The sequence below is a fragment of the Trifolium pratense genome, linkage group LG2 (genome assembly GCF_020283565.1).
Source record: "Trifolium pratense cultivar HEN17-A07 linkage group LG2, ARS_RC_1.1, whole genome shotgun sequence".
NCBI lineage: Eukaryota > Viridiplantae > Streptophyta > Magnoliopsida > Fabales > Fabaceae > Trifolium > Trifolium pratense.
The window spans coordinates 51928345-52050240 of record NC_060060.1 but is presented as its reverse complement, the minus strand read 5'-3'; the positions used below and the strand labels follow the sequence as shown (position 1 = coordinate 52050240).

The window sequence follows — 121896 nt, the reverse complement described above, 5'->3', positions numbered from 1 at the left end:
TAAATTTGCAAGTTTTGGTTAGGTTTAGGGTTTGCAAGAGTTGATGCAAGCTTAATTAAATATTCTTAATAAAATTTTATCCAAACAATTTCATCGCTTTATCCAAACAATAAAATTTGAAAATGAAGGGAATTTAATTGAATCAATTGAATTGTCTGTTATTTTAAATCCCTTGAATTTCTAGAATTCCTCATCCAAACACACTCTAAGGGTATGTAAGTAATTTGGGACACGGGAATTTAACGACGCACTACGGTGGTGTTTGTTCTCAGAACGATCAGAAACATGATACTTGCGGTGCTGTTTGCGAACGCTGAGGGCAACATCCTCATCGAACGGTACTCTCTCTCTCTCTCTCCATTTCTATTTTCTGTTTCTGATCTATATATTCTACTTACCAATTTCCTCAATTTTTTCTTGTCTCGTTATAATTTTCTGCAGTTTGTTTGATCTATACGCTTTTGAAAATTTTGATATTTGTTTAGCTTATTTTTTCGTAGGTTAACCCCTTTAATTCTGTAGCAATTAACGAATTACTAGATCATATACTTAATAGTGTTGTTAATCAGATCTTGAAAAATAGCAGTTTGTTCAAATTTCAATATGAAAAGAGTGCTATAAACAATGCTGCTATTGGCAATTTTTTATGACATTTGAGTAAACCGCCAAATTAGTCTAGCTCTGTAAGACACTCTCAAATAGATGCACGACTTTTATAAATATTTCAAAAAGGTCCTCGACTCTATTCAATTGTCAAGTTGATCCCTATATTTAACCACATACAAAGTCGAGGACTGATCTATTTGGTAAAAAATAGTGGATAGCTTATAAGCTAGCTTTTAGTTTATAGCAAATAAGCTAGCTGATTGAATTTGTAGTGTTTGGTAAAATTAGCGGTTGAATTAGCTTATAAGTATGAAATGACATGAAAAATATATGTTTAATTAATATTTAATTTTTTTCAAGTAAGCTGATAGGGGTAAAATTGGAAGAAAAATGATAAGTTATAAGCTCATAAGCTACTTGAAATAGCGTTTAAAAAATAAGCTATAAGCTAGTAAAATAAGCTATAAGCTCTTTTTTAAAAACTGTTACCAAATAGGGGTTTTAGCTTATAAGCTAAAAGCTATGAGCTATAAGCTAGCTTATTGGCCTTCCCAAACAGAGCCTAAATAGGGTATCACGGAACAATAGTGACTTAAAATTCTGCTACGCTATAGAACCACCGTATCCGTGTTTTAACAACACTGATATTTAGAAATTTTGATAATCTTTTGATGTTATCTTGCTAAATTGAGGACGGATTATTGTTAGATAGTTTCATACTCTAGAGTAATATAATAACTAAATTGATCATGAGAACTTAATGGATTTATGGTGGCAGTTTTCATGGAGTTCCTGCGGAGGAACGCCTACACTGGCGTTCTTTCTTGGTCAAACTAGGAGCTGATAATCTTAAGGGTGTAAAAAATGAAGAACTTCTAGTTGCTTGCCACAAGTGAGTATACTTCTTTTCTCTCTTGTGTATGTGATGTGTGAATGTATTTCCTTTTAGTATACATGATGATTTAGTATTTTACTTCTATTTTTTATCTTTATCAGATCAGTTTATATTGTATATACAATACTTGGAGATGTCAGTATATACGTTGTGGGGAAGGACGCGTATGATGAACTTGCTTGTACGTATTCTATGAACCAATCTTTAATTTGAAACTGCAGCAATATTTCATACTTACTGAAAGTAAAATAAAACATAGAAATGAATCATCTAAGTTGTTGATGCTTGAAAGTGGATATGCTCACTTTTTTAGATTGAAGTTATATAACAACCCAATATCTTGTTAGAAAAAAAATAGGGACAAACCCCATATTACAAAGATAAAATAGAACACTGCAGAACTTCGGGGGGCCTGCATCTGCTTATACCAAAAGTCCCCAATTCTTTATTAAATAACAAGATATCAATCCCTCTCTACCCCTCCTCTTATTTACAGGCAACATGCTTTATTTTTTCTAATGATCTCAACCCAACTAAATAACCCTCGCAGCAACAGTCCTTAGTTCTTACATACATCTAGCAATACTCCCCACCCCCCCTCCCCCTCCCCTGTCCAACCTTGTCCTTGAGGTTATCTGCTTGTGATTGATTGAATATTGTACAAATAGGGTTTACGGACATAAATATTAAAGATAATAATGGCCTCTGATATCTAGCAGTTGCTTTGCCTTTTTATCTCAGTAGCTGCATCAACAGTGGAATATTGTTTTTATCCCACCTCATCTCCGAGACATCAATTATTCAACCTTCTAATGTGTTGATTATTTTCTTGGCTTATCAATCAAGGCTGATTTTTCTCTGTTACTGTTGTGTCTTGCACCCACGCTTTGCCTCTCCTTATGTTGTCAATTGAGTTCCCAAGAATCTCATCCAGGGTGCACAATATTTCTTGTACCATAGCCTCTATATTCCTAACACTAGTGTCCATCCATAACCATTGTTCCATTTCCTTTTCTTTCTATTGTCTGAATTCTTGCAAGCTTCTCTCCGCAGTGTCCCTTCAATCCGCTCCACCATTCTCATTTAGCCATGAAACACGCCCTAGACAAAGAAGCTATTAATAGAAGATGGAAACTTTCCCCCATATTCTCTATAGTAATAGAAGATATACTAGCTATTAAAGAATACTCTTGTGGTGTCAGAAGTATGGCACTTCATTTTAAATAATGAAGTATTGAGAAAAGTTAGCAATCAAGTGAACTAGAAGGGACTTGGAAACTAAACTTAGTGGACAGTTTTGTCCAACTTTCCAATGAAAGAAAAATATAAATATATAGTAAAAAAAACAAGTGACTCAAGCATATTGTTATTTAAACCAAGGTTTGGAATTTGGAAAAATTTGTATGTTTGAAAGCTGTCCAGTACTTTTGTAACTTTACATCGACAATACTAATTTCCAAATGTGCTTATCAAAAAAAAAATAACAAAAAACTAATTTCCAAATGTTTTGTTTTTCTCCAGTGTCGGAGGTGATCTTTACAATAACCTCAGCTGTAAAGGATGTATGTGGGAAGCCCCCAACTGAGCGGCGTTTCCTTGATAAGTATGGAAGAATTTGCTTGTGTTTGGATGAAATTGTGTGGAAGGTGAGAAGACATGCCGGACAATGTTTAGTAAAAGATCACAGCTAACTTTTGAAACTTTTCTCGGTTAACCCATTCATTTTACTTATCTTATAGACTCATTCATCCTACTTACCATAGAGACACCTCATTTTGTGACATTCACATTGTGTATACCATCATATGTATCTATCTAGTTACTACTATAAATTTTGTTACTTGATGTTAATTATTTTGCATGAGACCATCACATTATGATTATATTCTGCTATGATACTCCATCTTTATAAATGTGAACTGAAGCAACAAAATAATGACGGGTTTTCCTCGTCTTTTTATTTCAACTTTTTGTCTCTGTTCACTACACACACCACTTATCCAATCTTTGTTTTTTTTTGCATCGTATGTACTCCTGTGTTACATTGTTACAATTTACAAAGAGGGGTTTCTTCTTTGATGTCGTGCTTACTTTTTCGTTGTATATCTTTTGAAGGGATATTTGGAAAATACGGAAAAAGATAGAATCAAGAGATTGATAAGGTTGAAGCCTCCTACCGAGTTCTGAACGAGAAATTCTGAGGCAATCGTTATAGAATCAGCAATTTGAGTCGTGTGGTGAGCATCTTGTGACTTAGAATGGCATGTAACCAAAGCCAGGCAGATATTTTATTCTCTACTATGGTGCAGGCGAGGATTTTGGCTGGCCACTGAATACTTGTATTAACATTCTCAAATTTAACCATTGTTTTTTATGTTGTAACATGAGGATTTTATTCTATATTGTAACATCTATGTTTTTATATGATTGCTGGATGAGATCCTTTTTGTTCCTATGATGATGCTTGTAGCAGATATCGACATGTGTACTTGCTAGTTGCTGCTAATAGACTTAAAAAAAAAACTGTGATCTTGATGAAGGGATATTGAACAATCCATTGTAAAAACAAAGCAACAAGCAGCAACATCTAAGTAGAGTGAAGTTTTAACTTTGGGTCCGTTTAGCCTGGGGAAAAACATGATTTGGTGCATCTTGGACGCATGTAAAATACTGGGAATCTTTACTTTGATCCGGTCAAAAGATTCCATCTACAATAGATATGGTTACATAGTATTTCTCCCATTTAAGATTTATTTTTATTTTTAAAAGCAAAATACAGTTGTATTTAATGTGCCCTGAAAAAACCTAAAATACACATATCTAAAAATTTGACACCACATCAAAAAACCTAAAATGCCCCTAACTAACAAAAATCAGAAAACAAAGTCTCTCCTAAATTTGGTCCAAGGTAAATTTGCAAGTTTTGGTTAGGTTTAGGGTTTGCAAGAGTTGATGCAAGCTTAATTAAATATTCTTAATAAAATTTTATCCAAACAATTTCATCGCTTTATCCAAACAATAAAATTTGAAAATGAAGGGAATTTAATTGAATGAATTGAATTGTCTGTTATTTTAAATCCCTTGAATTTCTAGAATTCCTCATCCAAACACACTCTAAGGGTATGTAAGTAATTTGGGACATGGGAATTTAACGACGCACTACGGTGGTGTTTGTTCTCAGAACGATCAGAAACATGATACTCGCGGTGCTGTTTGCGAACGCTGAGGGCAACATCCTCATCGAACGGTACTCTCTCTCTCTCTCTCTCTCCATTTCTATTTTCTGTTTCTGATCTATATATTCTACTTACCAATTTCCTCAATTTTTTCTTGTCTCGTTATAATTTTCTGCAGTTTGTTTGATCTATACGCTTTTGAAAAATTATAACGAGACAAGAAAAAATTGAGGAAATTGGTAAGTAGAATATATAGATCAGAAACAGAAAATAGAAATGGAGAGAGAGAGAGAGAGAGAGTACCGTTCGATGAGGATGTTGCCCTCAGCGTTCGCAAACAGCACCGCGAGTATCATGTTTCTGATCGTTCTGAGAACAAACACCACCGTAGTGCGTCGTTAAATTCCCGTGTCCCAAATTACTTAATGGAGATGCACCGACCGACGGTGTAAAATAATTTTACACGGTCATTTAATAAGAAACCATCAATTTTCCATATCATTTGAAGAAAGTGGGTGAATTGGAGTGACGTGACGGAATACATGGTTGCTATTGATTGATAGTGTAAAATTATTTCACACAATCGATGCATGTTCATTTTTCTCTTTACCTAATTGTGACTGTCATTTATTTTAAACTTCAACAAAACAATTCATACTTTAAAAGTGCATCCCATAGCCTAATTAAATCCACACCATACTTTAACTGCAAATCATATTTATCACCAAGAGGAACATGAAAATTCACATTTTAGGATGCATAGAAATTATTGAACGATGAACCCCAAATGGCCGAAGAGTTTGCCAAAATCTTTCACAAAATAAACAAATAATTCAACTTTTTGGACCCATTTAAACTTCGTACTTGCAACATTGTAATAAAAAATGTAAAATATAATTATATGTTTAAAATGGTACCCATTTTATAGTTTCTTTTTATAGATTATATGAATATTTAAAAAAAGTAATTGAGTTATTTAAATGATTGAAAAGTGTAAAATAATATATGAAAAATTAGGTGGAACTCGTGTAAAGACCTAAATAAATACCACGAATATGTAATATACACTTTTATGATGGGACCTTTTTAAAAAGAGATTTTTAACTTGTGTTCCAAAAATGCATATTTTTCTTAAAAGCCGTACATTAAAAATAACCTTTCTTCATAGTTATTATAGGATACAATTTTAAAAAATGTTAGTTTAAAGATCCGTGCTTCGATATTTAAGTTTGTCATTATATTTTGATAGAAAATTTATTTAGAATAAAATATTTAAAAATTTGTTATATAATAATTTTAAAATATAAGTAAAACTATTGTGCTATTTTTTTTTGTAAAACTTATGAAATGAATAAATTTGATTATAATTATCAATGATAAATTATTCAATTTTTTATGTTTACGAACCTACTTGGGTTGGTGCTTTGGTATTGGCTTGGGACCTGGGAGTGTGCTCCTCTTGAGGTCTGAGGTTCGATTCTCTCTGACGCCAATTTGTGTGGGCTAATTTAGCTTCTTCAAAAAAAATTTTTTATGTTTACGTTAAAAATAATAGTCCCGCGTATATTTTTTAATAAAAAATTAGAAATTTGATTAGGAATATTTAGAATAATTTAGTAAATTTGATAATAATTAACTTTATTATATTATATTATTATTAATATTAATAGTTAATAGTATTTTTTTATGAAAAATATTGTTTATGTTTCTATTTATATATTTCTAATTTTATGCATATTCATCTTATTTTTCTATACTTTTTTTATTGACTATTTTATTCTCCTTTTCTTTTTAGTAGATTATTGTTTTTTTTTAACGTTTTAGTAGATTATTGTTAACCGTATTAATATGTTTTGTTGCTATTTTTATGAGTATAGATGTTCTATTTTGTTCCAATCTATAATATGTTTTGTTTATATTTTTAAGCATAAAATTATTGTTTTTATTTACCTTATATTCTTTCTATATTTTTTTGGTGAAATTACAATGAAGAATATAAAACTTGCAATGTGGTTAAAAGTAATAAGGATAAATTAGTAACTTTAGCGGTAATCGATTTTAATATATTAGTAATAGATATATAATTTTTTTAAATAAATGATATTTTGACGGCCTTTAATTTATGGACAACTATTCATACAAAGGCATTTTAATTTTTAATATTTTTTTCGTCCTGATGCCTTCTATATTTTGGCTGTCTAGTAAATTATCAAAAAAATAATTGCTCAAATAAGCAAAATAACACACCTCATTTTTTTTTTCTTCCTCTTGTATCTCCAAGATTGTTTTTCTATTAATTCCTAAATTAAATATCTATATAATAAATTAAGGTAGAAAGTTTTTTTATTTTTATTTTTTTTGGTGAATGGTAGAACGTTTTATTCAACAAGTTTCTTTAGGAACTCCAAATTATATTTAGGGAGCTATTTTCTTTGCACCTAAATAAACTACTTATTTTTTTGTTTATTTTTTTAGAAAAGCTCGCAATACACGTGATAATGATGCCGTACTATATTTGATCATACAACTTCTGGAGACTTTAAAGGAAGATAATCCACCTTATAATTTCATTATTACAAAAAGCAAAACATAATTATCTCATACTTATCTATCCTAATCACGACCAGAATCATTTGCTTTACACAGATAACGTAGGAATCAAGTCCCATATAAATAAAAAAAGAGGCATATTTTACAAAGCCTTGGTGCAAAACAGATATCACATCTTATATCTCTAAATAAGGAAATCCATCAATTTTTTAGGTTCTAATGAAAGTGACAATTATATGTTAGAAAATTTAAATAATAAAAGAAGAACCAAGAAAAAAAAAAAGATAATAAAGCATGAAGGATCAAATGACTCACTGATTCTTGAACCCAAAGTTTACATTACCCACCTCTGCCACCCTTATCTTTTAAGCAAAATCTAATACCAAATGGCAAAAATACTACCTCCACTGACACCAACACTTTTTTCATATCATACTTGAGTTTTGTTGCTTCTTCATCATTCATAATTTCACTCATTAGCATTGTCTAAGTTCCATTAAAGGGTGCCATCAAATGGGTTCATTTCAGACACCAATTGGAATGAGAAGCTCTACATTGCTAGAAAGCTCGTGCGGTTTCTTGTTACAGGAGCTGCAGGCAAGAAGTTTATTTATTTCACAAGTTAATTATGACTTCGGATAATTTATGTTATGTTTCAAATATTTTTCTTGTGTTAAATGAATTTAGATAATTTGGGACGAAATTGGAGAAGACAAGTTCGAGAGGGAAAAGGTTCTGTTAGATATGGAGCAAGAGTGTCTCGAGGTTTACAGGAAAAAAGTTGACAAAGCAAATACATCTAGAGCTAGTCTGCATCAGGAGTTGGCTGAAGCTGAGGCAGAGTTTACCCACCTTCTTTTGTCCCTTGGCGAACGATCTCTTCCTGAACGGGTATCCCTTCCACAGCCATCTTCAGTTAGTACTTAGTAGTAAAACAAACAGAACCAGAACAATAACAATAACAAACAATAAAAACCAATTTCATAAATCTAAAGTAAACCTGTGCTAATTATTAGTAGTACTTTTGTTGGGAGCATAATTCCAAATTATTTATTGAATTACATTTATGTTTTGTAGCATGTCTCATTTGTCAAAACTTTGCAACTGTATCTAAATTTTTAAATGTGACTCAATAATAGATGTGTATGTTTTCAACAAGAAATCATGAATCAGTGTAGACACTAGGCTGATTATAGTAACTGTACAGCCAGATAAAAAGGCGGGTACGCTAAAAGAGCAGCTAGATTCAATCACTCCAGCACTTCGGGAGATGCGCTTGAGGAAAGAAGAGAGATTAAAGCAATTCCGAGCTGTGCAAGGGCAAATTCAAAGAATTTCTGCAGAAATTGCAGGTAACTCGGACGATGCACCCTCAACAATTGCAGTAAATGAGAATGATCTGTCAATAAAAAGACTCGAGGATTATCAGAATGAGCTGCAAAGGCTTTACAACGAGAAGGTACCGAAAAAAAAAAAATCATGTTTTTCACCTCGCCATTAAGGGGCCAATATTCTTCAAACTTAACATTTTTGTGATTATTGAAGAATGAAAGACTACAGAAAGTGGAGAAATACATAGACAAAATACACAGCTTGTCCACAATCTTGGGAAAGGATTCCTCTGCAATCATCTTGCAAGTTCACCCCAGCTTGAATGATTTGTGTGGAATAACAAACAATATAAGTGACGTTATCCTACATAAACTCAATATCACGGTGGAGTCCCTTTATGAAGAAAAGCAAAATCGGCTAGACAAGGTGAATTAATAATACAATTGTTTTCTTTTGGGGGTCTACATAAATATGTCAAATTTGAAAAACTAGTCAGAATATAATTTATCAAAACACTCTTTCTCCTGTTTGTATAGGTTAATCCCAGTTTACCAAAGGAACGTAAAAACATCTGTTACCACCAATTCTTAGGACAGTAATATAGCTATTTTCTCATCAAAATAACATTCTGGATACAAAATAATAAAACATTTCACTACATGAAAGGCAATCTTTCTTATGTATCATGAAAGTACTAACTTATCATGAGGCAATTCAAAAATAAATAGCCAAGGTCTTTAAGCTTCAAGTACTGTGTTTTCCCTTGACTTATATGCTTTCCATTTTATACAATTTCATATTCTTGATCTGATTGCAGCTTCACCATTTAGGCAAAGCACTATCAAATCTTTGGAATCTTATGGATACACCATACCGTGATAGACTATCTTTTTCCCATGTTATGAATTTGTTGTCAGTCTCATCAGCAGAAGTATCGGATCCAGGAAGTCTTACACTAGAGATAGTCCAGCAGGTATGTATCTAACTTATAGATCTACAAAATATAATATCTAAGATATTTAAAAAACCTCAATTTTTTACAAGACTGAAGCTGAAGTCAAAAGACTAGATCAACAAAAGGCAAGCAAGATGAAGGAGCTATTCCAGAAGAAGCAGGAGGAACTGGAGTTGATATGCAAAAAATCACACGTTGAGATTCCTTCACGGACAGAAATGAACAATATAATTAGCCTCATAAACTCAGGTGAATTTAACTAATGTGTATAATCCGTTCCAAAAATGTATGTATATTCATTTCAAAATTAAGCCAAATGAAAAATTGACTTATATCTATAAAAAGGGGAGATTGACCATTCCGATCTCCTCATGAGCATGGATGAACAGATATCAATAGCAAAAGAAGAGGCTTCCAGCAGGAAGGCTATAATGGAAAAGGTTGAGAAGTGGATGTTAGCACGTGATGAGGAGCGTTGGCTAGAAGAATACAGCATGGTTAGAATTTTCAATTGAATCAATGTTCCTAAAATAGAATTAAATAATGACTGCCTCTGTGATATACTTCATAATCCAAGCGTGCTATCAGGATGAGAAACGATACTCAGTCAGTAGAGGAGCTCATAAAAACTTGAGACGAGCTGAACGTGCCCGTACAATGGTCAGCAGAATGCCAGGTATATATGATAAGATCAAAACAATGTAATTTTGACTAACTGGCAGCAATCACAGACATGCTTACATTTGACGATTGCTATTCTCCAGCTCTGGTAGATTTGCTTATAAAGATGACTAGGAGTTGGGAAGCAGAAAGAAATAAAGTTTTCTTGTATGATCAGGTAAGATATCTTACACTCAGCATATTGAATTCACTATTCGTTTATACTACATTCTACCTGGCAGTCTAAATAATTCTTAAAATGTAACAAGTGAGAAGATTTTACAATTCATAGAAAACTCGATAGGGTAAGAAAGACCAAACAAGTAATAAGAACTCCCCTATATAGTATATTTATTGTTATAAAGGTCCCTACCCCAGCTAATGTCTCCAAACACATGCCATAGTATTCAAAGTAACAATGGAACAAAAATTCACAGAGCAAGCTTATGGTAAAAAAATCTGATATCACATATAAAAATGAAAACCTGAAGATGTCATTCTCTGAATTGCTTGCATTCAAAAAAATAATCATCTCATTCAACATTAAACAATATTCCTTTAACATTTTAAAAACACTTAAAAGACATTTTGTTGCACATTGGAAAGCATGTTCAGATCCAGACCTCTTCTCAACCATATAAGAAACATTTTGACATAGTATCCATGATAGTGATGATGAAACTCTAAGTTTCTTCTTATGAAATGCAACATATTGCAACCTCAGTAAATCAAGTAATGTTATAATTTATAAACCATTCACATGTGGCTTTTAAAGGAATACAATAACACTAAGTTACACCTCACCACCTCACAAGGTAACAAAAAAATTTAAGAATTCCCAAAGCAAATCATACAATAACATTTTATCATTATGTTGACATCAAATGGTTTGATAAGTATTACACTCTCAAAGTTTCTTTGCATGACCCGGTATGTGTTTTCTGGATTGACCTTTTATCATATGTGTCGTGCTTTATTAAGTCAATAACAGCAAGCCAAAATGACATCTATGTAGGTTCCTCTAATGGAAATATTGGAAGAATATGACATACTATGGCAAGAAAAGGAGGAGGATAAGAAAAGACAGCAGGTTAGTATTTAATAGACAGACAGCTTCACAGATCAGTATAAAGCAAATATTTAATCCTCGTTAACATTATGTTGTTCATGAAAAGATTCATGCCATATAAATTGTTGTACCCTATAATAGTAACGTTAGTTATTCTTACTTCCTCATTGTGTTTGATTTGCAGTCATGGGAAAAGAAGAAGGTCCAGAGCCAGATAGTTTTTGAGCGAGATAATATATATTCGTCAAGACCAGCCACCAGCAATAGACGTGTTCCAAATAGAAGCTTGAACGGAAGTCAAGACTGTTCTGCGCCACTAAACAAAAGGATCTCAATAGGTATCCCACAAATGGGATCAAACAGCATATATTCAGGCAATCAAGGTATACCCTTCTTTAAGGATGGAAGGAAGACACAAAGGAAAAATATTTTTGGTGAACCTGCCTTTACTTCTCATATACGAGACGAGGCTTCTTCTACAATGTCCATACATTCTGGACCATTTTCTCCATAAACTTCTTTATCAAGAATCATATTGATGCTTCATAAAGCTCGCTTTTCATACTGTTGTGTAACATGTAAAAGAATAAATCCAAACTCTACTTATGTTTTTGCTCTTAAGTTGCCCAAATGGATTAACTCATGCTTGATATCAACATCGTTTTATTTTCAATTTTGCACCATATAGGGTGCTATTGCCCGCCAAACTACAAGATAAACCGTTTGGCTTGTTAATGGATTCAGCGAAGGCCATAATTGGGCACAGACAAGAATTTCACGAATGAGAGAAACCTAAACTTCACTACAACACGGTATAGATGTAGGGTTAACACATTTTTTTAAATGGGGAATGTAAGTTGTTAGTTTGTTAGAGTAATATTTTTTCGCCTTCGTCTAGGGTTGAACTCGAGTCGTTTTAACTCTTAATTCAAACCAGTTGAGCTAACCACCCACCACCGTAGGGTTAATAATAACTCACATGTGCTGACTAAATTAGTTTCGATCCAATGGGAGAGACACGTCAAAAGAGAAATTGCACAATAACCACCCCATACAATATTTGCAAAATTTGAAATTAGTAAAGGATTGCAGCATTAATAAGTCAATAAACAAAAAATCAAAAAGAAAAATAACATAACATATCCTTAAGAAGGTGCTTGCAAATTAGAATCTTATCATTTAGCTAAAACGTCATTAACATAATAAGCAAATCTCATTTACAGAAAGTATAAAGAACACAACCTATGACTCCTCCATGGGTTCCGGCACCGGTTCGGACGCTTGAGCTGCAACTTGAACTTCAATTTCATCTTCTAGTTGGGCTTCAACTTGGGCTTCAATTTGAGCTTCCACTTCAGCTTCTACTTGGGCTTCAACTTCAGCTTCTACTTGGGCTTGGGCTTCTGACTTTCGGAAAATTTGATCGATACGGCGAGTACCAACCGGAACAGATTTAGGCCGATCAGCAACCACCACCGGTTTATCAGATTTGACGGTTTCAGTAGGCATCGGAAGTGAATCAAGGAGAAAATCACATATCGGCCGGTTTCTCTTCACCGCGATTCTTATATGTTCAAGCTTCACCGTCTTGCGTTTCTTCTCAATTGCAACTTCCGCAGACTTTTCAGCAAGTAACTGTAAAAAAAGCTCCGTAGATTTCGACACCAAGAACAACGCTTCTGAACTCACTCTCTTCACGTCTTCATCTAGAGTCATTATCTTCTTCACTCTACTCTTCGGAAATTCTGGTTCGATCGATAACGCGTTCTCTTCTTCCTCCGCCATTACCATAACCATTACCAATTCATTTCTCTTTTTCGCTCTCTGCAATTTATTAGGGTTTCAATTTGGCGGGAATTGGTAAGGGCATTATCGTTATACTAAAATGTATAAAGCGCATTATAGTCATTAAACCAATAACTTCCTGCGAAAGTAAATAATTGGGCTTTAACGAAGGCCCAAGATTATTTACGTAAGGCCCAAGTTTTTCTTCTTCTTTTTAGCGTTTGCGGCGTAGTTGAAGTAGCAGAATCACTTTTGCAGTTGCAGAATCATAGAAGAATTGAATATGGAGTTTACTCAAGATGATTTTGATCGGTTAGTGTTAGCCGAGCACAGTCGAAAAATCTGTGAACAAAACTACGCTAAAGATCCTTTGGATGCTAATGTATGTATCATTCCCCATTCTTTAACCTAATTAATTTCTATGTATGCTATTTCTGAATTCGTGAAGGTTTCTGTTACTAGTTCTGTACTTTATGAAACTCTTTACTATAATTGATTTTTGTCTATAGAATTGATTCTTACTTTAAGCTAGAAGAATTTGTAGTGTTTGTCTTTAAATGTGAAAACAAATGTATGCTCGATCAAAATCAATTTTGGTCCCGGTAGAACTAAGCATGCAGTGTCCCCGTGAGCTTAACTCAGTTGGTAGGGACGTTACATTTTATATGGAGGGTCTGGGGTTCGAACTCCGGACACCCACTTATCCACCTTAAGGGTGGAATTTCTAGCCACCATGCGATACACCAAAAGAAAAACTAAGCATGCACTAAATAATGTGTCTGAATATATGTATATATACAGAATCTGACTAAGTGGGGAGAAGCTTTGATAGAGTTGTCCGCATTCCAAATTCCGGCGGAATCCAAGGCAATGATTGAAGGTATATATCTATTGACTATTGTGCGTAGAATTACACAATTTATAATTGAGTTTTCACTTTTGTGATGAAAATATCTTAATTACTTTGATTATTTTGGGTTTTGATGGGAACTCCAGATGCACTTTCTAAGTTGGAGGAGGCTTTAGTAATTGATCCGACAAAGCATTACACTCTTTGGTGCTTGGGGAACGCCAACACGTCTTGTGCATTTCTAGTTTCCGATATCAATGATGCAAAGCCTTATTTTGATAAGGCGGTATTGTATTTTCAGAAAGCTCTGGAACTGGTAATGTATTTAATCTTGTCTTCTTAACATATAATGGCATGCTGTTATTGTAGTTCTTGAAGTTAATTAGTGGTGGATTCTGAAATTGTAGGATCCTGAAAATGGTCTCTATCTACAGTCCTTGAAAGTTGCTCTTAAGGTAATGTAATAATAGATATCTGCCCATTCTTTTGATCCTGTTTCTGCTTTTGATTTTATTCTTGTGTTAAAACATTTGCTAAAAAAGATGATCAAATCAGCTAAAAGCCTTAAACTACCTTGTCTACTCTGTTTTTTTAGCTGAAAAATGTTAATCTTTGGTTTATGGAGCTGTGATGTATATCTTAGTATAAAGTAGTTCACTACTGTCAAGTTTAACTTATCTTCTATTTAGTATTTACTATATCATTTATCTGAGGTTTTAATAGTTTACTGTTTTATTAACTGATTTGGATTCTGTTGTTTTAAGATTGAGTACGACACTAAGACTTATGAAAAACTAAATAAACTATTTCGAGTGTTTGTTCTGTAAATCACAATGACCTCCTATATGATAGAGACTTAAATCATGGATTGGGCCTTGACTTTGGCCCAAGCCTAAAATGTGGAAAGGAATGAAAGAATGATGAGGTGGCAAAGAATGCATGAGGAGTGCATGTGTTGCATCAGGAATTGGTTATATATATAGTGCTTAATAGAAAGAGAAGATTCATTCACGTATTTAGTTAGTTTTTTGTGGATCACTTTCATAGTGATTTGGGGAGCACTATGTGCTTTTGGGATTGGTAGTTCCTCTACCAATTTGTTACATGTTTTCATTACTCATTCTACTGTAATTTGAACCCTTTGAAATACAATTGCAAGTTTGCTTTATAATCCTGTTATCATTATCACTGTTTCATTCTTAAATTCATACACATACCTATCACTATACCAGAGACCGTGGGTTTCATTGATGGTTAATGTGTTACACTGTAGGGAGAAAAGGTTAAGTGATATTAAGGCAATCAGATTGCATTGTAGACACCAAATGTGCTTGTCACATGCTTATAAGTCTTTTCATTTTGCATTTTGGGCAATTGCTTTCTTGTTTCCTACTTTCCTTGTACTTTCTATTAATATCATATATAATATGCACCTTGTTTGCCATTGTATCTTTTCTACTTTAATGAAAGTCCGTAAACCATGTTTCATAGGGCCCGGGACTACACACGGAGATCCGAAAACAGGGGTTTGGTCAAAGTCAAGGGGGGTCCTCTGCTTCTTCAAAAGAACAGGTTCGATTTCTAAAAATTTATTTTAATTTTTGCCAAGTTCTCATTCTCACAAATTCTAACTGTAACTGGTCATGTCAATATAAAGAGATGATGGTTTTTTTATTATATTAAAATGCTAAATTTCAATCGGAGTTCTTATTCTTTGGATAAATGCTTGTTGAGAACCATTAGACTATTGTGGGTTGCCTGAAACAATGCAAAGGCGGAAAAATCGCGCCTCTCTTGCCTTCCGATTTGGAACGGAATAGCATTTAGCTCTTCCTTTTATCTTGGAATTAGATGAATTTTCAGGATTCTAAGGGACACACTCTTCAGGATTGTGCTAATATTTTACCTAATTGATGCAGCCTGTCTGTCCTGCTTGTTCATGATTCTAAGGGACACGCCCATGATATCTCTCTATCCTCGCTTTGTAAATCTTGGTGGCACTGTGTTAATTGCAGTTATAATTTAATTTCTTCAAAATTAGTATTTAGACAACATGTCTAGAGGGATAAAATGATGTTAGGCTGTCAATTTATCAAGTTATTTGTGTCGCATTGTGTCTATTTATGTGCCGTATATTAATTTGCAAGTCCAATAGTCCATGTGTCTTTTAAAAATACTATCGCAATATGGTTTGCCATTTGGCTGCCTATGATACTGCGGTTAGAATGTGGTTTGTATTGGCAAACAAGGGTTTTGTTGATACTTATTCTCCTTCTGTTTCTTAGATTGCATGTACTGAGTCTGACTTGTTTAATATATTGAAGATAAACAAACTTTTTATCCTTTCAACTTCTAGTCTTCTACTCTAGCTTGCCATATTTTAAGATGTTGGAAAACAACGAAAGTTGCTGGATTAAATTGTTAGAAAAATTATTCATGAGTTTTTGAGATTGCTTTTAAAAAGAGTTTTTGAGATTGTATGTCCAATCATCTATCTATAATGAATAAAATATTATTCTTGATAACTTGTTTGTATATAAATGGCGAATATCTCTTAACAGACATTGTTTGGTTCATTTCAGGTATCTAAAAAGAAGAGGAGCAATGGCTTTAAATATTATGACCTGTTGGGATGGTGTATTCTTGCAGCAGGTATAGTAACATGGGTGGCAATCGCCAAATCTCACGTTCCACCATCACTCCCAAGTTAAACAAATTTAGATTCTTTTTATGTAGTATTGTCATCAAAACTACCGGTGAAAGATTGTCCATATAGATTGGAAGTTGTGAATTTGATAATGCACACTGATGTTTGGTTGGTTAAGAATTTTGACCTAGTTGTTGACTCTATCTGAGATGATCCAATTTTGACCTAGTTGTGGCTTTAAATATGACTTCAATTTTTTATTATTGGATAAATGGGAACATGGATAGTAAATGGGAGCATACTCAGTTTAACGACGATTCTAATCATACGTTACCTTTGCAACTCATTCCTTGTAATTTTTAAAGTCTTTTTTTTATATTAGGGATACATATGAATTAACTTAAAATTTTATGTATAAAATGCGAAATTTCTTTTGGCGCCTATGAGTTTCTCAAACACCGTCAACTGTTTAAGTAGCCGAAGGTTTTTTTTTTCTCAAATTTCTCGTTTTATAACATCCGCTACTTAAATAACGGATGAGTAAAAATAAGGTGCGCGAGAAACTCATAGAGTGCCAAAAGAAACTCCTTTAGGGTTGCCTTGCAAGCCATGGTGCTTCTCTTGGTTTTTTTTATTTTTTTATTTTTTTATTTTTTATGTTAAACTACGAAGAATTTGAATTTTGCTGCTATATTGTTAATTTGTTATGATTAATATATGAATATTTTTAAAAATCCTTTAGTGTAAGGGCAATAGATTAAGAGTTTAATGGAGATGTACCGACGGTATAAAATAGTTTTACATGATCATCCAATAAACAACTATCATTTTGTCATGTCATATTAAGTAGGTGGAGTAAAGTGGGGTGAAGTGGCGGAAAACATGTTGGTATTGGTTGACAGTGTAAAATTAGTTTACATTATTGGTGCATATTTCTTTCTCTCATATATTAATGAATTGTTTTGATCAATAAATTATCGACCATATTCAATTTCATATAATTTATTTTTATTTTTTGGTATTCTACAATTTATTTATTTTGTCATAGTCATAAACAATCATGAAGTCATCAAAAGTAAAAAACACTCATGAAGTCATGATATTTTTCATCTTTATAGCTAAGACAGTGACTTGATTTTATGTTTTTTTTTTAATAATGTGGTTGTTGTTTTGAACATTTTCAAGTACTCCATCCAACCTTCATTACAAGCAAATTTTCCATTTTCATATTCATTGAATAAATTATGTGTTTAGTCTTTAATATAAATCAAATGCATCCATTATTCAATCAATATAAAAAGAGAATATTTACTTATAATTAAGGTTAGGGGTCAACGGTAAACCATGATCCAGTGAGTCAACGATTAAACTGACAATGAGACCGACAATTAAACTCGCAATGAGACTATTAATTATTGTAATTTTTTGAATATTTTGTTAAATATACGCTCATAAAAAGTTGTTGGACATTAAAAGAACAAACTATTATTAAAAAAAGGCAAACAATTTAATGAGGGCAAAAAGTCTTGTAAACAATAAATACATTTTAAAAAGTCACCTTTTTCTTATAAGTAAGACAAAAATTCTCAAAATATTTTCTTATAAGAAGACCGGATAACTATATCTTTTTTTTCAGAAAGTGTGAAAAATGTTTAATAAAGGACTGCATTTTTTGTCGAAACACCACAATACATTCGCCATTGATCACATATTTTTCTTGAATCTTCCTACCACATTGTTCTTCTATTTCGTTTCTGTTCCGATGAAGAACATAAGGGGTTTGTATTATTCAAGATTGATAATTGATACAAGTATGATAAGAGAAAAAATTGTTTCTCTTTACAAGAATGAAATAATTGTTTAGAATGAATCAATTATGTATGTAGAATCAATGAAAAAATTGTCCTCCTTCTTCTCTTGAAGCAGACCCTATTTATAGGCAAAAAATCTCCTCTTGCTTCTTAAGTAACTGCCTTGCTTGTAGAGAAATTCATGGATAGTGGGCGGTTTCCTTTCCTTCTTCTCCAAGCTTTTTCCTTCTTCTCCAAGCCATGGTGGATCATGGAGGTGATGGTGATTTTTCACGTGTGATAATAATGATGGGAATCAGGGGGGAAGAAGATATTTTGTTGTGGACTATAATTGATTGAGTTTTTTCGTATTGAGCCTTAACAAATCATACCCTGGTCCATTGTCCAATTCCCTACATTTTTTTTTTTTGTTAATTGAAAGGGATCACCACAACAAAACCAAAAAATATATATTAAGAAACCTCATAAGGCGTGACAAAGCTCTTATCAACTAACGCATCACAAGAGACGAAGTCAAGAGCTACGAAGAAAAATGTAATGCCATCGGACCTATTGAATTCAAACTTAGCAAAAGCAATTACAACTTTCTTGGCCTCATAATAGACATGTTGAAGCTTGTAACTCGTAAATTCAGCAAACAAACCAAAAATATGAGAAACTGTGTGAGAATATAGATGCCTTCTACCGTTTTTAAACAACAATCCAGAGCTAATTAACTGATGTGAATTTGACCAAAGCTCTACAAAAATGACGAAACAAGCAATAAGATTTTTTTTAAAAAAAATAAAAAATAAAACTCTCATCTAAATTACGAACAATTCCACCGTAAATTATACAACACCACTATAGTCACTAACTAATTGCTTCATTCAATTAATTATGACTCATCCCAAGACAAGTACCTCCCACACACTATAATGTGAAAAAATTACTGGAAAAAAGTAATGTGCAAATGAACATTAATTAATTCCCCTTCGAGTGTTCATTGATCGGGTAGATCTATATGTTGAAAGGGTGAGACGAGGTGTAGCGCAGTCTGGTCAACGCATCTGTTTTAGGTATAGAGGACCCTAGATTCGAATCCTGTACCTTCTCATAAGCTAATTCACGGAAATTGAGAGAATCAAATACTCTCTCCGATCTTATTTATAAGTAAAAGTCAACAAAAAAATTTGGCCTTAAATATAAGTAAAAGTTATCAAAATCAATTTTATTTAATGCTATTCTTTCCAAAATACCCTAATTAATTATTCTACTATTTCACATGATTGTAGAGTCCCAATACAATTGTAAAGATCATTTTAGGAACTGTGATAGAAATTTTTCATAAAATAAAGATAAAAAAATTAAATTCTTAATAAATGTACAAATAAGTATATTTACTTATAAAAGAGGCCGGAGAGAGTGCTATATCCCTAAATTAAAAAGGAAAATGTTAACTTGTGCCCTTAAAGCACATTTTAATGAGATAAATGTGGAAATATACTCTTGAAAATTGTGTAATCAACTCTTTTAACATTTAATATTTTGTATCATTAAATGCTAAATTTTTATATTTAGGTATCTTATCATGTGCCCTTAGGGCACATGTTAACATGACCCAATTAAAAATTCAGGTTTTGAAATTCAAAAATGAAACACAAGTGAAGAAGGTTATTATGACCCGCGCGTGAATCTCACTCTCCTACAACGGGCTAAAATATTCTTGTGATTTGGACACGTGCCTGTCCACATTAGTGGGTACAGTCTACGACCACCCTCGCGTGTGCGTTTCAAACCTGTAAGAATAAATATTTCGGTGTAATAATAATAAATAAATAAATTTTGACAAAAAAATAGATAAATATAAACTCAGTTTCATCAATTCTTTGTCTCCTCGATAAAATATTTTTCATTTTTGTTTTCCCTCTCACCTTTCTCATTGGAGGGAAAATCCAAAATTTTTGTACCAAAGGAAAAAAAAAAAATTCAACTTCCTCTACCTTTAATAATCTAATTTAGGGTTTTAATATTTTCTTTCAGCTTAATTTCTTTGAGCTGATTCTGTAGCATTTTTCTCGTTGCGTGTGTTCTTTTCATTTCTTTGAATGCGATTCTTGCTGTGAGAGCTTATCGACTTTGATTTCCACATCAGGTATCTATGTTTTCTGCTGAATCTTGTTCGTTTAGCTTATGAAATTGTTTTACTTTTATTAATTATGTTGTTTTCACGGGTCTGTTGTAGTTTTAGGGTTTCTATGTGATATCAGTGTGAAGGTTGATTTGGTTGCTCATTGTTCTGTTTTGTATTTGAATTTCAAATTAGAAAATGATAATTGATAATGGATTGTTGATTCAGTTTGTTTTTAGGGTTTTTTGATGTTTCAGTTTGTTAATTTTGAGATGTGTGGATTTTTTGTGATTGGATAGTTTCTGTTGACTATGATGTGACCAAAATCGTTAATAATTTGGCTAATGTGTTAATGTTTGATTAATCGTAATTATGGGAATATATTTGGTTGCTTTGGATTAAATTTTGAGTTTTTATCATGGTTGTTCTTTCATTTTGTTTTTCAAGCGTTACTTTTCAATTTTAATGGCATGTAGTGGGAGTAACTCCAACTAATAACCTAGTTGGAGACTCGAACTAAGTTTTTTTTTTTTTTTTGTTAATTAATCCTCTCTTTCTTAGGGGAAGGGGCCCGGTAATCCGGAGTTCGTCCGGTAGGTAACTAAAGTTTGACCAAGAATTGTTCCTGGGAATCGAAATTGGATTCTCCTGAACAATTCGTCCTAGGGGGAGTTCATTAACCACTTGAGCTCAATCACTTGTTTTGAACTAAGAAGTTATAACTTTGAAATTTAAACATTTTATGAAAATTTATCTCAGATTTTGACATCATGAAATAACATTGCTTAATGAAGTAATTGTCCTTGGTGATATATATATTTTTTCTGTTGAGTACTAGATGTTCTTTTAAAAGTTTTGCTTAGTTATAACTAATCTGTCTCCAATTGGCAAAGATCACTGATAATTTGTTCTTGGATGCATCTTGTTAGGATAATTGTTTGGGAGCTTTATTTGCTGCTTTGATTACGTCGACAAAAGTCAGCCAGGTTGTACAACATAACTCAAAGTGAACATGCAAACTAAGAAAAAAGCCTCTAGGCGGAACGGTAATCGAGAAGTCAATTCTCCTAGGGTTTCAAGAGCACAGAAGAAGGCCTCTGAAAATGGCCATGTGGCTGGCTTAATTACATCTTCTGCAAGAAAGATTAAACCTTGTAAGTTATCAGCAATAGTTGTTTCTGTTTATTGATTAGCGTTCTGCTTATGATGACGGGTGTATCTTTATACTTTATTCTTATCCTAGTTTCTACCATTCAGACTCTGAACCATGCTGCTACTTCCTATGACACTAATTTGTTTCTTATTATTTTGAAAGTTTTCTGCATGCCTTTATTATGTCTAAAAAAATGTTTTATCAAGCAATTAAAATACAATGGTTGATCAACTTATTTTACTTGTCATCTTGGTGTAACTTCAGCTTGCGCTCTTGAAGATAAAGCTAGAGAGCCAACGCCCCAAACTTTTTTGAATAACGAGTACAACACTGTGGACAAGGGGGTTTTCAGTACTAATCTGGGAAATGAAGCAGTTGATGGTGCTTCAGTAGATTTTGAGGTAGTTTAACTTGACTGACTTGCTACTTGTGTCAGTACTGCTGTTTCTCTATATGCTCATACAAGCTATTCCATATGTTTCTCTTTTGCTTTAAAGCTGTTTTGTGGATCTTATAGACTTCAATACATAAGGACTAGACATCATGGCACAGTAACTTTCTATCTCTTAGTGTAGTGATTTTAAGAAGGTTCAAATATACACTAGCATGTTATACAAATGCTTTCTGAAAATTTGATGTCAATTTGAAAGGATTAGATATTTAGATATAAAACAATGTATCTTCTCTTTAGTGCCTTTTCTTTTACTTAATGTTATAAGTTGCTGCTTCAGGGTTGTAACAAGCAAGGTGTACCTCTGGAGACTGGAACTATATTCTCTCCTGGGTTTCACTTATCCAAAGGTCCTGTAGGAAAAGTTGTTGACAGAGGTAAATGTAACCTTTTTCTGGCTGTCCTCACAGTCGTACTAATTATAATGTGATATTTAAAAATCAATCTTCATTGTTAAATCTTAATCTTTTTCTTTTATTTCTCTGTAGTTGATTTTGTCAAAATATTTCGGTGCGATGATCAACAAAGAATTTCTCTCGACCAAGAAGTAACACAAGGAGATGGCCATGTTAGTCACGATTCTGACTCTGCCATGGAAGTAGACATAAGCAATTCATCAAATGTGCTTGCTTTAAGCACAAAAACTGTTAATGGTTGCAATTCTGATTTTGATGGAAATGGTCTTTCCGTGGAAGTTCCTAACATGTATCTTTCCATGAAAAACTCAAAGCTGGAATGTGTTGACGAGCATGGTCAGGACTCTATATCCTCTGATATGTGCCCAGAGGATGATGAATTTGAGGACTTCGACGATTTTGACCCTTATTTATTCATAAAGACCTTACCAGACTTGTCAAAGGTTGTTCCCACATATAGACGGATGTTGCTACCTAAGCAGACTCGGAGCTGCCCTCCTATTACTCTTGTCCTGGACTTGGATGGTAAGAAAGTCATATCCCAATTTAAATTGCTAATTAGATGCTTTAATTTCAAGTCATCATGGTGTAATCTTAAGGTTGCTGCCTTGTATATTTTTTGGTTGCGAGTTCTAGACTTGTAGTAATGCAAAACCTGAAAACCACCTTTCTGCATAGGACTGATCTGCATCTAATTAAAGTGACCATGTATTCTGAAGCTATCCAACTGTGTGAAAATGCTTGCCGGCAGTAAAAATGTTTTTATTTATTTTTAATTGGCAAATGCATATTTCCATTATTAATGTTTTGGATCTTCTATAGTTAATAGTTGTATAATTATTATTTTAGTTTAACACATTCATCTTTTCCTTCTCTTGCACAAACTTTTGGTTGAACTGCTCATTTTTATGCTGTTTATGGTGTTTTACTCTCTGCAGAAACTTTGGTGCATTCTTCCCTTGAACCTTGCGAGGATGTAGACTTTACTTTCACTGTGAATTTTAATTCCGAGGAGCACATTGTCTATGTACGTTGCCGTCCTCACCTAAAAGACTTCCTCGAGAGAGTTTCTGGTCTTTTTGAGATTATTATATTTACAGCTAGTCAAAGTATTTATGCTGACCAACTCCTAAATGTGCTTGATCCTAAGCGGAAGATATTTCGCCATCGTGTATTCCGTGAATCCTGTGTTTATGTGGAGGGGAATTACCTCAAAGATTTAACAGTGCTCGGTCGTGATTTAGCACATGTTATAATAATTGACAACTCCCCACAGGTATGTTTTAGTGTTATACAATTTTGGCTTTGAGGTCGTTATTACACTCATTATGGATGACAGTTGTAACATGCCGCCTTTATATGCATTTGGAACCTCCCTCCCCTACCCCAAAATAATCATTTGGTATCTTGTTAAACCTTGCTGAACACCTGAACCATTTACCCTCTAAATACTACTTTGTAATGGGAAAAATTACTTAGTTGCCATCAACTCTATGCCTCTTTTAAAAATAGATATCTACTACTTTGACTTCATCTTAAACAGTCTCAAAACTTTAGTTATATTGGAATGTTAGCAACACAATATTTATAACAACACATTCTTGAACATATTTGTAAAAATATTATCAACTTATATGGTAACAGATTTATTTTTGAAATGAGCCAATCATAAAGAATGTGTTTAGCAATTACCCCTTTAGTTATTGTCACGAGCGGGCCTCTTGTTGATTTGGGCTTAACTGAACAAATCTTGCTATTTCATCTTCATCAGATATGAACTATTCATTTGTCTTGATTAGTGTTACAAAATTTGCTTCATGCTATCTAGTCAGATCGAGAAACATTTACATCCTGTACCTAGTTTACTCATTAACCAGAAATGTATGAGAACCTGCAAAAGCCAGTTTGACTTGGCCAGTTTAGTGGCCAAACTACTAACTTGGCCGGTTGAGTCACTGGTGGCGAGTTGAACTTGAAGCATTAGTTACCGACAACAAGTCGTCCTTATTTTTTTTTATAAAAAAAATCACATCCCAGTCAAAAACCGGTCTATATTTTATAACATTGGTCTTTATGGTCTTTATTGTTTTTTAATTTAGTTAGTATAAAATGTTAAATATGTTTTTAAAATAAATAATACTAAGAAACGGGATTTGTACAATATGGATAAAAGTATAGGGTTTATTCACCATTAATTAGTTATCTCCATGGAGGACCTATTGTAATTTTGTAACGAGCAATAGCTTAAAGACACTAAAGATAAAATTATTAAAGTTGAATTGTGATGCTACGGTATATGTTAATACCAATTGAGGGTTGAATTATTGAAGTTGAATGATTAAAGTTTGTTGTTTTTCTTTGTTCTCCCAGGCATTTGGGTTCCAAGTGGACAATGGAATACCAATTGAGAGTTGGTTTGATGATCCTTCAGATAGAGAATTGCTTTTATTGCTCCCTTTCTTGGAGAGTTTAGTAGGAGTTGATGATGTCCGGCCCAAAATTGCAAAAAGGTTCAAGCTCAGGGAGAAAATAGCTGCGGCTGTGCATCCTTTAAATACAAATAGAAGGGATTTCTTGTCTGAATAAATTATTTGTGCATTGAACAATGTTTAGGAAAGGAAAACACTTGTATTATTTGTATGTTATAGTATTCTGGTTCTTATATTATTATTATTATGATATTAAAAACATCATTCTCTTTGTTGTTGAAGTGGCAATGACAACATTGAACCAGAAAAGGGGAATATGAGTGTAAGCATGTGTCGAGAGTAGACTAGTGCCGATGCTTGGTTGATTATCATCCTGGTAATAAAAATTCCTCAACTGATTATTATCTATATTTTTGGAGCTTTGTTCTGTGTTACTCTGGTGACCAGCTTGGCCTTCCTTGTAGGATTGTAACGTGACTTGTATGATTGATCGGGTACTTTTCATCGATGTTTTCTCTCCCCACCCTCGTGATTCTTTTATACCCCCTGAATTTCCAATTTTACCCTTGCAAAAAACTTCGGTTTATAGAAACCGAAGTTTTTTTTGCTTTGAAAACCGAAATTTACTCTGAATTTGTACTAGAAAAAATTTGGTTTCTGCGAATTGAAGTTTTTTGCAAGGGCAAAATCGGAATATTGGGGGGTATAAAAGAATCACGGGGGGTGGGGAGAGAAAACATCCTTTTCATCATGAATGTTTTATTCTTTTGTACTTTTTTTGGATGAAAATTCTTTTGTACTTCTTTTTGGATGACAATCCAGAAAAGAAAAAAAAAAAAAGAAGCAAATGTGCAACTTGAACTTCTATTTTTTAATTTTTTTTTACAAAATCCAAATTAGAGAAAATACAACTTATCCTTTCTTCAAAACCCTCAAATCATAGAAACACAAGAGTTATTCTATTCTGCCATGTCTGTGTAAGCTTTTCATTCTATTTACCCTTTTCAATTTCTCCTCAACAGACCAAATCTGGAAATTCTTTCTCTTACTATCAAGTGGGGTGCTATCTTGTCGAAACACAAGCCATCTGTCCAAACCTTAATGTTTTTTTAACAAAAAAAAAAACTAACAGAAAAGACTAATTTGACAATTTGTAACGTTAATTAATCAAAGGAATAAAACAAAATTAATAAATAAGTTAAGAGACTGAATATCCAATTTGGCATAATTTAAATTACATGATCATTCTGAAAAAAATTAGATTAATAATTACATGATAAATTGTCTATGCAATTTGCATTTACGACAACGTATTATTATTATTATTTTTTTGAAGGAGGCAACATATTATTATTTATATTGTAACATTATTCAAGAAAGTAGTAATCTATTAAATTAACAGCACATTTGAGATAATAAGAACAATCTGAGCAACTTGGTTGACAACACCAACTTGTTTTGAAAGCGAAGAAGTATCATCGAATGGAAGTGAATCCTCTGAAGAACAATCATTAACATTGGACATGAGAGAACTAATACGCATATTCACACCATTATAATCCAAATCCTTCAAGAGTTGTTTAGCTTCATCAACATCACCAAGAGCTCCGTCATCCAATCCTAAATTAGACAAACAATTCTTGTACTTGTTTTGTTTCTTAGGATCATTACCACTCTCTGCAATTTGTTTTTCAATTATATTAATCGTATTGGACACATTAGTACGAAGCACATCAAGGGTATATGATGCAAGGCAACTAAGATCTTTGCCTGGACCGCCGGGCATTGAATTGAGAAGAGTTGAACAAAAAGTATGGTCCGTGGCTTTCTTGCAAATAGCTTGCACATCAACATCATTAGTCGCATAGGAGGATACAACACATAAAAAAAACACAACCATTATGGATGACAAACGAACCATATTGTATTTTTCTTTGTTTTCTCAATTCCCCACCCTATTTTATGATTATGATTATAGAATTTCTACAATTGAAAACAACACAATAAAATATATGGCAATGTACACAATGTAATATAGAATTTATTGTCTTTCCTCAACGCCAGCTTCGGTTCTTGTATGTGGGATCAAAACAATCATCCACCAGTGAAACTAGTGGTAGAGAGGATAATTTGGTTCTATATTTAACTGAATAATTTTAATCCATTTGCTATTCGATTTATTTTATACTCTTATGCTATTTTCTTTCCATATACTAGTATGATATCACCTAAATTGAATATACTATTGAAATTTTACATATTTTACTTTTATTTTTGTACTTTGTTCACATTCACATAAAAGAGAATTACAAATTTACAATGATGCATTATACACCAAATTATATCTGTAAAAAAGTCCTCACTAGTGGGACATTAAAAGAATACCTTTGGATTTAATCAATAATTTAGATTTTTTTTTTAGAATAATAATTTAGATATGTTAGAAATTAAAATATGAAGTTCTACACATCCACGTGCAATACCCTATCCTTTTTCAATTTATTTATTTTTTTGTTGATTATCCTTTTTCAATTTTTATCCACCCATCTATGAATTTCAATAGAGTGGAAGATCCAATGGTTAGAATCATTTGTCTAAAACTCGTGGTTTCTTTCGTGCCATTAATTTTTGTTGTTTGGAGATTGAGTAAGAATGAAAAAAAAATAAAAAACTGTATCTGGAGTATTATCCGCCATAGACATGAAACGAATAGTTTAATGGATAAAAATGAGGGGCACAAAAAGAACTCAGATAGAAAGAAGGTAAAATTTTATGGGATTTCTTTTGCTATCGTATTTATTTTCTCGAGTTCCCTACGAAATTATCAAAATACGCTTATCCGCCACTTAAGTAGCGGATATCCAAAAAATACACTATTTTTATAACGTTCACTACTTAAGTAGCGAACGACATTTAAAAAAATCTCATTTTTATAACATTCGCTAGTTAAGTAGTGGAGAAATTGAGAGGGTGGCAAAAGAAGATCACCAATCTACCCATCACACAAAATTGGATAATTTGACCCATCATAGCTGACCAAATTTCATGAAATAGATAGCCAAGTTGCTATTTGTGGACCAATTACACTTATCCACCTAAGTCGTATATCGGCCACATAATATTTGTACCGAATGTTCACCCGAAAATAAAGAGCTTTCGAAGTAGATGGAGGATACAGGAGGTGGGGTAATATTTTTAGTTAAATGGCAAAATCATCTTTTTTTTTTTATATGTTTGCAACATTCTATTTTTTTTCAAATCATTTGCTACATAAAGAGAAAGTATATATGTAACAAAATGATTTTAAAAAAAAAATATTGCAAATAGAAAAAAGGAGAAAAAAAAGTGATAATTTTGACATTTAACTAAAAGTATTTCCTCACCTCCCCTCTCATTCCTTCCGTTTATTTCGGACCACACAGACCCTAAGTGTTGCGTAGACAAAAATGATGTATATGTGGCTGTTTTGTATTGGTGTGGACAATTTACACACCAACTTGCAAAGGCAAGGTGATAGGTCAATTTATTAATAATGTTAAAAGAAAGACAACGTGACCCATGTGTTGCTAACTTCTAAAAATGAAGTTTCTAGTTTCAACTTTCAACCAAAATCATCACTAGTTCACTACTATATAGTAGCAATTAAGAGAGACTTAGCTAAAAATGGAAGAAATACATAGTGAGGTAACATGGGAGAAGGAGGAGGAAGAAGAAGAAGAAGAAGAAGAACAAGCTCAAATTGATATATGGAAATACATATTTGGTGTTGCAGAATTTTCAGTGGTGAGATGTGCAATTGAACTTGGCATAGCTGATGCCATTGAAAAACACAAAAAACCCATGTCACTAATAGAGTTATCAACAACTCTAAAATGTGACCCTTCATATCTTAACCGCATCATGAGATTCCTAGTACATAGGAAAATATTCAAAACCATACATAACAACCATGACACCTATCCTAGTTATGTTCAAACACCACTTTCTCGCCGTTTAATTAAAAACGGCGAGAAAAGCATGGCTGCTTTGTTTTTAGTACAGAGCAGTCCTGTAATGGTAGCACCTTGGCTTAGTTTAAGTGGTCGTGTTTTGATTAATGGCAATCCTTCTTTTGAGAAGGTTCATGGTGAAGATGTGTGGGGTTATGGTGCTTCACATCTTGATCATAGTAATCTTTTTAATGATGCTATGGCTTGTGATGCTAAAATTGTTGTGCCAGCAATTGTTGAAGGTTGTAGTGAGGTTTTTGATGGTGTTGGATCCTTGGTGGATGTTGGTGGAGGGAATGGTACAGCCATGAGTATTCTTGCTAAGGCTTTTCCTTGGATTCATGGAATTAATTTTGATCTTCCTCATGTTATTGAGGTGGCTCCAAAGTGTCATGGGGTGGAACATGTGGCAGGTGACATGTTTACAAGTGTTCCCAAAGCTGATGCTGTAATTATTAAGGTATGTTCTTGATATCTGAATTGGGTGCAGTCGGTTAGTGAGATTTAGAACGAAGATTATACAGTTCAAATTTTAATATTCAAATTTTTATTTTTGTTTTTTAAAATTAAAATTGTATTATAATCTAAGTCGTCTAATTTTGAATGGGCGGCTCTGAAATGCTTAATGCAGCTTGATTGTAGCATGAGTGACAACACTCAATTCATTTTTACGTTGTTTGGTTCAACTTTGAGTACTTTGTCTCATATCGATTATAATTAAGTTAAATATTAAATACTCTCTCCGTTTCATAACATAGGCAAAAGAAATATTTTCACACTCATTAAGAAAAGTAAAATATGATAATTTTAAGGTTGTCTTTTTGTGTGTTTGTTGAAATAAGTTTCATGGGAAGATGTAAAAACAGTTTTTATTGATTATTGATTATGGAAAAAAGAAGAGAGAGAGTAAATTAAGTAAAAATTTATCTTAAAAATGATAAAAATTAATTTTTTTTTGCTTATAATTAGTCCATAAAACTATTAATATAGTCCCTCATTTTGGTCCATGAACTGACAGTGTCTCATATTTTTTAAAAGAATCAAGGGGCTATATATTAGTAATTTTCTCCAAAAACTATAACATTGATATTGATAATCATTAGTTTTTTAACAAGTTTTGAAATATTGACACTTTTTGGATTATGCGTGTTTTGGTGTCAGGTACGTGTCGGTGTCAGATACCAACACTTATAGTTACATTAAATTATGTTATTTTCTCAAGTTATTATCGATGTTGACGTGTCAGTGTTCGTATCGTGTCTAGTATCTGTGTATGTGTAAGTAAGTGGTATTAGACTATTAGTTTATATTTGGTAGTGATTGTTAAGATCAAAGATACAAAGTAGATAAATAACAATGGAGGCTACTAGGGTTTCAAAGAGTTACATTACAAGAGTTTAGAATACAATGAGTTGTCTTATGAATATATAGAAAATATAAATAGACTAAATTACTATTATGCCCAAAGCCCAATTACAACCAAAAACCCATTATATTATTAAATCACTAACATATTATCTAACATCTCCCCTCAAACTCACAATGCCTTGATATGAAGCATTGAGAGTTTGTCAAACAAGACATCAAACCAAAACAACCAACAAAGTGAGTTGACATCATTGAAAATGCAGCAAGAACCATCATTAGTAGAAATGTCCAAACAAAACCAAGTCAAACCAAACTTATCCAGTCCAAACTAAACCAAATCAAATTGTACCAATCCAAACCAATCAAGCAAAACCAAATAAATCCAAACCAACATAGAGAAGAACCAAACCACCAAACAGAAGAATCAGATTACTAGGTCGCGTACGTGTCCCTAATTTTTTGCCACGTTTTGAAATTTGACTGAGCAATTAAACGGTCAAATTACGTGTGCCTTCAGCTCCTAAAAATCCTCTGATTCCAGCTCCCTACTTGCCTATAATTACCACTTCATTTCTTCAGTTTTAACTCACTTCTTTTTCTCTGCATTCTGAGAAAACTGCTTCTTTCCTTCTCCTTTTTCTTTCTTCGAAATTATTTTTGTTGTTTCAAAATTTGAACGGTTGTAAACCGTAGAATTGATATTCGCATATCAATAGAGTGGTTCGATATTTCGTACCATATTTGGTGTTATTCTGGCCGATACTACAGTGCAGTAGTTTATCGGTATTTCTTTGAAAACGGCTGTTTTATCCTGGGGACTTCGCGGTTGATATACTACAGTGCACTTCTTCGAGTAGTTCCGTGAAACGTTTTAAAGAAAGCGACCTAGTACGCAACTCAGCCAATAATAGTTTCGTTGCCATTTTTTGAAAAATTCATTTTCTGTGTTTTTTTAAACTCAGTAAACCGTTTTACAACAGTTTCACAAACAAAACCAGACATAACCAAATCAATTCAAACAAAACTGATCCAAAGAAAACCAAACCATTATTGAACAATGAACTACGCCGGAAAACGATGCACTTTCAGCCAAAAGAACCAAATAGACCAATCTAATTGGAACCAAACATAATCAAATCAAACAAATCAAACCCATTAATTGCAAAAGCACTCACGCTACAGTATCAATTAATCCTACAAAACAAATTGTCCACTATGCCACACGTTCTCACCAATGAAAGTAGCATCCAAAATCAAGGTTTGTGCCGTAAGAAGCATGTACCATGCAATAGAGAAGTATCAAGAAAGTAATTACCTTCACAAACCAATTACAAAATAGTAAACCGAACAATCACAAAACAGCAACCGACAAAGAAACAAAGAAGCCACACAAACCAAGAGATGTCAAAACACAAAACGCAACGCATCCTGAAGTTCCAAAACTTTGTTTCACAATCAACCCAAGACTCAATTTTTTTTCTTCAATAAACTAACCAACAAGGAAGCGATCCACAAAATCAAATCAAACTAATTTAGACAACTAACCGTAACTCAAAAATCCACAAACTCGATTCACGATTTCGTTCCCAAATTTTTGAGAACTCGATAGCGGAAGCAACAAACAATTCAAGGAGGATCGAACCATACTCTTGATGCCATGTTAAGATCAAAGATACAAAGTAGATAAATAACAATGGAGGCTACTAGGGTTTCAAAGAGTTACATTACAATAGCTTAGAATATAATGAGTTGTCTTATGAATATATAGAAAATATAAATAGACTAAATTACTATTATGCCCGAAGCCCAATTACAACCAAAAACCCATTATATTATTAAATCACTAACATATTATCTAACAGTGATTTGATTGATTTATCAATTTGCAGTGGGTTTTACATGATTGGGGGGATGATGAGTGCATCCAAATCTTGAAGAAATGTAGGGAAGCTATTCCAAAAGAAAAAGGAAAAGTTATTATTGTGGAATCAATTATTGAAGAAGAAGGTGGAGGAGGAGGAGGAAAACACAACAAATACAAAGACGCGGGATTACTGTTAGATATGGTGATGATGGCACACAGTAACACTGGCAAAGAAAGGACACTAAAAGAATGGGACTATGTTATCAAAATGGCTGGATTCAAGGCATTCACTGTGAAATCTATCAATGCTGTGCAGTGTGTAATTTTAGCCTCATGCTAAAATTATGAATAAACAAACACTGAAAATCAATAATCAATAATAGATTGAAGACTTGATGGGTTGTTATCAAAATGCATTATTAATGTTGTAAAAATAAAAAACATGTATGACCCCTTCGTCGGTCATGATTAATGTTTTTACGTACTTTGTTGTATGGTTAGCACTCTAATGTTTTGGAGTTTAATTGGTTATGTATTCATGTTATATTTAATTAATATTAATTTATTTTAAAACACATTCAATTTTTGAATAAATCTTATCAACAAAATATGACATCAATCAAACTCTAAAACATTTAAGAATTGAGGTTAATGAAGGCACCGTAAAATAGTTTTACAATATCATATAATAAAAAATTATCAATTTGTCATATCATATCAAATAGTGGAGTGTTGGTGCATGTTCCCTTTTCTCTTAAAAATTTGCATCAATATGAAAGTTAAATGCTTTAACGCTAAATGCATTAACGCTTCACAAGCCTCTCATTTTAATTTACACTAGTATGAACAGTGACGGAGCCAGAAATTTCATGGAGAGGGGGCACCATATATTTGTAGCATTAAATATATTTTATATTTCATTATTTAGCGCATAAATATATATATATATATATATATATATATATATATATATATCACACTACTAAAAAAAGGTAAATTAGTGATGGAAATTAGTGAGGGAACAAAATTCCTCATTAATTATGACGGAATTAGAGACGGAAAATTGCATTTCCTTTAAAAATCTATATTACTGACGAAATTAGTGAGGGGTGTTTTTTTCCTCACTAAATTTCCGTCACAAAGGAAAAACATTCCGTCACAATAACAATATTTGTACCTACGGACAACCAATACCGTCAGTGAAACTTTTATTTATTCTTTATTTTATATATATTATATTATTATTATATTATTATTGATTATTATTATTATTATATCAAAAGTAAGAGAAACGACTAAACACTGAGTTATCCAAATTTCAAACCAACTCGCTCAAGGTTGCTCAAGGTTGCTCTCGATCGTTCTCATCGCGTTTCCGAAATTTCACTCAATCGTTCCTTAACCTCCACTCTCAGTCCTTTAGAATCGCTCTGGATCATTCAAAAATTGTTCTCAATCGTTTGAAGTCGCATGTTGCAAAGATGAATTTGATGTAAATTTGAAACGATTCAATTTGTGTTTTGTTCATCGTTCTCGTTCCAACTCAATCAAAATTTCTCAACTGAAATTTGTTCGAAATCGCATGTTGTAAAGATGAATTTGAGGTAAATGTGAAGCGATTCAATTTGTGTTTTGTTATCTAATGTTTTTGATTGATGGAATGTAAATGTGAAGGATTCAATTTGAGTGTTTGCTAATTATTTTAGGGTTTAAGTTTGGGGATTCAATTTCTTATACTGATTTTAGGATTGCTGGAAGTGACTTTAGGGGATTAAGTTGCTTGATGCTTGAAGAGCTTGACCTTACTGATTGCTCTGGCATGAAGGACATAGGTAAACCAGAATTTTGCTAGAAGCCTAACACGACTCCAATCTCTTTACAACTTCAATAAGAGAGCTTGTAGCAACTCATAGCCTCAAATATCTTTCAAGATGCTTAGAACTTGTAAGATTGAAGTTAGGATTATGCATAAACATATCAAACATATATAGAATTGGCACACATTGCCTGCAACTGCACAAAGTTGACCGAACTTCACCTCTATCGGTAATTGAACTTTCGTCAATGTGGCTGCATGCCTAGATTGATTTTGTTTCTTTTTGCAGACGGATCTAAGATTCCAGTTAATATAGATTGATTTTGCTTATATTGATATCAGCTACATGCCTAGATTGATTTTTTTTTTTATCCTTTCTTTCTAATACTGATATTAGTTCCTGAAAATCACCAAAGAAAAAAGAATATAAGACAACTCTAGTTAGCACTCCAACTGTGGTTGTAAGCTCTGATGAGGCTTGTAATGACTTGGTTTCTACTTTTATTTTTTGTTCCACTAAGTTTACTTTAAATGTGTTTACTTTGTTTGTTGTTTGCATCAGGAATTTAGACGTACCAAGGGAAACATAAACTCAATGAGGGAACAGGCAGAGCTTTTAGGTTCTTTTAAGGATGATATTACTATGAGGTGAATCCTGAGTTTGATCTGAGTTAAATTATATAGATATTTTCTTATAGGTTTACTAGATTTAACTTCTTTTAGCAAACATTCTGAGCTGCCATCCATGGTAGTATGTCTCATGTAAGTATTTTTCTGCTTAAATTCTTAATTGGTTTCATCTCTATTGGTCCACGGTGACTGTTATTAAGCATCAGTCCCATAAAAGCTATATTAGAGAGGAGTCAGAGGACAAACTGAGCTTATTCCTTACAAATAGCTAATGAACTGTTTTTCATTTACTAATGTCATATAGCTTGGTGAAGCCATATGCAACTAAGATTTGTCATATGGTGTTTGTTCTTTAATTTTTTGTGCATTCTTTTTGTCTTCATATCATATGGCATCAAATTTTCCCAATGTAAGGTTGAAAACCATAGTCAGATTTTTCCAATGTACAACATTTAGTTGACTGAATTTTGAAATTGTTCAGTATTCCAGCAATGATGGAAGTTGTATATTCCTTTCTACAACCCTTTACTCTTCCAAGATACATCAAGCCATAATAATGGGTCCTGTAGAAACTATTATTCGTAGTTTGCTCGGTATGTTGGAAGTAAAATTTATCTTTCTAATATGCCAAGTTTCTATTATAGTTCTTATATGCATTAACGAAATCTATATCATCCAAAAACTGTTGTATATTATAGTTTATTTCCATGTTTCTGCACTTGTTCTGACTTAGCAATGGTTAACAACTGTAATAGTGATGCCATTTCCAACCTTTCTCAAAACATAATGTTGTCATCGATCAGGCACCGGTGGACAGGCTGATGTGAAAGCTCATTTGTGGGATAAGAATTGTTAGAATGACTCTCAGAACAAGAAAGGAAGACAAGGTACTGAGAGTCAATTTGGCATTCTATTTTAAATATCTGCAATGAATTCTACTGTATCCATCCTTTGAACTCAATTTTAAGAAAATGTCTTCATTAATTTAGCACTTTTATGACGAAAGTTTACATTCATGTACTGTTTGCAGGATTATCAACAAAGAAAACTGTCAGATCGATTCAAGATGCTAAGGATGGTATCCTTGATCTAAATAAAACTGCTGAGGTCTTAGAGGTACAGAAATTGCAACTTATCAGGTTTTTTATGGAGTTTGTGATGACCATGTTACATTCACTTGCAGACTGCAATTCCCATTCTAATAGGAATCAAGTTTGATGCTTTTGTTAGACTTCACCAAGATTTGCAATGGACAATTGTAACACAGGTATCTAAATGATAATTATAACATTAATTTTAACTGGATTTGATTTTTATTTCCACATTTAGCACATTTAAAAGGAATCAAATGGTTTGTGGTAGTGTCAGAATTTGTACCTAAGCATGTTGATTAAAGTTAGATTAGTGATGTTTAGAGTTCATTACTTTTCTTTTGTGGGGTACAAATTCACAGTCCAAAATTTCTTTGAAAAAAGTGTGTACTTTTTACTATATTATTTCTTTGGCATTTCATTATTAAACATAATTATACTAATTGTTTCTTTGATATGTATGTGTACTAAATTATAGGCTAACTGGTATATTGACTGACACCTTGATGTCTTGACAGTTTGGGTTTTGGTCCCTTGTATTAAAGAACTAATTTATGGTCCCTTGTTGTCTTTTGAAGTGATCATCTTGAACGTCTTGTATTTAAGGTTAACCACTGATGTTATAGCACCATCCCCATGGAAGATTCACGTGGAAGGGTAAGTTACTCCTAATTTAGTACGTACTAGGATCATATTGTTTTAAAGCCAAATGTTATTCCGACCTTGATCTCATTTTAATATAGATGGGAGAGGGCCAATAAATCCTAAGGGATTGTAATATTACAATAATCTCATCAATGAACTAACAAGCCGAGGTTCTTTTGCAAACTAGTTTTACCTTAAAAAGTTCAATTGGAGTTGTCAGCTGCAGATTGAGATCTACCACAAGCACTTGAAGACGAATATGGAGGATGAGTTAGTCGAAGAATTATGTATGGTTTGTAAACTATAAGATATAGTTTGTTTTATTTTATCTTGTCTTAGATAGGAGATCAAATTAAACAAACTATATCTAACACATTAGAAAAAAATGTAGTTACTGTATTTTGTAAATTGTGAGTAATTTATTTTCCCTAAAGTGTATTTTTACTCTATATTTGTGAGTAATTTGTTTTGAGAATTTGGATGTAACTAGTATTTTTAAGAATATAGTTACTGTACTAAATTTATATGGATCAATTTTATGTATTTTATTGAATAATATGTGATAGTTATGGATGCAATTAAATTTATATTAATTTTTTTTTTTAAAAAAATTCACATTAGAAAATGAAAAATTAGGTGAAATACTACGAATTAGAGAGGGAAAACATCTCTCACAAAAATACATTCTTTTAAATTAGTGACGGAAATTTGTCCCTCATAAATATTTCCCTCATAAAATCCCTCACTATTAGTTACGGAAATGTGTTCTAAAGTTGAATTTTGGTTTACAAATAGTGACGGATTTAATCTTTGAGACGGTAAAAATCCATCGCAAACTGCAACGGATGTCAAAATCCCTCAGAAATATTTTGCGACGCTCAATTTCTTTACGGATTTTGGTGCCTCACTAAATCCGTCGCTAAATTAGTTTGTGAGGGAATTTGTTGATTTAGTGATGGATTTCTTCCCTCTCTAAATTTGATTTTTCTAGTAGTGTCACAAATTTTCTCTATGATCTGCCATATTTTGAAAATATTGAATGATTTTCTCATATTCAATCTCAATAAAAACATCTCTATATAAGTAACTAAACAATCATTTAATCATTGATCCACCATGTCATTTTGCAACTCATTCTTAATAATCTTCATAGCAGAGAAAGCTCTTTCAGTAGTTGTTGTTGCCACATGTAGTATCAAAGATAACTTTTAAAAATATATATACTAACAGATAAACAATATGTTTTCTTGTCTCCACTGTAGTTTTATACTAATATATATATATATATATATATATATATATATATATATATATATCAAGTATCACTACCAACTTCTGCAAGGCTACATATGTTTTGTACAGCAGCCACCATTCCCTTCTCTTTGTTCATATATCTGATGCACGTTTCTTCTTCTTTCTTATTCAGATTCTATTGCATTTTTTCTCTTTCATTTTCGTCCATGTTTGTTCTCATCTGGGATCTATTGAGTTCAGGGTGTGCAAAACCAAATTCCAGAGGATTCAAGATGCAAGAACTATAGGATTGTATGTGTAATTTTTAAAATACCAGGGGGTGCAGTTGAACCCCCTCAGCTATACCTAGCTCCGCCCCTGGGTGGCTGCCATACCTAGGATTGTATGGTTCAAGTTTCTAATTTTGCTTCTTCTGATCTGAACGATGCGTTTCATTACTTTCATCTTTTATGTTTTCTATTTTTTTTAAATATTAATAATAATACAACGATATTTTCTTGACAAAAAAAAATTAACAAAACGACGTCGTAAACATATGAAACAGCGGAAAAAAAAAAAGCGCGTGTAAACAAACCGGCGGTTCAGGGAAACCGCCGGTTCACCGGCGATTCAGGGAAACCGCCAGTTCACCGGTTTTTCCGGTTCTCGCCGGTTCAATAACATGGCCGATCCAACATATGAACCAGACCAGACAGGCTCCGGTTCCCGGTTCGACCGGTCCGACCGGCCGGTCCGGTTTTTAAAACACTGGTTTCTAGGAAGGTTGATGTCGATATAATTAAGGAAGGTTGTCCTGATTTATCTCTTCTACCACGGTGAGATGTTATTCAAATATAAAATATTATTTTTTATGATTTTTTTTTCAATAAAATATTGATTTTCTAACACACTTCATTACTCGCAACATGCCAGATTTAAAGATGTTGACTACAACATGCAACTGCAAATGAAAGAGCAAATTTATCAGTTTGCATACCCTAAAATTAGATGAAAAATATAATTTAGTTTAAGAGTTTAATTGTTATGCACTATCGGTGTAAAGTTAATTTTACACTATCGATGTAAAATTAGACGAAAATCGGATGAATAGTAAAGAATATATCGTAAAAAAATACTAGTAGGGAATACACCAGGAAAAAAAAGTACGACAAACTGATTAAAGTATCTGAACCATACCGATTAGTTTGATTTGGTTTCATTTTTGAAAAACACAAAAAATCGGACCAATCGAGAGTTCATTGATTCAGACATTGGATTCACCTTAAAGTAGTTTAGTGGCTAGAAAATCCATCTTAAAGGTGAATAAGTGGACTGAAGTGTAAATCTAAAATCTAAAATTAATTTAAAAGATGAAAAGAATAATTTAGCCTTAATATCTTTTTCTCCTTTTGGCGCCAATTCACTCACCAAATTTGCGTGACCAAAACCGTGTAACCATCCATCATCAAATTGAACGGCCATATTTAAATTTTAAAAAATAATTAAATTTCGAAAATAACTGCATGTGAACGAACTTGCATAGTGGTGCATCTTTACCCATTCCGAAAACTTCGGCCTATAAATATCACACTCACACCAAAACTTCCATTATCTCCCGCTACATTCTTTTTCTGATTAAAAATTCTATAACCAATTGAAAGAGAGTTCTCTTCTTCTCTGCACCTTTTTCTAAGTTTGTTACTCTCGTCTTCAACTAACAATCCACTATGGTGTGTTCTGAAGCTTCTCGAATCTTCTATTCCATTTTCTTCATCTTCATCTTCATTTCTCTGCTATGGTTTCTTACTTTCCCCTTTCGTTTTTTCAGGTTGTTGCACAGAAACTCAAGGAAGCTGAAATCACCGAGCAGGATTCACTTCTTCTGGTGATTTACTACCGATTAGCTTTCATTTACATTTTATTCATCGCACATTTTATTCTCACCGCTGAAATCAAACGGATCAGAGTTTTTCTTCTTTTTTTGTTCAACTTCTGCATTTTCAGTTTATCGTTTTCAGTGAATTTTGAATTTCTTCGGTTGATTTTGTGTAAATGTCATGATTATATTGTGAATTGGATGCATTAATTTGAACAATCACCGAACGTTTTCTTCATTACTAAAAAAGTTTTGAAATAATTTTGTAGGAATTTATAATTTAGTTCCAATTATTATCGATGAAATCAGATGAGATCTAGTTAAAGTTCTAGATCTTAAATTTTAGTACCTTATTGTTTTGAGTATTTCTGAGAATATGTAATTTCTGCTTTACAGAGAGACACATTGATTTCATCTTTCAAGTTTCTTAAATCTCAGATGCATTAATTTAACACTATGAAATCTCAGATGCATTAATTTAAACTGTGAAATCTCAGATGCATTAATTTAACATTATGAATACTGAATCGAAATTTGAAATTTCATTTCTAATTTAAATTTTCATCGATCAGACAAGGAACCTGCTCCGAATTGCCATATTCAACATTAGCTATATCAGAGGACTATTTCCTGAGAAGTACTTCAATGACAAATCTGTTCCTGCATTAGGTAAAATTTCTCTTTAGTGCTTGAATTGTTTGCGATTTTTTTTACTGTTTTTTTTACTGAACCTTCTAATATTATCAATGAATTCAATCTATAACTATGCTTTAATGACAGAGATGAAGATCAAAAAGCTGTTGCCAGTGGATGCTGAGTCTCGTAGACTGATTGATTGGATGGAGAAAGGTACATTTAAGCTATTGTATGACTGAACTTCTAGCAAACAAGTTTGAATTGCTTGAAGTTGTTTTTAATTTGTTTATTGTGGTGTATTTCTTTTCCAGGTGTGTATGATGCCTTACAGAAGAAATACCTGAAGACACTTCTATTCTGTGTGTGCGAAGCAGTGGATGGACCGATGATTGAGGAATATGCATGTAAGCTTTGACACATCTGATTTCAATTTTAATCATCAGAATATGATGGAATTGGGAATCCGTAGATGAATGAATAAAACACATAGGTTATTGCTTTTTAGATGACTGCTATATATGCTAGTGGCAAGATTTAGAGTCCAGTTTAGTTTAATTTGAGACACTTATGGAAGATTCATTAACATAACTAGTTTTCTCTTGTAGTTTCCTTTAGCTACTCGGATTCTGAGAAGCAAGAGGTGTCTATGAATATCAACCGCACCGGAAGCAAAAAGCAGGGGTCCTTCAAGTGTAACTCGACTACTGAGATTACTCCCCAGCAGATGAGGTTATTGTCAAAAAATAAGATATAATTTGAAACTGAAGTGGTCTTATCTTAACATGATAATTAAACTAATGTTATATTTATGTGCTATAATTCAGGAGTTCTGCTTGTAAAATGATAAGGACTCTAGTTCAGTTGATGAGAACTCTGGAGAAAATGCCAGAAGAGGTGAGTTTAATTCAAATGCTTCACTTAATATCACCACGTCATTCACTCTTCACAGCTCCTAATTTCATTGCAAAAACTGAACTCTATTTATTTTTCGCTCAGCGCACCATTCTGATGAAGCTCCTCTACTATGATGATGTGACGGTATGGTATTTAATACGGAACAGAAAATCTCAGTTACTTATAATTTGTTTGTGAGATTCCTTAGCATTCAATGGATTGTAGAACTGTCAAGACTCCAGAATTTAAATGCATTTCAGCTTAGGTTTTTTTGTTTAAATGCGGAATTGGTTAAAACAACACTGATACAACATAGCAATAAGCTTTGTTATTCAAGTGGTGAATATTTCAATGCTCTATTATGCCACGGTGCTGACTCATATAAGGGTGATTTCACAGTATACTTGTCTTTCATGCAGCCAGCGGATTATGAGCCTCCTTTCTTCAGGGGCTGCAGTGAAGAAGAAGCGAATCATCCTTGGGTGAAAAATCCATTGAAAATGGAGGTCGGCAATGTGAACAGCAAGCATTTTGTATTAGCTCTGAAGGTAATGGAAGGATATCCGGCAGACAGCCAAGTTTTAAATATTTTTCTAATGTTTTAATTTGTCAATGATTTCTTCTTCCATTATATAGGTGAAGAGTGTGCTTGACCCTTGTGAGGATGACAATGAGGGAATCCAAGATGATATGAGTGATGATTCTATGCACAATAATGAGTATTATGATACTGACAGTGAAGTAAGTGAGGATGTTACTTGATATATATAGCCATTGCTGTTAAGAATTTTGTGAATGTAACTGACTGACATGAACCATTAAAGTAACTGTTTTACTCAAATTTAATATTTTACAATTTTCAGGTTGATCATTCTCAAGGGAATCACTATTTTGTTGCACCCATAGGTGATTAGGATTATTATTCTTATTGCTGCACAATTTATTTAATATTCTCTGGTATATTATTTTGACATGTAAACAATGACAGAGAAACAGCAAGAGCAGGAAGATACTGGCGAGATTGATGAAGGTAAACTAGGCTCTTACTCTCTAACCGAAAATTGTTGTGTATTGCTTTTGAGTTATGGCATTTAGATCACTTTTTAGGATCTAAAGTTTTATTCTAATTCAGTACAGACAACACAACTACTATGTTATAACCATATATGTCAAAATAGTTAATGAACCCTATTTATTTCAGAAAATACCCAGGACCCGGTTGAAGATGAGCAACAATTGGTCCGCGTTAAGGAATGGCTAAACTGTTGTCACCTTGATACCATTGATCTTACTGATGTTCTATCAAACTTTCCAGACATCTCAGTGGTACCTACTTTTTTCCCCGATTCTTCAGATTATGCTTTTGTTTTGCCTTTTTAAGATTATGGCCTAACTGCAACTTTAGTTCCTATTGTCCTCATCTTTTGTCAAATATAATTTCAATTGAATTGTTTTACTTGCAGGTTCTGACTGAAGGTAGAAATTTCAATTATCATGTTCAATGTGCTGCAGTTTTCATCCCTTTCCATATTCTTTGGCTTGATTTTGTTTGGTTCTTCAGAGATCATGGACAACCTTGTCAAGGAAGGTGTACTATCAAAAATAGGGAAGGACACCTATACTATTATTAAGGACAAGGTTGATATATTCTGTTAATTGAACAAACTTCGATTCTACTAGTCTTCTTTTTATTTCCTTTTTATTTATGATTGTTTTTTATTGTCAGAAATCCGAATATGATTTCACCACTGTGAAAGAAGAAATTGATGGTCAAATGCCTCCAGTCCTTGATAGAGCTTTACCAGCTGAAGATCTCATATACATGAAGGTGAGGTTAATTGTTCCTCTTTTTTTATGCATGTGATAAATCTGAAGATCTTAGCTGACTTGTAAATTGTAATCTTGCCACCTATAGTCACAAAAACTAGTGCTCAACAGCTCAAGTATAAAAGTGATATTCCTTCTGCCCAAAGGAAACTTGCACTCTATGTGAACTTGGGCTAGAGAATGAAACTGTGTCTATATTCAAATTAGTTTTATTTACTGCTCATTGTGAAATGTACCTTATATCTTTCAAAAACCCTGCATCTCTGAAGAGTGATTGGATGGAGCTGTAGTCAGTAAACCACACAATATATGATCATGAATCTCTTAAACTGTTGCCTTATAATAGGTGTCATTTGGTTATATGGCATATATCTGTCTTAGAACTACTTCCTGTCATATCCTATCATAGTATGTCCTAACTTAGGTATAAAAATCTCAGGCTCTCTACCATACTCTTCCAATGGCATATGTGTCAGTCACAAAGCTTCAAAGCTCGTTCCAGGGAGAAGTTAGCCAAGCAGCGGCAAGAAAGTTACTTGACAGAATGACCCAGGATGGGTTTGTTGAGCCTAAAGGCAGCAAAAGACTAGGTATCAAATTAATAATCAAATAATAATCCTACTCTTTTTGTCTTCTGTTTCTTATCACAACTTATAACTTCTGTATATCAGGAAAACGTGTAATCCATTCTGAGTTGACTGAGAAAAAACTCATTGAAGTCCAAAAAGCACTAGGTGTTGCTGAAGCTATGGTAATAACCACGGAGCATTCTGGGTTTACAATTATATTATCATCATGTTTGTTTACCTATTGCTTTGCACGTTTTAAAATTTTACAGGATGTTGATCACTGTGAACCAAATAGCAAATCCAAACAATCTGGTTACCGTATAAATGGTAAAGACTTAATATTTTGTATCCCACCACAAATTCTGTAGCTTTTCAGTATTGATGATACTTAGTCAACTTACATCAATCATATGCTTGCTTTCTTGGTAAACAGGAAGTAACCGCGACATCTCAACATGTGGTGTTCTCCACTCCATTGGATCAGATTTAACAAGAATGAAAGTGACATCTGATACAAATAATACTGACTCCATGAGTGGACTGAAAACGCTAAAGGCAAAAGAGACGGGGAACACCCCAACAAGCAGGGTTGGGGCAAGTTATATATTGATTGATTAAATTTTCAGTTTCTATGATTCCATGGCTAATTTCTGCTGTTGAATTTTTGCATGTAACTGATTATGTAATTTATTTTTGAATTACAGCCAGTTGCTTCAAGAGAAAGTTTTGCCCATGGGAAAGAGAACAGCACAGCAAATGGAAATGGGATTGGAAATGAAGGCGACGCAGCTGAGACAATCATCTGCAGCAAGCCATCCCAGGAGAAGCGCCCCAGGAAGACAAGCGCGGTATACTATGATTTGCCTTATTCCTTACCTTACACTGACACTATATTTTCTTCAATATTGAACGAAGTCTTTGTGTAATTTGGAAATGTTGGTAGTCTGAGAGCATTTTTCTTTTCTTTTCTTCCATTGCAGGTCAAGGAACCTATCCATCAAAATGCGAAGCGTCAGAGATCTCAGGCTCCATGAACCTGATTTATGGATAGCTCAGTATTTGTGAATGACACAGACAAAAACTGATACGCATCTCAAACTTATATACCGTACAATTAATTAAGCATTTGGTAATGCATACAGTTGTTAGAAAAACCTTTGGTTTGCTTTCCTTTCCTTGTCGACTTTTTTGTAACTGGCTTATGCCAAGTATTGCAATTTTACTTTATGGGATTTAACAAATTATAATAATTCTTGTTCAAAAAAACAAATTATAATAATTGATAATGCTATTGATATAAAACTGCTCCCACTACCTCATCTTCCAGCTTCTTCCACTCGTTGTAGCCTCATCTTCCATTTTAATACGCGGGCCCAAGGTTTGCCATGTACAGACAGTACTATATTTTAAGAAATTATTACTCATAATTAAATTCAATTTTATATTTTGGGAGAACGTAACTCCAAAAAGTAAATTCATTAGAATACTGTATCATCTTATGAACTGGGAAATGTTTGATTGGATAGAAGAACCCATTAGTGCTTGAAATTGACAGCCACTAAGTTGGGTATAAAGTAGTACAATTTGAAGCACTAAGAATGTGACAGATCAAAAAGGAAAGTTTGAAACAAAAGCTAAAGAGCTTGTAACAAATGAAAATCAATTTATGGTCTTATTATGATCATGATCCAAAGATATAAATGCAGTATTTATAGATAATAATATTGTATAGTATAGCCTAACTAGTTAACAATTAACAGTGCACTAACACTTAACAAACTAATTTATAAAAAAACTAACTAATAAAGAGAATCTGTAACAGAGAAAAGAACTCCAATTTGAGCACTGATACTGATAATTATAATTTGTGAAATCGCCCGTACTGTAAAGCAATCCAATTTTACCCTAATGTTTATTATAAATATCTAGGCTAGTCCTAATTTCTTTCGTGTCTGCGTTACAAATGTGTATGCCCATGACTCCATGTGTTATAAATTTTATTTGATAGTTTTATTATAGTCATAGATACTTGGTTGCGGTTCTATATTGATTCAAATTTATTTATTTATACTAGCGATAAACCCGTGCGTTGCACGAGTTTGGTTAAAATATATAATTAAAATATTTTTATAAATGAAAAATAATAATTGTGATAAGTATAATCACATATAGTTAAAAGATAGATACTAACTTAAAATATGATTATGTTTCTATATTTATAAAAAAATGATTATGTTTAATATTAGTATATGTATAAAAGTTAAAAATAGGTTGTTTAGAAATATGAGATTTTTTTATTGATTTATATCGTAATTTTGTTTATATTTTAATGTAATAGATCTTTTATAATATTTTATAAATTTGAAAGGATACATCATATTTTAGTTTAATAGTGTGATGGTATAAGATCTTAGTTTTTTTTATATAAGTTGCAATTGTATAGTCACATGTCACTTTGCTTTTTATTTTTGATGTATCCATTATTTTATTTTTAATAAGAGTTGGAGGCATGCATACATACATACATACATACTTTTTTTATCACGTGATCTCTTTATGAAAATTATGTATAAAATAGCGTAACAGCTTACTTCCTTCTATGAAATTTAAAGTACCAAATAACTTTTCTACTTACTTATTATTTTTTGTTGATATAAGTTTGGATACTAATTTCATATATTTGAATTTAGGTTTAGTTATTTGGCTCAGGTAAAGAAAATTTAGTATTTTAGAAGAATTTAACATGTCAACTTATTATTTGCTTAAAAAAGTGATATTATTCTTATAAATATCTCACTATTTTTTTTCTAGGCGTAACTTACACATTTTTTTAACACTTTAGAATATGTACTTATTTTATTTAAATAGTTAAATTATTATTATTTAAATCAAATTAATAATTTTGGAAATTTTAGTAAATTTCAGAGCACATATACACACACACATATTTTGACGTATGAGCATTGATAATTGATGATTTTCATTTTTTTCTTGAAAAATTATAACTATCTACTCTACTCCTTCATACAATTTAAGGTCTCTCATATTTATAAAAAAGATGATTCTTGTTCTAATAATAAATTGATTTCTATATTGAAGTTTCTTCTCAAACATTTACTTGGTAAAATTATATCTCATATTTATTGGTCAGAAATTTAGAATATTTTTAACCAGCGGTTTTATTTATTTTCTTTTTACTAAGCTTAATTCATTTTTTTTATATATATTTCTCATTTTTTTTATGAGTTTTGTCCCCTCATTTTTGTCTTTTTTTTATTTAATAATTTTTATTCGGATTTTCAGTTTAGTTTAGTAGTGCTTATTAGAATGCAATTTTTTTAGAAGTTTTTTTAGATGTGTCACATTATTACAATTAATACAATCGACAGTTTTTCATATATTTTATGTACTCATTTCCTTATACAATTCTCTATATATTCTTATACAATCGACATTTTTTTATACAATTCTCTATATTGTCAAAAAAAAAAATTATCGAATTCTAATAAGGCAATTTCTTGAAAATATAAATATTTTCAAGAAATTTAAATCAATAAAACGAATATCATTCAGAAATTCATACACAAATCCATGCATGTTTTTGTGTTTTATCATCCTATCATTGTCATACATATTCATTTTTTCGATCCATCAAAAACATGTGTGGAATTAATTACCACACTAACTAAACTAAAGATCACAATGAGCAAAACTTGTTTTCAAATTGATTGCAGGTACCATTGCATTCCCAACATATTTTTTCCTGGCAAAATGCTAATTAGAGTACACAATATATATGAAGTGATACATCATTCACTTCAAAATTGCTCAATCAATATATAGAGCATACGGTATATAAAATATGTACTAATTACACCACACATACGTAAAAAGATGGTAAAAGAGAAGTAAAGTTTTCGCATCAAACACGAATTGTTAGTGCTAGTTATTGCTAGAAATAAATGTATAAAATATGCTTGCAACATTAACAATAGTATCTCATTCGTTGAATACAAAGAAAAAGAAAAAATACAATGAGATCACAAAAGTTTCAGAAAATTACCATTCTTCTTAAAATACTAATAACCCTTTGAAATAGAAACTTCACATGCCCATATATGTATGAGGAGGGGTTGTACATAAGACATATATAATAATTAATTCACACAACCGTTTTTTATTAGTATGAGATTGAAAAGTTAGAAGAATGAAAGACTTAGTACCTACTAAAAAAACCAACATTAAAAGAGGTGATTGTTTCATCTTTCATAACAATTTATTTAATTTCATTTTTTTATTAATCTTTCATAACATTTTTCTTATAGGGGTGCACACATATACTTATTATTCAATTATTAATTAATTAATATAAGTAGGTGAAGGAAACAAAAGGATGCACACAATATGCTTTGGAGATAATTGGACAAAGACACTAAATTGTGGTTACAAATACTATTAATTAATTGAGAGTTACATAATAAGTAGATGAGGGAAATGCAAAGGCAAAAGATGTTATAGACCATTGATTGTGAATAAAAAAATAACAAAAATGAATCATTGATTTGGAGTAGGGATGACAACGGACGCCCATGGGTGCGGGTTTGACACTTACCAAACCCACACCCGAAATCATCACCCAAACCCAAACCCAAAGGATGTTCGGGTGGCAAAACAACACCCACGCCCACACCCATTGGGTTCGGGTTTTTTCCACCCAAACCCGCAGCACATTTGAAAATAATTTGCAAATTTAAGAAATTAAATTCCAACATAGACTTTGAATTAAATTACAACTAAAATTAAGGTCTTCCAAGGAAATTCAAACATAGACTTTCAATAAATTACAACATAGACTTTCAAGAAATTAAATTATAACTAAAATTTAAGGTCTTCCAAGGAAATTGAGGGAGACTATGGGGGTAATTAGGTAATTGTAAAATATTTTCGGGTGGGTGTATGGGTTTCGGGTGTCACCCGAACCCAAACCCAAACCCAGTCAAATCGGGTTTCGCCCGTTGACTTGGGTTTGGGTTCGGGTGGGTCTCTCGGGTTTGGGTTTTTTTGCCATCCCTAATTTGAAGTATGAATTATAAGCAACAAATAAATTTCGATTCATTAGCCTGCTCTATAATAATAATTTTTTAGTAATTATAACTTGAAAAGATAAAAGATAAGAGTCTTGCTAACCAGTGTTCCTGGGGCACTAGTTAAGGAACCAAAAGAAGAAATAAAATAAAAGTTGTGCATGGAAAACATCAAAATATAGATTTTTGTTGTATTGACTACACAATTTCCAAGTAAAACTTTCTAAATTTGAATCCTTAACAAGTGCCCCTGGGGCACTAATTAGCATTTGCCAAAAGATAATATCAAATGCAATTATGTGGTTATATGAATATGAATTTGAAGTCAAGAATTGAATTTCATACCTGAATACTTGTGTTTATAATTTTTGTACTACACAACTCCGTCAAGTCAACTAGTTTGTTAATCTGGACATAAAAACGGACGGACCCATACAAAGAAATATGACTCCTCAAAATACTGAATAAACGTATAGCGTGGCATCACATCACATCACATCACATCACATCACAGTCACTCAACTCCGAAAGACACTTCTCAAATTGAGAGAAACCGCCACGTGGCTTGTGGAAATACCTAGTATAGTCTAGAAAGATCCCTATGAGTCGGTGTAAATGTGGGCCTTTACCTTGACGAACGCAGAATGGTGTTTTTGATTTTTTATAACAAAAAGAAAAGATGAGATTGACACGATAATATAACCCGCCCTATACCGTCACTCTTAACCCCAAAACCAAATCATAATCAAACAATTTTTCTCTCTAATCCTATTCGTCACCGTTGTTTCACTCTATTCTGTGTACCTTATTGGTCTTTCATTATAAATAAAATATAATTCTAAACTCTCTACAATCAGAGACAAAGCAAATGACTACTAAAGAGGTAATTAGCATAATCACAGTTTTGTTTCTGCTTTTCTTAATATTCTTTTTACTGAAGCAATTTATGATTGTTTGTTATGTGTGTAGATGGATGCGAAGGTTGAAAATCAGAACAGAGAACTAAAGCGTTTAGGGTTTGTGAAGATTGCTGCTATTCATACTTTCGTGTTTGTTTCATATCTGTATGAATCTGCTAAGAAGAACTCAGGGTCTTTGAGATCCGCTGTTGAAACTGTGGAGGGATCTGTAACAACTGTTATTGGTCCTGTCTACAACAAATTCAAGGGTGTCCCTGATGAGGTCCTGGTTTTTGTTGACAACAAGGTAATTGTCTCTTTCTGCCTCTTGGTTAATTAATGATTTAGATTAAATCAGTGCTTTATTTCATTATTTGTACAGTATGTTTTTGTAAACCTTTCTGATTTCACATGTTTTGTTTCACTTCTAGAGGGTCAAGATTGTTTCTATATACAGAGAATTGATTTTGTCAATTTTTTTTGTTCAACTCACTTTTACCTCAATTTATCAAAACATAAACTATTTTACATTCAACATCAATTTTATAGAATCACTTAATTCAAAATCAATTTTTCTCTCATCCCATATTCAAACATATACTTCACCTAGAGTGACATCAAAATCGGAAAATCGTCCTTACATATAAGACTCTTTCGAGTTTTTTATTTCTTCTCAGCACAAGACGTGCTAAGAGAGACCAATCAAGGTTACAATAGAGTCAAAAGACATAAACCAGAAAGAAACTATACCACCTAAAAGTAAAGCATAGGACTATACCACCAACTATGACACTTCAAAACTAAAGTACTACTCAGTCGCTTTTAACCACCTAAAAGAAGAAGTCTTGATCTTGTCCAACATAAGATCTACTGAGCTTTTTATTTGTCCCTTTTATATGACCCCTTTTGAATTTTAAACTGCATTAATTATTTTTTTCTCACACCATGTTTGGAAGAAGTGGATTTGATGAAATTATGGTAACTCGGTAATTTTGTTGTAGCTTGAAAGTTTAGCTTTTACAAACTCACCATGAATCAAATCGAAACAAACATGCACTTCGTGCATATTTGAAATCACGGGTGAGATTGATGAAATCATGGTGACACACTATATATTGTATTTCTAGGTGATTATTTTCTTAGAAAATAGGAAGAAGAAAAAAATATTCATACTAGTACTTTAGTTACCAGAACTGCTTGGTGAAATATAGTGGTGTGGAGTCTCCTTGATTCATTTGCATGTCAAATGATATAACAGAGTTCTCTGTTTTTTATCATTTCGATTTTTATGACCATGAAATGAAGTTTGAATTTTTTTTGCTAAAGTAGCCCTTAAGTCTGTATGTGTTTGGCTGCGAATTTGATTCTCTATATAAATGATTAGCTAAAACGTTCAGTCTAAAATAACTTTGATATAATTTATTGGATTTTTTATACTTATTTTGTAAAATTCTCTATATAAATGATTAGCTAAAATGTTCAGTCTAAAATAACTTTGATATAATTTATTGTATTTGTTTATACTTATTTTGTATTATTTAATGGTGAAATCAACTTAAACATACTAATCTGTATTCTTTCAATTCCATGATAATGTTTTGAATGAATCGGGGCATGGCGTAGTTTATTATGCGATTTGTGGTTAATCTAACTAACTAACTAGCATATGATTTGAGAAGGTTGATGAAGCTACTCACAAGTTCAATGAGCATGCTCCTCATATTGCTAAGCAGCTGGCGGATCAATCCAAAAGTTTGATTCAGAAAGTATCATATGAGGCAGGGAAAGTTGTGAGTGTCGGTCGATCTGCAGGACCAAGAGCAGCTGTAGATTATGTTGCTACAGAGTCCAAGAATTTGCTGCTAATCAATTCAGTGAAGCTCTGGACTGTACTCAACCAATTTCAACCATTCCATGCTGTGGCAGAGATGGCAATTCCCACTGCTGCTCACTGGTCTGAGAAATACAACCATACAATCAAGGCCATGGCTGAAAAGGGTTATAGTTTTGTTGGTTATTTACCTTTGATTCCTATTAATGATATATCTAAGGCATTTAAGCGGGGAGAAGTTAAGGAAAAGAAATCAGCATAATCTTATTTTGATTGGGTTATACACGTTTACAAAATTTGCTTCTGAGTGACTTTGTTTTATGAGTTCAGACAATTTGGAACTAGTTGTGGCTATCAATGTTTGAAGTTAATTAGTAAGATCTTGTAATTAATCCAAGTATGTAGAAAATAGTGATAATGATCATGTAAATTTGCGATCAATGGTTCTTAAGTTTGCTTAGTGTTATTTATGACAAGTATTGGCTATGAAAGTCTTTTTTTAGTAGTAAAATATTGACTTTGAAGTCTGATTATAAAACATATATTAGAAATCTATTTTCTAATCAATCTTAAAAATAAGCATCTTGGCTTACAAAATCAGTGGACAAATTCATTGACTTGTCTATACTCAATATGTTTTCTTGGAATTCTTAGCAAAACCGTTCGATTTCATGACTAGACATAGTTCCAGCAATGCATTATGAATCTGGTTCCTTCAGAAGTCTTTGACTTTTTCGATGTATATCCATATTTGGTTGTTATTCTTCTTGCTGCGGTTAGGTTGTTAGTAATTGCCTTTTATGGAGTGTTAGGATGATACTAGGACACACTTCTTAAAACTCTCTTTTTGTTTGTTTTTGGTATTATTGATTATTGATGAGTGACCCTAACCTTGAAGTACAACATCATCATGGAGGTTATATTTTGGAGGGGACATTAATTTGGAAATGTGAATATACACGAGGTAGTAGGACAATAGAAAAACTTAAGTTTAACTTGGATCATTGGTCACTCCAAGAAACAACAGCTATATTGAAAAATATTGGATAACTGCCTCTGTTTTGTTTTATATTAAGCCAATGAACCAAACTACTATTTGGAGTTGGATATAATACATTTATAAAAAAATTATGGGATCACTTTTTGTTTCATTTATATACAATATTTGCTTAGGGATATACTTGGTATTTACAAACTATAAACTAGTTTAAGAATGTATACACCCTCCATTCCAAATCTATATTCTATATATCTTAATATAAAAAAAATTACTTTTAGGTAAATACATCAATAATTATGGATTAAATACATCAATATTAAGTATTTTTTTTCCTTATATCAAAGATTAGAGGGATTAATAAATTTAGATACTATGGAAAAAATATTTATTTAATGTGTTTTATTTTTTTATGACATTAAACATTGTTTTTGCTTTTGTAAGAGTACAAAAGAAAAAATATTATTAATTGTGTTTTGATTTTCTAAAAGACCCAATTAAGCACAAAGGGAGTAGAGTTTATCTTATACTGTATGCCACATTATACTGAATGAAATTATCCCACCCACCCACTTTCTCCCCTACCCCCTATCAATTCGAAAAACGTTGTCCGAATTTTTTATAGTGTAAATTTTGCACTTAAAAAACAGTTCGGAACGTATTTTCCGAATTTTTTTGCACGCTAGGAGAGTAGGCGAGAAAGTGAGTGGGTGGGATGAGGAAATTTCATGTGGAATGGTGTATGAAAGTGGAATGATTTTTGGGCCATGGCTTGTTACTTGTTGTGGAATTGGAGGATTAAGGAGTTACATTTTGAAGGATACATGTTGAAAAATATTGACATACATAATTTTTTTATAAATAATAAAAATATTGTAATATTTTAAATTAAGAAAAATGTCCATAATTAATTAAATAATACTTAAAATGTATAAAAGCATATAATGAATACGCGTTACTAGTTTGGAAAGATTCAGATAATGGCTTACTTACTCTGAAGGAAGTTTATGAGTTCAAGAGACATCACTTCACTTCCCTGTTATACCTTTGGAGAATTATGCTCGATACACTGTCACAGTGAAACAATGTTCCATTTGTTTTTACAGTGCAGCTTTGTTGTTGGTATTTGGTGTTGGCTTGTCACTAATCTAAATTTGATTATTCAGTTCCAGTCTTTGGAGTCTTTGTGAAAGAGCAAATTCTTCGCAATGCAAAATTGTCATCAAAGTTGTTATCATCAATATCTTATTGTATGCTATTTGGATTTCAAGAAATAATGCTAGATTCAACAATAGTAAGCCTAGTTTGAATTCAACTTTGTCTTGGATATCATATCAGCTAGTGTTTCTTTGTCAGGTAACCAAACCAAAAACCTATCTTCTGCTTCATTCAGTGACTTTTCTATTCTTAAAGCTTTCTTGGTCAACATTCACCCTCCTAAGCCTACTTTTGTGAGGGAAGTTATTTGCAGCCACCACCTCCTCAATGGATTAAATGCAACACTAATGGAGCCTTAACTCCTAATGTTTTTGCTTGTGGTGGAATTTTTAGAGATAGTAATGCAGATTCTTTATGTGGGTTTGCTATTGAAACAGGTTCATCTTCAGCTTTCACGGCTGAGCTATGTGGCTTCATGATAACAGTTGATATTGCAGTTTCAAGGGGATGGAGTAACTTATATATGGATAGAGACAGATCCAAAGTTGGTTGTGATTGCATTTAAATCTTCAAAGATAGTGCCTTGGTCTCTTAGTAACAGATGGTTTAATTGTCTCAATCTATTTGGTAATCTTAATATCATTGTCTCTCCTATTTTTAGGGAAGGTAATCATTGTGCGGATGGGCTAGCTAATCTTGGTCTTTCTCTAGATAGGCTTACATTGTGGCATGAAGTTCCTCAGGTTATCAGTGATAGTTTTAAGCTTAACAAGCTTGGCAAACCCTTGTATGGGAGTGATTATGGTGCATAAGTTTTTTCCTTATGCACCATGCATAAATAATGAAAATTGCTTAACGCGCCCTCAGATTGTTTAGCGCGCCCCCAATTTTTTTCGTCCCCCAATTTTTTTTCATCCCGCAGATTTCTAGCGCGCCTCCCAGTTTTTTTCCTCCCCAGATTTCTAGCGTGCCCCCCAGTTTTTTTTTCCTCCCCCAGATTTCTAGCGCGCCCCCGATTTTTTTTCCTCCCCCAGATTTCTAGTGCGCCCCCAAGATTTCTAGCACGCCCCCCATTTCCAATTAAATAATTACTTTTGTTCCTTTGAAGTACATACTATAAGAACTCATTTTAAATTAATTGTGTTGAATGATTATATAGCCATATTTTAATTTAAAATTACATACTAAAACATATACTGTAATTATGGTTTAATTTATCACAATTAACATAAAAACTATTAAGTACATCTAATGATTTTTTAGTACAACCCTCTGAAACCATTCCACAACAAAATGGTTTTGGCATGATTAAGTACATCTAATAGTTTTTGAGTACATATTTCTGAAACCATTCCACAGCAAAATAGTTTTGGCATGATTTTAGTTTAAAACTAACTACTAAAACATTTAACCATAGATAATACTCTAAAAATTCTCCCTAATCAATAAACTAAAATTCAATTAATCAAAATTTTTTTAAAAAAATCAGGGGGGCGTGCTAAACAATCTGGGGGGCGCGCAAAGCAATATGAGGGGGGCGCTAAGCAATCTGGGTTATTTATGCATGGTGTATAAGTCTTGCTTATGCACCATAGCCTTTCCCCTTTTTATATATATTGAGGTTGTACTCCCTCCGACTTCATATGTAAGTCAAAGTAGCATTTTTAGATTCATTGAAAAAGTGATGTATTTGGTCTATATTTTAGACTAAATACATTCCTTTTCCAATGAATCTAAAAAAGTTACTTTTGCTTACATATGAGGCCGGAGGGAGTAGCACTTTGCTACTCCTCTTTTTGGGAAAATGTTTACGTTGGAATTTGGTAAACAACCGCTAGTTTAAGTATTTAAACTCGCGAGATCAACTAGTAAATCTCAGGACAATTTTGTGTTTGTTCGTTTCAAGAAAACTGTTTGAATGTTCGTTTGAATAAGGAAACAAACACTTAGGAATTAAAATATTTTAAAGCATACAAGAGAAACTAATTCGAATCGCCTCGAAGTAGCAGTTTCTCAAGCAAGTATCTGGATTCAGACTTAGAAAAATTTACTGGAAAACAAATTGCATTGCATTGAATGAAAAACAATTACAAATAAAGATGGTTCACAAAACATACATTTCTCCTTTGAATTCCGTTCGTTCGATCGCTGAGTACTTAGAATTTTTAGAGAGAGTGTTTGTATAAATTTTGTGACCCTTGTTCTGAATGAAAAACTACTATAAATACTACTACAAAGTGGTAACCGTTCTTCGATCATCTGGACGCTCCTTCACTTGCCACGTCGACCACGTTCTCCACTTTCATCTTTCATTCCTTCAGCGCGCGCCAAGATCTTTTGGGCCGTTCGTTGTTTCTTTTTTGGGCTTGGCCCAACTATCTCTCGATTCGATTTTGCGCCTTCGATAGCCTCCTGGTAAAACCAAGACTATACGCATCCTCTACAGCTCTCGAAACGCTTTTCTGCTTCGACATAGGGAGTTCTCGACACCAACTTTGAAAGTTTTATTTTGATAATATAACCTCCAAAATAAATATTGGACCCACCAATTATATTTAATTGATAAATACCAAATTTATGTCCAACAAATTGCCCCCCAAAAATGCCATTTTCGACGGTGTCTATTGAAAGAGGAAGTGGCATTTTTGAAAGTATTAATGGATAACTTTCTTTTCCATTTATCTCTCCTATCGTTTAGGCTGCCATTCAAAACTTTGGATTGGCTCCAAAACTTTTTTTTTTTTTTTTTTCTTTCCACCTGTCAAGGGGTTTGGACACTTGTCAACATAGGAAGTTGAAAAAACTTTGCTATTTTCCTCAATCCGTGTGCCTCTATAAATAGCCAGATTCTTCCTTTATTGCGTTTTTCTCCAATTTTCGCTCTGTCAACTGTTCATCTTCTTCTTCATCTTCTGCGCTTCTTTCTTGAATTCTTGCTTCCAAAAAGTTTCCTATTCTCACCATTCTGTTTATCACCAAGTCATCAACTTTCTTTTCACTCGGATTTTCCTCAACTGTCTCAAACAACTTGTGATTCCCAAATTTAACCCTAATCACCATTCTTTCACGCCATCTTTCTACCTTCATCAATGGCGTCAGATTCAGGTGTCAGAAAATTCCTTCCTTACGCCGGTAAGTGGACCGCCGCCACTCTTTCTTCTTACGATGAGGATGTGGTTCCAGAACCATCGTTGCGTCTGGACTTGCAAAAGTTTTGGGAAAGTCAATTAATCTTTCCTTATTCTGTTGATAACCTTGTGCATGCTTTTGGGGGACCCAAACCAAGTGATAAAAGCCGTAATTCCAAGGTTCTGTCTATCTTTCCTGTTTATAAACCTTGTGCTCCTAGGGTTTTCATTAGTGAACCCTATAATTTTAGCTATATCAAGGCGCCTAACAGAGTGTTTCGATCGGCTCCTTCTTTGAATGACCAATATCTTGGCTGGTTAGACAGGGTACAACGTGATAAGGCTGATATTTGGCAAGCCTGTGGTATTTATGACCTTATTCAGCTCTCTCGGACAGGCCTTAAATACCAGCAAGAGATGATTATTGCTGCTTTACACTTCTTTGAGTCTTCTACCAACACCTTCCACTTCGAATGTGGCATGATGACTCCTACACTGCTGGATGTTGCTGCCATTACTGGCTTATCGCCTCTTGGCGACACTTACGATCCTTGCAAAGCTTCCGACACCATCAAATTTGATTTTCGAAACAAGTCTTACTCCAAATACATCGTGGAAAATCGAAAGACTAGCGATGAAGTAAGTGACGAGGAACACGTTGCTTTCCTAACCTTATGGCTATCGCAGTATGTCTTCTGCACTCAATCTCTCCAAGTAGCCAAGAAATTCATCCCTATGGCTATTCAACTACATGAATGCCAGCAATTCAATTTTGCTCGACTTGTTCTTGGATGTCTTTATGAATCCATGAGGGATGCTTGTGAACACCTTAAGAGAACAGGCGATGGATCTACCTTTTTGGGTGCTGGCCCTTTTTGGTTGCTGCAACTATGGCTAACTGCCACCTTTCATGCTGAGCTCGACCTTTTCTTACCTGAGCCATACTATGAGGAATCGAGAACACGTCAAATCGAAGGCACAAGGCTGGCGAGGATGGTGCCTAGGGAAAGAGGCCTTGGTTATGATGTAGCTTTCCAACAGTATTTTAATGCTTTTCTCAGCCTAAAGAAGTTTAAGCCTAGCTTTGCTCCTTTTGTGGACAGGCCACTTGGTCCTCTTTGGTTTACTCACAGATTTCCTTCTCCACCAGAATTTGAGACGGTAACCAACAACATTTGGAATGCTTACTTGACGCCTACAGTCTTGTCTTGTCGAATTGGCTTGACCTCTGGAGATTTTGGGTTAGTTGGCTACTTCCCAAACCTGGTGTCTCGCCAATTTGGCTTAACTCAAATACTCCCTAAGAGCATATACTTGGAAGAGAGGGAGGTTTGTTTAGGCAAGCATGGCATGACAGAACCACAGTTCCATTCATTCTTGAACCACTTCAATCAGCCTTCTTATGAGCTTACCCCATTCGACTTCGCTCCCTCACATGCCTGCACTAGGGAATTTTTTACCTGGTGGTCTCGACACTATGAAGGACGCCTGGTTGACAAGACTGCCTTACTCACTGCTATCTCTAATGGGTTCGACTCATCTATTTTGAACAAGATTAAGTCGAAATTGAACGCCAGAGGTATTCTTTTAGTTTTACTTTTACTTGCATCATTTTTACCTTGCGTGCTTTTCTCTTATGCGCACTTCTCCAATGCAGGGAGTAAGTCGAAAGCAGGTTCTAGCAATTCCAGCAAACCTCTTCCTCCACCACCTAAGGTTGAACTAAAGGTAAGCCTTTGCCTTTCTTGTGGCTTCTCACATTTTTGTAGGATGTCCATATTAACTTTGATATGCCCTTTCCAGATTGCTTCGCGCAAAAGGTCTCATTCAACTGAAAATCCTCCTGTTTCGAAGAAACAAAGACCTATTCCAACCACTTGTTCGAGTGCTCCAGATAAGGTATCCATTTAGCTTAAGACTTCTTTTTCTTTTGTCTTGAATGTGAACTTACTGAACTGTGGCCTGTAGGATATCCCTGTCCTTTCGACCATCCCTGAGCAGACTAACACTGCCACTATTCAAGATCTCCCTCATAACGCTGAACCCATTACTGATGAGAAGAAGAAAAAGAAGAAGAAGAAAAAAGAACACCAACCCAACCGAGAAGGTACTCCTGAACACAAGTCCTCTGAGATTGAGGCACAACCTGATACTCTGGCATCACCTGAGGACCCTCCTTTAGAGCAATCGGAGAGGAAGAAGAAGAAGAAAAAGAAGCACAGAAAGTCTCCTGCTGCAGCCACTGTTGTCGAGGCTTCTGCTACTGCAAAAGAAACAACTTCACAGCCTGAAGCTTCTGCTACCCCTCAAGCCCAAGTAGGCCATTCTTACTTCTTAGGCTTCTTCTTATTACTTCTTTAGCTCTTGACTGTGTTACTCATTCTTTCATGGTTTCATTTATTTCAGCCAAAAAGTTCTGCCCAGGTTATTCCACAAGATGAGCCTGCTCCTAGCAAAGCGGCTGAAGGAATGGTCGAAGGACCAAGTGGTACGCATCCTGCAAGTGTGGCAGAAAAACCTTCATCTCCTCAGCCTGTCGAAACGGCCGTCCTTACTGAAACCTCATCACCACCCAAAGCTCATGGCTCGCCTCACCACGCTTTCGAAGATGATACCCTTAAGCCTAGCAATGAAGAGGACCAACTTGATCAAGGCCTACCGCAACAACATCCTTTGACGAACCCTGCCCCAGTATTAGCTGAAAATGATCCTCCAACCAATTTTCAAGTTGACCCTGCTGCCAACCTTTCCAATGAACAAAGGCCAACCGTTGATGGCGAACATTCCACTACCAATCAACCACAACCAAGTGGGTCAAACCATGAGTCCAGTTCACCCAATGCTGACACTTTCGACTCTGATGATGGGAACTCCTGCATTGGTGATTCACTTGGTGAAGAGGGAACCTCTGTGTCGAAACCTCCTCCTACTGTTGTCTTACCGGCTGAACTTGCCAAAGAGCTAAGAGATTTAACCCCGGCAGATGCACTCAACAAGCTTTTATCAAGTCATGGCGCCTCTAGCTCTGCTGTTGGGAACACGGAAGATAAGGAAGATGCACTTGCGCAAGAACAGTTTGAGCACGAAATCAGATTTAGGCGAGAGATCCTTAATGGGGATATGCTGGGCCTGCTTGAACATGATTCTTCTATATACTACAATATCAAAGCCCTTTTTCGCAAGCTGCAGAACCCAAGGACTGACGAAGCCATGTTCCTTCTAGTGACTCAGGCTGAAACCTTTTTAGAACAATTCGTTAGTCAATCTCAGCTCCTAACCAGGACTAGCAGCCTCTTGACATCTCTGCTCGCCACCCAGCAACACCATTTCGAGCAAGCTAATAGTTGCAATGCAGAGGTCACAACTATCAAGGCTGCCTCTGATGAAGCTCTTGAGCAACTTGTGGCTTGTGAGAATAATATTGCTCAATGGCAATCTGAAATCGAAGCGCTAAAGGAAAAGATTCGACAGGAAGAGGCTAAGATGGAGAAGCTAGCTGCAGTAGCCATTGAAGCACAAAAGGTTAAGCTTGATGAGCTAGCACGTGAAGGTATCCAACACTACAGTGATGGTCTAGCTGTCCAGAAACGAGTTGAGCACCTTGCTAGTGATAAGGAAATGCTACAACGTAAGCTGGCGTCTATTCGAACTCAGTATTACCAATTTCAAGCGGCCAATCGAAAGCCTCCTTCAACATCTCAACAACAACCTTGACTTTATAAATTTTCTTTTTGTCTTAAGTTTGTTGTTCTCTTTGGATGTTGTAATTGTGAATCTTTTAACACTAGCAACTGTCGAACAATTTCGCACATGCTTTTTGAATGCATGCCCGTTTTGGTTTTTTAATGCTGCATGTTCATATATTGGCTGAGTATTTTATTCCTTTGTTGTTATTTGCTTTCCTTCTTTTGGGCCACTTTCCCAAGCCTTATTAATGGCACTTTGTAAGGAATGAAGCGAACATGTTTCCAAAGCAGTCAACATAATTAACTACATGGCTTTGAGCATTAATGCAATGGCATTTCCTATGCAAACTGACCGTGGTTAGTTGTAACTGCCTAGCTATTAACGCGTATTAATCCTTCTATAAATACCCACGCCTTGCAACTCTTTTGTTCAACACTTTGCACCAATTAACGCATCAACACCTCTCCACAAAGAATGGATAACAAGAAAGACCTTCCTTCCTCTACCCCGGGCTCAAGCACACCACGTCCTCTTGGAAGGGGACGAATCAAGATTCCATCTTCCAAACCTCCACGCACTAGAATCCTTCGCCCTAGGCCGGCACCAGCCAAGGTAGTAGAAACCATCATTCTCTCTTCTGATTCTTCAAGCTCTAGTTCAGATGATGAAGATGAGGATTACCTTGAGTTCCTCAGTACCCTAGAGCCTGATGAAGAATACCCTGGAACTCCAACTCCTTCTTCTGAGGATGAAGACTCTCAGATCTCAGAACTTTCCAATTCTGATTCAAAGGATGAGGGAACTCGGGTTCAGGGTAAACCTTAAGTGGTTACCCTTCAACATTCAACCAATTCTTGTACTTTCTTGAACATTCTTGAATGATTGGTTGTATTGTTGACTTTGTATGAATAAAAATTGATTCTTGGCATTTTCTTTTACCATCTTGCAAATTTTATCCTTGCGTTATTCATTTTTTATGGTTATTTCTTGCAACATTGGCTTGTATTTCTTTAAATATTTGCCATTCATATTGACTGAACGTTTCTCAGGGGCTAACTCTTCAATCTCATAAGCTCCATTTGACAAAACTTGAGAAATCTTAAATGGTCCTTCCCAATTGGGTGACCATTTTCCAAAGACTCGATCTCGTCTGTCCATGGGGAGGATGACTTTCCAAACTAAGTCTCCTACGTCAAAGAGTTTGGATTTAACCCTTTTGTTATATGCTCTAGCAATTCGTTCTTTTTGTCGAATCAAAGCATCTAACGCCTGCAACCTTTCCTCATCCACGTCTGTTAACTCATCTAACATTATGTTCTCATAGTGATCAGGAGGTAGTTCCCATTGCCTCTGTACTCGAATCGACTGCATCATTATTTCAACAGGTAACACGGCATCGTGACCATATGTTAGTCGAAAAGGTGTCGAACCTGTTGACTCTTTAGGAGAATTCCTACATGCCCATAGGACTTGATCCAAGGTCTTGTGCCAATTCTTTGGCTTTTGGGCAACGTGCTTCTTAATTAAACTAATTATGACCTTGTTGGCTGCTTCAACTTGGCCATTTGCTTGAGCATAGTAAGGCGTCGAAGTTATTAGCTTAAAACCCAATTGTTCAGCAAAATCTTGCATCTTTCGACCAACAAACACCGTTCCTTGGTCTGTAGTGATCGTCTCAGGAAGCCCAAACCTATAAATAATATGGTCTTGGATAAAATTGATCACTGTCTCCTGATCCACATTTGTCAGGGCAACAGCCTCTATCCATTTGGTAAAATAATCAATCCCAACTAGTATATAACGTTGGTTCTTGGATGACGCGGGCCTTATCTCACCAATTAAATCTAAAGCCCACCCTCTGAAAGGCCAAGGTTTGATAATCGAATGCAACTCACTGGCAGGAACGCGTTGTATCCCTGCGTGTTTTTGACACTCTTGACAGCCTTTCGCGTATTCTATGCAGTCCTTAAGCATGGAAGGCCAATACAAGCCTTGTCGAAACAAAAGCCATTTCATTTTATGGCCTGCTTGATGGGCACCGCAGGCTCCACTATGGGCGTTTGACATTGCTACATACGCTTCGTTTTCATTTAGGCATTTCAACAAAACCCCTTCAGGAGTCTTCTTAAATAGTTCATTTCCCATGATTGTGTAATTCAAGGCTCTATACTTAACCTTCCTATCGGCTGTACCTGTTGGATTTTCTATGTATTTAACAATGGGTTGTCTCCAATCCGTGCCAGCCAAATTGTCAATCACGAAGACTTCAGTCATTGCTTCATCAAAGTGTGCATCAGTCATTTCGGACTCCTTTTCGACGTTTAGTTCACTTGCCCCCAGCTGATGGGGTATTACCTCACATGAGATTAGTTTTTCTTTGATTTCAACTATCTCATCTAATTTTTCCCTGGTTACCTTATAACCAGAAGCAATTTGGGCTAAGTCATTTGCTTCTTGGTTTTCGATCCGGGGCACGTGTTGAATGTCACACGAATCAAATCGTTTTAGTAACGAGAAGGCAATGACAAAGTATTTCATCAAATGTTCTTGAATGCATTTGTACTCCTTTGTCAATTGTCTTATTACTAACTCAGAATCTCCTCTGATTTTAACATGTTTTGCCCCCAAGTCCAAAATAATCTTTAGACCTACAATTAAAGCCTCGTACTCGGCTTCATTATTGGAGCAAGTTCCATTAATCTTGTACTTAAACTTTGTTGGAATCTTTGAAGGAGAAATGATTAAGATTCCAATTCCTGTACCATGTTTGTGCTTCGAGCCATCAAAGTACAATATCCAAGGTTCATGTTCTACGTATGTTATTGGGGTCTCAGCCACCGAGTGGTCAACAAGGAAGTCAGCCACCACTTGACCTTTTACAGCCCTCAGGGGTTGGTAAGTCAATGAATATTCAGTTAAAGCTAAAGACCACTTCCCAATTCGACTATGCAAAATTGGTTTTAATAACATATGCTTAATGATGTCAAAATGAGAATAAACATAAACATGAACTGGTTTGATATATTGCTTAAGTTTGGTACAAGAGAAATACAAACATAAACAAAGCTTTTCAATTGGACTATATCTAGTCTCAGCATCATTCAAGATTCTACTTAGATAGTAAATAGCCTTTTCTACGCCATTTTCATCCTCTTGTGCGAGCATGCTTCCAATAGTCGAATCTGATGCTGCGATATACAACTTCATTTCTTTGTTTCGAATAGGAGGCATTAAAGTTGGAGGCTTCGACAAGTATGCCTTGATATCATCAAATGCCTTTTGTTGTTCCGTTCCCCATTCAAATACATCACCTTTCTTGAGCCTCAGCAGTGGAGAAAAAGGTTGAGCTTTACCACTTAGGTTTGATATAAACCTTCTCAAGAAATTGACCTTTCCTAGCAAAGATTGAAGCTGTTTCTTCGTTCCTGGAGGTTCTGTCTCCATGATAGCTTTTGTCTTATTTTGATTAATTTCTATGCCCTTCTTATGCACAACAAAGCCAAGGAAATCTCCTGCATGTACACAGAAAGCACATTTCAGTGGATTCATTTTTAATCCACATTTTCTCATTCTTTCGAACGATTTTTTAAGATGTTCGATATGTTCATCCTGGGAAGATGATTTCACAACAATATCATCAATGTAAACCTGCATAAATATTTCGATAAAATCATGAAAAATTAAGTTCATGGCTCTTTGGTATGTTGCTCCAGCATTTTTTAATCCAAAAGGCATCACTACCCACTCATAGGTGCCTAAAGCACCAGGGCAACGAAATGCGGTTTTGGGCACATCATCTTCGTCGATAAAGATTTGATTGTAACCTGAGTAGCCATCTAACATACTCAAATATTCATGTCCTGCTGCTGAGTCAACTAACATTTCGGCTACAGGCATGGAATATTCATCCTTAGGTGTAGCATTATTCAAATCTCTAAAGTCTATGCAAACCCTAAGTGATCCGTTTTTCTTAATAACAGGAACAATGTTAGCTAACCATTCCACATACCTGGTTGTTCGAATGAACTTGCATTTAAGCAACCTTTCAATTTCTGCTTTGATCTTTGTCATGATTTCTGGTGCAAACCTCCTTGGAAGCTGCTTTACAGGTTTCTTATCTGGTCGAAGGGGTAGCCTATGCTCCACAAGATTTCTGCTTAACCCAGGCATTTCGTTATAGTCCCATGCGAAGCAGTCTCTGTATTTCTTAAGTAACTCGACCATTTTTTCTCTTAAGGTTGGGTTTATATTGGCACTAATGTAAGTTGGCCTTTTAACAGAGCCATCTCCAATATCAACCTCCTGCAAAGGGTCTTGGGCTTGCATTCTCTGAATCGAACTATGTGGATCTTTCTCAAAACCCAAAGGCTCATCATCATAGATGCAATCTAACCTTTGCTTTTTCCCATCATTTACTTCACTAGCCTCCAAGGCCAGTTTGTCCCTTAAGTTATCATTGGCTTCGACAGCCATATCTTCTTGAACATTAATGGCCTCAAGAGCCATTTTGATTCTATTCTCGGCTGCGTAAGCCGTAATTCGATCCCATGCTGGGGACTCAATCATCAAACTCATCATGGTTGACCCATCCAGACACTGGTGGGTATGCATCCTCACACAAGGGTTTCTCTATGTCTTCCCTTTCCCAACAAAAGCCATGGGTTGGATGCAACTTAACTGAGTGGTATACATTTTTTGATACCACTTCATTTGGATCGAAGGCAGCATCTTGCTCACCACAAGGAGCAATCGAGGCCAGGTTTTTGTCGAAATTCTGTAAAGTCACAGTGCCTGTCTCTGAAACATATGCACTTTGATCTGCTTCTACATTCTCGACTAAACCATCTTCTCTCCAGATGATTAACCTTTGGTGCATGGTTGAGGGAACAGCTCCAACACCATGTATCCATTCTCTACCTAATAACAGATTGTAATTAGGTTTGGCAGCTATGACCATAAACAAGGTCTTCCGAACTGTACTACCAACACAAACTTCCAACTGCACTGCCCCCAGGGAATGACCAGTTTTTCCTTCATAGTTGGCCAACACCACATTGTGGGAATGAAGGTCTGTGTCATAGAGACCTAATTTCTTCAACATGAAGTGAGGCATGATATTCACCACAGCTCCTCCATCCACTAAGACTTTATTGATTCCCACATTATTGACTTTTGCCCTAATGAACAAAGCCTTCAAATGGTTCTGCATTCCCAGATCTGGCTTTTCGAAGACAGCTTTTTGCTCTTCGACGCAACCATTTTGCATAACATAATAACACATTGGCTTATGATCAGCCAAATTGAGGGCTTCGAAGTCTTCTTCCAGCTCATTGACTTCAGTAGGTATATCATATTCCAGTGGCAGAATCGACACCACATTGACCATGACATCAAAATCAGACCCCTCATCCAGGAGATCATCATCCTCCATGTCATCCTCATCTTCTGCCCCTCCTTGGGCATTTTCAGCTATTGGCTCTTCCAATATTATGGAAAGCCTCTCCTTTGCTGGCCTCTTGGCCATTTCAACCTTTTCAACCTTCTGGGTTGCAACAGCCTTGCCCCCAGCCTCAGCCTCTTTTGCTGTCAACTTTTGCTTCCTCTGGAACCTTCGCCACTGAGTGCGGGTCATAGGATTCTTTCCCTTATAGTTATTCCTATAAGAGTATTTGTTGACTTCAGTGGCAGCATTCACTGTTTCCTTCCCAGCTACCACTTTTGAACCCTTGGGTTCAGATACAATGTTCACATTAACATTGCTAGAGCTTCCAGTATCCATCATCCTTCGATTAAAAGTGACGTGCTGTCCACTCACCCATTGGTTAACAGGTGCTCTCCCAGATGGTTTGAAAGTGTTTTGGGGGCCTAGCCTCTGCTGGATCGAAAGGCCTTTGGTAATAGGTTTTCCCCAATTGGCCCCTTTGTAAGGCCAAGCTTTTTGATTTGGCCTAGATTTTGGCCATTTTCTCTTGCTTTCAGCATAAGGTACAACACTTTGAAGGCCTGCAGTAGCCTCTTTGTCACACACAGCACTGCATCTAGGGCAAAGCATCACTTCAGCATTCTTCAGCTTGCACCTATTTAGGAAGTCCACCAATTCTTCCTCAGCATTGGGGTACACCTCACGTACCCTCTTTTCATACTCCTCTTCAGGCACAGCCTTGATTGGAGCAGCAGCGTCTATCACTTCAACCATGTTGCAGTCATAGACTTCGACATAGGTAGCGTCTGCGGGTGGCAAAGGGTCTGAATCTACCTTCATTGGAGGCTTAGCCTTATCAGCATACTTCAGCCTTCCTTCATTCAGCGCTTTTTGCACCAAATCCCTGAAAACAACACATTGATAAGTTTTATGTCCCAAATAATTATGAAACTTACAATAACCTCTTTTCTTTCTTTGTTCTATTGGTGGTATTTTCATATCTTTTGGCACAATAATTTGGCCGTCAGTCACCAATAAATCAAAAATCTCATCACATTTAGTGATGTCGAAAGTATAAGTCTTCGTAACAAACTTATCATTTTTTGGTTCGATAGGATTTTTTCCATTCGACGGCCTCAACAATTTGCAAGTGTAAGGAGGCCCAGGCTTTAATTCAGCCACATTAATATCACTATCGTCGAAATCTAAGTATTCATCACTCGTTTCATAATCAATTTCATTATCATAGGAATCAACAAAACCTATTTCTTTCTTTTTCTGAAACTTAGAATTTCTAACTTTTTCAGCTTTTAACCTTTCGATTTGTCTCACTCTGTCAGCCAACTGTGACATGTCTCGAAGGTATTGGGTATCCAATTTCTTTCGAATTGAATAATCTAACCCACCAGCAGCCATTTCCACTAGCTCGTGTTCAGGCACTTGAGTAAAGCACCTGGATTTCAGCAAACGAAACCTATTTAGATAGTCATCAATTGACTCTTGGTTTTTTCTTTTTACACTGGCTAACTCTTTCAGACTTATCTTAGTTTGGCCCATATAACATTGCTCATGGAAAATCCTTTCCAATTGGGCCCAACTATTGATCGAATTGGGAGGCAAAGTTGTAAACCAAGTAAATGCATTCTTGGTAAGCGAATTAGGAAAATACTTCATTCGCAAATTTTCATTATTCGCCAAATTCCCAGACTCAGCTAGATACCTGGCAATATGTTCTACGGTTGACTCATTAGTGTCCCCGGCAAACTTAGTATATTTTGGGACTTTCCAACCTCTTGGTAACTCGGTTTGCAGCACATATTCAGTGAAGGCAGAGACAAAGTTTGGCCTTCGACAGCCCGTGTTTAGGCCATTTTGGGCCAAAATCGTTTCGACCATGTGAGCCAAATTGTGTTGGCCAAGCAAATTATTGTTTTGCACCTCTCGCACTACCTCGTCAGGATCCTGGTTCCTCCTAACCATTACCACTGGGGGGTTCTGATGTACCACTTGTGGATTTGGGTTAATAACAGGAGGGTTTTGATTTACTACTTGAGGCATTTGATTAACCTCGTGAGGATAATAGGTTTCCTCTTGTACGACTGGCGTAGGTGTTGGGTTAGGAACTGTTTCAGTAGCCACATAGGTTGGCCTTTGCTGCACTGGAGTCGAAGACATTGCAGGTAATATTACTTGTGGAGTAATGGGATTTACTCTAGGAGGTGGTGGGGGTGTCCCAAAAAAATCTGCAATTCGACTCATTTGAAATGCCAACATTTGATAACTCTCGTTGGTATTCTGAATTAACGGATTAAACACAGTACCCATTTGTTGTGTTAAGAGATTAACCATTTCATGGTTACTCTCATCCATTTGCTGTCTCAAAGACAACACAGATGCAGTCGTTAAGGGTGTGGGAGTTACCCTTGACGAAGTATATCTATCAGATTCGAAACTTGGCATCCCTAAGCCAAGTGTAGGGGGAGGCCCGTACATAAAACTCTGACCTGATGGTGGTTTCGAACGTCCAAGACCGGCAGTCACGGACGGAATTGCCATAGTTGGTATTGGCAAAGTTGGAATAACATCATGCACAGTCGAAATGGTTGGACTGGAGAATATTGGAACATTCACCAACTCAGATGTTACTAAACTTTGTGGAGGTGGATCGACTCCACCACTCGAACTTGCTTCGCTACTCATCGCACTAGAATTTGGGGTTTTACTAGGATTAGATCTCTGAGTAGTTTTAACCATAACCTAACTTATCATCAGTTATATGCAAGTAACAAGTTTTTATCCCACAACATAAAAATAAACACAATTTTAACAAACACAAAACCAGTCCCACTGGGCGTGCCAATTTGTTTACGTTGGAATTTGGTAAACAACCGCTAGTTTAAGTATTTAAACTCGCGAGATCAACTAGTAAATCTCAGGACAATTTTGTGTTTGTTCGTTTCAAGAAAACTGTTTGAATGTTCGTTTGAATAAGGAAACAAACACTTAGGAATTAAAATATTTTAAAGCATACAAGAGAAACTAATTCGAATCGCCTCGAAGTAGCAGTTTCTCAAGCAAGTATCTGGATTCAGACTTAGAAAAATTTACTGGAAAACAAATTGCATTGCATTGAATGAAAAACAATTACAAATAAAGATGGTTCACAAAACATACATTTCTCCTTTGAATTTCGTTCGTTCGATCGCTGAGTACTTAGAATTTTTAGAGAGAGTGTTTGTATAAATTTTGTGACCCTTGTTCTGAATGAAAAACTACTATAAATACTACTACAAAGTGGTAACCGTTCTTCGATCATCTGGACGCTCCTTCACTTGCCACGTCGACCACGTTCTCCACTTTCATCTTTCATTCCTTCAGCGCGCGCCAAGATCTTTTGGGCCGTTCGTTGTTTCTTTTTTGGGCTTGGCCCAACTATCTCTCGATTCGATTTTGCGCCTTCGATAGCCTCCTGGTAAAACCAAGACTATACGCATCCTCTACAGCTCTCGAAACGCTTTTCTGCTTCGACATAGGGAGTTCTCGACACCAACTTTGAAAGTTTTATTTTGATAATATAACCTCCAAAATAAATATTGGACCCACCAATTATATTTAATTGATAAATACCAAATTTATGTCCAACAGAAAAATAAAACAAAACATTAACATATTGATTTTTTTAGATATAAAAATAATATTTTAAATTAAGAAACATGTCCATAAGACCATAATTGATTAATACATAAAAAATTTGTTTGTCCAATAAATATAATCTAGTTGCTAGCTACTAAAGACATTATCGGATGGACTGAAGTTCGAAATCTATATTTCTCCATACTTATAATGTGCAGGGATGATCGTATCTAAACCAATCCAAAAGTAAAACCGCAAACCGAACCAAACTAAACCGAAAACCGCAAAAACCGCATTTGGTTTGGATGTATTTGGATGACTTTCTTACTGAACAGCAAATCGTAAAAACCGCAAAAACTGCAGATACTGCAAAAACCACATTAAGTTACTATTATATATTTATATTCCAATATACATAGCTCAATTACCAAGTCAGTCGACCAAATTAATGGAACTTCAAGTTGTTTTTATTTTTTGTACTGTAATGTTATTTTGGTGTTGTAATGTTATTTTAGATAAACAACTTTTATTGGTACTGTGATGTTATTTTGGAACTTTAAGTATTTTTTTTATGTTTAAAATTGTTCGGTACTGAAACGTTATGTTGTAAATCATACCAACCAAACCAATCCAAACCGCATTAGTTTGGTTTGGATGACTTTTTAAAAATCAACCGAACCAAACTGAACCGCGTGCATTTTTATCTCGTCGTTAGGATGACTTTTAATGTGTAAGTCTAACTATTAGATAATGAATAAACAGTAAAAAAAAAAAAGAATCCCTTTAAAAATCTACTTTGTAAAATCAAGACAATGAATTTTTTTTTTGACGGAATCCATACAATGAATTTGACCGGTTAAAAAAATGAATATATTCTTGTCAAAAAAAAAAAAAAATGAATATACAAAACATAGTTCTAAATAGCACAATATAATTAATTTAACATAATTAAATAAAATTACTTATATTAAATTAGAGAAATGCTTAATCCTACGAATAACACATCCACGAAATCCACGAACACGCATTCCACGCGTTGCTCAACCTTCTTTCTTCTCTTAGCTTCATTTTCTTCCTTTTTTTTTTAATGCAGAAAAATACTAATCACTCTGACTTTTCTTTCATAGTTCCACCTGTATATCACTCTTCCTTAAATTCCTGTCTTTGGCACCTCTTTCATGATTTTTGTTTGTTGAGTTTTGAAATCTGAGATAATATGCAATTTTTTTTTTTTGATTAGATAATATGGAATATATAGTTTCAGGAAGTTCACAATATTGATGATGATACGGTGGTTGTTTGATTGGAGCTGCAGATTAAAGAGTAACCAAATGGTGGTGGTAGTATGATGGCACCAAAATAGGCAAAGGAAAACTAAGGCGGTGATTGAATCAAATAACTAAAAAACATATGAGATTAAGGGCCCGTTTGGTGCGCAGGATAGAATAGTGATATGATAGGATATAAAACAGGATAATGATAGGATATGATATCAGCAGGATAACAGTTATCCTCAGATATCTTATCTTGTGTTTGGCGCACACAGGATAACAAACATGATAACTATTATATCATGTTTTTAATACATACTTGCTCATAATAATATGATAAGATATATAAAATATTTAAATTACAAAATTACCCTTGTAAATCAATTGTTATTTTTTTAAAATTATTTTGTAATACTTTGAATTTTTTAAATAAAAAATATAAATAAGTAATCAAATAAATTTATATAGTTTTAAATAAAAAAATATGAGAAAATAAAAAATTTTAATTTTTTTTATGAATCATGATCAAATAAATAACCCAATGATATATACTTGTTAGATAAGCTAAATAAATATATGATATATCTCATACGTAAATAATAAAAATACCATTGCAAAATAATTATATTTAATTTCTTATAAAATTTAAATTAATATCCATATTTTACGATTTTTTAATAATTAGTTTACTTTAAAATATTGTAATTTTAGTATAATTTTGATTTTTTTATATTATGTAAATTACAAAATTACCCTTGTGAGAAAATCACATGTATATTTAAAAATTAATTATTTTATTATTAATTTACTATCAAATTATTTTATTATTTATATTTTATTAATTTTCATTTTTTTTATTTTAAAATATATTTTATAGAATAAATCAGTAAAAAAAAAAATTATCCTATCCTGCTGGTAACCCAGCTCAAATTCAGGATAAGAATTTTAACTAGAGAGACAGGATAGGATAAGCTACAGGATTAACTTATCATATCCTGTTGTGTTACCAAACACTGGACTGAAACAGGATATGATACAGTTATCCTATCCTGTCTCTTATCTTGTGCACCAAACGGGCCCTTAAAGAATTATAAAAAAAGATTAATTAAATATTGACCCACCAACAGAGGATAAACACGGGCAACACATGATTTCGTTGTATTTACTGAAATGGTATTCGTAGGATATAGCGGTGCTCATTAAATTATTTAGAAAAAATGATTTTTGTGATGCACATAGATGGATTAGAGCGGAGATTCTTAATCATATACAATGCACATATATGGATTAAAGCGGAGATTTTTGTTAACATATATAGTAATCTTATCCATTGATGTAATTGGTATTTTTTTGTTGAATAATACTATAAAAATCTGATGTATTTAGACGTGAACATTATCGCAATGGTCAAATATTTTTTTATGAATCATCACAATGGTCAAATGTTTTCGATGAACTATCACAATGGTCAAATATGTTAAAGAACCAAAATAGTTTCATATTATATAAAATGGGGAAGAATTAATTAAAGAGACAAATAAAATATTATTTTTTTGTTAAAATATAATTTCATTTTGACATTTATGGTTTGATTCAGCGGTCATGATTTCCTCATCTCTTTCACATAAAAAATTTTCTCTCACTGTATATATTGTATATATATGAATGCACACAACAACAAATAAATAAAAACAAAAATCAACCCAGAGTGATAGTGAGACACTCATCATCAAGAAAACAAAGAGCATATCAATATATTAAAGTATGGTGGTCTCTACTATTAGTGGTTCTTCTCATTTGTCATATTCCAATGGCACAACAATACCTCTATCTACTTTCTCATCCAATTCTTTTGTTAATGTTGAGAAGTAAATTATCTTTCTTTCCACCTCCTTTTACAACTCATATTATTTTTCTATGTCATTATTATTACTCTTATTATTTATGAATGTGATTTTTAGATACAATTTAATTTAATGAGCAAAATTTCACAGGGGTGATCCAGTGGCATTCAGGTCATATTGGGAGAAGATGAGGGAAGAATGTACGATAGAGATCAAAGGAGACGAATGGATGAGTTACTTTGGTGATACAAATAACTTATGTTGGTACATGGTGCCACAAATGAGGGATGCAATTTTGAGGCTCCACAATATGGTTGGCAATGCTGTCACAAAAGATAAGTTCTTAGTGTTAGGGACAGGTTCTTCTCAACTCTACCAAGCTCTTTTATATGCACTCTCTTCTTTAGAACCCTCTGATCGTCCCATCAATGTTGTTGCTGCTGCTCCTTATTATTCGGTAATTTTTCTTTAGTTTAAATTTGTTTTAGCTGAGTATAATTTATTTACCCAATTTTTTTAAAAATTTTCAATTTCTATAATCTATTTTCTTGTAACACATAGTTTTTTAAATTGTAATTGGTCTTGTATTATGGATTTTGAAACTTTTAGACCATTGTTGTCATTTTTCAAATAACTGTATTTTTAAGTTCTAATATATCACTATATATTATTGTAAAAAAAAAATATCACTAGAAATTAAAATAAAAAATATTAATATTAATTATGAAATTCTAATATCACTATAAAGCAAAATAAAAAACTATTGGTATTAATTATGACATCATTATTTATTGACTTCAAATTTTTTTTTAATCAAACAAACTTAATGCATTTCATTAACTAGTAAACGTTCAATACATAAGGGAATAATCTCAAATCTACGGAAACTAGTCCAAGAAATGGTCGCCCGAGCAAGAGTATGAGCAACCATATTCGATTGTCTCCTAACAAACTTCACTTCAAAGTTTATGCATGATAACATAATTTTGATAATGTCAGCAACAATTAAACTAAATTCCGAGTTACCACTACACCTAGTTCGAATAGCTTCAGTCAACACTTGTGAGTCGCTTTCAAATTGAACCATATCCAAACCTCTAAGATTTGCTTCCTTCATGGCCTACAGAAGCGCCCATGCCTCGCCTTCAACCGTTGACAGGGTGACATGTTGTCTTTGCGTGAAGCCAGCCACAAAGTTACCTTCATGATCCCGAAAACAGGCACCCATCGTTACTACCCTAGTTTCAACACTGAAAGCAGCATCAACATTACATTTCACCCAACCAATGCGAGGTTTTTCCCACCTATCAATAGTAGGAGGCGCATAAATATAGTTCTCATCATGCTTCATATGGTGAACCGCAAACCAATCATTCCACGCATCGTATGCGATTCATCCGACTTGGTTCGGTAAGCTGGGACTGTCATTTCAAACTACATCATTTCGGTGTTGCCAAATGCTCCAAAAAAGCGTCGCAACTCTACCCATAGTGGCTCGGTCTTCATGTCAGCACATTGCAAACACTCTATTTGCGGCCAGGCCCTGCTGATACACATTATTATCCAATACAGACAGTAGGCCAGCAGCCTGCCAACATTCTCGAGTTGCAATGCAGTCGAAAAAGACGTGGAGGTCATCTTCAGTCGTATTCTCGCAAATAGGGCAGTGTACATCACAATCCACATGTTGTTGAAACAATCGAGCTCGCGTTGGGAGGCAACCTCGACATAAGCGCCATAGTAAATGTCGAGCTTTTTGGGGCGCTTGCGCATTCCAAATATCTTTCCAATTACCCTCCACATGAAATTTATGATCCCGCACAATATAACACATAGCTAACTTGTACCCGGATTTAACAGAGTAGCAACCATTTCTTTCTTCATTCTAGACAAGTTTGTCTTCATGAACTGACGCGATGAGTGGTGTGTTAATAATTAAGTTTGCCGTTGGACCTGGAAATAGGGTTCAGATTTTAGCAATATCCCAAGCCTTATAATTATCTAATAACAAATCATTGACAAACAATTGGTACACACCTTCCTCTTGTGGAGAAGGAACCCAACGTTCATCACTACCACGCAGCCACGGGTCCTTCATAATATTGATTTTATCCCCACCACTTATACTCCACCTACATCCAAGCAACAAAATTTGACGAGCTTTCCAAATACTACGCCAAGCAAAACTTGGGTTATAACCCAAAGAGGCTTCAAATAAAGAAGATCGTGGAAAATACCTTGCTTTAATTACTTTGGCAACCATCGAATCCGGATTTTGAACAATATGCCATACTTGTTTCGCCACCATAGCCATGTTAAAAGCTTGAAAATTACAAAAACCTAAGCCTCCCTTAGCCTTCGGACATGCAAGCCTCTCCCATGCCAGCCAGTGTATGCCTCTCCCGTTATTACTACCTCCTCCCCACCAAAATGCATTTAACATTTTTTCAATATCTCCAATAAAAGATGAGGGGAGTATATACATACTCATGACATATGAAGGAATAGCCTGAAGTACCGATTTGATCATTACCTCTTTACCGGCCTTTGACAATGCTCGCCCTCGCCAAGAATTTATACGCTTCCATATACGATCTTTAATATAAGAAAATGTGGTTTTCTTGCTCCTACCTATCATAGATGGTAAACCAAGATAAGTACCCGTACCTAGAACATGTCGAACTCCAAGAATACCAGACAAGTCTTCTTTATCCGCATGGGACAAATTGCGACTTATAAACACTTCCGACTTAGATAAATTTATTTATTGTCCGGAGGCTTGTTCATAAGTATGTAAAATTCTCAGGAGTTGATTCACTTCAGTGAAATTAGCCATGCAAAACAAGAAACAATCATCTGCAAAAAGAAGGTGTGACACCTCAGGTGCACCCCTACAAACTCGCACCCCATGTATGTCACCTCTACCAACGACTTGGTGAATAAGAGAAGTCAACCCTTCTGCCACCAAAATAAATAGATATGGAGATAAAGGATCTCCCTAACGAAGACCGCGTTCCGGTGTGATAGGACCAACTCTATCAAAATTCATAAGCATTGCATAATTAACTGAGCTCACACACATCATCATCCAATCAATCCATTGGACACAAAATCCCATTCTAGATAAAACACCACGAAGAAAACCCCAATCAACTTTGTCATAGGCTTTGCTAATATCAATCTTCAAGGCCAACTCACCTCTTCGGCCCTTGGTCTTCCTTTTTAATGCATGAATAACCTCTATGACAATAAGAGCATTATCAAGAATCGATCGTCCTTCCACAAAAGCTGATTGTTCCTATGAGACACACTTATCAAGACACCTCTTCAACCTATTAGCCAACACTTTAGAAATCATCTTATATAAAACATTACAAAGAGATATAGGACGTAAATCTTTCATCATAATAGGGTTGTCACATTTCGGAATGAGACAAATGTTTGTTTCATTAAGGCTAGCCGGGAAGTACCCTCTATTCAACCATGTGGTCGCTGCTGCGAAAATATCATCACCACATTGCTCCCTGAACCTCTGATAAAAGGCCGGATTGAACCCATCAGGGCCCGGTGACTTGTCAGGATGCATTTGGAACAATGCATGTTGATCTCATCTTTGGTAATAGGTGCTATAAGAAAATTATTGTCCTCCTCCGTCACACGTTGCTGAATAAGATTTAGAACAGGTTCATGATCTCCATCTCGAGCCTTAAAGAGGGAATCAAAATATTTCTTTGCCACCCCACAAAGACCGTCTTGGGTATGAACCTCCGTACCTCCGTCGTCAATAAGCTTACTCAACTTTTTCTTCTTACTACGCACGGTTGCTGACATATGGAAAAAATGAGTATTCAAATCACCTTCTTTAAGCCAATGCATTTTCGCACGTTGCTTCCAATACCCTTCCTCTTGTATCACAAGAATAGCATGTCTGTCATACAATTCCTGATACCTCCGACTATCCGTCTCACCCTGGTTGCCCCTTAATAGCTCCATCTCTCTAACACGAGCATCAATCTCCTCTTTAAACTTTGTTCGCTTCCTCCGACCCCACCCTTGTAGTTTGTTAGCACATCTAGCTACACGGTCAACGATCTCAATATTATCATTCACCCCTCAACCTTCAACCACCACCTCTGCAAAATCCGGCTCCTTTAACCAGTTGTTCTCAAAGCGAAAAGCCCTATTGAATCGAGTCTTAATGATAGGGGAACAATGCAATAGGATGGGACTATGATCTGAATGGGAGGTCAATAGATTAGATAACCTAACCTGAGGGAAAAGACCAAGCCAACTCAAATTTGTCATTGCTCTGTCTAAACGCTCTTCAATAACATGATTAGTACCACGACTTTTTATCCACGTAAACGGATGGCCTTCCAACGGTATATCCGACAAGTCATAATCACTAATTGCTTCTCTAAAGCCCATACACAACCAATTAGGATGAGGATGAATCCCCTTTTTGTCCTCATGAGAGAGTAAATCATTAAAGTCACCAATAATACACCAAGGAAGCAAAGACATATTACCTAACTCCCTCAGTAGATCCCATGCTTGTCGACGTCGGCTCCGTTCTGGCTAACCATAATAACAAGTTAACCGCCACTCCCCCAATTATTCGTCCTCCACTAGGATATTTATAAAGTTTCTCATATAATTTAAGATACTACATTTACTACTATCTTTCCAGAGCACCGCCAACCCTCCACTCCGACCCTCCACATCAATGGCTAGACAAGAATCAAAACCTAACATAACCCGAACACGTTCAAGATTTCTAGCATAAGACAAAGTTTCCGAAAGAAATAAAATATCCGGTTTATGTTCTCGAGCAAGCTTACGCAAATTAGGAAATGCACTCGGGCCGCCCAAACCCCGACAATTCCAACTCAGAACAATCATTGGTCCCAACAGTCCTGGGAGCTGCCAGGACCTGCCGATAAAAAATGCTGACTATCGTGTATACCTGTGATTGTCCCAATTGAAAGCTCTGCGCGTCTTCTTTTTCTCTCCACTTGATTGACCATGTCATCATTCTCGACTCGGGGAACCTCAGTCGACTGTGGCACCTCAGTCGACTGTGGCACCTCAGTCGACTGTGGCACCTCAGTCAACATATCTTCACCTGATACATGGGGTTTGATGGGCCAATAACAACGAATGTGGAAATACAACAGTGTGTGATACATGAGTAGCATTTAGACGCCGCACGACAGTTGACCTTGATAGAGAGCAATTTCTATCATCGTTGGATGTAATTATCAGTGAATTGTCAGCCTCACTACTCTCCCTGCGTTCTTCACTCCCACGAGACTGCCTTGGTTCAGAATGAATAGGACTAGTGTGTTGCTGATCCCTCTCACCAGATTGTTCATTAGCAGCCGCACTAAGATTAATGTTGCTATCCTTTCGCAACCATCGAGACTCAAAGCGACCCCCAGGTCAGCGTATCTCATCTCTAATTTCATTCGACCAACTGCGTCTACCATCGTCCCTGGCCATAGCATATTTGAGTTCACATTTGTTTTCCGAATGTCCAAGTATACCACAAACAAAGCAGAAACTACCCAACCTCTCGTATTTAAACTTCACTAATTCGCCCCCTCCACCGATCAGATTGATCTTTTTCTCAATCTTCAATGGGTTCCTCACATCCACCCTAACTCTCACTCTCATATACTGCTCCAGATACTCGTGTTGTTATTCTTATCATACTCTAGAAACTTCCCGATATAATTTGCAAGCCCTCGCCCCACCTTCTCTACCATCATACCAACAGGAACATGGTGAACTTGCACCCAAAAATTCACGTGAAATAGAGGAATATCATGTAGAGCTACCCCCACTTTCAATCTATCGATGATTAAAGTGAAATTATCAAAAGTCCAGGGTCCTCCCTTGATAACTGCCTCTACGTCCATATGGTGGAAGAATTTGAAAATATATAATCCATGTGTTGCCTTCGTCACCGCCATACTCTTGACCGGCCTCCACACATCAGTCAAGCGGGTCTTCATGCTGTAAAAATTGATTGGTCTATCGTGAACAAAACTACCGACCAAACAAAGATTAATATCGTTTTGTTCTGTAGAATCTGCCTCCAACTCAAAATCTAAAGCCTCATCATCACTTAAATTGAGATTATCCAAGTTAATTGCAGCCATGGTTGCAGAACACACAGGAAGGAAACGAAATTGGAGGTGAATTGCAGGAGAACTGAAACCGTAAACACAAGATCCAATATTGCAACGTAATCGAGAGAAAAACAGAACCATGGAATTTAGGGCAAAAAAGCAAAGTGGCCAACAGCAAGAAATTCGGAATTGACGCAAGAATTTGCAGCAACGTAGCAAAACAAAATCGTCTACGGAGAAACAACACCAAACAATCGCCGAATCACGAGAAAAATCGTAGCTCTCACAGCGGAGAGATAACCCAAACAACCCAAATCCCTAGCGGTTAAGAGACAGAGATATTGAACCAGAGAAAGAAACCATGTTGTTGTGAACCTGCAAACCAAGAAGGAGAGCGGCGGAAGGTCCAAATAGTACGGCGGTGGCCGTTCAAACAATCATATTTACAGTACGGCGGTGGCCGTTCAAACAATCATATTGACTTCAATTAGTAACTGCCATTTGCTCCGAAATATAAAAAAAAAAAAAAAAAAAGAATCAATAAATAGATTTTTTTTTTTTGAAAACTTGATATCCAGCTCTAAAAAAAATGAATCAATAAATAGATGTATTTAATTTAAAATTTTGACCAAATACATCACAAACAATAATTACTTTATAGGTTCATTATGTATGCTTATAATAGTGTCCAAAGAGTGTAACTTTCAATACACACATTTCACGTAGAAACATATGTAGTTATAGATTGGCTTATCAAAAAAAAAATGTAGTTGTAGATTGTATATGCAAATGGGTATTAAGGGTTTGTCTATCTGGTGTCAAACAATTTCCTCATTGTAAAAAAGATTTGTTCCTGCAAATTTTACTTTTCACATTTTGTCCTTTGGAAATACAGAAGATATATGTAGTTTTAGTCTCGATGAATTTTTTATGACTAACAAATATTTAAATTATATTTTTCAATTTTGAAAATTATTTCTCGAAATGGCTTGATCTAATCATACATATAAATCATGACTTATTAATGTTTGATTGAAAGATTAACTTGGAATGTGCTTGTGTTTAATTTACAGGAATACAAAGACGCGACTGATATCTTGCAATCAAGGCTATTTCAATGGACCGGTGATGCTGCTTTGTATGATAAAGGTGAACCTTACATGGAAGTTGTGACCTCCCCAAACAACCCTGATGGGACTCTTCGTGTACCAGTGGTGAACTCTGGAGCTAAAGGGAAAGTTATTTATGACTTGGCCTATTATTGGCCGCAATACACTCCCATTATTTATGAGGCTGACAATGATGTTATGCTCTTCACATTTTCCAAATGCACTGGTCATGCCGGTTCACGTATCGGGTGAGTCTGAGATATCGACCATATTCTATACTATATATACTTGTTATATTGGATCGTAATTCTGCACCACACTTTAGAACTATGCATAGAATTTTTTATTTTTTTACGGAAGAACTATGCATATAATCAATTTATCCACCATGTGTGATTTTTTTTGTCATGCCGATTGTGTAAGTCTAACTCAACCCTAATTTTAATATAACATTAGAGTCTATTCAATATTTATTGGACCGTCTACTATTAGATTGTAGTTATAAGGCCACTTGCCCAACTCAAGTTCAAAACAAAGTCATATAAAACTCATCATATTTGCATATAATATTATAATTTATTTTTATATATGTTAAATTGCTAATCAATTTTTTATTTTGTTGCATAGGTGGGCATTTGTAAAGGACATTGAAGTTGCTAAGAAGATGATAAGATTTGTACACTTAAACTCCATTGGCGTGTCAAAAGAATCCCAAATTCGAGCTGCCAAGATAATTGGAGTGATTTGTGATGGTTACCAAAATTTAAAGTCCATTGAATCTGATCGCCTCTTTTTTTATTATAGCAAAAGACTCATGAAAGAAAGGTGGGAGAAATTTAAGGGGGCTGTTGAGCAAAGCAAGGTTTTTACCTTGACCAAGTACCCAACTTCCTATTGTCACTTCAACAAGGACTTATCTGAGCAATACCCAGGTAATATATTTTCAACTATTAAGTCCTGACACAAACACGAACACCAGATACAAACACGTGGACACCGATAATAAATCAGAAAAAGAATTAATTGAATGTGTCACATGTGTCGATGTCATGTCGATATTAGCTACTTAAATGTGTTTCAGGTTTTCAATAGTTATTAGAATTTTTTTTGTTGCTTATTTTTTTCACTAAACTTTTTTTTTTAAAATTCCTATACAGCTTTTGCTTGGTTGAAGTGTGTGGAGGGCATAGAAGATGGTGAGAGTTATTTGGAAAAACTGAAGATTCGTACAAGAGGAGGGAAGAGATTTGGTGTCGATACAAAGTATGTTAGGATTAGCATGATCGGTACAGATGATGAGTTCATTAAATTGTGTACAAGGTTGTCAAATGCTAAAAGAGAATGATGTTGGACACCTTCAAACAATGTGTGATGTAGCGCTAACTAGTTAGTGTGAGTTTAAGCAAAATAAACACATCATTTGCATGTAATATATTTTAAATGACTTTTTTTTTTAATAAGAAGACATTATCAATCTCAACTTTAAGAGCAAAAATTCTCCCCAAAGATTTTATGTCAAAAAGATTACTAGCTTCCGAAGTGTTGCCAATGTATTCCTCTATATTTTTATCATAAATGATGCACATTTATACTCAAATCTCCGATAAGGGTATCTAACCATGTTTCATAGACTAATGATTCGTTCGTTATTTTTTTTCTTCTCATTGGAGCAACCTCGACCACTCAAGAGCACACAATAGATAGCAAAAAGGATCAAAGTCCTTTATTCATATAATCATCAATGTTTGTTATTTTTAACACAATTTTAAGGATTTTGTCTCAACAATCTTCCCATTTTTTTATGATAACAAACTTGTGATTTAGGGTTTTCAGAGTTTAAAAATAATTTAAGCTCCTCCTCAACAACATAACATGTTACATCTCAACTCTAATTAATTAATTGAAGGAGATAGGAGTTATTGATCAAATTGGGAAAAGAAAAAAAATATATAACAAGGGTAAGTTGGTAGTTTGTGTTGGATTACAAAGGGCCAAAGTGGAAATTTTTCACAAGGAGTTACATATGATGAATTATGAGGTAATATTATTGACAAGAGAAAGGAAAGACACAAGGCACGAGTCAACTTTTTTCTTCTTCTTCTTCTTCTTTACAAGGAGTTATATATGATGAATTATTAGATAATATTATTGACATGGGCAATATAAACAAAATAATCTCTATGAATAAATACATTCAATTTTATTATTTTATTATTATTTTACTATTTTTCAATCTTCAATATGAATAAGTTTTTGCATCCATCCCTGTTCACATGGCGCTGAGCCTCTTCTTCTAGCCAAACAATTCAATTTTTCCATCTTTTTGTTAGAGGATCCGTATAAAATGCACCCATAAATATATTTGTCCATAGTGGACCAATTTTTTCCACAATTAAATTACGATGGTTTCTCTCCCAACCCCCCTCAATTCTTTTCTACCCCCCAAAAATCCAAGTTTGCTCCTTGCGGTTTGAAACATTTTTGCCAAAAAACTTCGGTTCGTATTCACCGAAGCCAAATATTAGACCATTTCGGTAACTGCAAACCGAACATTAGCATTTTCGGTACACAAAAAACGAACGTCAGCTTGTTCGGTATCTGCGAACCGAAATGTCCTAGATTTCGGTACGTTGGTCGCTGGAATTAGGCCATTTTCGGTAGAAGTTTACCGAAATAATTGTTTCGGTACCTGCGAACCGAAATGTCCCAGATTTCGGTAAGTGGTTATCGAAATTTATCAGCATGTCAGCTTATTTCGGTTCGTATAAACCGCAGTACCCCCAGGGGCAAAAACGGAAATTCAGGGGTAGAAAAGAATTGAGGGGGGTTGGGAGAGAAACCATCTTAAATTACATCACCCCATTATGTTGTATATAGTATGTTGGATTGGCCTTATGCCTAAGCCCAATTTGTGTAGTGTGTTCTAGGCCCAATTGTACTCAAACTATAAGCCATTTGGCTAGTGCTAATGAGAATGAGGTTGGCCATTTGTTACAACAAGTGGTATCAGCCCAGGCCATTTGTTAGTTAGTTACGGTGTTGCAACCACTCTAACTGTAACAGCCCAGGCCCCACCACTTTAGGTGGTCCCGACACTGTCACCTTACGATCTTCTCAACCCCCCTCTCTAGTGAAATTTTTGCCTTCCGTGGGAATCGAACCACGTACATTTTTACCAACTTTGTTTTTAATTTTAAAATGCCACGTAAACAATTTTCAGTCAAAAAATCAACATAAGAGACTAGAAAATGTAAAAGGGGATAAATTGAGGGGTTAAAATCGATCCATTGAAATTTAAGAGACCAAAATCGAGCAGTTATATAATTAAAAGATTAAAATCAAGCAATTAGAATTATAGGCCAAAACTAGATTTAAACCATTCATAAATAAAGAAAGTAAATAGTCTCGTGAGTTTAGCTCAGTTGGCAGAAATATTGCACTATATATACAGGGGTCGGGGGTTCAAATCTTGATCATCTCATATAAAAAATAAAAACAGATATGCATATTATTATGGATAAATTGTCCACAGCGTTAGGATCGGGGTTCGAATTTCAGTCACTCCACTTTAAATGCGCGAGTTTTCAATGCTTTGACATTTCGTCAATAAAAAAAATTGTCACAAGACAAGTCAATAAATTTACATACTATTGTTATATACTACAAATTTTCTGGGCATTTCGTACAATTTAAAAGGCCGCACAATGCTCTCATAAGTATAAATGTCTTTTATTTTATTTTTGACGGAAAATACAAATATCTTTGATATAAATATAGAATGTATAATAGTGCAGGACAAATTCATAAATAAATGTACATTATCAAATAGGTAGCCCATCTTAAATCTAGACCATCTAATTCTTTAAGGGCTCGTTTGGTGCACAGGATAAGAGACAAGATAGGATAACTGTATCATATCCTGCCGCAATCCAGTGTTTGGTGATACAGCAGGATATGATAAGTTAATCCTGAAGCTTATCCTATCATGTCTCTCTAGTTATAATTCTTATCCTGAATTTGAGCTGAGTTACCGGCAGGATAGGATAAGAAAAAAAAATTACTGATTTATTTTATAAAATATATTTTAAAATACATAAAATAAAATTAATAAAATATAAATAATAAAATAATTAATTTTTAAATATATATGTGATTTTCTCATATGGGTAATTTTGTAATTTATATATTCTAAAAAATCAAAATTTTACTAAAATTACAATATTTTAAAGTAAAATGATTATTAAAAAAATTGACAAATAGGGATATTAATTTAAATTTTATAAAAAATTAAATATAATTCTTTTGCAATAGTAGTTTTATTATTTACGTATGAGATATATCATATATTTATTTGGCTTATCTAACATGTATATATTATTGAGTTATTTATTTGATCATGATTCATAAAAAATTAAACTTGATTATTTTCTCATGATTTTTATTTTAAATTATATAAAGTTATTTGATTACTTATTTATATTTTTTATTTATAAAATTTAAAGTATTACAAAATAATTTTAAAAAAATAACAATTGTTTTACAATAGTAATTTTGTCAATTTAATATGTTATATATCTTATCATATTATTATGAGCAAGTATGTATTAAAAACAAAATATAATAGTTATTATGTTTGTTATCCTGTGTGCACCAAACACAGGATATGATAACTGAGTATAACTGTTATCCTGCTGTTATCATATCCTATCCTTATCCTGTTTTATATCATATCATGTCACTATGCTATCCTGCGCACCAAACGGACCCTAACAATATATCAATGGTATATTTTAGCTGTTCCCATCATGGGAAAATTAACCATCCTTCCCATCATACCTCCACCATTTACTAAACCCACTAACTGTGTTTATTCTCTAAATATTGTGATTGTGCTTTTGATTCAAACACTTCTCCAAAATTTTGAGGTGAATTAATACTTATGGTTAAATTCAATATAAGTATTAAGGAACACCACACAAATAAAAAATAAACATAACAAATGGCATGTGTAGGATGTAGGAAAAAGAATCCAACGTTGTAGAATGATATAGGGGATGGTGATCATATTTTCCGAATTTCCAATATCCATCATGTCCTTATTTATCTTTTAAGAGAGTGGATTCTCTCCATTTACTTTATGGTGCAGTCAATTTTTGACCATTAGATAACCAATTAAAAAAATCATAAAAATTGGCAAAGAAATTTTTAAGGGTGGATTCCTTCACTGCTCCCTCTCCGATGTACTCCCTCCGTCCCAAATTATAAGGGGGAAAATTCCATTTTTTTGTCCCAAATTACAAGAGAAAAAATTATTTTTAAGATTGTTTTTTTCCTTATTTTCATAAAATTAAATGCAAATTGCATTTAATTTCTTCTCTCTTATTTTCTCAATAAACAACAACCAATAAAAATTATTTTTACATTTTCCTATGCAATTCATTCTAAGAAAAACCCACAAAAACATACTTCAAATTCTCATGTTTTACTTTTTCTTAATAAGTATGATTTTTTTATTTTTCCTTATAATTTGGGACGGATGGAGTAATTTACACTTGAGGATCCTCTCACATCTTTTGCAATCAAATATTTTTGGGGAAAAAAAGAGTAAACAAAGAAAACAAGTGGATTGTCAAAAACAAAAACAAGTGGATGGAAAATGAACGGGCAAATATTTGAATTCTGATAGTGCGCCTGATAACATTGGGCCTGTATCACCCACCCATATGTTTGGCATTTGAATGCAACTGAATATTAATAAAAGGGATTTCTTGGATGGGATGAGTAGTTCAACTGGTTAAATTAGTTGAAATAAGGGTTAAGGATCATGAGATCCAGGGTTCAAGTCTCGGCAAAGGAGAAAAACACTTACATAATACTAACAGCTAACATTGCTTATAAAAAAAATAAGAGGGATTTGTTTCCGCACCCTTGGAATTCCTCATGTGCTCCCTGAAATTACCAAACTAACCCCCACGTTTTCTAGGATGCAAGTACTTTTCGCACTCTAAGTAGCGAGTGACAATATTTTTAACTCAAACCCAGCGTCTGTGCCCCCTAGACGAAAAAAAGAGTTCGCATTCTAGAATAAACGCTGAAACCTCACACACAACGGAGTCTCATCTAACTAGGTATCGGTCCAAAAGTACGTCTCTAACCCATCCCCACCTTTTTCCGCGCACAATCCCCAAACCACCCTTCCCCGAGGTCATCTACTCCATCACGGATCCTCACAATCTCCCTCCACCAGGGACGGATCTAGACATCATATATTAGTGTGGCTAAAAAAACACGTTCGCAAATTTCATAGTTAAAAAAACATGTTCGACGCTTGTAGTTGCCACTAGCGGAACTAAAGCTAACTTCATAAGCCTATAAATCATATCAAATGTGTTGCCTTTATTTGTTTCCATAAGTTTTGCACAAATATCTTAAAGTCCTTTTAATTTTGCAAATTTTGGATTGCATTGGACATTTCTAACATAATTTCGAATCTGATGTCAGAATGATTCCTTAAAATTGGAGGCCTAATTTCTAGATTTGTTTCCAACAATTTATAATCAACAACTTTAATACTCTTATTGGTCGAATTGGATAGGAGGTGGATGAGAGGATGCACAGCCGATGCACATCTGGGTAGTGGCAGATCTTGCCTAAAATATGAGAGGGGCTGAAAAAATGTTTTAAAAATAGAACCAGAGGTTGAATTGACGAGACCACCAAATCTTGGTTTTACTAGATTATAATGAAAAAATATAATATGAACTTTATAACTAATTAATGCAAATCATAATTTATAAAATAAATTTTACAATTAAATAGATAAAAGGATTCTATAATACATACAAAAAATAAATAAGTTTACATATAAAAATAAAAAATCTCGAGAAAATTACATTAACTTTTTTTTTTGTATGGTCTAATTAGTAATTATATTCACTCATCTTTTTTTAAAAAAATATATATATTCACTCATCTTTTTTAAATATATATATTCACTCATATCTAATTAATTCATGGTATAATAAAAGAGAAGATGATAGTTTTAGTAAAAAAAAAGATAAACTCTCATTAGTAATCTTAGAAATATTTTTTTTCTACCCCTACATTTAACCATCTACCCCAACAAATAACTTAATTTTCCAATTTTACCCCTTTATGATTTAACTTCACCCACCCCTACAATTTTTTATTTTTGTATACTTATAAGTTTTCTGGTAGCAAACATTTCAAACCGGAATACTTGAAAAATGTGTTCCGGTAATTACATCATAAACTATAAGGTTGTTTTACATACCGGAAAAGTAAGAAAAATGAGTCTCGGAAAATTTGCCAGGGTTTAAACTGTGGCTAAATAGTAGGATCGAGTGATTCAGCGGCGATAGAGAGTGAGTGGTGGTTATTTAGATGGATGGGTTTTAGAGGGTCGACAAGGATATAGGGTGAACAATGAAAGATGAAACACAACCATTTTGATTTTGAAAAAATTATTCATGTGGTGGTTGTGAAAGAATGGGTGGTTGATATCGGGTGAGTTTCTTACGGCTTTGTAGCTTTAGCAAGATTTATATGTGGATCGGAGCAGTGATTCTGGCAGCAGCTGGACCAATCCATTAGATTTAGGGAAATCTTACACCACAAAAAATTCAAAGAGAACAACAAGAATATAATAACAAAAATACATAAGAATTATCAATTATAGTGTAATTGATTTGATTTGTTGGAGGGGGTTGAATATTTGGGAACAAATTAACAAATACCGAAACTTTGATTTGTTGGAAGGGGTTGAATATTTGGGAACAAGTTAACAAATACCGAAACTTTGATTTGTTGGAAGGGGTTGAATATTTAGGAACAAACAAATACCGGAACTCATTATTAAACTTTTCCGGTATGTAACTCATGTTTAATTTATAGTTGCAATTACCGGAAAACATTTCTCAATTACCGGAACAGATTAATTCTGTGCAGATTTTTTTTTGTAGGGGTGGAGTTAAAAGATCAAAGGGTAAAATTGGAATATTAAATTATTTGTAGGGGTAAAGGGTTAAATGTTGGGGTAGAGAAAAAAAATTTCGTAATCTTATAAGTCATAACAGGCCCAAATATTCACTCATTTTTGCTTATAATTGGCCCAACACATTTACCCTAATTTTAGAGACTCCTAATTTTGTTAGTCTTCTTTGTCGCTGTTTCATCCCATTTTCATCCTTTCTTTCTTTTTTACTTTTTTGGATTTACAAAGTGGAGACCTTCTTTCACATGTAGAGCACAACACACAGATGTAGAGAACTTCTAAAACTTAAGCCTTCTTTTGTTCTCTGCAATCACGGTATATTGGAAAATTCGCAAGCTCAAGCCTGGGTGTGGAGACTTTTCTCAGTATATATATGAAACAAAATTTGTAAATTCTGGTGTGGCTAAAGCCACACCATGCATCTACGTAGATACGTCCCTGCCCTCCACCAAAAAGACCCACTCTGCCCCCTGCTCTCACACAACATCTCTCCACCCCGTAGAGTTGTCAGCACTTTGAACCACATTCCCCCTCCATCCACCCTCTTTTATATGTTACTTTAGATGTATCTTTGTGAACATAGTTCAGTTGGTATGAATGTTATCACACTGGATAGAGATTCAAACACGACGTTTTTCACTTATTTGCTTTAAAGAGCAAAATTCGAAGGATCACTAGACTACTTAACCTCAAAAAAGAATTAAATATACGTATATATCAATTAAATCCATGAAACTATCGATAATTGAATCTAACGAAGTGAATTTGTCTACCATGACATGGTGAATCAAAGTTTGAATCTCAACTATATTATTTGATTCGGCTCCTTTAAAGTGAAAAAATCACTTTAATGAATAAAGTGAGTACGATGGATCATTGATTAACAAATTAAAGGTAGATATTGCAACTATATGATAACAAATTATGAGTTTGTTTAAGTAACAAACTTTAATGGGTAAATGTCTAAATGATCATTTACCCCCCTGCAAAATAAGCAAATTTTCGTTTACCCCCCTATGCAGATTTTTTTTCTGTTTACCCCCCCTGCAAAAAATAGATTCACTCATTTTGCCCCCCGTGTGTACAGCAGGACATGTGAATGTGCAAATCTGCTGACATGGCTTGTACACGTGGAAAAAATAATTAATATTTATTTTTTAAATTTCACGTCAGATAATATTTTTTTTTAAAAAAAAAAATTCCTACAAAATAAAAAAATGGATTTTCTTTTTTTTTTTCCCAAAAAAATCCTACAAATAAATTTTTTTTCCTACAAAGTTTTTTAAAACATTTTCTGCAAAAAAATTAATTTTTTTTCCTACAAAGAATATAAAAAAATTTCCAACAAAAAAAAATGAATTTTCTTATTTTGCTCCCAAAATAAATATTTACTCCAAAATAAAGTTTATTTTCAAAATAAAAATTTTAAAGATTTATTTTCAAATCTTTTTGAATTAAAAAAACATGATCTTTATTTTTTAAAAACAAAACATTATTTTTTTTGTTAATCTCTTTGAATTTAAAAAAATAGAAAAAGAAGTTTTATTCGTATTTTCCTCTTATACCAAAATCATTTGTCCTAGAACTAGAAAAATAGAAGGAAGCAGAAGACAATAACGAAGTAGAAGACGATTCCGGTGATTGAAGAAGAAGACGACGAATATGATCACGACGGTGGAAGCAAACCGGCGAAGATTCTATTTTTTTTAAATCAAAAAATTTAAAAATAATTTTTTAATATCTTTATTTTGAAAATAAACTTTATTTGGGAGAAAAATATGAAAATTCGTTTTTTTATTTTAGGAAAAAAATAATAATTTTGTACGAAAAAAACTATTTGTAGGAATTTTTTTAAATTTTGTAGGGAAAAAAATTTTATTTGTAGGATTTTCTTTTTATTTTGGAAAAAAATTTGTTTTATTAATTTTGTAGGAAAAAAAATTAAATTTTTTTTTTGAAAAAAATATTATCTGACGTGGAAGTTAAAAATAAATATAAATGTTTTTTTCCACGTGTACAAGCCATGTCAGCAAATTTGCACAATCACATGTTCTGCTGTACACACAGGGGGCAAAATGAGTGAATCTATTTTTTGCAGGGGGTAAACAGAAAAAAAATCTGCATAGGGGGGTAAACGAAAATTTGCTTATTTTGCAGGGGGGTAAATGATCATTTACCCAACTTTAATTTTCTCACTTTTTATTTTGTTTATAGTGGAGTTGATGATCAAACCCGGGATCTCAAGTATACTACCCAAATTCCTCACCAATAAATCAAATCTAGTGGTTTTAATTTTCTCACTTTAGAGAAATCAAATTGAAGATTACCTTGAGTGGATGGAACAAACTTGAAAAAAAAAAAACAACTATTTTTGAACAAAACCAATACAATGGAAAATAATTTATTTAAGAGTGATGCACATCACTTTAATTTATAGATTCTGTCAAAAAAAACTCTTTACTTTACAAATATAATCAAAAAATTTAAAAAAAAATATTGAAATGAATTAAGAGTTTTTTTTTTTTTTAATTTACCTCTGGATAATCTGGAGGAGTTAGGATCCTCTCCATTTCCAATTCTTTCCATTTTCTCCATTATTATATAGTTTTGGGAATATAAATACAAAAATGTGACATCAAGTGGGTCCAAATGTCATTTATACATCCCAAAATATTTAAAAACTTTGATAATGGAAGAAATGGAAAACATAAGAAATGGAGAGGATCTCAACTCAATCTGGAGTATTTACCTATCAATAAAAAAAAAAACTATATGTACCCAAAAAAAAAAATTATGCATGTGAAAAGTAAAAGATGGTTACAAACTAATTATATGTACTGCATTACTCATATGACTTATTTTTATTGATTGTTTGGCCATTACTCCCAAATATTATCTGCGGGTAGAATAGATGTTACCAAAAATTAATTGCTATGCACTAGCAATTGTGTAAAAAATACATGTGCATATCATTAAATTACATCATATTAGTGTAAGTTAATTGAAAAAAATAAAAACTCTAGAGTGTAGAGTCTTACATTGGACAGTAAAATATACAAGTGTGTTTAAGTTGAAAAAACACCAAGACATGATAATGTTACTTTAGTGGGTTAATTCATAAATATCTTCTTAAATATGTGATCGATTTGATTGGGTGTATATACAAATTAAATTCCTTTTCTTTTTTGACAATATACTAAAAAAAATTATTTACAATGAAGCTCATGATCGAACTAAAAACTTTAAACATACTACTGAAATTATTTACCACTAGATGACTTCAATTTAGAGAAACCAAATTCAAGATTACCTTGAATGGATGGAACAAACTTGAAAAAAAAAATCTATTTTTTTTTTGTGACAAAAAAAAATCTATATTTGAACAAAACAAATACAGTAGAAACTCTTTAAATTAATAATGTCAGGATCGGAGAAATTTATTAATTTAGAGAGTTATTAATTTATCGATAAATTAATAATTATTAATTTAAAGAGTTTTTAAGTAATTATACTGTACATACCAAACAAAAAGGCAAATTAGTCTATGCCTCTTAGAATTACGTTGCAGTGAACCTTGAGACTCAACGTAAATTATAAGTAACTACTGTGTTCATATGCTTTGGAAATCAATAAGGGCTTTTGAACTTTAAAGGAAACCAGACAACTATTGAATCATATTTCAATAGAGTGTAATATATTTTTTTCAGTTTCTATGAATTATTAATTTATGATTTTCTTGGGACCGAAAATTATAAAGGGATCTCCCAAAAAATTATTATCTTATTATTTTATCGAATTTTTCAATTTTTTACATTGGCCCAAATTAGGACCGGACAAATTTATTATTTTAGAGAATTTATTAATTTACCAAGTATTAATTTAAAGAATTTCTACTGTATAATGGAATATAATTTATTTAAGAGTGATGCACATCACTTTAATTTACAGATTCTGTCAAAAAAACAAAATCACTTTACTTTACAAATATAATAAAAATAAAACATATCTCACGATATATGTAAATATCAGTCATATTCGTCACGTCGTCAAAAGAATAAAAATCAACATTTTGATTTTCAAACAATCATATAAAGTACTGTGATAAACTATATACTGAAATTATTGTTAGGACGAGTTACAACAACATACAGTTGGAGAAGCGTCGGTGCATAGTCCAAAACATAATATTAAGACCAAACTGGTTTACAGTATATTACTACTCAAACTCTTATCACAAAAAAAAAAAAATACTACTCAAACTCCAAAGATTAACAATAAAGTACGGGTACCACTTAAACTCTAAATGTTTAGTCTAGTGGTAAAAAAACAGTTCTTGAATTCGAGAGATTTTGGGTTTGAGTCCCGCTAATATTTTTAAAAAAAGATAAATGTAGTTACTTTTGTATCGGTGCACTAGTACTAGTCTTTCTGGCTATTGCATCATAGCACTAGCGTATAAACATGAGTCCATAAAATACTGTAAACAAAATCTCCAAGCCTCTAGATAACAAAGAAACTAGCAAACCAAAGATTCAAGCGATTGTACGACCAAGATCAAAAGAGAGCACCTTATTTTTATTTTTTTTTATTTGTCCATGACGAAATAAAAATCCATATGAATATAATGGATCCTATATTGTTATCTTGCAGACGAAAAACTAAATTATTCTATATTTTTAAATGGACAAAATACATACTAGAAACCAAACTAAAATGAACATAACATAATTAGACATCCGTACTCCCAACCAACTTTAAGATATCATCCCGAGTCCTGACCTTCTCAAAAGTAAGACATTTAAAGAACAAATGATGAGACACCATTTGTAATAATATAAAAATAAGAGATCTATAGTATAAATTTCACATTTTATTTTATCACATTCAAAACTGTTATGAATCGGTTCACCACAAATTACTAGCTTCAGAGTGAATTAAAAAACATAGACACACCCTACTGGCGATTAAATACATATTGTGTGGTGAAAATCACCGTATTATCTTTCTACACACGTTCTCTAAGACAACTATATATGAGTGTGAGTGAGAGGTTAAGGTTCTGTTTGATAAAAATAAGCTATAAGCTAGCTGATAGCAAATAAACTAGCTTATTGAACTTACCAAACAGTGCCTAAATGTTTGCAACTTAATATTATTCACCCAACATGACAAATGATTCTAAAATTTAGAGAGAGAGAGAGAAAAAAAAAAAAAAGTGATTCCATGCCTAAAAATAAAAGTGATTCCAAACAAGATGATTGATATTTACACACTCTTAATTTACAAATTTTAGTGGACAGTGTTTTATGTAAGCAATGTAAGAATAACATCTAAATCTCAATCTCCCATAAACAAAAGATTGCTCTCTCTTGTGGCCAAAACTATCCCACAAAGAATCGGTGGCAATGGCATCATGCATCAAACTTTTATTTCTAAAGCAGTTATGATGTGTGAGGGGTGGTAAGATTGTATAGCCCCACTTAAGATGTGGTACACTTTTGACCTGTACGCATACATCAATCTTATTCAATCTTCCATTTATTTTGTTTGTATTGTGGTGCCTACTTTGATGCAAATGTACAACAAACGTCGTATCCTTAATTAGGATGCGTTTGATCCGCCAAAAAAACAAAAAATTGTACTGGACAATTTTTGTCGTACCCTATTTGATTTAAAACTGGTTATGAGACCGGCCCTATTTAATTTAAAACTGGTTATGAGACCGGATATATTAGGTAGCAAAGGGACAGGACAAAAACAAGACTTTTTGTCCCTCACTAAATCACAGGACAATTTTTTATCCACAGTACAACTACAAAAAATACGAAAATACCTATTTTATTTTTGAATATAAAAATATTATCGTCCTATATCTCTCCGGTACAATTTTGTCGTGTCCTATATTATCTTGTTCTGTCCTGTGCTGTTTTGTCCAATTCTTGCTGTTTTACGAATCAAACGAACCCTTAACGTCGATCTCATTGAATCATCGTTTTTCCTTCTATATGTACTTAACTACTTATCTCACAACTAGACAATTTACAATAGACTTGTCAAGTTTTGGTCCAAATGTTTTAATTAGCAACCAAGACTAAAATTAAATTAGCCCCACAACACCCGTTAATGTATATTTACAAAAACGGAAAAAAGTTAGGGATGGTTTAAATTTGATTTGCCTAAAATGTCACAATACTAGCCAAATTTATGGAAAATTATTAACCTAAAAAACTAACAATACATAATTAACGGTTGATGTAGGTAATTTACAGAAAATAAATAAATAAATTACTACTACTATCTCATTCCCTAATTATAATTTTTGGAAATTTATTTTCTTTTTTATATTGAATTTTCAACCACAATAATTACTTTTTATCAAACATTTCCCTAATTATTCTATCCTTTTTTCTACACCTTGCGATAAATATTAACTTTTTCTATCAATAAAATTTTACTAGAACTACCAACTTTCTTAATATTCATTATTTAGTCAACAATAGTACTAGTATTTAGAGAGGGGGGTAAGGTAATAAAAGAGTACCCAAAATAAGAAAAGTTTGCTTAAAAAAATAATAATAAAGTATTCACTACTACTAATAAAGGAAAAACAGATTTGACCACTCTACCATTGGAGTATGCACTATGCGACGCACAGTAATAAATGAGATAATAAATATTTTAACTTTTTCCATAATTTCAGTATCCTATGCCAAAAAATAGTACAGTTCCTTAATTCAAACACTCTTCCGTTACCGTTACCGTCACCGTTAAAATTAAGGAAAAAAAATCTACCTATCAAGCACAACCACCTCATCAACGTTAACGCCGCCGTCATTTTCACCGGGAACATGTTCCCCCTCCTCATCAAGCCACCTCTCAACCGGGGCACATTCCGCCTTGTGTCGGAACTTCCAATCAAGCGCTTGACAAGCGCGTGAGCAATAATTCACCGCGCCGCAAACCGAACACCTTCTAAACTCGTGCTTCCTTGTCTCCGGTCTTCCACAACCGGTATTAGAACATAATCTCATACCTTGACCCGGAAACCCGCCCCGAATAGAAAACCATTCAGACATAAATTGGTTAGCCGGGTGAGCCTCTTGAACCGGAATATTACAACCAAAATCACTTAGCAACGGACAACCCGACCCGGTAGTAACCCGAAGCAGTGGTGGCTGATTCGGAAACGGGTTAATACTCCACGTCAGCAACGGCTGTTTGGTATTGCCGTTGGACAAAACGGCAGCGAGTTCACGGGCGTTAGCTTGAACTAAAAACCGCCGTCCCTCTATAACGTTCTGTTTAACGCCGTAACCGTCTTGTAAACAATGACCCAACTCACGTAAACCGTCGATATGGCCGAGAAATGCAGCGCGTGCACACAGAGCAACACCGGCGCGTAAATCTTTGTCGTTTTTCGTTCCACCGCTTCCATTGAACTGAATTACGGCTAATGAATACAAAGACGGCGCGTGAGATTTCATCGCTGCTTTTGCCATCAACGACGCGCCACTTCCTCTGTTTTGCAAACAATAAAACCGAATCTGAAAAGAAAAATAAAACACAATAAAAATCACTATTTATTCGCTTGCATGTAATAATAAAAAACATAAAACAAAATAACAAATTTTGTTAATCACTATTTTGCTTGCATGTAATTATAAAAAAACATAAAACAATTTTGTTTTTTGTTTAAGGTGTTTACCATTCCGAGAGTGTAACAAGCTTCGATGTTTCCGGCATCAGCACAGCGTTTGAGGAAGCGTTGAGCAGAGTCAGACCAGTTTTTAGCTTTAACCGATAATGTTTTGTTCGATGCTTTTGACAAAACAGAAGAGTTTAGACTTAAACCATTTAGTCTTTTGCACCTGTTTTGTTTAACTCAACAAAATCAGTTTCTAAAACACATATTAACAAAAATCAAAAACAGAACAAATTTTTGAATACATACGTGATTAGAACACTGATAAAATCAGAGGGAGAAGTTGCAGTGGAAATAAGTTTTGTGAGAACAGAGAGGACAAGGTCATCAGGTAAAGAATCAAAGAAATCAGAATCTTCTTCTCCGGTGGGTTTTTCCGACAGCATTATTTTCTGTCTTTTGTGGGTATTGGTGAACTCAGAACACATGTTTGAAAGTGGTTGTGTTTGAGGATAACAAAAGCCTCTTCTGGTTCGCATAATAGATAACACTAGAAGATATATAGAGAGAGAGATTGAGAGATAGAATGTAAAAGACTAGAGAGAGAGAGAGAGGAGTTATATATATATATGAGGGGTAATGAATCAGAATCGTTTATTTTATTTATTTATTTATTTATCACATTTAAAAAAACAACATAGGAACAGGGAGTGGTGAATTACGAAAGTAACCCTGATATTATCGTTAGTTAATAGTTATTGTGAGTCAAAGTGCGTTGACCCAGATCTCACTCCGTCTTCGTCCGTAAGTTAATGCACTCGATTGCTTTCTCTTTTCATTTTGTACTGTTAAAATCCTTCTCCCTTGTCTGCACGCTTTTCAACAGTTTCTTTTCTTTTCCTTTTTCTTCTTTAAAATACTTTTTTTTATAGGTGAGTTTATAAAATAATAAGATAACTCTTAATATTCTAATTTTTTTTTCTCTAAAATAATGGACACTTTTAATTTTTAATGGGATATATTGAATAAATCTTTTTTTTTTTTGTATAATATTGAATAAATCTTTACACCTGTATTATTTAATTTTAATTTACTATTCAATATTTTCATTACATATTTATACTTAAAATAATATTATTAGAGTGGTCGATCTCTTTGGCCTATAATATTTTCGTCAAATTCACCGTGATTCTATATATAGAATATATCTACTATATAAAAAAATAAAATATCTATGAAATCTCCAATTTGTCCTATTTTATTTTTTGATACGTCATTGATTTCACGGTTATTTTGTGTTTTTATTCAAACGTTAGTACAAAAAACTTCCCATTTTATGATGGTTACTCATATTTTAACTTCTAGTTTTTCAACTTCCCAAAAAATAAAAAAATCATTTTTTTTTTGAAAAAATAAACTAAAATATTAATAGAATAAAAGCTAAAAAAACTATATTCTTAATAATTTTATGTTATAACATATAAATCGTAAGTAACAAATAAAAGTAAATAAAGTTTGTGACATTTTTGTGTTGTTATCTACGTGAGTAAAAATAATAGTGTGTTGTTGTTATTTTTTATAATTAGGATTTAGACTAAGTTTTTTGTTTTTAGAAAGTTGTATTTGGGCATGGACCAATGTTATGACTGATAAAATAATAATAATAAGACAGGTCACGGGCCAACCCGCAAATCCGCGGATTTAACCCGCAGTTTTAACGGTCCAACCCGTACGGGCAAAAATATAAACGGGCCAAAATAAAATGGTCTTAAGTTCGTGCGGGCTGCAGGTTAAATGGGTCAACCTGCGGACCATGACCCATATAGTCAGCTCTAATATTTATACTTATATATTAATATGAAAATCTACTATTTTTTGTGATGCTCACGGAACTTGCATTTTTAATAATATATTATGTTGTCTATTTCTTTTAATAATTTTACGAGTTATATTCATATTAATACGGAAACCTAATTTTTATGGTTATATCTACGGGCCTTATATTTTTACTCCTATATTAATAAAGTTTTTTTTTTTTTTTTTACAATTTTACGAGTTATACTCATATATTTATACGGGGACATAATTTTTTATGTAAATTCTGCGGGACCTATATTTTTCCTCTTATTAATAAGTTTTCACGTTCTTTAATAATTTATGTAGACCTAAATTTATACTCATATATTAATACGATAACATTATTTTGGGATTTCTATGAGACTTATATTTTTAATCATATATTAATATAGTTATTTATTTTTTATTTTTATAACTTTACGGGTTATATTGGATCATATATCAATACAGGGATCACCTAATTATTTAGTTGATTTTTACGAGCCCTATGTTTTTTTATTAATATATATTAGTACAAGGATCTAATCTTTTTGTGTGATTTTTGCGGGGCCTATTTTTTACTCTTATTAATGAAGTTTCCAATTTTTTACTATTTTTTATACGCATATATTTTGTGTGATTTCTACGGGACCTATGTATTTTACTCATATTAATAAGCTTGCATGTTCTTTTATAACACTTGTGGGACATATATTTATACTCATATATTTATATGGAAACCCTTTTTTTTTATTTCTACGGGACTTATATTTTTATTTATATATTAATTAAGTTGTCTATTTTATTTTATTTTTTTACAATTTTATGGGTTATAGTCATATTTAATACGGTGACCTGATTATTTTGATAATTTTTGTGAGACCTATATTTTCATTAACATATTAATATGATTGCTTATTTTTTAATAATTTTTACGGGACTATTTATACTCAAATGTTTAATACATGGACCTAAATTTTTTGGTGTTTTTCACACGACCTATATTTTTACTAATATATTAATAAGGTAGCCTATTTTTTCATAATTTCTACATTATCTATATTTATATCCATATATTAATACGAAGATCTAAAGTTTTTTGGTGATAGTTTTACCATTGTTTTTTTTTCTATTTTTTTAACCAAATATTATATCCTTTTTATTTTTTACTATTTCATGTTACCGAAGAGCGGCAACGCCGCGACTCCCGTAAGGACGCACGGATGTCCTACTAGTAAATATTTTAAAATATATAATTTTATTGATTGGTTTATTCTTATGGAAGGTGGTGAGAAGGTTATTCCATTTATATTTTTATTCTTTAACTAATATTACGATGAAATAATGTAACACCTATTTTACTCGTTGATAATTTAGGGTTAGTTGGCTAACAATTAGTTAGTGAAAACAAACCACATAAAAACATTTGTATGAGATGGCCCCAACTAATTAACTTATAATCAATTTTTATTTCACATGCATATAGTTTGTTCTTATTGGTCGATAAATAAATACTCCAAAATTATTAAGTGGTAAATTAAAAAAATACCATATAATACCATTAAATTATAAAGAAAAAAATCACGAAAATATTTTTTTGTCTAAATAATGAGATAAAAAAACTAGATTTAGTTTGTTAGATTAGTTACAATAAAAAATTAAGATTTTTTTATTGCGAAAAAAAAAGAAGAATTTTAAATTTTTTTATTAAAAAATATCATTAAATTAGATGTAGACTAGTAAATATTCCTTTTTTGGTACATAGAAGAAATAGAAAAAATGACAAAGTCATCATAAACTCACACACACAAGTAAGAGAACCGGAGTTCGAACTTCGATCATGACGTCCGATCTTATAAATTCGGCATTTTTTCTCCAATTGAGCTAGGATTTGTAAACAACAACTAAACGTTCCTTTATCATAAAAAGGAAGAGTCACATGAGTTTAGCTCAGTTGACAGGACATTGCATTATATATGCAATGGGTCGGGGTTCGAATCCCTGTCATCCCACATTTTTTTTTGACAAGATCCCGTCATCCCACTTATCCACATCTTATGGGTGACATTTCTAGCCACTAGACTACTTGATAAAAAAAATGAAAAATCGTAGTCATTTAGTTAAAATTAATTATGTTTATTTACACGTATATTAAATATATTTTTGTGGTAAAAACATATATTAATTATCCTAAAATGGTTGAACAGCGATATACAAATGATTGTTTGGTCCCGTGAACATATTTAGTTAGTAGGAACATCGTATTGATGGGTCGCGATTCGGAATGAGATTGACCATTTATTCATCTTAAGAAATATATTTACACCCATTAGGTTATTTGACAAAAAAATATATTATTAAAATTCGTCAAACGTTTCGTTTATGAAAATAGGATTTTTATATCATTATATTTACAAATATGTTATTTTTAATATTTATTTTTCTTAAATTTTTTTTAAAAAATAGACCCAAAAAAATATTTCTTTTTAAATTGATACATTTAATATTTGAAAAACATATTATGTTGTCAAATAGAATTTAATTTATATACACTGTCAGTGTACAATTATTTTACACATGAATCAAATAATATACCAACACATGATTGTCACATTCATTAAATGATGTGGCAACACATCATTCGATGCATGTGTAAAAAAACTTTACACTAGCAGTGCATACAAATTAAACTTTGTCAAATATATCCTCATGACGATAATTTAATAATTACGGCAGGTGCTAATTAATTAGATGAACTACGTATATTTTCATTTCGTCTCGCTTTTAGGCGGACTTAAGCGGGGCAAGCCTAAACGGGAAGAGTTTGTCCACTTTGTCACCCATACTCAGATCGTTTAAATTTTCATGAGGTTTTAAGTGGCTACTTAAAACCAATAATAATTTTTTTTTTTAATCAGCAAAATATTATTATAATTGCCTCTATAACAAGATGTATAAGAGGAGAAATGTCCAGTTTGAAATGCCTCTATAATCAGCAAAATAATAAATTGGTTTAAGTCAGGGACAAACCTAAGAAGGAGACTATGTGGGTTTGTGCCCCTACTTTGCTTTGATTTTTTTACTACTACTACTATACAATATACATACATATTATATATAAAATGAATTAGTAGGTAAATTTGATAATAGCCCACACTCACTTAATCCAAAACTTACTAGGTAAGTTTGAGAAATTTTTTAATTTACATCATTTTCGAGTTTAATTGTTTTATGAAGTGACTGATCGACAAATTCAAGAGTTGAATAATCATTTTATAGAAGTGAATACCGAGTTACTTCTTTGTGTAGCTTGTTTAAGTTAGAGGCATTCATATTTTGTCGTTGATAAGGGGATATTATTTCTTAGATGCAAGGTTGTCAGAACCGGACCGGTCATCGAACCGATGAGCTTACCGGTTCAAGGTTCAACTGGTTGGGTCGGGGTTCAACCCGGTCAAACCGTTTTAAATTAAATATATATATATATATATATATATATATATATATATATATATATATATATATATATATTTTATAATATAAAAAACAATATTTAATAAAAAATTAAATGATATTCATAATTTTATACCATTAAAATCATATTAATTTGAATTTCACATTATACTTAAAAAAATAAAAGTTTCACATTATTAAATTTTTTGTTTTTTATATGTTGTTTGGTATTTTTAATATTTATACAATCTCATAATATTATATGTAATAAAGTTAAAAAAAAAAAGTTACTAGTAATGCTATGGGCTTCTCTATAAGCTCAATCCATCAATCCATTAATAAACCTTAATTCATAACAATTCTGAATTCTGAAATCTTTGTTGGATAGATACAACCAAAGCAGCCTCCTCAATTTCTCTATTTTTTTGTTACGCACTTTTCTTCTTCTACTCTATTTTTTTCCCCCTTTAGATAGTTCTACTCTAAAATTCTGATATGTATACTTTTCTTCTACTCTAATACCGATTTGTTTGTGTGAGAATATGTGCTTCTTCTTCTTCTTCTTCTCTCGGTGCAAAGAAACAACAAATCACTTTATTGTTTGATTTTGATCTGTCTTATTTTTTTTTCATTGCTTATAGATCTGTCTAAAAAGAACATGGCACAAATCAGTTTTTTTGATAAGTTCAAAAAACAAATGTGTGATTATGTAAAAAAATAAAAATAATATGTGATTGTAAAAAAGAAAAAAATAAAAACTAAAAAAAAACACACCTGGACCGGGAAAACAACCTAGACCGTCGGTTTGTCCGGTTCAGCGGTTTAATGTCCAGTTCTCCGACTCTCTGGTTTTAGGTTCTACCCGGACCGGTGATAGGCTCGGTTCCCGGTTGAACCGGTTCGACCGACTGATCCGGTTTTAACAACCTTGCTTAGATGTATATTATGACTGTGAATTTTGAGAATTAGAGGGGATTAGCGACATCTCTATAAAGCTATTGGAGACCATAAAACATGTTATGTACCCATTGGTATATTTACTTTTGAAATTATCTTTGATATTACCAATGATAACTCCAAGAGCTGAAAGAACATTCTTTCTGCAATGAATATTATCAAGAATTGGATGGAGAATCACATGAAGATGACTAGTTAAATAATTGTTTAATCACTTGTATTGAGAGATATATTTTTATGGACGTAGAAATAGATAAAGAGAAAACCATTCAATGTTTCCAGAATATGGAAGGTCGCAGAGAACAATTATGATGTAGTTTATGCTTTTATAAATAAAATGTTATATCTATTTAATGATGCGTTATAGTGACCATACTACTCAAAACTTCTAGTTCCGTCACTGGTTTAAGTGATAAAATATTAGTCTATTTGAGTAAGTGGTCAGAGATTGTCTAGTTTGAATCTCAGTTATACAAATTCTTTCCAATTGAATTTGACCAAAGCAGTAAACATAATGAGTGCTTGTGATCTCACTATAGAAAAAATGTCACTGATCGTGTTGACCAGGAGAATGCGACTGCGCCGGCGTTGAAGGTGGTTGAAAACCCCTGTTGGAGCGGAGGGGGGTTGTGTACCTGCAGGCACTCCGACGCTCAAGTTAGTTTGTGTGTGAGAAGGTTTTCTTTGCTAAGAATATGCGTACCTTGTGAATGAAGTGGAGTCACATATATATAGCCCCCAGTGCAGGGCCAAGGCCCTTGATGGCATTAATGGCCATCAAGTGGCTGCCGGAAAACGGCTTGGGAGCCTTGATGTGCAGTAAATGCCCATCATTCCGGTTTACGACCGTTACGATACGTGAGAGTATCAGACCGTTGGAGAGTCGAGCAAGACTCGCGAGCTCTTCGTGGTAGCTAGCTCGGGATGTTCATTGTTCATTGTTTGACTAACGGAACTAACATTCAAGGAGCTTTCTGCAGTTTTCGTTAATTCAGACCATTTTCAGGAACGAAAGTGGCTGTTTACTCGATAACAAAGCAACATTTTTTTGTACGTCATCTTACTTTTCTTCTCTCCCAAAGAAAGTGATGAGTCAAGATGAAGGAGCAGAGTTTTGACTAGTCTTTTACAGCATTTGAATCTTTTTTAGCTTATGTATGTTGAAAAGTTATATATGTACTAGCAGTACTGAAATTGAAAAATGAGGATGAGCACGCCATCATCTTAACATCCTACGTATTGAAATTTGGCAGCTACCTAGCAAATATCAATATCATATTAATTGTTCATTTGTCTTTTTTGCCGGTTTAAAGCTGAAATTCAAATGAATGACAATTCATTACTACAACAAAGTACCATAACTTTTTTTTGCTCCATTCATGATTAATTTTTTTAACCTTATTTATGGCCTTATGGGTAATACTGTAGTAGTAGTACTAGGGAATCACTGAATCAATTGAAGCAAAAACAAGCATGACGCCGAATTCAAGCATAAACCAATCGTTAATCGATTCAGTGGTGATTAGCGATTGATGCAGTAGGAAGGACTATAATTAGATTTCCAATAACTATGATCGGGAGGAGGTTGAAACCACTTGATGTCAGAACTGACCTCTTGAACCAGATTAGGTGGTCCAGTGGACCGGATAATGTGGTGGAAAAAAAATGAAAAAAAAGCAAGCATGATATTTGAATAGTAGTATTAACTAGTAAATTCTTCAAATTGCAGAAACATATATGCCCTGCTCAAATTCTGACTATTGAATTTGAATTATGTGCACTAATAGAAAAAAGGGTTAAATTTTGTTTGCCAAATATATTCAACTGGATTGATATATTCTCACTCAATTGACCGTGCAAGCAAAGATTAAGTGGTCTTATGCGTCCTAGTGTTGGGACAAATTACTGCTCCCTGCTTCCCTTCAACTTTACGTGCATGGTAAGTGAACCATATGTGTACAATATGTTTCATTTTTTATGAGATGTGGTCTTAAATTCGTGGCGTCCTAGTCCTAGTGTTGGAATGGGTCTTGGCCAACCTCACTATTTCAGCACTTTTACACTCCTCCTAAGTGTAGCTTTTAACTAAAACAATATGACACAAGAGGTAAATACTTTAACGGCCCTTTAATCAATTGGTCTAGAGTTTGATATATATGGACGATGAATATGAAATATCGAGGGTCATTGTAATTATATTAACAAAAAATTGTGAGGAATAACTCACGGTGTTAGGGTCACTACACACGCTACACATTGATATATACTTCAACTAGCTAGGTGCGTGTTACCAAACACAAGAAAGAAAAAAAAATATATTATGCAAAAGTTGAAGTTAACTCGAATTTTTAACTACACTTCAAAATTATGGCGCTTAAAAATTGTCAAGAAAGTTGAACATAGTATGGAATTGAATTTTCCGTTACAATTGTATCGTGGGTTACAACTCTCAATCGTTTAATATCTAGATATTGAAAGTTGTGATCGTTTCATTGCGTAAAATTGATTGTGTGATGTAAATAGTCTAATTTTAAATCAATGATCGATCCAACACTGTATATGTCAATATATTTTTTTTGGTACATTGTATATGTCAATTTGATAAAAAAAAAATACACAGGAAAAGAAGGAACTCCAAAAAAATAGACATGAAGAACATCTTTAGAGAAAAGTAAATAAAGAAACAAAAAAGAAGGCTTAAATATAGCCGAACTTCAAAGTTTGGAACCGGCTGGCCCCATATAAACCAAATGTGACCACTTACCCTACTCATTATAATCCATGACTTTTTTTGGCTGTGCTTTAGGCCAAACAGCACAATAGTACTACTATTCACTGTTCCAGTTGATTTTTGTGTTCCAACATAATATATAATAAATCAAAATGAAAAAAGTAATATTTTATTTTTGGCTTAAATGGTTTTTGGTTCCTGTAGGTTGGCGTGTTTTTAGTTTTTAGTCTTTGTATCTATTTTTTTTTTAGAAATTCATCCTTGTATGTTAAAATCTTTTGGTTTTAGTCCCTAAAGCTAAAATTGTAGGAAAATTCCTAGGAAAGCACGTCACCCTTTTGAATTTTCCCGTGGATTTAAAATCTGCATGTTTCCTGCGGATTTTCGAGCAGATTTTCCTACGAACTTTAGCTTTAGGGACTAAAAGCAAAAACACGTCAACTTACATGGATGAATTCCTAAAAAAAAAAGATACAAGAACTAAAAGCAAAAACACGCCAACTTACATGGACCAAAATATCATTTAAACCTTAATTTTTAAGTTCATTTTATAACTGATATACATGATCTATAAAGTAACGAATTGCTTATATATGAGCCAGATATGCTATACTTACTTATCATGTATTAATACCGATTTAGATCGTACATTTGAACCGGACAAAACTCAATATCATGTTTGCCCTAATAACACATCTAGGGCTGTATAAACATAATATGCTACAATCTATAAGATATGTCTAATTCTAAGTTCTCTTATACACCTTAAATACTTGAGCGTCAAAGTATTTACAAATACATCTTCCTCCACCACTGCCATTTCAACCTCGGATTTTGGCCTCTAACTTAGAACATCTTCTACCGATCGATTATCACCATATCATTTTCATATTCATACTTTGAGTTATGTTCAGAAGATGTACATTCACTTTTATTAAACATAAAGTAGAATATATAAATAAAATTAGAAGTAATGTACGTAATAGTAATCAGATAATACAATTAAAAAAATAACGAAAATTCAAAATTTGTGCATTCAACTTTTTTAGCATAAAATATTTTATATTATTAAATGCAAAATTTTATATATTAACATGACTCGAAAAATAATTAACATTATTCTGAAAATTGAATTGAGTCTTTGTAAATTTTTTATTCAACTAAGTCTGTTATTTTCAGAAAGAGGAAGTAATTTAAAAAAAAAAAAACTAAATAGCATCTGAGACACTAGTTAACGAAACTAAATATAGTAAAAGTGTCTTAACTAATGTCTCGGAAGCACCGCTGCTTAATACTATTATTCATACGAGTGAACAGGAATTTAATCGAAGAAAAGAAAAAGAAGATTAATTGGGTTATAATGACGAGTGGGTGGAACACAAATCATTGCATTTCATATCTCACACACACACACACTCACCCATATACGTGAGCGCATTATTGTGAGTGGTGGGGAGGCTAGCTAATCCCATAAGATGATCAACAAGACAAAACAAATCGCATGACATGCTTGACCACAGTACTTAAAAATTAATAATTAGTAGTTACAATTACAATTATATAACTTCACTTCCAAATCCTTGTCCATGACTTGTTTCCGAGTCTCAATTTGTATTAATATTAATTAGTAGTTCAAGTAACAATTGCAAAATGCTTGTTTTAACAATGCAAACAAACAAACAAAAAGCTGCAGTCCATTTATCAACACAGTATAAATGAATAACAAGTTTGTATATCAACTAATTATGCTCGTGAGTAAATTAAGTTTGAAAATTGTGAAATTGTTTAGCAACAATATACATAGTCGGTAACTAACCCTTACCAAATATATATCATGGGCTGGTACATAATGGTAGTAATGGTACACCTTTATTTTTGTAGGGTTGAGTTCGGTCAAACTCCCAATTTTAATAGGATTTATAAGTAAAAAAATAATTCTCACCTTACAAGCAGGTTTTGTAGGTTGAGTTATGCTCAACTCTCAATTTAATATGGTATCAGAGCCTCACCAAGATCCGTTTGACCACCCGCTATCGGGTCACTGATTGCAGTATGGCAAGTGGACCAGTCTGTTGTCGAGTAATAATTCACACTCTAGTGTTTAGAATGAGTTCGTATCCACAGGGATCGTGCCAAGGCGACTAGTTTCGTTTAGGAATTAAGATAGTTTTGCTTTCGCTTTGTTTGTTTGAAAAAGGTTTTGAGATAGAAGTTAGATAATATAAGACTAAAGATAAAAGAAAGAGTTCAAGATGATAAAAGTAGGTTAAGTGCTTTCAAATCCCTTCCCTATTCCTGCTCGGTAACTGACGCTATATATGCTTACTTTATTATCCGGTAGATTAATTTATATTAAGATAAGTTCAGTGTTACCATTCCTTACCTCTATTGCAATTGACTAAGTGAAATCAACCGCCGGTAGGTTTCCTTCTTGTTTTTATAGTATCTCTACCCTTAAGTTCAACGTTTAACAAATTATTTTTTTATAGTATCTTTACCCTCGAGTTCAACGTTTAACAAGTTGTCACGTGTTCTCCTACTTTGTTTGATTAACTTAAATCATGCAGAATTTAATTATGTGCTAATCTTAATCACAAACCTAACCTCAGATACTGAAATTAATGGTCTCATGTTGGTTGGTTATATTATCTCTTTAGTTCGGAGTCTCAGATGTGTCACGGGATCCACTTCGACTCTAGTTACTAACAAAATATGTGGCCATTCATATATGAAAGTGTATAAATAAGCAGAGACAATAACAGATAATAACTAAATAGTAATTGTATATAGTCTTGTTCGAACCAAATTACATGTCTGAGCATTCATAAGGGAGTTCATCTACTCGACCTAACCTAAAGAGACTTAGCTACTATTAAGCATATTGAACAATAAAGAAAACATGCATAAAAATAACCTCGATTCCTTGCGGAGGAAGTTTCGTCTCCCGATGGTGGGGGAGAGTCTCCTTCCCTTGAGAGCTCCTTAGCCCTCCTTGCTCCTCCTCCTTTGCTCCTTAGAGATTTATAACTCTCTAAACTTTTGAATGAATAATTGTGAAGGAGGAGAGCTCTATTTATAGTGTTTTTGGACTTGGGCTGCACGCACCATCGTACCGCGATGATATCCATCGTGGCGCAATGAGAGTTTTACTTGGAGCACAAGATTTTCTGATTCTGTGCAGATTTTCAGCATTTTCATCGTGGCGCGATGTAACCTATCGTGGAGCGATGTCGTGCATAATTAGATTTTTGTTCCAACACGAAAGTTGTATCTCTTTGTCTTAGCTTTCCAACGCATGGCCATGGGCCTCGATCTGATATTCGTAGCTCCAGTTATGTCATTTTTGGTACGATGTGGTTTTGAGCGTATTTCTTCCCTTTTTGCCCTTTTTTTAATGCATTTTCCACTTTTCTTGTTTCTTGGTCAAGTAACTTCTTAACTTTAGGTATTTACTTGGATTTGGTCTTCAAACACTACTAAAACTACTAAAAACTATACTATATAGTACCTAAAAATATCATATAATTTACTGTCATCAGTCACCCACCATTTATATTCACGCACCAAAACCAATAGCGTTGGACGTAAGAGTGTGTGATAAGAAGCCTCACATCGGATGTGAGTTTGCCCAAACATGAGTTTATAAGTAAGAGACAATTTCCACCTTAGAAACTGATTTTATAAGGTTGAGTAGACTCAATCCCCACCAAATTTTAATTATCTTGCGGCCGAACCCATAATTATTGGAACTCATTCTTCTGAAAATGAAAGGGTTAATTAATAAATAAAAAATTGTCTATATCCACGCAAATTTTTTTTGTATCACAAAATTTCTAGTAAAATACTTATCGATACTTATCCAAGTTCTTAGATCAATGCAAACACATGAATTACAATTGAAGAAAAGGAAAAAGAAATTAAACCGAGATAACCAAATGAAGCCTTCACGGGAGGGGCAATTGCTCATTTGTTAATACTATAGTATAATACTATATAGTAAATGGATGAATTAAAACGTGATGGCAGCTACTGGTAGCGTAATTTTGTTCTCATTCTCATTCCTGAATCCATACTACTATACCAACATTAATAAATTACTAGTATAAAGTAATTGAGATTAGTGAAATTTTAACGTAATGGGATTAAGGTGAGGGAACCAAAGTGTGTTTTTGTTATGATGTTGCTTAACGCATTTAGCTTCTGTTTGTTTGTTTGTTTGAGGGTCTCACTTCCTTTCTCTTATATCGAGAGACCAAATATCCCACTCATGTGCTGGCCCTCTTCTCTGTCTTTTTTTGAGTGATTTTCAAGCCATCTAACATTCTTTGTTCCTTTTCAATTCTCTCAATTATTCTGTGATATTTTTCACCAGAAAGTACTATGAAGATTAGTTGGTCAAAAGTTGGACAAATTTTACCACCGTGGTCATTCAATTTCATCATACACATACTGTATTTGATAAAATGAAAAAAAAAAAAAATTAAATTAAATTGGCAAATGCTAAATAGTGCTCCAGGGACACTTGTTAAGGATTCAAATTTAGAAAGTTTTACTTGGAAATAGTGTGGTCAATACAACAAAAGTTTATATTTTGATATTTTCCATGCACAACTTTTATTTTATTTCTTCTTTTGGTTCCTTAACTAGTGCCCTAGGGACATTGGTTAGCAAGACCCATTAAATTAAGTTATGTGTATTTATGTGTAAATGTAATTAAGCACGATATTTTATAAACAAATTTTATTTTTTTGTTTCATTGATTAATGTACATGGATTTTATTATAGTCAAAATATATTAATTATACAACAAATTTAAAAAGGTGAAATTTGCTTATAAAAAGTTACTGAGAGAATATGTGTTTATTTTTTTTGGTGCTATGTGCGACCATTAATACTTCACTTTTTTGTCACTTAATTTAGGCTCTCTTTGACAAACACAATAAGCTACCTTATAGTTTATGTCTTATAGCTTATGTTGAAATATATATCTGTTTGATAATAGTCTTTTCTTCATGAGTTTATAGCTTATTTTATTAGCTTATAGCTTATTTTTCAGACGCTATTTCAATTAGCTTATGAGCTTATAGATTATCATTTTTTCTTCCACTTTTACCCTTGTTATTTTAATAAAAATCCACTTTTATCCAAATAATTTTTTTTTGGCGAACTTTTATCCAAATAAATTAAATCTTGATATAATGCAATTTGAACGCCAAAGGCGTGATGCTAGGAGTGTACGTGGGCTGGATTGGGTTGGGTTTGACCAAAACCAAAACCCGAACCACATAGGATACTCCGGATTGGGTAGAAGAAAATAACCACCTGTTATAACATTGGGCCGGGTCGGGTAAATCCACTAATTTTCGAGTTGGATTGAGTTGGGTAGTGGGCTATCCAAATTATTTTTCTATTTTTTTATATTAAATATTTAAATGTCGAATCATCATATTTTTTTAATAAAAATAACTCAACCATTGTATTTTCTTGAAAAATAGTGTAACTTTTTTCACTATAAAAAATAATCACCTATTTTTCGTGTAAACCCACTAATTTACGGGTTAGATAGTTTGCTACCCAAATAATTTTTTTATTTTTTATTTTAATATCAAATGACTAAACGATGAATTATAATATATATTTATGAAAATTATTCAAACTTTTCATTTTATTTTTTAAATAGTGCGATAAATTGTCATATTTATTTATAAGAATTATTCAATATAACTTATTTTCAATATAAAAATATTTAATGATCAAATGGAAAAATCTTTAGTATTTTCATAAAAAATATTTCAAAAAACATAGTACTAGTGGGTAAGTGAGTTTTTTGGGTTGGGTTCGGTTTTATCCGGAACCCGACTATTTTAATGGGTTTTTCATTTTTGAAATCCGTATCCACCCACTTGCCCGACCCAACCCATTTTTTTGGATTGGATGAGTTTGACCGAATCAACCGAATTTGCCCGATCCATGTACACCCTACGTGATGCAACGTACTGGTAAATTTCTTTTCCTTTTTTTAAGACTACTAATAAACATAAATTGTTGGTCAACAAAAAATTGTCGTTACCCTCAGTTTTTCTTTTGACAAACTTGTGATGTTTGTTTAATTTGTAATTATGTAATTATAATTGTAACTGTATCCTTTCATAACAAAATTTATTATTCCAAAAAATAAAAAATTATAAAGTATAAAAAATAAAATAAAAATAAACTTTTTAGCAAATAAAATTTAATTTAATATATAAAAGATAAAATAAATTTAAGTCACTAAATTCAAAATATCTTAAATATTGATTTGATAAAAAGTTCATTGTGAATTATAACAATATGTCCTTTTATGTTATTTTACATTTATCAACTAATTGAACCGCTAATTTTATCAAACACATCAATTAGCTTATCAGCCATCAGTCACCAGCCATCAACTATAAGCTAGTTTATCAGTCATCTGCTATTTTTATCAGACAGAACCTTAGTGGCTATATTTTTAGCTTTAGTGCAGATAAGAAGAGTGTTCAACATTCGAAACCTCGACTTCTACAATTAAACTAAACTCACATGAACTTCACTTTTTAACTCTCATCATTAATAATTGAAAATTCAAACTAGTAGAAAATACATATCATAGTGCCAATAGGAGAGGGATCCATAAAATTAATAAGTTGAAATTTTACTAGTTCTAATTTTGTAGGACTAATTTACAACAAGTACACATGAAAAAAGTTTGGCAGTCTTGGCAATGAGAAACCAATTATTAATGGTGTTAAGTCTTGGGACACTCATTACGTGAATGGTAAGTGAAGTTAATCTCACCACAATTATCTTAAGGGAGCTTCTATGGTGCAGCCCTGTTTTGGGCTGTTTTGATGCATTCCTTTTAATTAACCAATAGAATTCGAACTTATGCCACATCAGCGCAAGTTCATGGTGAGTCCTATGAAACATTTATTTATTGCACATCAATCCTTCATTAATTTTTTTTTTGTTACATGTCCCTCATTAAGTTAATATTATTAAGTATGTATTATATTATAATTATAATTATAATCTAATAAATCAAAACCAAAACAACGCTCAAATGAAGAATTGTTCTTCATTTGAGCCCAAAAGAACAGCAGCCACCACACCAGCAATGGGAGCTACAATCAAAACCAATCCTTTCCTTTTGTATTTTTTTCGTTTCAATCGGATCACTTTAACTTGAATTCAAGTGTCCATTCCTTTCTATTCAACTTTAATTTGCTGTATAAGATTTCAAACTCAGAATCTCAATCTCAAGATCCATTGTTTCCATAAAATTTTGTTAAACTCATAAGATTTGAAACAAATCGAGTAGTATTAATGGATTTCATTCATCTAAATCGAGTAGTATTCATGGTGGCATATGCGGCGGTGACAAGATCTCGTTTTTAAGTTTCTAAAAATTTTAAGTTTAGGTATTTTGTTTTAGACCATTTGAATCAAAATTAAAAAAATAAATCTATTGCAAATCGTTTTGTGATGTTTCTGGATAATTAATTGTTATTTTCGACGTTTAAATCACAAGAAATCGTCGGGTTTTGCGCTGGAAATCGCGGATCTGAAACCGGGTCGATGTGACCCGGTTGAAGGTTGAAGATGAAGGTTATTTAATATATTTTTATCAACATGTTTCGTATAAATATTATAAAACGCACGAATAAACACGATTCATTAATGTGGTGTAGTGGTTGATGGGTATGTCTATACTTATCATGTCGTGGGTTCGAATCCCATTTGCAGCAACTTTTTGTCAATTATAACAACAGACTTGAAAATACAAAAAAATAAAAATAAATTAAAAGAGCACTGCCAATGTTTCGAACACAACATCTGTAGCTCAAATATGGGAACTTAACCACTGGGCTATGAGAAACTCTTAGTATATGTTTCACTCCTTTATTATGTATTTAATTTTATCTTGCTGTAATAATATATTTATTAATTTACTAGTATAACTTACCCGTGCAAATGCACGGGTTAATGTTCAATGAAAAATATAGATATTTTTTTGACACATGAAAAATATGGATTATTAAATTTTCAATATTTTGTGGTTTTTTTAATTATTTGTAAAATTAATTTTATATTTAATGTAATAATTTATTTAAATATGATAAATGATCCAAATTTTGGAGATTTTAAGGAGAAATGGTAGAACGGAGAGTGATACTCCACTCCTCGTTCCCAACCCACATGTTTGTATACTTGTTCTTTTATTTTCATAAAAAAAGGTCATTAAGCAAAAACTAATCTAACGGTTAATATATATTAGTTCTTAATCGTCATCACTCTCCTTTAGACATTTGTTTTCTTCTGGAGTATTTTAGCCCATGTCCCCGTGTGAAAAAATTTCACATTTGTGTAATGAACAGAAGAATTATTTGTCATTTGCTTGACACAAAAAAAATATATCATTTTTTTTATGCATATCTCATTTGTTAATGGTGCAAATTTTAAAAAATTTATCTATTTGTTTATCTTACAGTGATGTTTGGAAAATAAAAACAAAGTAATACATGATATTATTACTTTTAATTCTTTCTTTTATTATATATAAAATCATTGTTACTTTCCTCACTTTCAATTGATATTTATCGTATTTTTTATATAATAAAATCTACAAATGTATGTCCCACCCCGTGTAAGTTTTTTTTGCTTAATACCTCCATGTAGATTATTTTTTTATCAATACCCCTTTGGTATAAATCACTATGTAACTTTTTTTTATTAATAAAATTAATAAAATAATAAAATAAAATAGAAAAATAATCTATGAAGTCAATTACTTCATTCCTTTTATATTTCAGACAATCACACCATTTTCTCTGTTCGATAAGTATGAAGTTTAAGAATAACTTTTTTTGTGAACAATTAAATTACTATTTTTATTTTTATCTTTATATTCCTTTTAAGGTGAGTATTTTTGTTCAGAGATTCTTAAGCCTTCAATTTTGTTTTGAAACATATTAAGGTAGTGTTTGGCCTGACTTTTTTTTAACTTATAATCACTTAAAAGGAAAAGTAGGGCCAAACACTATTTCAAATAAGTACTACAATTAATAAGCAACTTAATTTTATAGTTTAAAATTGAATAAAAAGGAAATATTAGAAAAGTTAAAAATACCAACTTAATTTGAATACGCCTAACTTATTTTTCTTTTCCCCTCTTCGATTCCCACCGAGTACTGATTGTATGGTTTTTCCTTTATTTTATTTACTTTTCTGACTCTATTTCTTGCCATTTATTTATGGTGTGCCACCACTTGAATTGTTTTCTTTTATTTTACTGGCATGTGCTTGCAGTAATTTACTTGTTTAAATGATTGCTACAAATATTTACTTGTTTGTGTAAATTTCTTCGAAGAAATATTATTCAACCCTTTTAATATAATTTATATTTTCTTTATAAGAATATAATCTGTATCATCATTGAATAATTTCTCTTTTGTAAATAATTTCTCTTTTGTAAATTATTTTCGATCTTGGATGGTAGTAATTTTTTATACATTTTTATTCATTTTATAAATATTTTGTATTTTATTAATATAATTTTTAAAAGAATTTTCTTTTTATTTTAAATATTTTAGTCTTTTATAATATAAACTAATTAGTTTTCAGCTTTAAGTTTTTATGGTTTTAAAATAATTACCAAACAACTTCAACTTTATATTAAAAGTCAATATTTTTAACTTTAGCTTTAAGTCAACTTTTAAGTTAAAAAAAAGTCAGGCCAAACGAACCCAAGCCTTCAATTTCTCAGTTCCACATTTGGCCAATTCGTTCTAAATAATTTTTTTTGATAAGCAATTCGTTCTATAACATAGTCCTTCGAGGAGTTTCTATTATTTTATCAGTATATTTGTTAAATATCACATGAAAAATTAGACAAACAAAAAAATTCTATTAATGATTATCTTATGTCATTGATTCCCGGCGATGAGAGAGAATATTTAAGCTCTGACTCCTGGGTTCGATCAGATGAAAATTCAGAGGTTCAAGGAGATTGGTTCACAACATAATTTTTGAATGATATCAAGGTTTCGGGGATTCCTAATCACAAATTGAAACCAAAAGTGGGATGTCCTGTTATGCTCCTGAGAAACATTAATCAGGCAAATGGTTTATGTAATGGTACGAGGTTAACAGTGACCCAACTAAGAAAGAAAAGTATAAGTGCTACGGTCATTATAGGAAAAAATGCGGGTGATAAAATATTTATTCCTAGATTTAATTTGCTACCAAGTGATCCTGGTCTACCATTTAAATTTAAGCGTAGACAATTTCCAATAACTCTTTGTTTTGCAATGACCATCAATAAAAGTCAAGGTCAATCTTTATCTCATGTAGGCATTTATCTCGCGTGTTACATCTAGAAAGGGATTGAAGTTGTTGATTTTGGATGAAGATAATAATATTTGTAGTGAGACTACAAATGTTGTGTATCGGGAAGTTTTTCAGAACGTATAGAGATTTCTAAACTTTTCAGGTTAGTTCTTAACATTATAATATACTATTATTGTTTCTTAAATTTCATCTATTATTATTTGTGTACTTTTTTCTAACTTCATTTTTTTTTTTACATTTGTTTTTTGCAGTTCAGACTATTATTAATAACAAATTACTATTATGAAACACGCTTCAATATATGCACATTTATGTTGAAGTTTCAAATAGTGTTGACAATCGTTTTATTTATTATTCATGTTGAATCATTTTTTTTATTGGATAAGAAAGCATTTATATTGTTTTAAGGTGAATTACGTATAAGTGGTGTACACAACCAACAACAGTGATATAAAAATAACTTTCATTGATATTATGCGAAGGTGTATCGAGATGTGTGAGCCCATGTAGCACAAATCTGTTATTACTTCAAATGAGATTCACCGTTTGATGATATATTTTTGTTAATGGTGTCAATAAATTATAAGTTTGGTTTCCTAAATATTGACCATTAGTTTAGATATCACGAAAAGAAATTGTACGAGTTGTTTGATTTTGTAAAAATTGACCATTGTTTTTCATCATATGTTTTTTGTTATTTTATTCATCATAGATTTTATTTATGTTATAAAAAAAATAAGTAAATTTTTACCCCCGTGCTTGGCACGGGTCTCATACTAGTACTTAAAACTCTTACATCAGTTGATAATACCTAATCTTAATTTGAATAACGAACAATATGTTCTTCCGTATGGACCTGCTAATAAAAAATTATAGCTCAAAATTAGTATAATTATGATTAATCATAAACATCATTTAAATTTCATATATAATACTTTCACAAAAAAAAAAAAACATGTATAATATTATGTATTACAAATATATATATATATATATATATATATATATATATATATATATATATATATATATATATATATATATATATATATATGAGTCAGGATCCGTTGACACCAACTAGTTTGACACCAAATGTTACACCTCTCAATAACGTTTTAACCGATATAAATTTTATAAAATCCACCGTTGGATTGAAAGTTTACATCATATAGATCATTTGTGTAAAATTTCAAATAAATCCAAAATCATTTGATATGTTATTGAGATACATCAAAATTAACGGTTTTTGTATTTTTTTAAATGCCGTTAATCTTTATGTGTCTCAATAGCATATCAAATGATTTTGGATTTGTCTGAAATTTTACACAAATGATCTATATGATGTAAACTTTCAATCCAACGGTGGATTTTATAAAATTTATATCGGTTAAAACGTTATTGAGAGGTGTAACATTTGGTGTCAAACTAGTTGGTGTCAACGGATCCTGACTCTATATATATATATATATATATATATATATATATATATATATATATATATATATATATATATATATATATATATATATATATATATATATATATATATATATATATTAATGAGATATAATTATTTATATTTGAATTTGAGTTATTTCCTTTTAAAATTATTTTTAATAGGTGCATTAAATACGATTTATAAACAATAATTGAGAAATTGAGAAATGATTGAATTTCCAAATTAGCCAAAGATTCTAAGTAAAATGATATCATCATGTATTAGAGAAATTGCAAAGGCCTTCATAGTTAGCCACATAGGAATTGGAGAAATATTAGAATGCCACATAAGACATGGATCAATGAAATGATGCCACATGGGAATAAGACTATGAGAGAGAAACTCCTAAACATAGTAAATAATAGATTCCATTTTTTTAAGATAATAAAATATGAAGAATTGGCTTGTTAAAAAAATGAAGAATTATATTTTAAAATAAATTTTGAATTTTAATTTTTATTAATAAATTGAATGTGAATAATTTTTTTATCAAACTAATGCTTATATTTTAATAAAAATATATTAGTTTTTTAGCATAATTCTTTTTATCACATAATAAGAATTTGTTTTCGTATGTTAAAAAAATTGGGGTCTTACCATTTTAGAATATTAGTACTATAAGTTGTTTGATTGCCTCCTAATCTCCTAATAATAATGTATTGAATTCTTACCAAAATAAATAATGTTTTGAATTGTTTTCAAATATAGAATATAAACTGACTACTCATTTATTTTCATATTTTTTGTGCATGTATATAATATAAAAATAATTTGTTGTAAAACTACTCATTTATGTTAAAGGTAATTTAGACAAATGCACTCAAATAATAATACAGATTTTTTTTATTAATCAAATAATAATACACTTAAAAAATAAGAATTGAAAATATTGTTGATATTTTTCAAACGAAAAAAAAATCTCAACATCTAATGTTGTTCAAATTAATTTATAAGAATAAGAAATTTCTATATATAGTTATAATTTTTAAATTTGATTTTTGTGATTAAACCCGATTAATATATCAATAATTGTCTTTCTGATTTTGATTTTTGTGATTTAAACCTGATTACTATAGTAATGGTTGCCTTTTTAAATTAACCAAAGGTCAAATAAATAAAATTAGAGAAATGTTCTAATAAGTCGCCACAGAGGAGATTAGTAAATAGTAGAGTGACACCTAATCAAGTGATCAAATAGAGAATGACACATAAGAAAAGTACTATGAGAGAGAAACTCCTAAACATATAAATAATAGATAGATAATTTACCCGTGAATGAAAAATATAAATTATTAAAATTTTAATATTTTGTGATTTTTTAATTATCTATAATTTTTTTTATTTAATGTAATTTATTTAGATATGAAAAATAATACAAATTTTACATATTTTAAAGGGGAGGGTGTATATTAATCTTCCACTCTCCGTTCCCAACTCACATGTTATTTTTTCTCTCATAGACATCTGCATCAGTTTCTGTAAGGATCTCATCAACATATTAAAAAAATTGAATAAATAAATTTATTCTTCGTCTTTAAATATGCTCTTTAGATCCAATAGAAAAAACATATAGGCCATAGAGATGAGAAATGATAAAAAACTAAATAAGAGAAAAGAATATGTAAAAAGAATATGTAAAAAAGAGATGAAAGAAAGCTGAGAGCAAAAATATTTTTAGTCAATTTTGGCAATGTTTCTAAAATTTTGTTTTATCATCAAATCATATTCCTTGAGTGTAGCTATCTTATATACCAAAGTTTGACATAATATTTTTGGTGCAATAATTAATTCGTAATTAACACCCGATTAATATAAAGACTTCTATAGAAAGCTAGAAATTAATATACAAACTTCTTGAGAAAGTCAAATCTCATAAAATATGAAAATTTCAATAAATTAATGATAGTATTGCAAGACCAAAAATAAATTAATGTATTTAAATAAAAATAAACAAATCCGTGCGAAGCATTCACACGGGTCTATTGACTTTTATTCGATATTTAAGTTTGTCATTATATTAAGGTATAAATTTATTTGGAATAAAATATTTAAAAATTTGTTATATAATATTGTTAAAATATAAGTGAATATATTGTGTTATTTTTATGCATAGATTCATATATACCATTTTTATATTTTTTTTGTTTTTTTATTTTTTTGTGACTAAATATATACTACTTTTTTTTATTGTATATATTATTTTTGTTGTATTCATCTTATTCTTTTTATAATTTTTTTTATTGACTAAACTTTCTACATTCTTTTTATTTTTTTATGTTTTGTTCATATTTTTACGGGACTATTTATACTCAAATATTTAATACATGGACCTAAGTTTTTTTGGTGATTTTTACACGACCTATGTTTTTACTAATATATTAATAAGGTAGGCTATTTTTTCATAATTTTTACATTATCTATATTTATATTCATATATTAATACAGAGACCTAATTTTTTTTTGTGATAGTTTTACCATTGTTGTTTTTTTCTTCTATTTTTTTAACCAAATATTATATCTTTTTATTTTTTACTATTTCATGTTACCGAGAAGCGGCAACGCCGCGACTCCCGTGCGGGCGCACGGGTGTCCTGCTAGTATTATATGAATTCAAAATATTTCCTTTACCAATGTAAAATGTTTTTTAACCAATCAAATCTTTCTAATAATTGAGACTTTTTGTTTTTATTTTTAATTTTTTTCTCAAGAATAAAAAACATTTTTTTTTTTAAAAGAAATATTTAATAAAAAGAAACTATTAATAAATTTTCTTTATTAATCGTAACAAAAAGGTTTCTTTGATTAATTAAAGGTTTCTTAAAAATCGTAACTTTAACTAATTGAGTTATTTGCCACTTTCTAAAGGTCTTGGGTTTGAATTTTGAAACCCTTGTTACGATTTTTTTTTTTCTTTTTCCATAGTTTGAAGGCTATTTAAAAAAAATTAATTCAAAAAATGTTGCAATAGGGATTTGATCCCGTGACATGGTAGCAATTGCCAAACAGGTTAACCGCTCGGCCAGGTGTATATATATTTATATTGTTTGCGGTATTTAGTATATATACAATTACGATTGATAGAAATATCAAACTTCATCTTCAACCTCCATCCGGGTAACTCCGACCCGGTTTTAGACCCGCGATCCCAAGCTTTAACCCGACAGTTTCAGGTCCATTTAAACATCGAAAATAACAACTAAATACCCAGAAGCATCACAAAAATCATTTACAATACATTTATGATTTTAATTTTGATTCAAATGATCTAAAATAAAAAAAAATCTAAAATCATATTTTTCAAAAGTTTGAAAACAACTCAGCCGTTACCCAAACGATGTTGCATTTGATTTGTTGATGAAGTGGTATGTTCGTTCTTATTTTGTAACTTTAAATCCAGATCTATTATAATAAACTCAAATATATTATCTTTTGTAACTTTCTTTTACGTTTTTTTCCATCTGAATTATTAGATCTACACCATGAACTTCCTTTGATATCAGATCTGATCAATCAGGATGAGGATGAAGAAATATTCTTTTGTTGATGGAAGAAGACAAGTTTTTCTTTTTTTCTTTGGAATAGGAATGGAAGAAGCCATTTGAACTTTTTTTGTTGGTGAAGAATGAAAGCTTTGTAAACCATGATGTTTGTTTCAAAGAAAAAAAGAAAAGAACGTATGATTTTGTGACATTTTGTTTTTTATTTAATTTTAGTTGTAATTTTGTTTTAATTATCACAAATCACAACTAAAATTAAAAATAATTTAAAAATTGGGGTAATTTTGAAACTTTTAATATGTTAGGGACTTAGTTGAAATATTAATAGATGTAAGGATACATGGTAAGTACCATATATGTTGTTGTACCATATAATTCAAAGTTAGTCAACATTACATCCTCATTGGTCAGATTAGGAATGTATCAAAACATTCCAACTAAGGAATGTACCATAGAATTTTCCTTATCTTAATTAAGATTCAAGAGTTAACAGCCATGTTACAATGTTAAAAAAGAACAAGTTGGTATGATATATTTCTGCTTTCACATATTGAACTGCCACAGATTCTACTCTGGCTGGCCCGTTAATTATTAGACAATGTTTATCTTTTATTTTTGGTTGAGTAAATCATGTTATCTTCATCCAAAACTGAAAGCTTATATATACTAGGGATAAAGATAGGTCAAGTTGAGCTGAATTTTCCAAGACTTAAGCTTGGTTTGTTAATATTTTTTTTAAGGCCAGCTTAGATCTAGCCGACGTCCCAATCAAATATTTATTCTTAAGTATGAGTTTATCTTTTAGAAGTCTGATATGTTCTATTAACCTGTATAAATGTCTATTTCACATGAACGTACGTATTTATAGTAATATGAGAAATGAACAAAAAAATTAATCATTGAGTCTAGTGTAAATTGTAAGACGCTTAATTATTATTTTTAAAGAGATTTTAGTTTAAAATTTTTATTTTGGACTGGTAGTTTAAAGTTGAAATAACACATGTGATGGTCCTTTTTTTTTGTCTTTTAATTTATTTTATTTGAGTTATTGAGTTAAACGAAATTGTTCATCAATAGAGATGAGAATAAATTAGGCTAAACTTTACAGACTTAAGTATGACCTACTTTAAAAATAAAAATATTAAGTCTTGTGTCTTATCTATTACTACCTTTTATATATGTTGTTATTTCTAGGACTTGTTTAACATTTTTTAAAGTCTTACAATGTTTTAAAGTTTATTTGAAGAGTAAATCTAATATGAATATTTAAAATATGTTTTAAAGATGGATCTTTACTATTTTTAATAAAAGTATATTTATAATAAAAAAATGGAGATAAAAAATATATAATATTTTATTAAAATTTACTAAAAATAGTAAGGTTTTCGTGTCCAAACAAATCAAACTTGACTTCTATTAGTTCGGATATTGTTTTTATATAATTTAAAACCAATCACTCGAACTTTAACCAAGTAAACCATTATATTCACACTATTGGTAGTATTACCTTTTTTTTTTTACCCAAATTAGTAGTATTACCTTAGAAAAAACAGTATGTTGTACTTCCTCTGATCCTATATATAAGAAAAAATTTATTTTTTAGATTTATTGTAAAGTTGATGTATCTAGACAACATTATAATCTAGATACATCAACTTTACAATAAATATTATTAATCATCTTATTTTAGCTTACGTATTTGTTCAAACAGTATAAAGAATATGTAGTATTTGAATAAAAAAATTATTTTTTAAAACACTTTTAAAAAATTGTAAAATTTTGAAAATGTCAATAACCAAAATAACATGGTCGGTTTGATTTGGTTTGGTTCAGTTCGAATTTTGGAAAAAAAAATAATTGTAAACACTCAACCAAATCAAATGGATTTATTGTTTTTCTCCCAAAGTTCAATCCGATTTGTTACACCCCTTAGGCCAAATCCATATTATATTAGACACTAAAATAGCACGAGTCCATTTACATACACATACACTCATAAATTAACATATGCATGCATCTTGACTTAGAAAAAATTATTTGTCATCCTCATCCCTGAGTGCTGTATTCTATTTAATTTTTTTTTATTACTTATTCTATTTAATTTAGCCTCCAAAAAAATGTAGTAATTAAAAAATAGGTATGGTATGTTTTTCGTTAATTAATTAAGTATTCTGCCGTCAAAAATGTTAATCAAGTATAGTTTTGTCAAAAAAGATTAAGTATTGTGTGGTAGCAACAAATTCATTTGAGATATTGATTAATAATCCAAAATTCCATAATGGTGTATTGGTGTATGAAAATGGACAACAATATAAAAGACAATGAACATGACGATTTCATCCTTTAAAAATTTGAGGATGATAATGGCCG

General features: G+C 32.8%; 10 protein-coding genes and 2 long non-coding RNA genes across 24 annotated transcripts; 8 read left to right on the top strand and 4 right to left on the bottom strand.

The window, feature by feature from the left end:
• The first annotated feature begins 242 nt into the window (after positions 1–242).
• Positions 243–3956, top strand: LOC123908094 (TSET complex member tstD-like). Its single transcript, XM_045958607.1, has 5 exons — positions 243–338; positions 1385–1498; positions 1603–1682; positions 3023–3147; positions 3617–3956. Exons 1-5 carry the CDS (start codon positions 286–288, stop codon positions 3686–3688), a joined length of 444 nt encoding a protein of 147 aa, XP_045814563.1. The 5' UTR covers positions 243–285; the 3' UTR covers positions 3689–3956.
• Positions 3957–7508: 3552 nt separating this feature from the next.
• Positions 7509–11864, top strand: LOC123908327 (65-kDa microtubule-associated protein 8). Its single transcript, XM_045958943.1, has 11 exons — positions 7509–7824; positions 7915–8118; positions 8435–8686; positions 8773–8985; positions 9377–9532; positions 9604–9763; positions 9860–10011; positions 10103–10190; positions 10279–10352; positions 11190–11264; positions 11428–11864. The coding sequence occupies exons 1-11, from the start codon at positions 7741–7743 to the stop codon at positions 11755–11757; spliced, it is 1788 nt and encodes a 595-aa protein (XP_045814899.1). The 5' UTR covers positions 7509–7740; the 3' UTR covers positions 11758–11864.
• A 428-nt stretch (positions 11865–12292) lies between these two features.
• On the bottom strand, positions 12293–13040 carry LOC123908326 (DNA polymerase epsilon subunit C). The gene has a single exon (XM_045958942.1). The coding sequence runs from the start codon at positions 13038–13040 to the stop codon at positions 12486–12488; it is 555 nt and encodes a 184-aa protein (XP_045814898.1). The 3' UTR covers positions 12293–12485.
• A 22-nt stretch (positions 13041–13062) lies between these two features.
• LOC123908325 (mitochondrial import receptor subunit TOM20-like) lies at positions 13063–16871 on the top strand. The gene is made up of 6 exons (XM_045958941.1): positions 13063–13410; positions 13830–13908; positions 14025–14194; positions 14286–14333; positions 15370–15450; positions 16461–16871. The coding sequence occupies exons 1-6, from the start codon at positions 13312–13314 to the stop codon at positions 16587–16589; spliced, it is 606 nt and encodes a 201-aa protein (XP_045814897.1). The 5' UTR covers positions 13063–13311; the 3' UTR covers positions 16590–16871.
• Positions 16872–20151: 3280 nt separating this feature from the next.
• On the top strand, positions 20152–25303 carry LOC123905868 (CTD small phosphatase-like protein 2). Of its 2 annotated transcripts, XM_045955640.1 has the most exons (8): positions 20196–20470; positions 21376–21600; positions 21864–22000; positions 22331–22427; positions 22539–22991; positions 23405–23493; positions 23617–23742; positions 24837–25303. In XM_045955640.1, exons 2-8 carry the CDS (start codon positions 21459–21461, stop codon positions 25050–25052), a joined length of 1260 nt encoding a protein of 419 aa, XP_045811596.1. In that variant the 5' UTR covers positions 20196–20470; positions 21376–21458; the 3' UTR covers positions 25053–25303. The 2 variants fall into 2 exon arrangements, with proteins under 2 accessions (XP_045811595.1, XP_045811596.1); XM_045955639.1 differs by having other exon boundaries at positions 20152–20470; positions 23405–23742.
• Positions 25304–26285: 982 nt separating this feature from the next.
• LOC123904910 (pectinesterase inhibitor 2-like) lies at positions 26286–26795 on the bottom strand. The gene has a single exon (XM_045954513.1). The coding sequence runs from the start codon at positions 26793–26795 to the stop codon at positions 26286–26288; it is 510 nt and encodes a 169-aa protein (XP_045810469.1).
• A 1696-nt stretch (positions 26796–28491) lies between these two features.
• LOC123905867 (meiosis-specific protein ASY1) lies at positions 28492–44632 on the top strand. 3 transcript variants are annotated; one of them, XM_045955635.1, is made up of 22 exons: positions 28492–29344; positions 39360–39416; positions 39980–40076; positions 40188–40256; positions 40355–40447; positions 40649–40772; positions 40868–40937; positions 41040–41081; positions 41357–41485; positions 41574–41678; positions 41801–41843; positions 41926–41967; positions 42139–42263; positions 42401–42413; positions 42499–42575; positions 42664–42765; positions 43204–43354; positions 43436–43515; positions 43603–43660; positions 43767–43927; positions 44038–44181; positions 44314–44632. In XM_045955635.1, exons 1-22 carry the CDS (start codon positions 28559–28561, stop codon positions 44365–44367), a joined length of 2622 nt encoding a protein of 873 aa, XP_045811591.1. In that variant the 5' UTR covers positions 28492–28558; the 3' UTR covers positions 44368–44632. The 3 variants fall into 3 exon arrangements, with proteins under 3 accessions (XP_045811591.1, XP_045811593.1, XP_045811594.1); XM_045955637.1 differs by having other exon boundaries at positions 43767–43921; positions 44314–44631; XM_045955638.1 differs by lacking the exon at positions 28492–29344 and adding an exon at positions 39163–39261.
• LOC123905870 lies at positions 33419–36784 on the top strand. Of its 10 annotated transcripts, none has more exons than XR_006808563.1 (6): positions 33432–33608; positions 33863–34580; positions 35044–35449; positions 35593–35678; positions 35746–35829; positions 36232–36784. It is a non-coding gene; the product is annotated as an uncharacterized LOC123905870 (long non-coding RNA). The 10 variants fall into 10 exon arrangements; XR_006808560.1 differs by having other exon boundaries at positions 33432–33720; XR_006808562.1 differs by lacking the exon at positions 33432–33608 and having other exon boundaries at positions 33615–34162; positions 34495–34580; positions 35366–35449.
• LOC123905872 lies at positions 44193–48818 on the bottom strand. The gene is made up of 3 exons (XR_006808564.1): positions 48763–48818; positions 44649–44732; positions 44193–44323 (listed from the first exon to the last, which is right to left on the bottom strand). It is a non-coding gene; the product is annotated as an uncharacterized LOC123905872 (long non-coding RNA).
• Positions 48819–48863: 45 nt separating this feature from the next.
• LOC123905869 (REF/SRPP-like protein At1g67360) lies at positions 48864–51658 on the top strand. The gene is made up of 3 exons (XM_045955641.1): positions 48864–49300; positions 49387–49623; positions 50996–51658. The coding sequence occupies exons 1-3, from the start codon at positions 49286–49288 to the stop codon at positions 51407–51409; spliced, it is 666 nt and encodes a 221-aa protein (XP_045811597.1). The 5' UTR covers positions 48864–49285; the 3' UTR covers positions 51410–51658.
• Positions 51659–72207: 20549 nt separating this feature from the next.
• LOC123910106 (L-tryptophan--pyruvate aminotransferase 1-like) lies at positions 72208–80875 on the top strand. Its single transcript, XM_045961154.1, has 5 exons — positions 72208–72311; positions 72438–72744; positions 79495–79778; positions 80158–80462; positions 80688–80875. Exons 1-5 carry the CDS (start codon positions 72208–72210, stop codon positions 80873–80875), a joined length of 1188 nt encoding a protein of 395 aa, XP_045817110.1.
• Positions 80876–94202: 13327 nt separating this feature from the next.
• LOC123910189 (F-box protein At1g67340-like) lies at positions 94203–95824 on the bottom strand. The gene is made up of 3 exons (XM_045961269.1): positions 95496–95824; positions 95250–95412; positions 94203–95088 (listed from the first exon to the last, which is right to left on the bottom strand). The coding sequence occupies exons 1-3, from the start codon at positions 95723–95725 to the stop codon at positions 94333–94335; spliced, it is 1149 nt and encodes a 382-aa protein (XP_045817225.1). The 5' UTR covers positions 95726–95824; the 3' UTR covers positions 94203–94332.
• Positions 95825–121896: the final 26072 nt, after the last annotated feature.

Excerpts from the sequence above, each read along its gene's own strand:
- LOC123908094 (XM_045958607.1), top strand. The coding sequence starts at position 286 with ATGATACTTGCGGTGCTGTTTGCGAACGCTGAGGGCAACATCCTCATC. Across the intron at positions 1,499-1,602 it reads CTTCTAGTTGCTTGCCACAA|ATCAGTTTATATTGTATATA; the intron begins GTGAGTATACTT and ends TATCTTTATCAG. Across the intron at positions 1,683-3,022 it reads CGCGTATGATGAACTTGCTT|TGTCGGAGGTGATCTTTACA; the intron begins GTACGTATTCTA and ends GTTTTTCTCCAG.
- LOC123908327 (XM_045958943.1), top strand. The coding sequence starts at position 7,741 with ATGGGTTCATTTCAGACACCAATTGGAATGAGAAGCTCTACATTGCTA. Across the intron at positions 8,119-8,434 it reads AACGATCTCTTCCTGAACGG|CCAGATAAAAAGGCGGGTAC; the intron begins GTATCCCTTCCA and ends GTAACTGTACAG. Across the intron at positions 10,353-11,189 it reads AAGTTTTCTTGTATGATCAG|GTTCCTCTAATGGAAATATT; the intron begins GTAAGATATCTT and ends ACATCTATGTAG.
- LOC123908326 (XM_045958942.1), bottom strand. The coding sequence starts at position 13,040 with ATGGTTATGGTAATGGCGGAGGAAGAAGAGAACGCGTTATCGATCGAA.
- LOC123908325 (XM_045958941.1), top strand. The coding sequence starts at position 13,312 with ATGGAGTTTACTCAAGATGATTTTGATCGGTTAGTGTTAGCCGAGCAC. Across the intron at positions 13,411-13,829 it reads AAGATCCTTTGGATGCTAAT|AATCTGACTAAGTGGGGAGA; the intron begins GTATGTATCATT and ends GTATATATACAG. Across the intron at positions 14,195-14,285 it reads TTCAGAAAGCTCTGGAACTG|GATCCTGAAAATGGTCTCTA; the intron begins GTAATGTATTTA and ends CTGAAATTGTAG.
- LOC123905868 (XM_045955639.1), top strand. The coding sequence starts at position 21,459 with ATGCAAACTAAGAAAAAAGCCTCTAGGCGGAACGGTAATCGAGAAGTC. Across the intron at positions 21,601-21,863 it reads TGCAAGAAAGATTAAACCTT|CTTGCGCTCTTGAAGATAAA; the intron begins GTAAGTTATCAG and ends GTGTAACTTCAG. Across the intron at positions 22,428-22,538 it reads AGGAAAAGTTGTTGACAGAG|TTGATTTTGTCAAAATATTT; the intron begins GTAAATGTAACC and ends ATTTCTCTGTAG.
- LOC123904910 (XM_045954513.1), bottom strand. The coding sequence starts at position 26,795 with ATGGTTGTGTTTTTTTTATGTGTTGTATCCTCCTATGCGACTAATGAT.
- LOC123905867 (XM_045955635.1), top strand. The coding sequence starts at position 28,559 with ATGGAAGAAATACATAGTGAGGTAACATGGGAGAAGGAGGAGGAAGAA. Across the intron at positions 40,448-40,648 it reads GATGATTGAGGAATATGCAT|TTTCCTTTAGCTACTCGGAT; the intron begins GTAAGCTTTGAC and ends TTTCTCTTGTAG. Across the intron at positions 42,576-42,663 it reads ATACTATTATTAAGGACAAG|AAATCCGAATATGATTTCAC; the intron begins GTTGATATATTC and ends TTTTATTGTCAG.
- LOC123905869 (XM_045955641.1), top strand. Across the intron at positions 49,624-50,995 it reads TGGTTTTTGTTGACAACAAG|GTTGATGAAGCTACTCACAA; the intron begins GTAATTGTCTCT and ends TGATTTGAGAAG.
- LOC123910106 (XM_045961154.1), top strand. The coding sequence starts at position 72,208 with ATGGTGGTCTCTACTATTAGTGGTTCTTCTCATTTGTCATATTCCAAT. Across the intron at positions 72,312-72,437 it reads TCTTTTGTTAATGTTGAGAA|GGGTGATCCAGTGGCATTCA; the intron begins GTAAATTATCTT and ends AAAATTTCACAG. Across the intron at positions 80,463-80,687 it reads CTTATCTGAGCAATACCCAG|CTTTTGCTTGGTTGAAGTGT; the intron begins GTAATATATTTT and ends ATTCCTATACAG.
- LOC123910189 (XM_045961269.1), bottom strand. The coding sequence starts at position 95,725 with ATGCGAACCAGAAGAGGCTTTTGTTATCCTCAAACACAACCACTTTCA. Across the intron at positions 95,413-95,495 it reads TTTATCAGTGTTCTAATCAC|GTGCAAAAGACTAAATGGTT; the intron begins GTATGTATTCAA and ends TAAACAAAACAG. Across the intron at positions 95,089-95,249 it reads CTTGTTACACTCTCGGAATG|ATTCGGTTTTATTGTTTGCA; the intron begins GTAAACACCTTA and ends TTTTCTTTTCAG.